Source organism: Myzus persicae, unplaced genomic scaffold (genome assembly GCF_001856785.1).
Source record: "Myzus persicae strain clone G006 unplaced genomic scaffold, MPER_G0061.0, whole genome shotgun sequence".
NCBI classification, from domain to species: Eukaryota; Metazoa; Arthropoda; class Insecta; order Hemiptera; family Aphididae; genus Myzus; species Myzus persicae.
In genome coordinates this window covers 13824-152166 of record NW_019102855.1, presented here as the reverse complement: position 1 = coordinate 152166, position 138343 = coordinate 13824, and the positions used below count along the sequence as shown (strand labels likewise).

Below are 138343 nucleotides of genomic sequence, written 5' to 3'. Positions count from 1 at the left end.
CTACCTCAATTGTATTGTACGAATAATTATATAATACATTTTTTAGAATGATACTTAATAATTTATAACTATTGTTTAATATATTGTTTATAGGAGTAAGTTTGGTTATGTCAAATACTAAATAGTAAATTCTAAATAGCAGGGGCAGATTTAAGGAGGGGTCAGAAGGGCCTACCCCCTCCCATGGCTCATATCATGTGTAAGAATATAACTATGATGTAAAACTTATGATCACGAAAAATTCAGGTAGGTATCTGATTATCATTATTAAATATTCATCATCAAATTGTTATAATATATAAAACCAGAAGAAGTTATGATTTGTTTGCAAAAAAACATTCAAGAAGCTTACAATTTCGTTTATAAAACTCTAATTTTAATCATATTTTTTTTGTAAATACATATATATATAATTTTAATTCCTTTTTTTATTTGATTGCACTTATGTAACACATTATAATTAATAATATATTTTAAAATTGCATTATACTAATAAAGGGTTTTTATAAAAATATGTACTAATGTAAAAAAATATTTCCCCCTCCCCACCCACAAAAAAATTGGCAAATAGGTTGATCAGCTAACTGGTATCCCCCGTTTCATTAAGTATACAAATTACGGCCTCATTTGTTTTTGGTAATTTATTAAATTGGGAAAATTGATGTCGATCGCGGTTCGTGACCACCCCTCAAAACGATGAAGTTGATCTCAAGTCCATTTAAGTGGGCCACCCCTGAGGTCTTGACTTCAAACTCTTCAAAAAAAAATAATTAATCACAATATACTGATCCATTTAAAATCCGTATTTTTTCACTTTATTAGACCATTAATACATTTTTTATGTAACTACATCTATATATATTTACCATCTAAAGAACTAAGATATAAATCTTAGTTCTTGATAGGTATACAGGTATGTTTTATGTTATTTTATTAATTATAATTTATTTTCATATAATACAAGGCAATATGAACAAATAAAACATGATACCAGTTTTGACTGATTAATAAAGTTCAATTCAATTTTTGTTACAGGCTACAATATTATTATTGTTTGGTGTCGTGAACTCGCGATGTAGGCATAGACGTATTATACAAAAATAAAATGAACAACTATATAGCTGTCTTTAAATTACAGTTGTGACCAATGTTGAAGTCGGCCGCCATTTATAAAGCAGGCAATGTTTACAATTATTTTACATTCATTCATATATATATTTACTTACGTATACATAATATATACAATATACTCTGATAATATAAGTTATAAGTGTTATAACTGTCTCATCTCTTGTAAACATTGCCTGTAAAAGCTTTGTAAATGGCGACCATAGACGTCAATAAGGGTGAAGGAGAGAAGAAGACCGCTATCTAGTTGTTGAATATTTCTATGTATGCAGATGAACAATAAGCTTCTTATCAAATAAGAACTATATGGTAACACAGAACAAACTTTGTTCTGTGATACTAATATAAATAGTATACCGCTTAATGCTTATACTGATTGGTGATTGATAGGTAGTTAAAATTAAATGCCGATTTGTTGATTTTGTATTTTTGTCATGTAAGCATCTAGGGTTTTCCGTTTTTATTCGTTTAACTTCTCCAGTTCTTGTAGTTCTGTTGTAACTCGTAGCTCTTATTCACTTCGTATTTGCTTAGGCATTCCTTAGTCCTAACCACCACTCTCCAGACATTACTACATCGAGTACATCAATCGTTCACTCGTTCGGTCATCAGCCCAGTGTAGCGGTCGGCAGTGGTTACTGTTTGGTTGTTCACCCTGAATTCTTCACCACGACCATCCGGCACGGGCGCGAGATTAACTATTAAATTGTATTTCGTTGGATTATCTACGCGTTCAATACACCATACTTCGTATAGGCACAGATTTTATGAAAATATAATCATATAATCTGCGGTGTAAGTGCCATAGTGTTAATTCATCATTGAAACAACACACATTTAAATATGTCTGACGATTTTGTTACGTTTAACATTCGCTGTGAAAAAGCATTATTTGAACTTAAAATACAAACTCCTAGCAATGTATCTGGATTCATTGTAAAACTGGTAAATAAATCTATTGATACATACATTAACAATTATATTACTTAACTGACGATTAATTTTACCAATTGTTTTCCATATTTTTTATTAACTTCTTGCATAAACTTTTAGGTATAGGTAGCTCAACAATTGATTTCACTGTTGTAAAGTAAATAGATATAAATGCAATAAATTGATGATATTAATTATTTTATAGAAAAATGAGTTACAATTGGAGGAAACAGATGATCTTGTGATACTATGTCCAACACCCGACGGAAGGATGGTAAGATAATATTTTAAAACATATTATATTCTAATCCATTGTTGTAAATTAACTTATTGACTATTGCATATATGACTATAGTAATATACCTTGATGTACTGTATCTTATTAATTTTATTGGAAAAAAGAAATGTGAACGCATCAATAGGATATCAGTGGAGTTTGGTGCTGATGCATTATATATCAGCACTCAGCAATAATCTAAAGTTAAAATAATATTTTATAAAATATTTTAATTCATTTTAACATATTTTGTATTTAATTTTATTAATATATTATGTAATTATTATACCTAGTATTATATTTAAATTTATAAATTATAAATATTTTTTTATAGATGGAAATCCAATCAGATGATGATATTGAATTTTTAAAGGTAAAGTTCACAATTTTGATTTAAGTGTATAAACTAAATGTTGAAACTTATTAGTGTTTTAAATTTAAATTAAAAATTTTCTTTCAGTTCATAAATTAGTTAATTATTTTTTGCAATTTTTACTGCAACTAATAAAGTAGATTGACATTAAATATGCTTTCATTTTTTTTTTTTATTATTATTTGACTTATATACCGTCAATACAATATTTAGTATAATAAGCATAATAGATGGTTAGAAACAAGACAAATTCAACAGAAGGACTTGATTGTAGAATCTGCCCACTGGCGACACTCCAGCAAAAAAATGCTTACATAAATTGAAAATAAAGTAAATTATTTTTATATTGTATAGAGTTTAAAAAATACATTGTATCTTTTGGTAATTCTATGAGGATTTTATGCCTGCATGTGTTATTCTGTCTCACAAACTTACAACACGACCAGATAGCATATTTGGTTTTTGCAGAATTAATTTTATGTTTGAGTGAATTAAATCATTATAAATTCTATAAGTAAGAACATTATTTTTGTTGGTATGTTGGTTTTGTACAATATTTTTATTTTTGAATTAGTTATAACTTATAAGCATTTTGAAATCGTAATGTTTAACATATTCATAACTACTTTAAAAATTTAACTAACATAAAAAAGTAATATACCATGTACAAAGCAAATAACCATTATTACTTTAAGTTTAATATTAGTTAAATTTACTTCAATATATAAGTTAACACATCTTTTTTTGTTTTTGAATAATCTTAGAGTGAAATCACCTATTTTGGGGATTATAGATAATATATTTGAATTTACCATACTTTTTTGTCAAAATATTGTCTGAAAATAATTTAATATCCATTTTAATTTATTGTTTTATTGTTCATATCAAATATAAAGTCAAATAATAATAAAATATGAAACTTGTCAAGCCCTCAAAACTTCTGTACTTTATAATTTTTGTGTTATGTAACTTAACTCTTAAAATTACTCTTAAAATTACTCAAAAAATGTACTATGCTTCAATTAATTTTAACAGTGTATTATTATTATTTATTTTTTTTATTTGTAACTGTTGTTAAAAATTATCCGACTGACAGACATTCACCTATGCAATGTGATGAATTATAATATATTGGCGATAATAAACAAATACTATTATATCTTATAAGTTATTAGTACTATCACTCCATGATTTATTTTTTCAAATGTTCAAAAAATATTCTTTCAAATACCTTTATTTTAAAATTAATATGACATATTTTTTTTCCCATTATTTACATAATATTCTCAAATATGCAAAAAAAATTATTTTCTCTGAACTTAGAAAAACATTTTTTACTCCTTTGAGACAGCTTATTATACAGTCAATATACACAGTAACAATATTTAAAACCTTAAAATCTGTTGATTTGTTTTGCCAATCATTTTTTAATGTTTAGTGGGTTATTGACTTTATTATTTACCTAATAACAATTTTTGTCAATTATAGAAAACAAAACTTGCCTATAATGCTGTAACCAAAGAAATTTACTGCAATGTAGAACTTGTGGTAACTGTAATTCACAAACTGCCAAATGACACAAATGCTCAGTTTAAGGTAGTACAAACATTTATTTTATGATTTTATAAAAACGTAAGTTATAGTTGAAAGTTGAATTTTAGATGTTATTAAAGAAACTTGACAAATTAGAATCTAAAGTTGATGGATTATCGGATGAATTAACCAAACAAATTGATGAAAATAAAATCAATACTCTTTCAAGTATTAGGTATGATAAAGTATATATCTTAATTTTTTAAATAGTTTACTCTTTAAAATATATATATATGAAATAGGTCGATTTTGACTGAGCACTTACAGATAGATTCGGGAAACAAAGCAAAGAATAATTCTTTAGGTAAGTTTAAGTGTGAACAATGTAATAAAATATACATTTCAAATAAACAATAGTTATTACAACATAAGTATTGTTTTAGGCGGCGAAGACTTAGATGTAAAGCCCAGCCTTGGTCAGCGTCAAAAAAAAACCAAGAAAGACAAGGAAAAATTGTCTTCAACAACTGCTGCAGTAACTAATGATGTAAGGTTCAAATATAACTGCCACTATAACCAATAATTTAAAATAAAAAGGAACATTTTATTTAATATTATAGAACTCATCAACCACATATGAAAACTTGAAGTCGGATGCACACACATCAGCTCTGCCCACCTCGGTTCCATCCACTTCGGCTCCATCCACTTCAGCTCCACCCACTTCAGCTCCACCCACATCAACTCCACGTCTCATACCTAAAGATATTGATGTTTTATTAGAGATGTTAGTAGCAGATGGATATACCAATACTATCCAGAATATTATAGTACTGAAGAGATTTGATAACAATTATGAAAAAGCCAAAAATTATTTAAAGTCATGTTCTACTTAAGATCAATTTTTATAATTTTTGTTTAAATTTCAATTCTTTTTGAAATAAGTTTTATTATTTAATGATCATATATCATACTTAAAAGTTGTCAAGTTATGTTTTTTCTTATTATATTGTATAAGGAAAATTAAAACAATTAATTTTTAATAACTATCCTATAAATATGTTTTTTTTTAATTGCACTTATTAGAGGATGGTGCAATACTGACAGTTGTATTGTGTTGCGTCTGCAAAATTTCCTAGATATACATATTAGTATTGCTGCTTGAGTGCTAAGAGAATACAAATAATTAGATATCAAAAAGTCCACAAAAATTAAGTTACTAGGTATTGTCATTAGTGTTACAAAATATTGAAATATTAATATTTTTGAAGAACACATGAACTGCTAAAATACAAGTTGTGCTTCGCGTTACTAAGTATTTTTACGTGTGTCTCCTCACTCCTACAATATGGTCCTACTCAAATTCAAACACTACCGCTGAGCCTCATCATCTCAAATCTTTAATTTTTAACCATTGAACTCTGTATGATATTAAATAGGGTTTAATGTTTTTAACCAAGTATCACAACTTAGGCGCGAATTTTAAATGTAATTTCAACGACGTTTTCGTCTCCTCCACCCACCACCGGGCACCGAGTTTTCGATGGCAGTCGTGCTGTAGTATAAAATATAATTATATTATTAATGTAACCTTTGATCAAATACAATTTTGTGTATGATCTAAGATTATAAGTATAACACTATCTCAATTCTTGGTTAAGATATTGTGGTGGCCCACAACAACAACCGCGGTATCAGCACGCCCCTCCGCTCAATTTAACACTGCCTCCATGACGCGACTACTGCCCACCGACGAACTCTCCCGACTCCCACTAGTGACTAGTCGTACGTACGTCGTCGTCAACGTCCCGTAATGTAAAAAAACCGAACGCCCGACAATATTGTATAAAACCACGTGATTTATTTTTCTAGTTGTAATTGTAAAATTCAAAATCCCTGTAAATAAAAAGTTATTGTTTTACCTGTTATATTAAAACCAATTATATTTCAACCCGTAATTCAATACGTTTTCTTTTTATTTAAATATTGGTAACCCTAACGACTCATCCTACCAAAATATAATATAATATAATATCAACCCGTAATTCAATACGTTTTCTTTTTATTTAAATATTGGTAACCCTAACGACTCATCCTACCAAAATATATTATTAAATTATTTCATAAACGACAATGTTGATAATATTATCTGGTGTTCGCACCATTTTTACTGATAATAACAATGAACATGTGCTCCATTATTTTTATCAGTAGTTTGTCGGGCTGTCTTATAAACATTAAACGGTGGCAAATTAAGTAAACTAGATTTCATAATTATACTTAAATTTAACTCAAAATTTATAGTTCATAATAATTAATACTTGGTACTCTGGTAGTATCTACTGTCATATTTGCTTACATTTATGTAAATGTTTAGATATCAATTTTCGATTTAAGAAAATGTGTAAGTTCGAAAAAATTAAGCCCGTGTATGTGTCTTCAGCCGTAAACAGCTCACCGAATTGTATAGATTGGGGCGTTAATGGATTAGTTATTTATGGTTCTTGTAACGCTGTCCATTTATATGATCCTCAAATAACGGTAAGTTACCTTCATTAATAATTATAGCTTTTATTTCTTCAGTATCATAGTACCACCTTTACCATAAAACACTTTATGAGCAAGTTACCTATGTTAACCCAAAGGTGTAAGCCTTTTATTTATTTTAATTAATTATTTTTTTAGTTTTATGCAACCAAGCATCAATATCAATGACCCTTATAAGTTATATAGTTATAACTAAATTGTTTATTCTGTGTAAATGCTCTTAGATTATGGATAACATTTTAACTGTGTACATATTTATATATTTTTGTTGACTTTAATTTCATTGTTTATAAATTGTTGATTGTTAAAGTGCAATAGATAACTAATTACACAAGCTAAGTCTTCAGAAAAAAAATAAAAAAGGTGGTATTTAATTTTACAGTAATTTGATTTCAGAATGAAAGCGATGGACGAGTTGTTTCTTCATTTGTTGCTCATACAATGCGTGTAAATAGTGTTAAGTGGGTACAAAATGTAGATAGCTGTAGCCAGCAAGACTTTGTTTCTTGTTCAACCGATAATACAGCTATATTATGGGAAGATATTCTACCAACAGGATCCTATAAAGCCTATGAAAAACTAATTGGTAATTTACATAATATGATAAGTATGAAAAATAGGCAAATCATCCCTGTCAAGTCATTTTGTCTTAAGAAAATATTAATGGAAAACATAAAGTTGCTGGGAGCCTTATTTTAGCATTAGATCTTTTGGTCTACCCTATCCATATAAAATTGTAGAGATGAATCATTTTAGATTTCATTGTATTGTAGTTGTAGAACATTTGTGTCTACAGTTAGTAGATACTCATTAGTTGTCTCAGCAGTTGTATAGGTAAGAATTAATGTGTTACTCAATGCTGTAAAATAAGATGATGGTTCAATATAATTTATAACTTAAGGGTCTCGGAGCCAGTTTTTAAAATTTTCACAAACCTATAAATAATGAAAATTATTTCTTAATTTTAATACTTTTTCATTAATCTACTGCTCAATATGGCGATACTTATTTAGAGAAGGTTGATACAGTGTATTATATCATGCCATACCCAGAAAAACTCTCACGCCTTGTTGAATTTTTAGATTTTAATAATTTTTTGTTTTTGTCTAATAGATGAGCATTTTTTTGAGGTCAGATCAAAGCCTGGCTTTTAATTTTACTCTCAATAGTGCTAGTAGAATACATTTGAAAAATAACAAATAATGTGCCCATCTAAGCTTCTATAATTTTAATTTTGAAAATCGGTCTTTAAGCTGACCTGCAAAATGTTCTTTACATAAAAAAAAATCAACAAAATTTAACTATTCTCCTTCACCCCTTTCACTCCTGTGAGATTTTTTCCTGTAAGACATGTTTTTGTACTTAACACCGACTGCATAGTAATTAAAGTAATTTTATATGATTATTTAATACTTAATTTTTAGACACAAATAAATATAGCTGATTTTGTTATATAAGTAATATATCTTAACGAAATATATCTCTTTAAATGTACCTAATCAATTTGTATTTAGGACATACTGATGTTGTTACAATAAATGATGCCATAAGACTTTCAAATCAGACACTCATTATTGTTACTGCTGCTGGTGATTGTACAGTTAAAGTTTGGATTAAACATAAAAATGAAAGTAAGTTTTTTTATTTTTTTTTATCTATACGTCTATAGTCTATACAGTACTAATTAAAAATGATTTTAATATTATTGAAAATAATCTGTATCTGTATACTGTATAAAACAGTACCCCTTTTTTGTGTGTTCGCGCATAACTCATAAAGTACCCAACAGATTTTAGTACATTTTTCTCTTTTAAATAGGTCTAGACTCAGAGAAGGTTTTAATGTATATTTTTTGAGGGGAAAATTAATTGTGTACCAAAAATAATAACCATAATGTAAATAATTTAACGCCTATTACATCGTGTTAAGTGGTGTTGGGTTTGAACTATAAACGCCTTACTTATTTTTTTCCATTGTTTTTCACAACTTTTTATTGGAGAACAGTAACATATTAATTTTTTGGAAAATTTGTTTTTATTTTTTAGAAATTGTAAACTTAGATTGTACTTATATAATATATCTTTCAATACATGTAAACCAAAGTCTTCTACTGATTCATAATCAACGCAGAGCCAAACCTATTAGATTTAATCAACTTGAAATTTTGTGGATAAGAATTCCAATGAATAAAAATTTAATTTTGTACAAGTAGTTAATTAGTTGTAAGTTATAAATATTTAAAATTAATTTGAGCTGTGTAATGAACTGTAATTTTGCTGGTACCCCTGTGCCACTTCACTCTGCTCAGCAAAACCTTAAATGCTTATAAAAAATTAACTACTCATTAAAAATTCAATTTTTATGTATTGAAAATTTCAGAAAAATGTTTGGCTTCAGAATACTGAATTAAAAATGTAATGTCATTAAAAAAGTAAGAAACTCAAACAAACATTACAATTAAAATAGTTGAAAAATTAAATTTTTTTCCTATGATTTCTTATTAAATAGTTCTGAAAACATTAATACTTTTTGAAAAATAATAGTGTTAACCTAAAAAAAAAATTATTTTGCAAACAATTTAAGTATACACATCATAAATTTCTTATTTCCATCTGCTATATTGCTTAATGCTAACATAGTAATAGCAATATTTACATTTGTTTATATTTTTTTGTGGGATTTAGTTCAGTATTAGAGGTAATTAACTAATAATTAAATTTGAAAATGAGTATTCTATAAATAACATTCACATAGTTGAAATTTTCCATGTCACAATTTTAAAATTAGGCAGATATACTTAAAATAATATTATATGATGATATAATATTATAATAATATATGCATCTCAGCATTAAGTTAAATCTCTACAAATAAAAATATTACCGTCATTGATTTGGTTATCTATAATAACTTCAATATATACATTTTGATTTTCTCCAGATTCTAAAAAGTTGGTTTTTTTTAAGTTTATGGTAACTTTAACCACTTTACTATTTTAAAAATAAAATATAATAATTTAATATACTTCTTATAGTTCACATCATCATTTAAAAAATTACTTATTATGATTTAATTGTATTTCTTCTGTGACGATCAATTATTTATTTTCAGATACACCCCAATGTGTTCAAACTATTGATTTTGACAGTATATTATGTTTGTCTCTTAAAATTACATTGTTATCTGATACGAAATGTCTTCTATTGGCATGTGGTTTATCAAATAGCAAGATACAGTTGTATATGAATGATTTTAGCAATGGTGATTCAGTATTTCTTCCTAGCCATTATTTAATAGGTCATGAAGATTGGGTTCGTTCATTAGATTTTATATCTGAAGGTAATTACTGTATGATCAATTTACAAAATTAGCTATAATTGTTTTGATGTATGACCAGAGGATAAACATTTTAATAATATGTATTTTAAATTTTTAACTTACTAAAAATATGTGTACCCACTAAACAGCTTACATAATAATATTATATTGTTTTTTTTAGATAATTTAGGGAATTTATTTCTTGCAAGCGGATCTCAAGATTCTGTAATAAGATTGTGGAAATTTACAATTGAAGAAAGTTATTGCAAATCAAAAAAAGAATTTGATGACACTTTAAAATTAGAGAGTAAAACATTTAATGTGACTAAACAAGATGGTTCTGACTGTATTTATATTATTCAATTAGAAACTGTTATATCAGGACACGATGGTTGGATTTATGGAGTGCATTGGAAACCTAATCTTTACACAGGTATATTTTTTAAAGAAAATTAATCTTACTTGTCTATAGCAGTGTTTTCTAACCTATGGAATACAAAATTTTTTGATGAGTCAAAAGCTTATCATAAGATTAAAGATAAATAATTAATGATTTGAAAATTTTAATTTTTGCAATTTTTTATGTGAAACCAGCCTACTGAGTATCTATATTACAATACTATATTTTAGATTTTATTTCAGAGAAAAAAATGGAGTTACTCTCAGTTTCTATGGATAAGACATTGGCGGTTTGGGCTTATGATGAAAACAGTGGTCTTTGGGTTGATTTAATAAGGTTAGGCGAAGTTGGTGGTAATACATTAGGGTTTTATGGTGGGAAATTTTCTCCTGATGGTGATAGTATATTAGCTCAAGGACACAATGGATCATTACATTTATGGACAAAAGTATGCTATAAAAAACAAATGGTGAAAACTAATTAAAAATCTTCTAATTACTTACATCTTAACTCTAGAATACTAATGGTATTTGGACTCCTGGAGTTACAATTGGAGGTCATTTTGGATCTGTTGAGGACATTGATTGGGATCCAGAAGGCAAATATATTGTTTCTGTAAGTTCTGACCAGACTTCAAGAATCCATGCTCAATGGTTGAAATCAAATAAACCAGATAACAATTTACATTCTTGTGTATGTATTTTCTTATTTCCAATTATTTATTTATTTGATAGTTTTGAGAAAAACTAATATAATCATATAATATATGCTTATTAATTATAAGACAAATGCTGAATTCAGGTGAAGGGCGAGACTTGTGGCTCAAATAAATAAATCTTAGTATTTATTTAATTAGTATAATATAACCTCTTGTAATTTTGGGAATCTTAAAACTTATTCTATAATTTAACTATTTCATAACTCATATGCATTGCTCATAAGCTGAATATATTTTACTAAAAATTATTTTTAGGAGGCCCAAACTAAACTCTGTTCCATGAGTGAAGGTACCCACTCCGTACATCCTACTGACGCTGGTTATAGAACAGAGGCCAAATTTTCCCACTCCTTACTGCTGGTTGGCAAACGAGTCATTGTTCAAACCGACCACCGGAAAAACTTCCGAACATTTGACATTTATAACCAAACGGGTTAAAATGTTGGGGGATACGCAACAACAGACAAAAAACATGTACCTTTTCTCGTGGAACAGAGTATACCATATTTGCTCTACTTAAGCATAAAACATAACTACTAGTCTTGAATGAATAGCACAATTAACCTGATTCTTGCATCACATACAAAGGAAGTCGACAAAATAAATTCAGAACAATTTACCATTTGTTATAGAATTGGCATGAAATGGCAAGACCTCAAGTTCATGGATATAATATGTCTAGTGTTGCTATGTTATCAAGCTTAAGTTTTGTATCTTCAGCTGAGGAAAAAGTTATAAGAGCATTTCAAGCACCTTCCAATTTTTTAGAAAATATGAGTCAACTAGCTAAAATTAATTTTGACTCAGTTGGTAAATATATTTTTGTTCTTAAAATTATTAATTTTACTAGTCATATGCTTTTTTATTTATTATTGATTCAGTTATTTCAGAGTTTAGTTACATGTTTTTTAAATTTATTTTGTTCATTAAAATAATAATGTGCAATTAAATTTTGTTAAGATATTACAAAATGTCCACTTGGTGCTTCTGTTCCATCACTTGGGTTATCAAATAAAGCAGTGTCCGAAGATGACTGTAAAAATAATACTAGTCAACCAAAAAAGAAAGATTATCCAGAACATTATTTTATTCCTTTGTCTTTAAATCGTAAGTTAAAAAAAAATATAATATATTTTTTCATACCACCTATGACTTACTACATAATTGTGTACATTATTTAATAATTGATTTTATTCTTGGTACCTTAAAATACAAGTAGTTTGAATATAATTTGAATTATTTAATATTTATAATTAATGAAAAATATAAGTATTATAATAATATTTGTAAAGAATTTGCTCTTGATATTCTTCAAATTCTATAGGTATAAAGAAAAAATGAATGATTTATTATTTATTTTGAATAATGACAGTCATTTTATTATTATGTCCTATTCTATCCAGTATCAGCAATACTTTTTTTATACATTTAGCTAATATATAATATTATTTTGTATTAGAGCCTCCAACTGAAGAAGATTTAATTCAAAATACACTGTGGCCAGAAATTCAAAAACTTTATGGTCACGTTTATGAAGTTTACTGTTTAGCATCTTCATCTAATCATAAATGGTTAGCCTCAGCAGCAAAAGCTACATCCTTAGAGCTCGCTTCTATTATAATATGGTAATTGAAACAAAATATAGTATGGAATAATATGTCCATTTATATGTAAAATGTAATTATTACAAAAACCAAAAATACTCTAAAAACATGGTCAAATTTCAAATTTTTGATTTATAGGAATACAGAAAATTTTCAACAGATACAAAAGTTAATGTCACATAATTTAACTGTGACTCAACTAGCTTTTTCACCAGATAGTAAAAATCTTCTCTCTGTTTCACGTGATCGTACTTGGTCATTATTTGAATATGATGTAAAAACAAACTCTTTTGTTATAATTAGTAAATCAGATAAACACACTGGTATTCATACGCGAATAATATGGTGTTGTGCCTGGACTCATGATTCTGTATACTTTGCAACTGGATCTAGAGATGGAAAATTAGTAATTTGGGGTCAAAACGATCAAAGTGTTGATAGCAAAATAACTTACTGTGCCAAAACCAATCCTTTAATAGTATCAGAAAAGAGTTTTACTGCTGTAGCCTTTGCTCCAACACTAATTAGTGAATGTAATAAAACCTATTTATTAGCTGTTGGTGCTGATTGCGGTAATATTGGTTTATATAAATGGAGTTATGAAGAAAAATCTGTTACACCTTGGTTGAAAATTGCTGATTTAATTAATGAGTATCCTTTTTCATAAGCTGCTAACCAATAATTAATAATATATATTTTGTTTATTGCTTTATCATTAAATGTATATTGTTTCCTTACATAATTTACTATTTTAGATTTGGACATCATTTAACAGTAAAGAAAATTAAGTTTCAACCATTACTGTATAAAACTGACCTAAGATATAGAGAAGGTGTTCTACAAATGGCATCTTGTGGTGCTGACATGATGGTTAGAATTTATGACATATTTTTAAAAGATTTCCAATAATTGTATTATTATATAAATTAAAAAATTAATTTAACAGTTAATAAATTATTATTGTATGAATATAAGTAATATTATCAAATATCAATATACTAACTAATTTCAACAGAATTGTTTTACTAGAACATAAGAGTTAAGATTTACAGCACTGTTCATTGTGTTGTAAAAAAAAATTCATTAATCAAGAATCATGAAAACAACCAAAATGATAGCCATACTATGAAGATGAGTCACTTAAAATGTAATCTATTGCAGTCAATTTGGTATTTGTATTACAACATTTAAATATACTAAATACCAATAGAACTTTAAGTTTGATAGTTTGATAGTAGTTGTCAACAAATATTAGATGTTGTGATGACCAGTGGCATAACTGGATACAAATGTAGGGTGGGGGGGGGGATGAATTAACTGACCAAAATTAAAAACCCTTACTCCCACCACTTAGGGAGGACTTAGAAATAACAATTTGGTGGATAAAGATAATGCTGCTTGATTTCATTACAATTTAAAACTATTGAAATATACACTTGATATTAAAAAAAATGTTGGTAATTATTTTTAAAACCCTGATTGACTTAATAAAATAAAGCTGGTAAGGGGTTCACGCTCTGCTGTAAGTTAGGTGTCTGGGAAATCACTGTAGTGGATGTGTTAAATTTTAATTCAATGGTATAAAATCATTGTATACAAAAGCCTAAAGTGAGAGAAGACTGTGAGCACTAGGGGCAGATTGAGACTATATTGGCCCACTATTATTAAAACAAAATTCCCTTTACTATTACAACCTAAACTTGTAGAACTTTATTTTTGACTCTTGACTGACTTGACTACTCAGTGCTCACTAATCACCGCAATAAACATGTGATAAATGTTTTAAAAATTTAGGTTTATTAGAAGTAATGTATTAATTATTTGTCATTTATATCATAAATCATGGATATTGGATATAATCTGAAATATAAATGTGATATTGTGATGGATAGGGGGATCATTTTCTTTAGGTACTTAATATTTTAAGGAGGTAGCCATAGATCATAGTAGACTTATTTACAACTATTTATTTGTTTATTGGCAACAGTCATATTTTTTTACATATTTTCAAGTTGTAACAAATATCAAATTATTTCGATTTTAAAGCTGTATATATTTTTGAAGTACTTGTTTATATTAAAATTTAATTTGTTAATGAGTTATAAGTAGGGCCTGGGTTTTTAATGCCCTAATAACTACCCAAAAATGCTCTTAAAATATTGAATATGCATTTTAACTGTCATAATGTCCTTCAAAAATGACCATAATTTTTTTTAAACAATTCTCAAACAAACAAAAGTACGAACTTATCGAAATAAACGTGATTTCATAGCGTAACCCCAATTGACTCGTTGGTTGTTATCCACTGGTTTGAGTCCCGGACGCATATGATAGCCAACAGACAACAGCCGTTAAACTGTAGATGATCAAACGTTACCTATGCATTTAAAGTTAAGTTTTCCAATTCTTCGATCTATGAAACGGATTTTGTATTTGAAAAGCATTCCCAAGGACTTCCAAAAAAATGAATCATTTTACATTAAAATGCGGGAACTTACCCCTACGGTTAAATATCTCGGACTAACACTCGATCGCCGTCTCACTTGGGCACACCATATTAAAATTTAAAACTAAACGGTCACAGCTGAATTCCAGGCTACGCATGCTTAAAACACTCCTCATTAACAATAAATACACAAACTTAAACACTATAAGCTACTATTGAACAAATCCCTTCTCAAACCTATATGAACCTACGGCATACAACTTTGGGGCAATGCCAAAATCTCAAATCTTAAAAAAATTCAAACTTTTCAAAATATTACACTTAGAAAAATTGCAAACTCTCCCCCTTACATATCAAATCTCACCCTCCACACTGATCTCCGTCTAAAAACTGTCCAAGAAGAAGCAAAACACTTCTATAAACGTTTTCATGATCGTCTCATATCCGGAAATCCCACACAAATCCATTAATCCGTGAATTAGCGTCAAACGAAATTCCTGGTAATCCTCATCGACGACTAAAAAGAAAATGGTACAGAGATCTCCTTAACTAAAAAAAAATAAAAAAATAAGTCAATAGTAAGTGTCACTACTGGGTGGCTTCTTCCAACAACCCATTCACGTCTTCGTAAATTAGCCTACATATTCTTATTGTGTCTCTGGGTACAGATGGTATATTTCTTATAAAAAAAAAAAATGCGGGAACTACCTACATATCTAGGGTAGAGGCGCTTGTAGCATTTTACATTATCATGATAATAGCAGAGTAGGTACTGAGTAAAAAACTAAAAAACAAATAGTTTAATGCTGAGACAGCTAGTTTCATAATTTTTTATGCTGTATATAAATGCATATTTTGAGGTCTTGTTTCTTTTTTAGTATATATTTCTTTAATTATATTGTTTGCTTTTTGGTACATATTTTAATTAATTAGTTAATACGTTGGTATTTAGTTTAGTAATAGTACTGCGAAAGTGCGAAATCATACTAAAATGAGTAATTTCCATGTATTAATAATTATAATCCATGCAATCATATTATTGTTGAAATTAAATTTATTTCTCATTTTTATCATAAAATAATGTTCGGGTTTCCCAGATGTTTTATGTTCTACACTACTAGTTATCATACAACACAGAAGCACTTGAGGTTGGTCAGCTATATTAATTTTTAGCTTATTCATTTTATTTAGAGATATATAATTGTTATGGAATTGTGGTATAACATATGACCGATACGATGTCGTACAGATTACTGCGGGAGATGGTAAACTGTGGCAAAATTAACCTTTTTTTTAAAAATCGATATGTAAGCTGCGGCAATTTATTTTATATACCTTCTATATATACTATACCTGTTATATTTATAAAAATACGGTAAAATATATGTTTATTGTTTATTTAGATTTAACTTATAATACGTATTATGACTTTTTTTATTCTACCGGTGGCTAATGATCGATAACGTTTGTAGTTTGTACGCTATCTTGTAACATGCACGTATTATTAAAGAATAAAGGCTTATGGAGTCCATATTAAATTAAACTCAATTGAAGTCTCTAGAGACTGTTTGAGTATTAGGCGTAAAAATAAAGAAAAACGAATTTGAAAATTGAAAAATATTATTATAATTAAAAATAATTTTAAGAAATCATTGTGATCGTATAGTAAAAAAAATAAATGTAATTTGAAAATAAAATAATACAATAATTGTTATTTATTTATTAAACATTTTATCATTTATTCATAAAACATATTTATTTCAAAAATTCTTATCTTGAAATTCATCCATCTTCTTTCATTGGTCACCGTTTTGTTAATAAATTTGTATTTTTGTGTTTTCGCATTATTTCTTTGTGGTATTACTCCTTCTGCACTTCTAATTTTTATATATGTGCCAACTTGAATATCCTGTAGAGCAGTGGTCTTCAACCGGTGGGTCGCGTAAGCTTTAAAATTGGGTCGCGATAAGTCTTCTTTTTAAAATAAAAATAAAATTTTTAAAATTATAAAAGGTAAAATAATAATTTTTTAATAATTATACATTTTGAAATGTAATAAATGAAAATACAGTTTAAAAATAGTAGTGTATGTTGTGTATTATGTATCAGTTATATATTAGTTTTAATAGTACTATTGCAAAGCATTATGCAATTTACGATTTTTTATAAAGCTTCCGTGGGTCGCGAAAAATGTAGGCCTAAAAATGTGGGTCACAAGTCCAAAAAGGTTGAAGACCACTGCTGTAGAGCGTCTATAAATTTATATAGTGATGGATGATGATGATAAAAATATGCAATACATTTTGATTGGAAAAATTCACATAGGTATATTATTATATAAGGAGCTGATATATTCAGTATGTTTCGTTAAAACTTAAAAATACATTTGAATTTACCTTACCGATGTGTAAGACAGATAAATAACATAACATAATTAATTAAACGATATACGTGGGTATATAGGTACATAATTATATATGATATTATATGGTAGGTATATATACAATAAATTGCCACAGTTTGTATAAGGTTAAATTTTTTTTGCCACAGTTTGCATACAGCCATTACAGCTACAGCCCACAGATACCTACACGAGATAAATAATATTCACATTTCACATTTGGTGTGTTTTAAAATAATCGGCAACTTTTTCTGTTTGTGATTCATTATATTTTGGTAGTTATTCAATAAATAAAAGTTTCATTAAGAGTTAAGACAAATTTTTAGATTCCGAGCGGAGCGATGAATGTAATGAATTTATAATGATGTGCGTGTTTTAAGATTTGTTTTTTTTTGTGCCTGTCATCACTTTTTCTTGCGGTAAAAGTGTTTCAATTTTCATCGACAGCAACTTTTCTGGTAGGAAAGTCGAAAGTGAATCTAGTTGGTGCATTCATGAGGTCAACATTTAAAATTCCCAATACCTAGTTTTCGAAAGAAACGGGGAAAACAAACGAAAAATTAAGGGAAAACGGGAATTTTTAAGCAAAATCAGATTTCAAAAAAAATCATTTTTGTTTTTAGTGTAACTCTTAAAAAAATGACCGTAGATACATGACCAACACCATAGAGTCTCATCATATAGAAATGGCATTTTCAACGGACAATAAAGTGCCCGGGATCAGCTAGTATAATGTATAATACTATAATATTTATGGATAGTGAATAAGCTAAAATTTTTAAGTTAAAAAATAATAAAATACATACATTTACATTGTTACTCGAAAAAAAAAATACAAATACAAGTATATTATAGTTATCGAAAAAAAAATAGTAAAAAAATAAATTGTACACAAATTAATTTAGCACTAAAAATAATATAATAAATCAGTACTTACTTGGTGTTTTGTTATGTCCCAATATTTTTACAAAATGAAACCTGTTTATATCAAAGGTGGTATACTTAAGCAAATGTTTTTGAATGTAGTCAAGTTTTTGACGTACACGATATTACTACGATACAAATAAATACATAATAACAGAAAAACATAACAATATTAAAATTTTTAATTTAGAGATGATGACGATGATGTATATATTTTAAGATTAAAATTAGCTAGAAAACAACTTGCTTTTGCCTTTTGAGTATACATATTTTTTCAGTTCTATTGTTAAATACCATTGATGTGCAAATGATGTACGACCTCTTAAACGGTTGATGCGCAGACGACGTATAACCGAAAAATCAAACGATGTACAACTGTCTTAAAAAAATCTGAAAATTAACAATAGCGATGTGCAAACGACAACATCAATTTATTGAAAATACCTAAGCTTGTAATTTCACAATTTATTTTTATTTAATGTATCTATTATAGGTAATTAATAGGTATCATACCATAGTAGGTAACTACCCAAAATTCCCCTCCTCTGGAAATGCCACTATTGTGCATGAACTGCGAATGAGGTCTGGGACACGCTTATAGTCAAGAATATTTTATATTGTTATTATAGGTACTTATTATTAATATGGTAGTCGGTAAATTGAATTAATATTATTCCTAAATAAATTATCAGTGATGCTGAAAAATATTAAATATACATACGTAAAATTGGGCTTTTTTGGAACCGAATGACAACAAAATGATAAACGTTATTATACGTTATTCTTTGTGTTCATATACAATTTTGTCCAAATTTGAATTTAGAATGTCTGTACAAAATAACTGTATTCATATATCATATATTTCTTAGATTTCTGAGTTACTGAAATAACTGCTTAAGTAAAACCTTGTTATAAATTTTCAATTCTAATAGCTAAACAAATTGAAAATTGTATACATTTTTAACTACAAAATCGTTTTAAATGTTATATATTTTTTCAATTTTTAAACTTTAGATCCTTATAAAAAAAAATTGTACATGTGTACTTTTAATACATTTCAACTGCTATTGTAAAAATTTATCTAGAGTCTCGTATTAAATTTTCATGCTTTTTAACCCAACCGATAAAATGTTTGATAGAATTGATGAAATAAACATCCGCTGTAAATATCAAGTGTATTTTGCTGTAATTCGTTTTTGAATCACAACAAAATAAGAAAATCGCTACAAGAGAAATCGAGTGAATATATCCAATGTTGTAAAAATTTCAACTTCAACGCTCATAAAAAGTTAATTTGACAAAAATTATTTTTTTGATAAAGGTAGATAAAGGTAAACTAATTTTCGTAATTTTAACGAATTTTGTCAAAATTCTAAGTTCAAACGCTCATTAAAAATTATTGTGGATTTTCACCCAACTTTTTTAATAAAAACTTACGAGGAACCTTGTATTACATTTACAAGTTTTTTGACAGAGCGAAAAAATTTTTATCGACATAAGTTTAAAAAAAACAAATAATAATTGTACATTTCATGTAAATAGTTCAACAAATTTCAAAATATTTTGAAAATTTTTTAGTGTGTAGAAAATGCTTACACAAATATTCAATGAAAATGTCATGTATCTACGGTCAATTTTGTAAGAGTTACATTAAAAACCAAAATGTTTTTTTCTAAATCTGGTTTTGCTTAAAAATTTCAGTTTTTCCTTAATTTTTCGTTTGTTTTTACTGTTGCTTTCGAAAACATCTTGGTATTTTAAATTTCGATCTCCCTAATGCACCAACAAGATTCACTTTCGACTTTACTACCAGCAAAGTTGCTGTCGATGAAAATTGAAGCACTTTTACCGCAAGAAATCGTGATGACGGACACAAAAAAAAACACACTTCAATGTAAAATCAATACATTCATCGCTCATTCGCTCCACTCACAATCTAAAAATGTCATCATAAATAATAAATATTAATATTATTATGCAATTATGTAACGTATGTATACACGATTGTTTGCTAGAACAATAATTCTTCAGTTATTTTGAATGTTATTAATGTTGAAAGTTATCGATTTTATGCTTTTCAAGATAATTTTAAATAAAATATAAAAATAAACTTTCATTTTAGGAATTCCCATCGTTATCACGCCTTCGTTAGACCTGTTATAACAATATAAACATAAACCATTTTTTTTGTTTTATCGACATAAGCTTTTGGCATAAACGTGTTTCACGCTTCAACATCAGACATTAATATTATTGTCTTGGCCGATATTGTTCTGTGGTATTACTGCTCGCTACGCATTGTATTATTTACAATTAATTTACACTTTCCATGCCACGTCAAAATTTCATCAAACTTCAAAGTAGTTAATAGTTGCGACGTACGACGGATATATTATTCTTGTATACAAAAATTTAGTTCTGCCGACTGGTCTGATTGTTCTGCAAATCAAGATATTTAGTATTATATTCTATTGGTATGTAAATTGTAAATTAAATTTATTTTGTGTTGTTTACTTTTGATATTAACTGATCTTCTCGGATATAGGTATATTTAAAAAAAATAATTTTTTTAAGACATGCAAAAACAATATTTTCAAAACAGTCAATAGTTTTTGAAATAAGTGGTTTGTGATAAAAGAATTGCTCATGAGATTTTATCCTACTCCAAAAAAATTCGGGGAGCTATTATTTATATATTATTTTTATTTTATAATAGTATAACATTTCAGTTTTACCTATTATTTATACTTAATCTTGTTCTTTATTTCAAGTCACCTATATGATAATTGATAGGTAGTATCCAACAAAGTGTAAAATCATGCATCTATTCAATCGAGCCTTACCAAAACATAACCGAATAGATGTTAAAAATACACATTTTTCTGGTGTAGTTTTTTAATAAAATGTCTTATGGAGTTTCTTTAGGTTAATATAATGTTAATCACTCAACATTTTCATGTACTCTTTAGTTGTAACCATAGTTATATAAGACAAACAGTATAATAATCTATGGTTGTAGCTTAATGCAACAGAATCTTTCCTCAATTTAGGTCATTGACAGTAATTAGAATACCCAACAAGGTTATAGAACAACACAAATTGATTTAATATTTGATTATTTTATACATACATTCATTAAATTAATACTGTTACAATACTTGAACAGTTTTTGTATAAGCAATATTAATTATAGCTGAATTATGAACGATTATTCTATTGAACCAGTAGTCGATTCAGAATTGTATGAAGTCGAAGAAATTAGACATTTGTATGATCTTTTTGATGTAAGTTTTAATGAAATGTATTCTATATTAATGATGTTTTTTTATGAATTTAAATTTGAATTAATTTCAGGTTATAAGTGTCCATAAAGTACAAAATCCACTGCTTTGGGGGTTATACACATTAAGAAAAAATGAAATGGAAATAAATACTAAAAGTATGGAGGTAAATGAATGGCTTTTATATCATGTTACTGCCACTAAAAATGTTCAATCAATTGCTGAGAATAATTTAGACTGGCGTTTCACAAGTCGTTGTCGATATGGAAAAGGTGTTTGCTTTTCATACTGCCCTTTGTATGCCAACAAATATGCATCATGTGCTCGGGGTATATAATTGACACATTTATTTAATGCAATTAAATTAAATTTTCTATTTTTATTAAAATATATTGAATATTAAATCAGGATCAACTTCTGCAGTAGATTATGATGAAAATCTAATGCAAATACTTATTAATATGGGTTTTCCAAGAGAGGCAATCAAACGAGCATTATTTTATACTTACAATCAAGGATTAGAATGTGCTACTAAATGGCTTATGGACCATATTACAGATAATAATTTTGCTGAACCTTTTGTTCCATCCAGACATGATTTTAATAGTGGTGGGTAAAATATTTTAATGTTATTTTTTGAAGTGATTAAAAATATTGTATATAATTATTATTAATTAGTATAATCCTTCAATCTATTATTTAAATATTCCAATTTTTCTTGTTTTTATGCTAATTTAAAATAATCTTTTTTTAGAAATTTCAATTGAGCGAGCATTTATAATTTGTCGAGTCTTAGTTCAAAGAATCAAAGATGTTAACGTCAGTTATAGTTTGAATGTTATACCTAATGTTTATGATACTGCTAAATCATTGAATGGTATGGTTTATGTAAAATTTAATGATTATGAATTTTATCCACAATACATTGTGTATTACAGAGAACATAATTTAACTCAATATGCTGATCCGTATTCATGTAATTTCAATTATAACTATTGCGGTGATCAATGATAATAATGTATTATAAATTGACTAATTATAGATTTTTTTTTATCTAAGTTATCTTTTATGTTTACTGTATTTTGATTTAAGCGTATAAATAGCAACATTATAATTTTAGATTAATCCATCAAAATTTATTTAACTCATACATTAAGTAGGTACTTTTAATTTTTATTATCGTGGTATATTTATTAATTTATATTGAATAACACAATATTAGTTGATAAGTGAATGTATGATTTAAATTAAATAATAACAAAACAAAAGTAATACATTTTAATTATTTGAAATTTCCATAGTTTTATCGGTGGAAAATATTAGTATAAAGAGAATGTGTTGTATGAGTGACTGAGTTAAGACCATAAGGAAAAAAATACTCATCGAAGATGGTTCGCTGGTATTAATTATGTATCAAGAATACATTTCACATTTAATTCAGTGTGGATGAATGAGTACAATAGAAGAAAATAGGGAAGGTGAAAGGTGCAAATGAGAAATAGTTTTGTTGAAGTATTTTTATACGATTAAGAGTATAATTAAATAAACACTAAGGTTAAAGTTAATCAAATCAAAATACTTTATATAGATATAACAAAGAACATATTTCATAGAAAAATGAAACAAATTATTGAATAATCAAGAACAAACATTTATTAATTCATCATTGATAACATTTAATTTTAAAGATAAAATAGTAAAATAAAATATATTCAAAATAACAATAAATTAAGTGATAATAGAATTTAGACTAGATATTTAAATACTAAAATTTAGGGGCACATGTGTTACATTTGTTAAAATATGTCAATATATTTTATGAGAAAAGTAAATAATAATATATATTGATAAATATAAAATAAATAAAATCAGTCTTTTTTACCAAGTATAATGTTTGAACATCATTTACAAAATTATTAGAAGAATTATGGTTATAAAAATAATACCAACTAAAATTCCAATTGCCATCCATTGTCTTCTATCTGAAATATAAATTATATTGTTAATATTATACTGAGTACATCAGAAAGAACGGACTGATGTAATTGTCTAAAAATGAAGTAACATTTATTCTAATAATTATTTTAGTTTAGTTATTATTACTGTTTATTAAAAAATAATAAATATAATACATTAAGAACAAGTTTTTATGAGTTAGTTAGGTAATTCAATTTGTCAGTTATTTTCATTATACTTTATATTAGCTGACCTATACTAATATATTGCATAAAAAGTTAGTATAATGGTAATTGGTAAAATTATCAAAATTTAATATTTTAGATTCTGAGCATTCTGATGAATGTATTGATTTTACAATGAATTTTTTTATTTGTGTCTGCAACCACGGTTTGGGAAAGTAAAAGTGCTTAGATTTTCTTCAACAGTAACTTTATTGGTTGGAAATTGAATCTAGTTGGTGCTTTCGGGATGTCAACATTTAAAATTCGCAATAGTTTTCTAAAGCAACAGGAAAAACAAATAGAAAATTTAATAAAATTGATTTATGTTTTTTTGTTGTAAAGTTAAAATACTATTTGTGGGTACTTGAACCTTTTAAAGTATATTATTAAATTTTATACACACAATGACTTTTCAAATGTATTTTTTGGCAAAAATTAAACTGAGTACTAGTGCTTACAAGTAAAATAAATTTTTTAATCACAATAATATCATCAAATATACTTAATTACTAGTAATATTATAGACTGACAGACCGTCTTAGCTTAGAATTGTTTTTCATATACAATGATTTCTAGATTTTATATCATTGAATTCAAACTTAACACCATCCATTAAAGTGACAAGTCCTACTGTCCAGCAAAGCAACATCCACTTCCCTGCTTTTTATTTAGGCATACTTTAAAAACACAGAATAATGAATAATTTGAATTTTATGGCCTTAGAGATATGAAATAAACAGCATAGGCACTAAAAACCAGTACCAAAAGTACCAAAATTATAGCTTACATCTCATGGACATAAAAATAATATCAAATATGTAATATCGTAATTGTTTTAAGTAATAAAAATACTATAATATGTATCTTTTATACATGTTCATATTTTGTCTTAAGGGGATTAGATACCGTGATTTTCTGTCTTTATCGAACACATGAGTGACATAGGTTTTTGGATGTGGGCTTTACCTAGGGTACCGATTGAAATAGTGAAGCGATAAGAATTCTGAAAACATTTGAATTTATCATCAAGTCTACTTGAGATGAATTTTCCTGAATTTGTTATCTTTTGAGTTTGAAGAAGTGTGAGAAATTCGATCTCAAGTAGTCAAATTCAAATCTGTTGTAAGAATACTTATCACTTCATTAGATCAATTGGTACATTTAGCAAAGAACTTAGAACACGTCTAAAATCCTAGGTATGTTCAACAAAGACAGAAAATCATAATATCCAATCCCCTTAATAATTTTCCAATTCAATAAATTAAAACTAATTGAATTAGTCAATGTTACCAATCTTACAGAGAGTGTAATACACCGATACTGAGCCATGAACCCTGTTTTTCTTGCTTGAAATTTTTAAATTTTAAAGTAATTACCAAAGAAAATCTTGTTGAAATAGTATAATTTGATGTTACTAAAATATTACCATCAGACAATTGAAGAACTTGTGCCACCTTTTTTGATACCATGTCTAATCTTGATTCTGTTTTGTCTAATTCAGTGCTTAAATTTTCAAGCATTCTAAGAAAAATTAAATATACATTTATAATGCAGGTAATAAACAATATAACTAATCAAAAAAGTTTTTTTCTATCAATATGTTAACATGAAAAGGTAATTCAATATTATAACAATAGTTTATAGTCAATAATGAAAGGGTAATACGTTTAAATTGAAATTTAGTTTATTAGAGAAATTTATAATTTATAATTGCTCTCCCCTCTAAAAACTCTTTTCTGCTCCCTAGTCCGTCCCATTCTTGAGTATGGTTCCGTCCTCTGGGACCCGTCCACCGCTTCCGCACGTATCATGATAGAAAGGGTTCAAAGAAAATTCCTCCGTCAAGCTGCTTACAAACTAAAGATAGTCTGTCCACCTCACGATTACACGCCAATCCAACGCCTCTTTTCCTTAGAAAGCCTCACCGATCGTCGTCATTCAGCTAACCTGACATTTCTATCCAATCTTCTTTCATCTAAAATTGATAGTCCTGAATTACTATCCCTTGTCTTATTTAATGTCCCCTCTCGCTGTACACGATCATCTGTTCCATTTCATATACCTTTCTCTTCCTCAAACTACTATCTTAACTCACCGATCATCCGTCTTATGCGCATTGCTAACACTGACCCTTCATTCTCTCTCTGATATTGAGCCACGTTTCCATAAACTATTAAAACTATTATTATTATACTATTATATTCATGTATTAAAGGGTTCGTCCCATATTGTAAAATAAAAAAAAATAATCAACTTACACATTTTGATGATCTAATTCAACACTTATATCTTCTGAAACATTTTTCAAAGTTTTTACTGAATTGGATATGAGGTCAAGTTGATTGTGTTGATTATTCATCTTATGAGAGTGTGAACTAAGCATATCTGCCACAAAAGTTGAAGTGCCTGGGCGGGATGTAAATAACACATCATCTGGATCTTCAGTATCCCTTTCTAGTAAAGGCTAATAAAAACGAAAAAATAGTTCCAAATAATATAGCCAAAAGTAGTAATATAAATATAACACTAAATAATGACTTCACATATTTACTAAAAAAATATTTAATATAATGCCTTATTTGAACTTTGATATATATCTATTTTAATTGTATAACATAAGTAAATGACTTATATTTTCATAAATAATTTGAATTAACTTCCTTTAAGTTATACACCATACAGACATATAACTATACTAGTAAGGTGATTAATTACATGACGTGAAAATTTTTGAAGGAATAATATTGTTGAGCAAATAAATACATTTATGTTGACAAATAAAATTATGTACATTTAAAGATAATTATTTATTTAATTTTAACTTCATTATTTCATTAAGTTAAGGGAATTTTAATAAGTCGTATTTTGTCCATAGGTATTTATCGACCTCTAAAATAAGCTATGTGTTTATAAATTTAGTCTTACCTCACTGTCTTGAGTTCCTGAGTTCAATTCCCAGGAATAACCATTTTTTCCTCTAGGCATCATGTCTTCTTTTGCTATTGGAATCGCTCACTAATTTAAAATTTCAAAAAAATTAATTTCTATAGTTTACTATCAAGCCATTAGATAATAACATTATTTTTTTTTTATTAAACTGTTGGTATTTGTGAATAGGGTAAACAATTACAAGTGAATTTTAAAATTGTAATAATCTTCGGATATCTTGATCAATTTTGAATTGTTAACTATAAAAATAATAGTCACAAAAGTCTCAGTAGTTAACATAAGGCTATTAAGGCATAAGAGTAATCGTTTGGAAAATCATAACAACAATATATAGATAATAATAAAATATGAAAAAGAACTAAGAAAGTAAGAACAGGTGGTCAATTTAATATCCACAGAGAACAGAGAACAGCTATCATTCATCACGTCGATCTGTATGATATATATATCATCTGTGAAAATAAAATAACATTGTTCTATGATATTATGTAACATCGTAATATGAACATAGTTTATATCTATGAATATGATCACATAATAAAAATCACGGACTACTCAACTACTACAGACTACGTGTACCAACTCATGATAGGAAATTGAAATATTTTGTTATATCTTATCATTGAATAAAATTAGCATAATATGACCAACAGCTGCTGCAGCTTGAGCACTGCAGCCGATGCAGTCATCTCTTTTCATTTATCAGTTTTATGGCTTTTGTTCTATGGTTGTATTCGGATAAAATGGTAATAACCATACATTATGAATGGTAACAACAATAGTACAATGCGTGCATGCGATCGCGGCTGACCACCGAATAATATAATAATATACCGAAGTTTGATAGTGTATAAATAAATATTGAATATCATAAAGACTTATTAATTTTTTTTTGTGTCTAATGATGTCGCGTTGATAATTGTTAATTGTTATTAATTATTATCATACAGTGTTTAATAATTTAGCTGCGCGTTTCGCAATTCATAATAAATGACATAGATTAGGCGTTGCACTCAGCATTGAGAGTTGTCAGAGTTCAGTAACTTCAGTTTACTCGTGTGCACTAAGCAGTTTGTTCGGAGTACGTGGTCGATGATTGCTATTATTAATAATTATCTTTAAAAATAAATCATTCTGAGAAGTATTTTTTCATTTTTTTTTTCCATAACTTTGTTGTTAGTCATAAAATGTGACATTTTCACCAATGATATCAAAATTATGAATGAAACGAACGTAGTTAATGTAGACGTATTGACGAAACGATTCGAATCTTTTCAAAGCTCCAAGAAACTAGGATTGGATGACAAGAGACCACACCAGAATAATGTGAACAAAAGAAATATTAAAAGAACTCCCGCCTTTAGACGAGATGTGAACATTACGAGAAAGCTAGTAGTGGATCATTCACAAGCCGTGGTGGTAACTAACAATGTGAAACAATTTACTAATATTATTATTCCAAACACTAGCGATTGTAATAAAACCACACCAACTGATTCTCATAGTAATAATAAGACTGACAGTTTAAATCAAAAATTATATCTAGATACGTTTGCAAAAGATGATAAAAATAAACTCGTAACTGACCAAAAATCAGTCATAAACTGTTTGAAAAAAAAAATAGAAAATAACAGCATTACTGTAGGTTGTAAACCGAAAGTACCAAAAAAAAACATTGAACTCCCACTAAAAGCACGTTTACCAATTGGTCCACCTCCTAAAAAGCCACCAAGAACATTTGCTCATGATAAACAAATAGATCCAGATCTTCCTTATAATTGTACGATGGAATCTCATAAAAATCCCAAGTCTGATCCAAAAGCTATGTTGGATAAACTAGAAAAGTTTATAGCTAAAAATTCTCATACATATGGACCAAAAGATGAAAAGACTACTGGACAAGATTGCAATTCAAATATCAGTTCTAAAAAATCTAACTTATTCAATTTGGCTGAGTCTTTGAAGTGTTCGGAAAGTGATAAAGCGTACGGTAACTCATTAAAAATACATCATACAGATGAACAGAATTATTTAATTCGGAAATTATATGATGAAAGTGATACAGAACATATATATGATGAACCAATATTCTTTAAACCTAACTCAAGGCTAAACATCGATAGTGCTAATAATTGTCATACGCATATAATTGGTAATGATCGGGTTTGTGATTCCAATAAATCTAATCTACATTATATGGTAAGTTCTGATTAATAATTAAAATAATAATTGTCTATATCTTGTACTAGAACATTTATCATACCCATAAATAATATTAAATCTATCTTTTTATGTTAATCTGTAGTCCACACCAATTAAAGATTATAATTCTGAAATTAATTTGAGAAAATCTGAATCATGTTTTCAAATTGATTCTACAGATGACTTGAATTCAAAAAAAAACAAAAATATGACAATGAGTCATGAGAGAAAAGTATTATTATTTTTTTTAAATTAAAATTTATATAATTTTTACCTATTAATAAGTACATTTATATTTAAATTAACTTTCAATACTTTATACATTTTTAAGATTCAAATGTTAATGAATGAAGCTTATGGTACATTTGTTAAAACTCAAGAGGAAAGTGATTCTGAATCAATTTCGAACTGTGAAGACAGTTCTAGTGGATCAATAAATAACCTTACGGGTACATAAACAACTTAATAATTATTTTTCTTCCTTTATAGGTGTAACATTTTTTCTATAGAGTTATTTTGTAAGAAAAATATTATGAGTTAACAATAATGAATATAATTACCATCTATTAAAAATGTGTATTCATAATATTTATTGTTTAATGTAGGTATCTATTTACTAAATTATATTTTTATAGAGCACCTATTATTGGTCACATAATAAACTGATGAAATGACTGTTAAATTACATTAATGTCCTACAAAACTGTATTTAACTTTGTATTATTAATGCAATTATAATTTATAATTATTCACCTTATACAACATAATAAGAAGTTTTTATATGAACTAGTCCAATATCATCCAGAGTTTTTGTCTTAATTTTGTAACTATAATCCGAATGTACAGAAAGATTCCTAACAATCTTACATTCAAATTATATTCAGTTAAAAATAAGAATTGCTACTATTACAATATCTACTCGTTTTATTAAAAATTGGTTTTTGAAGTATTTTCGAAATGGAATTGGATCATTATTTATTAAAATTGTGAATACATACTGCACTGTGATTAAATTCAAATATTTTATTTTATACTTAAATTATTTTAAAAAAATAATTTGAATATTTAATAGTGTTATTCTATATTCTAATATAAATAAGACACTTGGTTTTTTAGTCAAAAATAAACTATTAATTTGTTAAAAGTTAATAACTATTAGATCAGCTTAAAATGCAAGGTTTTTAACAATGCTTTGACAACATATAATATTAACAATTAAACAATTAGTTTAAATATATAACATTAATTTTATCATATAGTATAGATTGTAAAACCAGAATCAAGTTTTCTAATTCAAAACTGTATAGATTTATTTACCACTTCTGTTTTTTTTTTAACTTTTTACTTATTGACATAAACATATATATTATAAACAAATAAAAATTGTATTTATTAGTCATTCAGAATATCCTTAGTACTTAAACTCTTTAATATTTCTTTAAAAAAAAGTAGGTATGTCAGAGAAATGAAAACTTATTTTGTAACTCATTAAATTTTTAATGTCCATTGCTTAGGTTTTTTTATTGACTAATTCACAGTCAATTAAAAATATTATATAACTCTTAACTACCAACATAATTTCTGTATTTTTTTTTTAGATAAAAATATTAGTGAACAAACTTTAGAGCGTAAAGGGTATTTACGAAGAGTGGCTAAAAAAATTACAACATCAACATGTTCAACTATTGTTCATGATAAAAATCATCTATTCCAGGCACTTCTATTAATTGGATTAGATTTAAGTTCAACCAAAGAAAAATTACCTTATATAAAACATAAATATCCCGCACAAGTAATTAATATGGTTAAATAGACCATAATTTTTTATGTATTTTTTTAACAAATGTAAGATCATTAATAATCATTTTATTACCTCAGGCTGAAATACCAGAACAATTTGAGAATTTATGTTTTCCGGATGCACATGTTTGGCCATTTACTGCAGATGATTGTAGAACATATTCATTAACTGTTACTGATGAAAATGGTCGACGTAACTATGGTTACTGTTATAGGGTACAGCCTGAAGGTGCTGCCTATTGTTTACCATTGGTGTATTGTATATATTCTTCAATTAAAGCTAACAGTTTTTACTTTAAGGCAAATAATATTTATATTATTAATTTTTAATTAGATTATTCAACTTATACAAGATAAATAATTTAAATTAATTTTACAGGTATTGCAAGAAATTGAATCAAGACATGGTTTATCTGAATTCAATATGAAAATGTTTATAAAATTATTATATGACCAGCCATTTCCAGAACTCGGTTCTACAATTTATATACCTCTTGAACCATCAAGTTATTGTACTGAGCTGTAAGTAAATAATCATTTACTCAACAATATTTTTAAAATTATTTTTAGGCGTACAAGACAACTTCAGGTTTTGAAAAATGTGATATTCAAGGGCTAGGTACCTTGAATGTACCATACATTCACCCCTTTCTTCTATTAAGTACTTAATTATATTGGGTACCTAATTTATTTTCAAATCTCTTTCTATACTTCCATAGTTCCTACCTTAAACCTTTCCCATCAGAAATTTATACCTATGTCCTTGTTGATATTACTTAGATACTTACTGTAAAACTTTTTAGCTTTATTCTATTCCAAATAAGTTGATCCAGTTCCACACATGCATACTGAGCCATCAGAACAGTTGGATCCCTCAAGTAATGCAAGGTGTCTCTGTGATTGGTTGTCGGTGGTCAGCAACCTACGTTACTCCTTGTTTTTAAAGGCTGCCACCATTATGGGAAGGGCTGTGCACTGCCGACCCGTTTTTTTGCTGGTCAAGTAGATCAATTTTTTTGGAATAGAGTAATAGAATCTAGTTGCTGGGTACAAATTAAGGACATTTTTCATAATTTATAATTTTCATTCCTTATAATTTTACATTTTTAAGTTAATATTAACTATCATCATATGATGACGCCAAATTATTTAACATATTATACAGGATCTTTTTATTTTTTATTTTTATAATATAATAATCAATCTATTGCATATAGAACAATAAGTGAACTGGACAATCGATTGTATGGCTTGAATGATGAATTTGTGAAGTGAGGTCACTTTTTGACAGCTATTTTTACACATTCACAATATTATTAGTAACTTTTTGTGTTTTAGATTAGTAGGTCCCAACACTATGGCATGTTTAATCTTTTATTGGAATTTTCAGGTATATTTATTAACACAAATCCTTTGTATTTTTTTTGAATATTTAAGTTGGATTGTCTGTAATAAGTGTTGCTATAATGTGGCTAATAGAGATTGCAAAATTATTATATTAGGACAGGTTGGAAACATAAAAGGGTGCTTTAGTTATAGCTCTGAGAATTTTGGATTGGAAGCGCTGTGTATGATTGGTGTTATGCAGAGCCTCATTATTGTATTCCATACATCTAAATTGGTTTAAAAAAGAGTTTATAATAAATTAGTAGTTAAGTTGGAAATTTTATGTGGTTGGAGATCGGCAGAGAGCGAGGAAGACAAAATCTATAATTTAAAAAAGTAGATTTGCGTAAATGTGGAGGTAAAGGATCTACAATTATTTTAATAGTTTTACTTAATTTATCCAAAATTTGAACATTTAAAGTTATTTTTCATAATTAAAACTTCTTATGCTTAATATTATAAGTTGTACAGGTAAAAATAAGTTTTTTATTATTTTATTTGGAAAATTTACAATCTATATTTGTTAATATATTAAGTAAAAAAAAAAGACTGACATAGACATCTGCATAATAATATGAAGCACAAAACAAGAGAAGAAAGTCATCCAGAGAACCCTCTGATAAAATATAAATATTTAAAAATATTTTTAATTTAAATTTTAAAACATCGATTATTTTTCGCCCAAACTCATTAAAAACAACAGTATGAGTTCAATATTTCTTATAGGTACTCTTTGTTAATATTATAATTTTTATGTTAATCAGACAATCTATTTAATACATCATAATATATTAATATATAAATCAATTTTTTTTTAATATTATGACTTTATTTTCTAGTTCTACTAATGGAGGAGAACTTCATATACCATTTGATCTTCTAAATGATCAAGATGATCTTCTAAAACTTTTACACATTATTAAACCAAATACGTTTATACAAATGTTGGCTACAATGTTGTTAGAAAGGAAATTGATACTTATCAGCAAATCAATTAGGTAATTAATTTCCAATCAAGTTTTTATAAGTAATTTAATTATTTTTAAGAATAATTTTGAAATATTATACAGCTATTGTTTCAAAATTTCATATTTAATTAATAAATGGAAAATTATATGCTAGGTGTTTAATTTGTTAAAATATTGATGTATCATCACAAACTTTTTGAACACCTTGTATATTTAGAAAAGTATTTATTTTTCATTTATGAACATTTAATTTAAGAATTTGTATTGCTTTATAAGATAACTTATATTTACTAAACCATTTCAAGTACCTACAATTTAAAAATAATAAATTAGTATAGCTATTTCATTATTGGCTAAAGATTAATTGAACACTATTTAATGCCTAATATTTGATATGTAACATTTCTTTTTTAATTATTTTCTTATAGTTTATTATCCAGTAGCATTGAAGCTCTTACGTCTTCCTTATATCCTTTTACTTGGCAACATACTCTTGTATCAGTTCTTCCTTCTCAAATGGTATCTGTTGCTGATTTTGTTCAAGCTCCAACTCCATATATCATTGGTTTGTTAAAAACAGAGAATCAATCAGATATATTCTCTCAATTGAGTGAAAAAGATCAAGTAAATACTATATTTATATATGAACTTCATAATATGTTTCTTCATCGAATAATAATGTTATTTAATCAGGTTTTCATTTTTGATTTGGATGCCAACAAAACATTGCGTAAAGTAAAAGATGAATATAGTGTCCTGCCATCAAGAATTGCTAAAGGTTTGAAAAATGTTATTGGGTTAAAAGTGGATTTAGATCAATCAACTAAAGCAGTTCTAGCATCTGAGTCTCTTATACGATTGTTTGTGGAACTAGTTGGTCATTATAAATCTTTTATCCTATCAAATTCAGAAAATAAACCGAATTTTCAGGTATTATTTATAAAATATTTTCACTTAATAGATGTTATGCATTTTTTATTATTATTATTATTAATATTATTTGGTAAACAACTGTAATTATTACATGTACTAAAAAAAATTACAAATCGTGAAAATAATTAGTTTAAGTTGTTGAACAAATTTTTAAATAACAATAATGGTTTAATGTCATTGAAAATAGATGATAATAAATCATAATTCATAGTCAATTTAGTTGAGTTTTTTTAAATAAAAATACTTTTATCTACAGTTGGTATTTTGTATGTAAATTATATATTAAATTACATTTCTAATTTGTTTACTCAAAATAATGATTTTATTATAATTAAGTATAACATTTTTAGTTTTATTACAATTTCCTCAAAAAAAGTTAATCATTTATTTTCCATTTTCAACAAACCTATTAAACTATGTCTATTATATTTTGAATCATTTAAGATGTATTTTATAGAAAAAAAACTTGATGCTTTTTGTTAGGGTATAATATATTTCTTGTTATATTTCAGAAACAATTTTTCATTGATGCCGGTATTAATACTGCACATAGGAATTTTTTGGAATGGTTTACAGAAACGGCTATGTTTACAACATTTTTAAATAATAAAATACATAACAATATTGACAAAAAAGACGTATTTGAGTGCCGATGTGATGAATTTTCTAACGAGCTCAGTAAAATTAAACGTAAATCAAAAACCCTGCAATCTATGAAGGCAATAGGTGATCGGATAAAAGAATGGGCAGTTTCATGAATCCATTCAATTAACTGCCTTATATCTGATTTGTAATGATAAATTTTAATTTAATATAATTAAATATATTAACCAAAGATCAAGATTTTCAAAAATGTTTTATATGTATAAGAAAATTAAAAACACTGAATAGTATTACTAAAATATTGATAATTTTTTGTATTGTTTGTAATATATTAGCATTAATTTGTTGAAAATATTTCATTGTTTATTTATTAAATTGTATTTATTCATGATCATATTTTCAGATTTTCTACAATTCTTTTTATTTTAGTTACTCCCTTAATTATAACATTTTTCCACTAATTTACTGCCTGATACTTATTTAGGGGAGAGGTTAATGCAATGTATTTTATCAACAAAAATTACTTCACAGGAAAATGTTGTTAATTTTTTTTTTTCCATTTAAAGGGAGAACTTTTTTCAGGTCGGATCAAAGCCTGACTTTTCATTTTACTTCAAATAACGCTAGAAAAATACGTTTGAAAGAGTAATTTTCTTTCACATAAGATTTTACTAGAAAGTGTACCTACTAAATAAAAAGGTGCCCATGACTTAATAGATCTATTTATAAATGCATTCAATATTCATATAATATTATGGTGTGTTATTTACATCCCAATCAAGTACAACATTTGTGGCTGATATGCTGAATAGCTGAATACACATAATTTATTCTTATGGTGCATATACTCGAGAAAATAATCAGCACGATCGTTGTGACCCATGAGAGTACATACCAGGTGATAGGGGATTCATCCCTCCACTACCTTTTATCAAATTCTGAATACAGCTATAATTTTATATTTGTATTGATTTCTCTACAATGATTGCTGTTTTTTTCATCAGTAATCACCTTCTGGGGTGTTAAATTTTATTGCATATTATACTATTTTTTTTTAAGTTATTATAAATTTCTATTTGCTCTTATTGATCTTAAAATTTGCAAAAAAAAAACTTTAAAGTTTAAACAATAAAAAAGTGGGTAGGTCGATGTCGTTCTGCTGTGCAATATATGTCTAGGAGGATGCTGTTAAGGATGGTATACAGTTTGAATTCAATGATATCAAATCATTGTATACAAAGCACGATTCTGAGCGGAGACGGTACGACAGTTTAGGATATTTTATATGGTTATTACCATGATATAATTAACATTAATAGTTAGGTACATAATTATATCATGGTTATTACTTATTATTAATATGGTAGACGATAAGTTGAATTAATATCATTCTTAAATTATCAGTGATGCTGGAAAAATATTAAAAATACCTATGTAAAATTGGGCTCTTTTGGGGCCGAATTACAACAAAATGATAAACGTTATTCTTTGTGTTAATATGCAATTTTGTCCAAATTTCAAAATAAAATGTTTGTAAAAATTTAATTTGACATACTAGTAGAAATTTTTAGACCTTAGATATAGGTAAATAGAATTTTTTTTATAAATTTCTAACTAAATATAATTTGCTCGTTTTCATGATTTTTACGAATTTTGTCAAATTTTTAAGTTTAAATACTCATAAAATAATTATTGTGGATTTATGCTCAACTTTTTTTTTAACTTTCATTAACAACAAGTTGTATTACATTTCCAAGTTTTTTGACCGCGCGAAAATTTTTTTATCGACTTGGGTTTAAAAAAAACAAATAATAATCGAAATTTTCTTTGCCAATTAATAGTTCAACACAAATCAAAATATTTTGAAAACTTTAGAGTGTATAGTAAATACTTACACAAATATTCAGTGAGAATTTCATATATCTACTGTCATTTTCGTTAAATTTACCTACTCTAAAAACCAAAATCTGTTTTTTCGAAAAATGGTTTTGCGTAAAAATTCCTGTTTTTCCTGAACTGTTTGTTTTTTCTGCTGATTTTGAAAACTATTGGGAATTTCATATTTTGACCTCTCGAATGCATCAATTAGATTCAGTTTCCTACCAGAAAAGTAGTTGTTGAAGAAAGTCGAAGCCCTTTTACTGCAAGAAACCTTGATGACACCCACAAAAAAAAAAAAATAATAAATAAATATAAAAATACACATGGTAAAATCAAATACATTCATCTCTCCGCTCAGAATCTAAAATGTTTTTAAAACCACAAAAAAATATTATTAAAATCAAAATTTAATTTTCCAATTCAATGATCAGCAGAATCGAAATCTAAAATTTTATACCACCATTATCGTACCTACTATCCTACTCAATATTTCATACTCACGTGTTGTGATACGAAAAAACAAAAAAATTATAATTTATATTTATATCGATATAATTAAAAATATTATATTTATTATATAATTAATATGATATATTATATATTTATTTTAATATTATTTTTGAGTAGCGGCTTACCGGGACAGTTCTGGGTACAACACCTGCCCAGTCAGTAGTAGTAAGAACTATGAGGCACCTACGTATGTATAACTATTTTTAACCTAATTGTATTTGCGTGGATCTGTAACGTACGAACATCACATCGCTGGCGAGTTGCAACTAGAGCCGGGCGTCGAGGTTGACTGGCGAGTGGCGACTGCCCGACTGCCACTGCCGAGCGGACTGCTTGACACTTGTGTTAAGCGGCCCTCACACGATCAATATTACTGACAGTATTTGATACTGACAGTATTATTGATCGTGTGATGTGAATACTGATGTACTGTCAGTATGAAAAAACGTTACTGATGACTGATGAAAAATTCGGATATCGAGTCGTCAGTATTTGTTTACTGATGATTATATTGATAGTGTGAGGTCGATATTGACACTTCGTCAGTATTGACATCGCAGCGATGGATGACGGAAGTGAAATCACAAGCCGCGAATGCCGCGATCGATCCATATTGCGAGATTTTTTTTTAGAGTACAAACAATTACCCGAATTGTGGGATGTTCGTTGTAAAGAGTACTCCAATAGAGATAAAAAAAATTCTGCCTATAAAAAACTCTTAAGTTATTATAAACATTTGAAGAATGACTCTACAATTGAAGATGTAAAAAAAAAATTAATACATTAAGAAGCAACTTTCGGAAAGAATTAAAAAAAATTAACGACTCGAAAAGAAGTGGTGCTGGGACAGACGACGTCTATCAACCATCATCTTGGTTATTTGAAGAGTTATCATTCTTAACGGATTTCGAAAAACCAACTAAAAGCGTATGTTCCATTGATGATAAAGTTGAAAATAGAGACGAAGAGATAAAGGTAGGATAATTTATCATTAAATATTTTCTCATATTATGTTATACTTATTTATTTTATACCATATTTTACGTTTATAATCTAAAAATGAAATGTATTAAGTAAAATAAAAATAAAGTAATAAAATAAATATAAGTACATTTCTTTTACTTTATATTATTACACACACACAAAAAAAGTAAAAACTTAAGAAGCAATACACTTAAAAGTAAAGTAATTATGTAGGCACTTTTTAATTTATAATATAAATAAATAAATAATAATAATAGTTATAATTGTAATAAATTATATAATTTTAAATCATATTTGTTTGCCATGGAACTTGACCTTCCTTATTAAAATAATTGCAGTATTTTTCTCTCACCAATTTCGCATCTTCGCTTGCGTTACGAATAGGAGTTTTCTTTAAAGAACCTAATACGTTTTCTGTTCTTTCATAACCATTAATTATTTCTCCAGTTTCTAAATTTTCTTCGACAAGAATACTTTTTGAACAATATAGCTGCTGATTTGTTTCAATTAAAAAATTGTGTAAGCAGCAACAAGCCTATGTAATTTTTACTGCTTTTTCGGGGCAAAGATTTATTGGTCTTTGAAACACTCCATATTTAGATGCTATTATTCCAAAAGCGTTTTCGACAACACGCCGAGCTCTGGATAATCGATAGTTAAAAATGCGTCGATGGTTTGTCAACTCATGTTGGCTAAATGGCTTCATTAAATTAGATTTTAGTGAAAATGCCTCGTCACTAACAAATACATATGGATATGTTCCACTAGTGTTTGGTAAACATGACGGTAGTGGAATATTAAGTGTATTGTTTTCAAACTTTTCCCAAAATTTTGTATAGTAAAGTACACCTCCATCTGATATTCTACCATTTGCTCCAACGTCAACCATAGTGAATTGATAATTCGCATTAACTATCGCCATGAGGACAATACTAAATATACCTTAATAATATTTAAAAAATAATTAATAATTAATATAATTTATTATTATTATTATAATTTATACCTTTATAATTGTAGTACATTGAGCCCGAGTTGGGTGGTTTTTTTATGTCCACGTGTTTGCCATCTATGGCTCCCAAACAATTACCGAAATTCCATTTGTCATTAAAATCACTCGCAACAATTTTCCATGCTTCAGGAGTCTGCGGAAGCTATAAAAATTTACTAATTAATATAAATTGCCTAATCATTTACACAGTCCCATGATAAATAACAAAATAACAACCTAATAAAATAGTTTTATTTTTACTTATTTTGATAAAGTTATTTACATTTACAATATTTTAATGACGTATTAGTAAGATATTAAAAAAATATTTTTTATGTAATTTTTCGATTTATATTTAAGGTACCAAACAATGACTCTAGTGAAGCAATTCAACATACAGAAAATGCAGTTCCTACACCAAAAAAATCCAAATCATCTATCAGTCAACAAAATGAATTACTTTCACTTGCGTGTAATTATTTATCAAAAGAAGAAAATATACAAGATTCAGATTTAGACCAGTCCAAAGTTTGGGCAAATACTTTAAAAACCCCGACTCCTAATCAAAAAGTATTTGCTCAGAAGGCGATTAATGATATTTTGTTTGAGGCACAGCTTGGAACTTTGCACAGAAACTCAGTCAAAATAAACGAAGAAGACTGCACTTGTACATCTACTCCAATGACAGTAAATAGTTGGAACGAATCTTCAATTGATACAACGCAATCACAGGACTATGTTTTGACACAAACAAATTTACAAAATTTCTATGGCAACTGGAATGGAAGTGATGTTTAATATTAATACTAAATTGTGACTTTATTTAATAACACTGATTGCTCATATAAATTATAAAGACTGTAATAATGTTAAAGACTAAAGCATGGTTGTAAAATTAAAAATAAATATATTGTTTAAGTTTTGTTGTTTAATAATTTAATATAATACTGTTATTTTTGTCTAAAAATTTGAAAAAAATATATATTGTTTATCTCACATAAAAATATAAAACTACTTTAAATTTAAAAGTAAAATAATGTTTTATATACCTGAATAAGATCCTTGAGTACAGTAACAATAGCTTCACATTTCTCAATTACAATCATGCTTATTGTTGTTGGTGATATAATAGAAGAAAATTTTAAATCTTCAAATGAACGTCCAGTCACCAAGTATCTCAAAGTAACGGCAAGCCTTTCGTTTGCAGAAATACTGTCTCTCATATTCGTATCCATTTTGGTTATAAATGGTCTTAGCATGTTTAATAGTTGATTATAAATAACATCACTCATACGAAAATAGTTTTGATAATCTTTTGGATCAGATAATTTTATTTCATTTAAAATATTTAAGTGAGTGTAAGACTTTTCGTTTAGCAATCCATTCTTTTATCCATCGTTTACGTTTTATCTGCTTTTTTTTTGTTACAGAAAGGGCGATTATAATTGCAATGCACGCCTTTTTCTTATCCATTTTTGTAAATTTAAAAATATTTGTACTATTTAAACTAATTAATAATTTACAGTATCTATAGACAACAATCGATCTGAACTATTGTGAAAGTAAAAAATACTGAGTATTGAATGTAATTTGTAATGACCGTTTGAGGACTATACTGTCAGTTATGAAAATACTGTCAATATTTATATTGTCAGTAATATTGATCGTGTGAGGGCCGCTTTATTTTAAATAGCAATAAATCTGGCAACCGGAGACGAAATTTTAAATTTAAATTATTGTGTTTTTGTTCTATGACAATTATCAAAGTTTATCTTCCATGAGATAATTTCCTAATGTAATGAAAACAATAACAATGTAATTCTAAAAACTTGTAAAAGAACAACATAAATCACAAATCACAATCACAATGTTGATGTGCAGCTGATGGCACGGCCACGGAGGAGAATTGTTACAGAGTAGAATAATATTAATATTATTATTTAGTATTTACATTTATAGATAAAGAAAATAATTTACCTTTTTAAATTGTATTATTTATATGTGTACAAAGCGTGCATTTGGAAGAAGGAACGAACAAACGAACCATAAAATAAGTGATCGCGGCTACACGGCTTGGGAGACGCGAACTGCGAAGAGTCATCGGTCAGTAGTCAGTAGTTACCTAGTACTCAGTAGCAGAGTTGATGCGCTTTCATTAAGTACTTTGATACTATTGTCCGTTTGAGTAGCCAATTCGTGACGGACAATAGAAATAATAATAACCATTTCCGCATCGTCGCAAAAAAAAAAAAAAAACGAATTAAAAATATTATAAGACAAGTAACTCGATCACTGTCTGAATAGTAAATATGATTAACCGCAGTGACATTGTCTGCGGTAACCGTTATTACCATTACTCAACGTTTCACTGCTAGTTTTTTAGACACTTCGCACAGTTATATTCATGTTTGCACTAGGAACGATAGTGGTAATGCGGTAACCTACGACAGTACTCAATCAAACAACACTTTTTGGACTTCAGACGTATAACGTCATCTTAAGTGAGTGATTAGTGTTTGTTCAAGGTTTTCTTGTTGTGCCCATTCCTCAAAACACTGACAAACGATCAAATTTATCAAAACTGGTGTGTATTGACATGGTTAAAAAAAATTTAATTTACAGTGTTGTACATACACCATTAAAATACGGTTACTCATAATACTTATCCTACACTTAGCAGTTTACACCAGCTATGGTCATTCCCTGCAAGTAGCTACAAAGCTTCAAAGAGTTAAAATATTTTTCTTTTTGTTTAAATTTGCAATTTTGGATACTGCCTAGCAGTTGAGTTTCATTAATTGTTTAAGTTTTCTTTTATAAAGCAAGGAGACCAAAGATCAAAAATGGACCCAATGGCACTAGTGACGCAATATAATTTATTGCAAAATGGTCCTCCGGAAGAATCAAAACTTGCTACTTATATGGTATGTATAATATGCCAATTTAATATATCTATTAATTAGTTACTTATATTTAGGGACAAACATATTTGATCTCAATATCATTAGGTCATAGGAAAAAAATTGATTGAGCTTATTCATTAATTGTATTGAATAATATAATAATATAATGCTTTATGTTCCAAAGAAATTATTATATTATTGAAATAAAAACTGAATCAAAGCAATTATTAATTTTTATAATTTTATAATATTAAATAAACTAATATCAGATAATTATTTTTTATTTATTATAGTTGAGTCATTTATTTAATAAGTTGTTTTAAATTTTGGCAGGCATTATAAATATATTCTTATAGTATGAACCAGTGGTGTAATTAACTGATTAATTGCATAACAACAAAAATTACCACTAGAAACCAATAGTTTTTAAACATTTTTATTAAAAGAAGAAAATAACAATATATCTACTTTAAACCTGTAAAATAATTGTTCTGATAATGTCTATTATATTATTCATGTTTGAGTATAGATAATATTGTTGCCTTAAATCACAGTCAAATATTCTAAAATTCCAATTGATATTGATATCAATATAGATATTTAAAAAATAAAATTAACGGTTTCATTTTTAATCAAGATGTTTTTAAATTATAATTTTAATAAAATATAAATGGTTATTTTGTTAGAGTTAGAAAATAACTGATAACTATACTATTATATTTCTGGTACCAAAATCACAATTTTTTAAGGGGTAGCAAAACTGTAATCATACCACCCCATGAAAAAAGTGGGGTAGCGGGCGGTCACTACACTTAATCAGTTCAATAGAGTATCTACTACCAATAATATGTTACATTAAATATTTAAACTACTATTCCAATATATCATAGTAAATAAAATGTATATTCATGCATAATTTTAATTCTATAATACATTTTTGTATATTTTAATTTTATTATTATTATAATTCTAATAAGTAATTATTTTTGTTTTATTTTTAGAAACGTCAAAATAATGCATCACCTCAATCAACATTGTACTCAACATTATCAAAAAATTATTCTAATTTAGATATAAACCAGTCATCTGTATCGATGAAGAAGGTAGGTTAAGTTAGGTTAGGTTATAAATATTAAAATAAAACTATATCTTATTACTAGATTTTGTATCAAATATATTTCTTGTATAAAATTAATCATCCCATTTATACTTAGAGTTAATGTTGTCTAAGCCAGCTATTTATGAACATATTCACTGCAGATAACGCCAATTGGCGTCATTTTACATTGTTTTCATATGGTGAATAACGTCAATTGGCTTCATATTCTGTCTTATTAAATGTATTACAATTTGGTCAGTGTTAAAATTAATTTTTTTTTTTTTGTCAGCTTTTTTGTGAAACATTATTTCATAAACAGATGCAAGTTGTACAACAATATTTTAATTTTTCAATTTTTAAGAAACTTTTTTAGCGCCACAACCTGTATACTCAAATATTTTCTGCAGCTAACATGTTATGAGAGCAGAAATATGCATTAATCTGCACAGTAAATATGATAACTCCTCGCAGACATTCAGATTATGATCATTTTTTTTTAAATTTAAATGAGGAAAACTTTATTCGTGTTGGAAACTAATTCTTTAATTATTTAAGTCTTAATAATATCAAAAATAAATAATACAATCCAAAATACTCAAAAATATGCATTATGTAAGTTGATTACAGGTTTTTAAAATTGGTGTCTGATGAGACCAACATAAAGTATTCATCTTTCAAATGAAACATTAGTTATCAAAATCTGATTTTTTCATGAGGCATGAGTTTTCCCTATGAGGCAAATTTTTGTATTAAACTCATCGTTCCTGACACTTAAAGTACACATTAGTTGATAAATAGTTAATTTTTAGAATAACATGAACATTTTAATTTACATTAAATATTTAATTTGTTTTTTTAAACATAATTAGCTCATACTCTGATTCTGAGAAATACGTGTAAATTGCTCAATACATATTAATATTTTTGGCAGATATTTCAAATTCTATACCATGATAACATATTTCTTAAGTACAATAATGATTTTTGTTTTCAGGCATCTATACCAACTGTTGATTTCGTACCTAGAAATCTAGTTGGTTCGTTAAATAATCCCGATGGTTCCTCAATGTATGCTAAAGATAAATCTCAGCCTATACAAGCATATCAGGTAGATAGTATGACTTAATATTATCTCTAATAATTTTTAAGTATCTTAAAAATATATTTTAATTATTATTATCTGATGTCCAATAGAAAAATGTCAATGGTACAACATATTTCTATCCTCCAGACACTAATGGTACTAATCAACCAAATGGTAATATCTTTGATGATCCGTCTGGATATTTACCAATGCCATCTGTTGAATCACCTACATCTTCATTATATGCCCAAGATGACTTAAGAAGAGATTTGTTGCATAGAAATGCTTTATCAATGGCCTCGCCAGACTCAGAACGATGGCCTGGTCTGTAACATTCTCAATAAATGAGTAATTTTTCTTTATGCAGTTTTAATAGTTTGATGACATTTATACTTTAGATTTACCAGAAACTGTTGAAGATTATCATGATGTTTATCCGCTAGATATATATGGACACTCTTCTAAAATATTGACTTATAGTACATCCACTTATCGAGCAACATATTCAAAGACTGGAGAGAAATGTTGTTTAAAACGAATTCATGGTAACAATTAAATTAACTTTTTTACTAGTTTTTAATTATTACTATGATTATTTATTAATTATATTTTTTATGAGATGCTAACTTTTTTTTTAAATTTTACATTAGATATAAGTAGACACACCCTATACTTTTTAGCACAATAAATATGATTTGAAAGAATAAAATGTACATTCATATTTGGAGTAAGAAGTCACCCATTAGTAACCCTTGACTGTTTAGCTGTCTATATATTTATTTTTTGATAAATAAATAATTTTTTTAATTTTCAATCAATTCACGACACCAGTTGTTTTTTAGATGACACATGTGGTTACCAGGTATGGTTATGGTGGCTGGTTCTTTATGAGACAGTGGTTATGAATGTTTTTTAGAAGTGTGTCACTTCTTTCACAGTTATCATGGAAATACCTTTATGTAATGTGTAATTAGATATAAAGGTTGGGCATTCGTTATCTTCCTGAGGGATATATTCTGGAACTTTTTCCCGTTTACGTTTTAAAAAACCAAGGTCATAGTACTTTAGGTTATGTTTTATCCATAAGAACATTAATTTGGATAAATACTCTAAAGTTAGGTTAGGTAGTCACTCTTTAGTTACTTTAAAGTAACTTAAGCATATTTTTTTTATTTTGATATTAACATAAGAATTAAAAACTTGAATAAGCAATAGCTTTTTTATTCACATTTAAATTTTAATCTCAATGGCACAGTTTTTTCACATTAAATTTGTGTTTCAAATTAATAACAATTTACTGAATGAAAAAAAATATATATATTTGAGTTGGTGGTTTATTTTAAATGTTTGATGTTATAGGTTTTCGATTAACAATTACAAAATATGCTCCATTAATTGAAGCTTGGAAAAAAATCAATCATGCAAATATTGTTCAGTTAAAGGATGTATTTATAACAAAAGCTTTTAATGATAGTTGTGAGTGTCCTTGTGACCTATATTATTTATATAATTTTAAATGTTCTGATATTTTTTTGGGATTAATTATTGTTTTTTTTTTTAGCATTAATGTTTATTTTTAATTATCATCCGGATTCTGAATCTTTACAAACACGACATTTCAATTCTAATGAAACAATGAATGGTTATAACGATCCATTTAGTTCTGATCCAAATGCACCACGACCTTACAGCCATACTAAAAATGCAATTTTACGACATCAGCATAGGTAAATCATTTTTCAAAAGTCCTATATTAAATTGAATTTTTGGTTTCATTTTTTGTTTTAGTCGGTATTTGAAATTAAAGATACAAAATACATATTGTTCATTTTTATAAGAAATATTTCACTTGAGAGTTTGATATAATCAGAAATGTTAAAATTCAATTTTGACTTCAATTATTTTTAGGCCTAGATTTAATTTTTTTTAATTTACCAAAGTATATTAATTTTTAAAATGTTTCAGGTTATTCATTGCCTATTTTAATATATAATAATGACGTTATTGTTTTGTTCAAGATATTAAATTAGTTGTCAAAGTATCATAACGTTTGGCTTAAAGCTAATACAAATTAAAAATTAAACTAATTTCAATTACTTATATTGTATACCATTTAAGGCAGCGTTTCCCAAACTATGGGTCAAATCTTTTTGATGGGTCGCAACTCGTGGTTACGATTACTGTTATTTTAGCCATAAATTGGTATCTCTAATGTGAAGTCCAACTAGTATTGTAGAATGTATGATAGAATTTTTTTTCTAGCAGGGGGTCACATACTCCATGAAAATTCAATATATGATTCGCTATTGCAAAAAGTTTGGGAAACACTGGTTTAAGGAGTATCCTGTGGGATAAGTTATTTATTCGAATAAGAATTACTCTTTTTCTGTAAATTGTTAAGTTTTTTCAATTAAATGTAAACAAAATCAATAATTGGGATTCGTAGTTTTTGAGTTATTTGTAACTTTCTAGGCCAAGAATTTGAAAATATTACTTTAAAAGATACTTAAAAATTTCAAAGGTCAAAATTTGAATAAATTCATTATTAATGAAAATAATTAGGGTGAGCATACATGTTGAGTCACTCTGTATATTTTTTATAATGTGGTCAGCTTTTCAACATTTCAATGTACCTATTTATTTTATTATTATTCTAGATTTATAATATACTTTAACATTTTTGAATTAAATTATATTGTTTTCTGAACATAACTTTTATTAATTCATAATAATTATTTCAACATATCCTCACATAACAATTTAAAGACTTACCTTGAACTACTAACTACAATTGTTTGTAATAAAATAATTTTTAATTAAAAACAACTATAAACTTTGTTTTAGTAATGGACTATTATCTGAAAATACACTATGGAACTACGCGATTCAACTGAGTGGTGCACTCCGAGTAATACACGGATCTGGATTAGCGTTACGAGGTCTTTGTCTAAATAGGGTTTTAGTGACAGGTCATGTAAATACCAGAGCAAGACTACGAATCAATTGTGTAGCTATAACAGATATTTTGTTAAATGATATGGCCAGCTCAAACATGATTGGTCATTTTCAAGTGAGTGAAGATTTAATATTTATTTAATTAATGAATGTTATTTAAAATATGAGTTAACATTTTTAGCAAGAAGATTTAACAGACTTTGGTAAGCTTTTATTAGCACTGGCTTGTCGATCTCTTATAGCTGTTCATCAAGATAATCTTGCTACTTCTATTGATTTAATGGCACGCTCGTACAGTAGTGATATTCGTAATTTAATAAGGTTTGGTACATGAATCTAATTAAAGACAGTAAAACACAATATTATATGATAACTATTTTAATTATCTCTCAGGTATTTACTGAGTAGTCAAAGACGGCATATTTCAGAGTTAATGCCAATGATAGGAGCTAGGTTTTACACGCAATTGGATTCTGCACAGAATCACTCTGACAATTTGGAAAATGAGCTATCCAAAGAGATGGAAAATGGCCGTTTGTTTCGATTGCTTGTGAAACTTGGATCAATTAACGAACGACCCGAGTAATAAATTTATTGAAAATGTTTTATTGCATTTGTTTATATGTTTATTAAAAAAAAATATTTTATTTTCAGGTTTAATTTAGATCCAGCATGGTCAGAAACTGGTGATCGGTATATGTTAAAATTATTTAGGGACTATCTATTTCATCAAGTCACTGAAGAAGGACGCCCTTGGCTAGATATGTCGCACATAGTTCAAACTTTAAACAAACTCGATTCTGGATCTTCAGATACCGTAAATTATAAATATTATTATATTATTTTTGTTTTACTTGCCTATTTCAAAATTGTTATTTTTTTTAGATTTGTTTGTATTCGCGTGATGAAAAGACCATATTAGTGGTTACTTATCAAGAATTAAAACATTGTTTAGAACAGTCATATTGTGAAATTGCCTCCGTGGCTGCGTCGGATGATCATATTAAGGCTGAATAATCTTCTTAGAAGTCCTTCAGCAGGACTTTTGGATAATTAGCAATAAGTCCAAGTACTTAATTTATAATAATTAATTAATATCTTAATAACAATTGAGATAAATTTATTACATGATGGATTAATTAACTTGGTTGATTGCTTAAAAGTGCTAATTTTTACATTTTTTTTTATTTTCTTCTAATTTTATTTTTGATTATATAATTATTTTTTTTACCAAATTTCATTCCTAATTCAACATTCCAATCATAAGTGTTGCAAAAATTAACTTAACTTGAGTCTGTTTTTCAATTTGCTTCCATTTGGCTGTGTATTTACAAAGAATATATATATATTTTAAACATAGAGCAATAATAAAACATTATATCATAGCTAGCTTGAAGTTGATAATTACAATTTTAGTAAACTTTTTGGTCTCTCAATTGTTATATTTTTTGTTACATTTAATATTGCGTTAGGAATGAACAAGATGATAAATATTTAATGAGACTTAAGTTGTCTTTCAATATGTGTTCTTACTTATTTTGTTACCTAAAATTGATAAACAATAATAACAATTAAGTTGTCTCTATATTCAGTCATTACTCCATGATTCAAATAATTTTCTATTTGATTAATGGTGCATAATCATTGTATATTATGTTAATTATAGATTATTTTTATTTTTAAAGCTAATTGATTTTAATATATATTTTTTTTCTTATTAATGAATTATTTGTTTACCAAAAATTAAATTGTTGTGATCATTTATTACCAAAAACTAAAAACAAAAGCTTATTGTTGATTTTAACAAAAATATATTTTGATACATATTGAAAGATGGCTAAATGTATGGTAATATTTCTATATATTATTGAGAATTTTGAGAATTTACATAGCAGCTATTAAGTTAAAAGTAAATCGCACAAAAGCTATAGTATTGAAGCAATGGTGATGTCGTCTATCATTTGTTATAATTAAGATATATTTTTTTTTATAAATTGTTTGATTGTGATAGAATTGAGAATATAATGTCCAAAATAATAGTTCTTAAGGTTTTGTCATGTAATAGTATTAAGAAGAGTTGAATAAAAGATAATTTATTTTAACTGATTATTAGTTATGTACGTTTTTTGCTGCTTAAACTATATTATTACTAACTTATCAACATGGAGTCACCACTTGGAGCCACAGTTGAGCTTGAGACGAGTCTGGACTTGTGAAGGTGACTGTCAAGCCAGAGTATCCACAATATGTATAATAATATAAATCTGTACTTAATTGTTCATAATTCATTTAACCTTAAGAGTTCTGAATTTTTAGATTTTACAATGATGCATTTTTTTTGTTTTTGTGTCTGTCATCATATTTTCTGGCAGGAAAGTTAATGTTATTGGTACTATCTAAATTAAAAAATTCTCATTAGTTTTCAAAAGAGGTGGTAAAAAAAGAAAATAAGGGATATCTAATGCAAAATCTGTTTTTGACAAAATCTATTTTTTTTTTTGAGTAACTTAAAAGCGATAGCCATATATAGTGTTTATACTATGTACTTAAAATCTTAACACTGAGTTAAATGTATATGATCATTATTTAAAGCAGATAAAATTCCAATACAGTCATGCAGGGGATCATTTCTGAGGCCCTCTCGATGCAGGCCGCGGAACAATGTTGTGATCCCCAGGGTGAGCGGAAAAAAACACCACGGAAATTAAATCCATACAAGTATTATACAATTATTATATTCTTCGTTTTGTTGATTATAATATTCGAAAAACCATAGTACAATAATGCTTAATAGTACATAATAATATAATATAAATAACAGCTAATAATCTTAGATAATAATAGCTAATGGCCAATGGGCCTAGTAGCTGATGTTAAAAGGATGAATGTAATAAAATAAAATAGGAGGTCCACTGGTGTGAATTTTTTTGAGCAACGAACTAATACTAAAGGTTCTACCGTCTGTTTTGTATTGACTAATTACTATAAGTTAATTTTATTTATTTATTAGTTATTACTTATTACTATGAATAGTTGTGTAATTTGTGTATAAACTATAAATGTAGTATAAACCTAAGACTGAAGTTTTTTGGCTGTAGGTTCTATAATATTATCATTATTAACTACTTAATGACTTGATATTAAACAATATATAATTATATAAATATATTGTATTATTATATTGTGTATGCATATGTTCGTATTTATATTTAAATTGTTTTCGGTTATTTTCCGTGGTGTAATAATATTTTTAGACTTCTGGGATTTTTTTGCGATTCGATCCGTTGGACGGTGTATGTCAGGCATCATGTTGGAGCAATGCATGCAACTATGAGAGTGGGCTGGCGGCCCTGTACGGCTGCACGTGGGCTGGTGGCAGGCCGGCCTGTACCAATGCGTTTTGATCATAACCTAACGTAACGTACAAAATACAACAATTTTCCATCGTTAGTTGTTTATCTGTAGCTGTGGTCGTTACTCGCTAGTCGCTAAATATTGTCTTAAGTTTGAACACGAGGCACCTGCCGCCTAAATTTTTATGTAGAATACCCCATGCGAATTGCTGGGATAGTTGTATGATGAACCTGTAATTGTACTGACGGCAGTTTTTCGCTATAATATCCCTATATTGCCGATACAACAGTGAAAGTGTTAAACTTAAAGTGAGATTGTATCATGTATATGCTCATGTGTATTAATACTTTTTTTTATAACAACCAATAGCATATTTATATTTACCTACTTATTTTCGAATTAATTGAAACGCGTATGAACAAGGTTCGAATACTAAAATTCAGATCTATTTACAATTTCATCTAAGTAAACGCAAAAGCGTGGTGTTGCGTACAATATCGAAGACGGAAAAGAACATTGGAAAAAAATGAAGTATTTAACGTACTTTGCCACTTGCTATTTTTTTACTCTAGTAGTAAGTTTTGATGTCTTTAACCATATATCTTCTGCGTTTAATGCAATCGGAAACGAAATTTCCAAAGTATCCGACACCGTGAACACTGGGATCGACGCAGTCGGTAATGAATTTTCCAAAGTACCCAATATCGTGAACAGTGGAATCGACGCAATCGGTAATGAATTTTCTAAAGTATCAAACACCATCAACATTGGGATCAACGCAGTCGGGCACGAAATTTCCAAAGTACCAAACACCATCAACACTGGGATCGACGCAATCGGTAATGAAGTTTCCAAAGTACCGAACACCGTAAACACCGGAATCGACGCTGTCAGCCACGAAATGTCTAAAGTACCAAAATTGTTATCCGACGTAGGTTGTAGCAATATTGTTACCGGTATAGTCATTAGTCTACTCATCGAATGCAACCCACACGCGTTCATTGCCGACACACTAGACAGCGAAGATGTAATAATGATGAATACTTGTAAATCGATCGAAATCGCGTCAATCGCGTTACCGTTAATTGCCGATCTCGCGACATCGCCCGTACAAGTCATCTGCACAATGTGGGTTGAAGATCGTTTAGATTTGTACTCGCATTTAAAAGGTATCGATGTGCAAACAGGACCTTACGGGATCAATGTCATAGACAATGACGAATTGTTTTACAATTTATCGAAACTTAACGATCAATATTGTAATGAGGATTGCAACTTGGACGATTACGAATTTATCAAACCGGACGAACGAAACGAACCACCTGTAGACCCTACGTCATCGGGCAGTGACGACGTTAAGACTAGATTTAAACGAGGCATTTTCGGCAAAATGCTGTCAATACCGACCAAGGGTATTGCAAAAAAATTTCTCATTCAAATCGCACCTAAGTTTTTGATGAAAAATGGGGTACCGTCATCGTTGGCGTTTCGAGGTCTACGTGGTTCGGTTAGTATTAAAATGACAGCAAAAACCTCGGTTATGATTTTGAATATTAGAGAAAAGAGACTTTCTAAAATCAATGATGTTTACGATATATTTGTACTAACTAAGACTGTTCCAACAACGTACACCACAAAATATTACGTGAACGTTAACAAGCCTTATCATTTTGGGAGAGCTGCCGCTAAGAACTTTCAACGCGAACTTATGAATAAGAAATGGAAATTATTACATATACATTGATGAATAAGTTAGTTATAATAATTAGTATAATAAGTTATAATAATGTATCACATTAAATTAAATAAATTGTCTGTAAAAATTATAGTCTGAGCTGTACACTACCTATTGTTATTTTGTATAGATATTGGAATCTATAAATTTAGCAGTTCAGAATATTATAATATATTATTCAAATGTGAAATGAATAATAATAATAAAAATAGGTCCATTATTTTTTGGTAACTGTTCGTGGTTAAAAACCTTATGTGTTATAACGAACAACCCATATATTGTGATACACAATTAACCTATAATCTCCTTATGTAAAACTTTCTTTAGATTTTATTTGTTGTTTATAATAAAATTATTTTATTATCCTATGCAAGTGTTAATGTATAATGATAACTCGATGACTGTGTAATTATTTTAAAAATAATAAACGCAGTTATTAAGTACGTAACTACGTAAGTATATAAAGAAAAGAAAATATTAAAATATATATTTGGGTACTCATTTGTAATTACTATTTGTTTTTCGCATATATTAACGGTTTATACTCTTGAGGGTAGGGCGATTAACGAGACCGTATTTAAAAGTGACCTCAGATGCCAGGGGTGGATCTAGTACACTGTTTCTTAAACTGTGTTTTTACTAAAATATTTAAAAACTACTGAGAAAATCGTTAGGCATACACTTATTATATTTTAATATGACATAATAGTCAATTAATGTTAATTATTTTTATTAGGTTGTGACGATACGGGCAACGACAACGGCATGACAGTGTTGCAATGTGTGTTCTTCTATTTTTGTGTCTGTCATCACGGTTTAGTAAAAGTGCTTCGATTTTGTTCAACAGCAACTTTTCTGGTAGGAAAGTGAATCTAGTTGGTGCATTCGGGAGGTCTAAATTTTAAATTTCCAAAAGTTTTCAAAAACAACAAGAAAAACAAACAAAAATTAAGAAAACGGGAATTTTTACGCAAAACCAGCTTTCAAAGAAATCGAATTATTTTGGTCTTTAATGTAAATTTAAAAAAAATTATACCGTAGATTATGAAATTTATGTGCATTTTTGTGTTAGCATTTTCTATACACCATACAATTTTCAAAATATTTGTACTCGTATTGAACTATTTATAGGCATATATGCAGTTTTCGATTATAATTTGTTTTTTTTAAACTAATGTCGATAAAAAAATCCAAATAACTTAAAATTGAATACAAGGTTTCTCATAAATATTTTTATGAAAGCGAATAAAAAAAAGCGTTTAAGTGGATGATGATATTAAATTTGAATTCAATGATGTATCATATGATATCATTGTATACGAAAAACGATTCTGAGTAGAGACGGTTTGTCGGTCTAGGATATATTATATTATATTTGTATTGTTATTACTTATTATCAAAATATTAATATGGACATATGGTAGCCGGTATTCGGTAAATTGGGCTGTTTTTGAATCAGTTCACACGGCGCCGCTCGGCACAGCAAATGATATTATATAGATAAATATAAGATATATTTTAGACTTCTACTAAAGATCTGCCATAATCACTAAAAGCCAGTTAAGCCGTAACGTTCATGGGAGTAGGTAAGGGGGGGGGTGGTTTGGGTGTTCAAACACCCCCCGAAATTAAATAAAACAATCTTGAGCTTATTGTGAATTTGTTCGAGTATATTATTAACTCGCATACTATTTAGGATTTAGACAAAAACTCTCTCCGAAAATATTTCCTACCTACGCCCATGGTAACGTTTAATTTAGAGACGTAAATTTGATACATTTTGATACTTGTTATGTTACAATAAGAACACCCCCAGGAACCCTTTCGATTTATAACCTTTTTAAGGACTGTGTTATTTAATTTTAAATGGAAAAAATCGTTACTTTTTGTGTTAGAACCTATGTGATTTTGTCCAAATTTGAACTTAAAATGTCTATGTATTTTAATTTTTTTCAACTGCTATTAGCCTATTGTAACAAGTTATCAAGAGTCTTATATTAAATTTTCCTGCTTTTTGACACAACCAATAAAATTTTATTGACATTTATGGAAACAAAATTGAAAATGTCCGTTAGTTTAAACAGCTTAAAATAAGTCAAAATATTTTGAAAATTGTATGAAGTATATGAATTGATAAAATAAACATATGGTGTACATTTCAAGTGCCCAAGGTGTTTTTTTTAATAACAACAAAATATGAAATCGCTTCATGGGAAGTATGGTGAATATCCAATGTCGAAAAAATTTCAATTTCAAACCCTAATAATTATTTAATTTGACTTTCCAATGGAATTTTTTTTTTGATTAAGGTTAAAAAATCTTAGATATGAAAAGACACTTTTTTATGAATTTCTAACTCGAAATAATGTCCTACTTTTCGTGATTTTTACGAATTTTGTAAAAAATTGTGTTATATTTATAAGTTTTTTGATCTAGCCAACATTTTTTATCGACTTAAGTTTAAAAAAAAAAAAACAAATAATTGAAAATTGCATATGCCTATAAATTGTTCAACACAAATCAAAATATTTTGAAAATTGTATAGTGGACCTATAGAAAATGCTAACACTATTCAGTGAAAATTGCATGTATCTACAGTCATTTTGGCTAGAGTTACACTAAAAACCAAAATCGATTTTTTCAAAAACTAGTTTTACGTCCAAATTCCCTTTTTTCCTTAATATTTTGTTTTTTTTCCTTTTTAAAACTATTGGGAATTTTAAATTTTTACCTCTTGAGTGCATCAACTACATTAATATTATTCCTATCAGCAAAGTTGCTGTTGAAGAGATACGAAGCACTTTTACCGGAAGAAATCGTGGTACAGACACAGTACACACAAATAAAAAAATAAATATAAAAACACAATTCATTGTAAAATCAATACATTCATTTCGCCATTTAGAATTCAAAATTGAGCATAAATTAATAAAAAATTTATAATCGTTTGAACGCTGAATGTTGACAAAGTAAAGAAAATTTGCAAAATATTTTGAGTCAGAAATTCATTAATATTTTATTTTTGAATCTACTATTTGAATTGCTAATATAACAACAGGAGCTTCTTATTTAAGTTTTTTGACCTAGCGAAATTGCTTTTATTGATATTTAAGTTAGAAATAAACTTTCATAATTTCAAATGACAATAAATCACTCAAAAAGAATCAAAACAATTTGAAAATGTTATTAAGGTGCACAGAAAAAGATAAAATAAACATTTTGAGAAAAGTACGTATGCATAGTTATTAACGTTTTTGAATTATAATAAAATAATAGAAAATCATTCATGACAATCAGACAATCGTTACCTATTAGGTATAGCCGTAAGGGTACCTAATTTACCGTTGAGTATCCAAAGTCATAAATATTTGAACTTCAAACGCTCATAAAAATTAATGTGACTCAGGTTAACTTTTATTTTGAATTAAGTAAAAAAACTTATGAGGAATCTTGTTACTTTCAAATCTTGCTTATAAAAATAAAATTTCTAAAAGAAATAATTTGCAAATGTTTGTGATTCTGACAAAAAAGTTCTTTAGTTGAAAATAAAATGTTAGGTATTGTGGATTTCCGCTCAACCATTTATTTTAAATTGAACTTTAAAAAGTTATGAGGAACCTTAAATTCAATTTTCAAATGATTTGACCAACTGAAAAAATATCGAGGAAAATAATCAAATGGTTTGAATGAAAAATGAAAATTTCATACCTATGAATATTTTGTGAAAGTTTCAAGATGTACGGACTACGGATATTTGTTTTTGAGTTACTTCAAAAATACAAAATTGATTTTGATATCCACATTCAGGCTCTGAAGTAGAGAACAATTTTTAATATAATATTAACGATTGAACAACGTTTAATCAAGTAAAACTAAAATTGTTATAATAATATAGCTATTTCTTTTTCAGAATTCTAGTTAGTCATTCTAGTTTTTTTTAATAGTCTTCAATCTTCATGATTATTTAATCTATGTACAGCCGTTGTTCTGTGTTATCACTTATCACTGTTATCTTTTGCTTACTGTTTAACACTGATTTAACGTTTATGTTCGTCAATCGTTTTCGTTATTACTTATTTCGTTTAAGTACGTATAAACAAACCGCGGTGTTGCTCGTTTACGTAATCAACTGTCAATTTCTGTGTTGTTTAGTGCGTACGGAATAATAATAATTATTCATAATGGAAGAAGATACAATAAAAATATCTTTTTCGTTTAAACAAATATCGAAACCTAAGGTAATTCCTGTACTTCCAAAAACAGAGAACGCAGTTCAGTTTATTGAATGCGTCGAAGAAAAGGCAATCAAAGTTGCTGGAATGGTAGAAAAGGTTGATCATGAATTGGTTATACCTATGCCAAAGTCAGTTAAACAGCGACTACCAACAAAGGAAGTCGTAAGCTCAATACCTAACAAACCTCAAGAAAATGGAGCGTCAACACTGGAAGAAATGGCTGTACAGGCAATATTAAAGAGCTGTAAAAAAAGAGAAGAAGGTGAAGAAGAAGAAGAAGATGATGCAAAAATAGTTGAAGTACCATTGATAATTGATCCTCAGGAAGGGATGGAGATGTCAACAGCCGAAGACTATGAAAATATACCTATTGATAAATTTGGAGTAGCTATGCTTCGAGGTATGGGTTGGAAACCTAATAAAGGTGTTGGTAAGAATTCTCAAATAGTTGCTGCTAATCTGCCTGAGATTAGGTCCAAAGGAATGGGTTTAGGAGCTGATAAGTTAATTAAATCTGTACAGAAAACACAGAGTTCCGAAGAAGAGTTAAAACTCAAACAAGGATCTTTTGTACAATTTATAATGGGTAAACTGAATGGCCAGTATGGACAAGTTTGTGGTTTTGATGAATTATCCTCAAGAGTAATTGTGAAAGTTTCACGCACTGGCGAACTGGAAAATGTAAGCGAAAATTTATTTAATTTGGTTACCAAAAGTGACTATGATAAAAATTGTAATGTGATTAATATTAAACAGTATAAAGAATATCACGAGGGTAAAACTAAAACGAATGACAGTGTAGACCAATCTAATCACCGTGAAAAAATAACTAAAGAAGACATTTACAGTGATAATCGATCTAGACACCATAAAACAAAAAAAAGTAAACATTCCAAATCACCACACAGAAAACATAAATCTAATCACAACAAACATAAAAAGTATAAACACAAAAAGTCTTCATCATAACATATTTTCAGAATTATAAATTACTAATGTATTACTTAATTTTTTTGTGAATTCATTTTATGAATAGTTATTGTATATTTTTACAGTGTTTAGACAGATACCTGCTGTTACTAATTATTGTTTAAAGTATAAAAAAATGAGTTATAAGTCAACTACTAATTGTAATTAAATGAACATCATTTGACATCTGTTACAAATTAAAATATTTCACTGCAGATTCATTTTTTAATTCCTTGCTGTTTGGTAGAACATATTTTTCAGCTGAAATAATATGCTTACTGTAGAGTGGCCCCAACAATGTGGTTAACTACAACCTACATTGGTAGGCTATTTGACATAATATTGTTTTTGGCAAAACAAGGTATTGCCTCTCGAGGTCACAGAGAAAACGCAGATTCTCTAAACAGTTTAAGATATGGTAGGTACTTCTTGAATTTATTTTATGCTGGATTTATAGTTAGTAACATAATATAATATTTTCTTTATTATTTCAAATTATTAGTTTATTATTAGCAGCCTCCCTTGGGCGATTTTGGTCGACATTTATCTAGCACTCATCAATTAAACCCAAATTGCTCCTATGTAGTTTTATAATAGTCAATAGTAATAAGAAATTTAAATAAGATATTAATTTATAGACAAAATAACCTAATGGATGGGGTGAGGTAAGGAAGCTGAAATGCTAAAACAACTTGTTAGTTTTTATCAATTAACCAAAATAACATGTAAAAGAAATTATCTTATTTATTTGTATCACCATTGATAATGCTTTATGCTTATAATTTTTAATTTACAACACAACATAATAATGATAACTAATATTATCTATTACAATATCCTCTAAAAGATACAGAAAAAATATAAATTATCATTAACTAAACATACTAAATGATGTGAAATCCTCAGACTTCTGCACAAAAATAATTGTTTTAAGTACAACAATTAACATTTACACTCACCAAAACCACTATCTAATAAATTACTTTGAAGCAAAATTAGGTATAAACAATTTCTTTTCAATACTATATTGTTTTTAATATTATGTTAGTTGAATAACAAAAAATAAATAAGTCTAGCCCATAGAGTATAATATTTATATACATTATTGTTTCGGTCATGGTTTAGTGAAAACAAATCTCAAAACTGAACAAAATTGTTATAATTTAATTTTTTTTATAATTCTTATTATTAAACCTGTCAATTTATTATAATAATATTAAACCACAGATTAAACTAATATTTACAAAATATGATAAAAGAGGCAGAACAATTATGTCGTTTGTCTTTTTAGTAATAATATCAATAAATTTGATAAAAAAAAAATTGATTATAAAAACATTGCAAATATGTAAAAAAAAAATAATACATTAACTATGTAGAATATTAAGTTATATAATTTTAATTATTTATGAATAATTACTACACAAACTCACAGTCTACGCATAGAACAATAAGCGAGGGTTGGGAGAAATTATGAACGGTAAAATGAATAATAAATGCTTACTAGTTACTTAACATAATATTACATTACACTAATGTCTAACACCTGAAAAAATCATTTAACAAACTACTCACAATTATAGAAAAAATATACCGATTACTATGAAAATAATAATTGTTATTGCTAAAAGGCATTCAAAATAATAGATTGTAAAATAGATAAAAAAAATGTAATAATAATGTTATTGTGAACACTATTTTTGTTTGTTAATAATATTTAAATAATAATGACAATAATAACTTGATTAAAAAGTTTTTAATTAATGACTAAAAGGAATTAATCAGTCAAATTGATGTAAAAGACCAATTTAAAAACTAATTTAGAATCAGACTTGTTAAGGAGGAACATAAGGTGGGGGTTTGCGATATGACGGAGTTGATGACGGTTTTGACCTATGGTTGGAGCCAGCATTTGAGAAAGGTGGTGGTGGAGGCTGATATGGCGAATCTTCTGTATCGGCTAGTAAAGCTGTGGTGGCCATTGGTGGTGATCTTTGATATTCAGGTGGTGGTAAAGGAGGCTTTTCTTCTCTCATGATTATTGGTGTTTTATTTGTGGGCTCAAGTCTTTCATCCAACTCATCCTATTGTATAAAAAAAATTTGTCAAATCAGAATACGTTAATTATTTATCTGTGTTTTCATTATTAAACCACTAAAAATAAAAATGTGCGTCATTTCAGCTTTTATAAAATAAACTTAATGAAAAGCAAATTATTCATATACGCAGGCTAGGATGATACATTACTATACATAACATAATGTAAGATAACGATGAGGGTAATTCTTACTTGAAAAATAACTGGAATACCACGACTTCGGAAACTTTGTCTTTCATCATCACCAATTCTTAACTTTGACGATGGTCTTCGGCGATACAATAAACAAGCCAATAATCCAGCAAATAGCATCATAGCTAAAATTATGATGGCTGGAATAATAAATGTTGAAAAATACTGTTCTGATTTGTCAAATAAAAGCAAAATATTGTCATCGCGAGGTGTAACATTGTTGGGAGTTTTTGGTGGTCGAACTTCGGTAAATCCACCTTCACACATCCCAGAAGGCGTAACGTGTGCTCCAACTACATTGAATGATGGTTTCATATTTTTTGTTACATTTTCAGACAACTTTTCATCTTCATTCAATAAGATCTAAACATGAAAATAAATTGAATTAAATTATTTTAAACACTATGATTAGCATATCAAAATAAAAAAAATAGAATTCTAAGCAATGACAAAGATATGATTAGTCACTAAGAATTTAAGTGTTGTAATATCAATGTATAACATCATACTACAATAATTAATTAACCTAATTGGGGTCATTACCACTAGAACACGCAAGTATGAAGATAAATAGATCAGCATAATTGTCAAATCAACTCACTACTTATAGGTATACTAAAAACAAACAGGACACCTATCTCTCGGACCTCGGTACACAAGGATTCCAGGAGAAGGCCTCTTGTGTGAAGTGGTATTCCTGTTACAGCAATATATATGTAAGAATAATATTTTTTATTTATTTACTACTATAAGTTATTAAATTCTTAGAGTATATTTAAAGGATTTACTCCACACAGTATAGTAAAAATAACATACTCGTCTTAGTTGTAGAACCTTTTCTTCATCACACCGATCAATTTCTAATGTTTTATTGTACCATGTCACCATTGTCATACCGTTTACTGAACTGACTCCAAGAACAACAATGTTGGCAGTATTTTTATCTCTAAAAAGATTAGCTACACGTTCAACAAATATTTTTTTAAGTTTAGCTGAATTATTGAATTCTTTGAATTCTGGAGTTTTGAATATCATATCAAATTCAGCTGATGGCAAAGGCTTAGTTGTATTGCGTATAGATACTACTAAACTATCATGATTTGATCTACCCTCTCGATCGGTACAAATCTAAATCACAAAACAAATATAATATTTTATCTTAAAACAATTAACAAAAAGTACAAAATTCTTTATGGATTAGTAAAATTGGTCTCACAACTCAATATTAAATTTAACTTACAAGTTGGTATTCAGAAAAGCTTTTGTCACCCCACAACGGAATTCCAAAGAATTCTTGGTTTTTAGTGTCAAATTGCAACCAGCTATTTGCTGGGACTTGTGTACGATCAATAGTCATTAAGGACAATTTCAATCTACGTGAAGAACCGTCTTCAGGATCATAAAATGTATCCTAAAAATTAAAATTAAGTAGTTTTATAATTAAAATATGAATATTTAATGTAATGTAACATAGTTATGCGTGGAAATACTGTTAAGAAAGAAATTATTTACCTCTGGTACAACATACGATAATAACTGTCCATAAGTGGCATTAATAAGATCAACTGGATTGCGCAACACAGGTTGATAATTTTGACTCGAAATAAATGACGTAGAAGCACAATTACCTAATCCTTGCCAGCTAACATCTTCCAAAACAACTGAAGAACCAAAATATTTTCCAGATTTCATTTTACTACCTTTTTCGGGTTTTAAAATCTATAATAAATAAATAACTTAAATAAAATAGAAACAATTGAAAAAAATAACTATAAAAAACATACTCCTAAAATTTGAGTTATTTGTCCATTAGGACAGGTGTCACGCGGCAATGTATCATTAGTCCAGGTAAACTGAATGCTATGTTTATCCTTATTAGCAGCTAAAATAGAGACTCTCGGCCAGTCTAAGACTGTTATATCTTTGACATCAGTTGAGTAAATTGTACTGATTCTGTCAATGATATCCAAGCTCCAATTAACTGGATGAGTCCATGCTAATGAGTCTTGTTTTAAGCGCATTTGTAGTGTTAACTGATGATTAATGGCACGTAAGTGAGGTAGCTGTTGAACTACCAGTTCTAATGTATTGTTAACAGTCAGATTCCCAGAATCTTTTGCTTCAATTACTACTTCCCATTTTGATACATGATCCTCCAAAGGCCTAAAAGGTTTATGAAGTATAAAAAAATAAGTACACAAAATTTCAAATATTTTTGGCAACATACAAAGCAAGTAAGATTTGTTTTTCAGCATCAAACTCGACCCATGATAATAGAGATGGATCAGTGTTCAACAGCGCCAATTTTAAGTGTTTTGCATCTCCATCTTCAGTATCATAGAATATATTGTCGGGAATTGGATATCTGACATCATAATTAAGAATTAAAGAATATGATAAGATATTGTATACAAATTTCTTACTTAAATGGTTTGCCAGCTGTAATAGCAAGTTTGGGTAACTTATGTTTAATTATTGGTGATGTGTTAGGATTTTCCCCATTTGATGTTGTTGTAGTAGTTGAAGTACTAACAGAATACTCATTAATGATATCCTTTATCTTGTCTGTCACCAGGTTAGGAGTTTCAGTAGATATATCATCTGGTATGGTTGTTACATCATACGAATCACCCATACCTACAGACTCCTATAGTTAAAATTAATTTTTAAGATCGTTTGACAATAATGCATAAAAAACAATTGAATATAATATAACATACAGATTCTTGGGTAGTAGGAGTGGAAGACTTTTGCTCGTAGAATGAAGGTGTTGGCAGAATGTTCTCAAACGATCCAATGGCTCCATTTAAGTCAAGAGTTGGAGATAATTTCATATTCTACAATTCAATAAATGTAAAAACAAATTAATTTAAATCCAATAAACACCAAGGATTGTAGAATTATTTACTTGGACAGGCGTAGAGTTAATAATGTCTTTTGGAATATTCAGTACAGATTCATCTCTACGATGATGTCTACGATAATGATCGGTGTCATATTGATGAGGTATATATACTGGAGATGGTTCAATAATAGTTTGTCTAGTATCAGGAATAATTTCTTCTTCTTCATCTTCATCATTATTATCGTTAGGTGGATTATTTAGATTTTTGGTCAAACTGTCATCATTATAATCGACTTCGGCAGTATTTTCTGAATTTGGGTCTTGTTTTGAGCGGGTCATCATCACCTAAACAATTATAATCAAATATAAATTTTAATATCAAATCTCAATACCATTCAAATAGTAATGTATATTACCTGACGACGGCCACGTAAAGGGTTTAATGAATTGACCAGTCTCCAACTGGTAACTGGTAACTGCAATACTTCAGACAATGTTCCATCCACTGTATTACTCTGCATTTGCCTTACATGGTCAATATGTTCTTGCAAAATATCACCTCCACATCCAACCTTAAAGCCATTGGTATTATGTTTAGTAAATTTTATTTATTTTTCTGTGACATAAAACTAATTTCTTACCTCCCAAAGGACAAACGATGTGTCATTAAATTGATGTTTTTTATGTGATTGGCGTTCAGATGTTACTAAGTAGTCGATTAACCAAGAAGACACACTTTCTTGAGGCACTAATAATACAGCATCCTAAGAAATTTGTATTAGTAACAATCAAACACTTGAACAAAGTTATTCTTACTTGAGGAAGACTTAAAAATCCCGCCAAATTTTTCAGTGCAATAAGCCTTTGTAAAGGTTGTATACTCTTGAAATTCATACCAATAACAAGGCATAGCAAAATAGAATCTTCAGAATTTTTACATCGTTTCTATAAAAATGTTCAAGCATAAATTTATTATTTAACCTATGGTAAAATGTATAATATCATACGAACATTATTTCGAACATTTTTCCATTTCAAAGGCGCAACTCTGATAGACGCTACATCAGAAACCATCCGACGACTTTTGTCTCCTGCTCTTACCAACAAATGATCACGAACATCCTCAGGTCCAGGTATTCCTTCAAGCTCATCCTTACCTTGCACTAACCAACTTGGAAGACCACCACCATCTTGACCCAAAAACTAAAATTTGAACTTATGCATTTAAAAAATAATCATGGCTTTGTATCTTTAATATTTTGAATTGCTATTAAAGCAACTTATCAAGACTTTTGCATTACATTTTTTCATCTAACTTTTTTTATTAACACGTTGACTGCCGGCGGCCTCAAGAATATTTAATATTTATACGCCAAGTTCATTTTTCAGTGTCATTATAAATTTGTATGTATAGGTACTATTGAATTTGAAAAAAAATTAAAAATACAAAAGAAAATGTTAAAATTATGTTTTATACATCAAAAAATTGCAATTATTTCCGCTACGCCACAGCGCATCTTCTACATCATTATTGTAGCGCCACGGAAAAGTTAATAATATAAATCCAAATTAATTTACATATGGCCACCTACGAATGATATGGTGCGGCAGCCGGCGGTCTAAAAATTATCAATACCTAATTATTTTTATACGGACGCCTGCCGGCGGCCACATGGCAGTCAGCGTGTTAAGTGAAAAAGTTTTATCAACAATAATTTTAAAAAATTTACAGAATTCGAATTTCTCATGGCTATAAATAGCTGAGAAAGAGTCAAAATATTTCAAAACTTTTACCATACATGGACAATTTTAATATAAATACAGTGAAACCTCCACTAACGGACATCTCCCAATAGCGGACACCTCCCAATAGCGGACGTTTTTTGGGGAACGGGGACATTTTCACTACTTTTCAATAGGAAAACCTCCGAATAGCGGACTCTCCGAATAACGGACATTATTTTATTAGGGAATTTTTAAAATAATGGTAAATCCCTAATTTAAAAATTTTGATTTTGATTGTAAAAATATACTTTAAATAATAATATGTAATTTGTAAAAATATAAAAATGTAATGATAAATATTAAATAATAATTTTTGATTTTGATTGTAAAAATATACTTTAAATAATAATATGTAATTCGTAAAAATATAAAAATGTAATAACTTACAATAAATAATAAGTAAAAACATTACATATATGTATATTTACATACATAGTACATTATTATACAAATAAATTTCAAAAATGTATCCCCTCTGAATAACGGACACCTCCGAATAACGGACAAAATGTTGGTGACCAAGAGTGTCCGCTATTCAGAGGTTTCACTGTACTTGGTAAAAATTCTAAGTACCTAAAGTTTTCAGTTTTTGAGTTACACCAAAAAAATAGAAAACAATTTTCTCAAAAATTACTTCTGCATAAAAATTCCCATTATTCTTGTATTATTGAATTTGTATTCTCGACGCTTTCAACAACTACTGGGAATTTTAAATTTTGACCTCCAGAATGAGCCAACTACTTTCACTTTTCTATGAGAGGATGATGATGTTGAAAATCGGAGAATTTGTACTACCTCTATCATTTATAATGGAAAAAAGATACACATATCATTGTAAATACACAAATACAATACATTCATTTGCTAAGCTAAGAATCTAAAATGACAATTTTTTGTAATTAAGTAAGCAGTTCTATCACTTTCAATAAAAAACATAAACCTTAACTAGAATTATAAATTCATATTTAATAGGTACGATCTAGTAAATATTATAATTTATTAAAATTGTTGGTTAGTTAAAATATTCAAAATACATTTCTTTCTCATCTTCTAATATTAAAATGTTATTGTGGTAGGTCATTAATTTTTTATATTGATTGATATTTAAGTAGTTCAAATATGACAACAATTAATCAAAAGCACTTTAATGCTTAAAATCCTAAAAATATATTTTTAAATAGTATATTGAAATTAGTTTGATATACATGTCATAAAATAATTCATCATATTAACATAAAATTACATTTGTCATGTGTTCTTTCATACAGATAAATAATTTATATTAAATGATAACGCATAATTATTTCAGAATAAATGTTAAAAACAATGAATCAACAATTATTTGGTGTCATATGTTATCAACATTTAAACAAATAATAATTTTGTAAGTCCGTTAAGTGTAAACTGATGCTATAAAACATTATAAAATCATAAAAATAAGCATGATAACCTAGATTTAATAATTTTTAACTATTAACAATTACTGTAACAGGCACGCAAAATATTTAAATCAATTTTATAAATGATAGACATGTATAATAATATATTTGTGCTAAATAAAACAGAACAAACAGGACACATAATATTAATATTGGTAGATAATTTATATAATATTTGTTTATTTAAATATTGATTGATTAGAATTAACATTTGATAGTTAGACAAATTAAAATCTGTTGCATGCTGTAATAAAAAGTTGTGATATTGAAAAAGATAAAGGTGCTATTATTTGAGATAAATTTTGATTTAATTCATATTACAATAAACAAATAATTTGTGATAATGGTTTGCTCATATCTAAGGTATTTAGAATATTTATTATAATCTTTTTGTAGAATTTTTCTATGATACAATGATTTGTAACTGACCTGAATAAGTAATTTATTATTTTTCACAGTACAAGTTTACGACAATCAATTGTTTAAAATAAATTTTTTTCACAATAGCAAAAGAAATAATTTAAAGTGGCATTTGGGCATCCTTACGAGTTCTACATGAACACTATCCAGTGTTTAAATATAATTTGTAACCGCTTTCTAATTTGAGAGGATATACAACACAAATTAGGGAAGAACAAGTTCCTAATTATATTTTATACCTTATATGAATTTTTTGTTAATGGTTTTGAGATATGTTAATAGACACATTTTTTCGAGTCAAATACTCAAATTGAAACATTACTATACTGCCAAGTAAAACGGACTTACGTCAATAGGACTGGTGTTGTCGACGACCGAGTCATGAGGAATTTTGAAGTAAAATAACTTGCCAACAGTGGCCACCGGTTCCGGAATGCTCCACCATTTATGTTTGACGTCGCCGGATTTGTGCGCGGACGCCAGACACAAAATAAACGCAATGGCAGCTAGACTCTTCATTTGGACACTAAATCCGAACACAAATCGTCGGTTACATTAATGAACGTGAATAACATGTTAGATGGCAAGGCACAATAAAGCAACGGGTCGGCCAGTTGTGTGCGTGGGCAGTCAGCGGCGGGCGCGACAGATGGTCCGACAGGGAACTGGCCCGTGGGTGGGTGGGGGGCCGTGAAAAATTCACCGCACACCCACACACGGTGGACACAAACAACTGGCCGTTGTGATACCCGCTGACGGGATCCAGGGCGTCCAGCCGGTCGGTGGGTGGTTCGGTGGACGTCCGGTACCCGGGAACCATTAAGATCACGCTGTTCCGTCGTTACTTACTATCTGAGTGCGATATTATTTGGAATTAAAATCGTGTGCTGCTAAGTTGGTGGAATAATAATACGTCAAGTCGGTATAATGCGTGGCGGCGGCTAATGTCCCGAAGGGTTACTCTCTCGCCGCGGTCACGATGCTAATGGCATAATAAATGTATTAACTCACGACAGCAATAACATAATAATAAGTAATAACAAAAACGATAATAATGATATGACGTAAAAAAGGTAAAAAACCGACGCTGTAGATAAGCGTTCGAAGTGTGCACGGTCAGCTACTCAGCTCACTAGTCACTATTCACTATTCAGTATAGAGTATAGCAATAGTACTGTTGTGATATGGGAATTGGGAATATCGCTCGCCCGAACTTATAGCGAACCTGGCGGATAACTATAAAAATTTACATAGTTGGGACACGCTGCTACTTACTATAACTAGCATAACTTATATTATTGTACATTGAGTATCCTTTTCATCCGTGAGGGCAATTAAGAGGACCTTACACTTACATTTGTTGTCTCCGTCTTACACACGTACGATTGAATATTTTCGTTCACTAGTTTCAATAGTGTGCTGTTACGTCTTTTTAGTTATGATATTAGAGGAATTGACCTATCATCAAAGTTTTAGGTAAGAGCATAATCTATGCTTAAGCGTCGGTGGATTTTTGGATATTTTAATTTTCAAACGAGATATGAGCATTTTTCATTTATGTTATTTCACATACTCGTATCTTCCTAGAAAATGAAAGTATCTAAAATCCGTGGCGGATCGGTGGCGGACAGTTATTTTAGCCAAAACATACCAATCTTTTGTCTATCACACTTATCGACTTAGTAATACGATAATACTTTTTAAAACTGATTTGAATTTTTTATTATGTCTACTTGAGATCGGTCGGTCTACTTTTCCTAATTTCACTCCCCCGACAACTTTAAATGTAGTTTCAATATTTTGAAATTTTGGAACTATCAAAAGTTTATTATTCGGAATTTAATTCAGAAATCTTAAAATATGGACTGACCGATCTCAAGAAGACATTATAACGAATTCGGATGAGTTTACTAAAATATTATAGCATTATTAGGTCGATCGGTGGATGGACAAAAAGTGCATACAAATGAGCATAAATTGTTTACCGTTTTTTAGTGCAACAACGAGTAGGTGACTTGTACATGCGCGTGCGGGAACGATTCGTTATTTCTTTTACACACAGTCACATACACTAATCATCACTTACTACGCACACATTTACAAGACCAGCATGTAAGCAATTTGAAAATTGCCTATTTAAAACTCCTTAAAACCTGTCCACCATCGATCACCTTAAGGTGGCTCTTCATAGTCGCTAGTTGCTACCACAGTAAATTTTAGTTTGAAATATCTAAAGTTTTAACAAAATGAAATATAATGTTTGAGTTTAACTCTGAACAAAATATTTGAATTTTTTGATAAAAATCTATACATTGATAAAATTTGATGAGTATCTATAGAGCGTACGGAACACTGAAAAAATGTAATCTTATTTCATTTTGAAATGTAATTATTAAAAACTTGAAAATACGGGTTTTATCTAACTATTGCTGTAATTTAACCAAAAATTAAAGATAGAAAATGTTAAGTACTATATCTGTAGACATCTTTTTGCTGAATCAAAATCTTTTTTTCAGATTTAAAATCAGACTACTTTAACTTTAATTTTGTGAGAGGCTCAAAGCACTAAGTGTCTAGGTAAGTTGACGTTTGACATTGTTAACTATAAATTATAATATTTATAATGATATCATCATAATTGTGGGTAAAACAAGACAGCAAACTCTTTATATAGATAGTAATGTATTCTTTAAAATATACAAAATAAAATATAAAAAATTATGCGACATTATTGACAATGGTAATATACAAATAAAAATAAGTTAGACTAACTTGAGTAGACTATAATTCTAAAAAAGCGGGTAAGTGGATGTCACTCTGCTGTACAGTAGGATACAAGTGGGTCACTGTATAATGGATGGAATTAAATTTGAATTCAATGATACAATATCATTGTATAAGAAAAACGATTCTGAGTGGAGACGGTATGTCAGTCTTTGTTTAAGACATATTAATACCAATATATCTGAGTCAAAATTCGAATTTTAAATGCTTATAAAAAAAAATTGTGCCTATGTATTTTAAATATTTTACAATTGCCATTGTAAAAATATATCAGGAGCCTTGTATTAAATTTTCAAGCTTTTTCGCCCAATAAATAAAATTTTATTGGTATTTATAGAAAAAAAAACTAAGAAAATTGAAAATTGACAATGTCCGTAAACATCTCAAAAAGAGTCAAATTATTTTCAAAATTTTATCGTGTTTAGAAAATGCTAATATCAACATTCAGTGAAATTTTCAAGTATCTACAGCCATTCGTTTTTTAATTACAACAAAAACAGAAAATCGTTACATGAGAAATCGAGTGAATATCAAATGTTGTAAAAATATGAATTTCAAACGCTCATAAAAATTTAATTTGACTTTCTTCTAAAAATTTTTTTTTTGATAAAGGTAGACAAACTTATGAGGAATCTTGTATTAAATTTTAAAATCTTAGATTTAAAAACAAAATTTTTTATGAATTTCTAACTTAAAATAATTTCCAAATTTTCGTCGTTTTTACGTATTTTGTCAATATTTGAACTTTAAATGCTTATAAAAAAAAACTGTGACTAAGGATTTTTAATTTTTTTCATCTGCCTTTGAAACAATATACTAGGAGCCTTGTATTAAATTTTCAAGTTTTTTTAACCAACAAATAAAATTTTATTGATATTTATAGGAAAAAAAATTAAAAAAATTGAAAACTGACAATGTCCGTAAACAGTTCAAAAAGAGTCAAATTATTTTCAAAATTTTACCGTGTATAGAAAATGCAAATATAAACAACCTGTGAACATTTCATATATCTACGGCCATTTGTTTTAGAGTTACACCAAAAACCAAAATCGATTTTGCGTAAAAATTCCCGTTTTTCCTTAATTTTTCTTTTGTTTTTCACGTCGCTTTTGAAAACCACTAGGAAATTTTTACTTTTGACCCCCCAAAAGTACCAACTAGATTCACTTTCCAATCAGAAAAGTTGCTGTTGAAGAAAATCGAAGCAGTTTTACTATCCTAAAAGGTGATGACAGACACAAAAAATAATTTAAAAAAAAAATAAATAAAAAAAAAAACACATATCATTGTAAAATCAATACATTCATCGTTCCACTCAGAATCTAAAAAGTGCATATAATATTCACAACAGGTTTCGAAAAATATTCATCATCAGGTTTAAAAATAAAAAAAGCTAGTAAGTGGATGTCATTCTGCTGTACGTTAGGTGTCCAAGAGGTCGCTGTAATAGATGGTATTACATTTGAATTCAATGATATCATTGTATACGAAAAACGATTCTGAGCGGAGACGGTATGTCAGTCTAGGATATTTTATATTGTTATTATTTATTATTAATATGGTAGTTGGAGAGTTGAATTAGTATTATTCTTAAATTATCAGTGATGCTGGAAAAATATTTATTACACCTATGTACAATTGGGCTGTTTTAGAACCAAATTACAAAAAATGGTAACTGTTATTCTTTGTATATATATGCAATTTTGTCCAAATTTGAACTTAAAATGTCTGTAAAAAATAACTGTATTCATATATTTTTTAGATTTCTTAGTTTTATGGAAAAAACTACTTAAATGGAACCTTGTTTTAAATTTTTAATCCTTAGCTATAAAAATTGAACATTTTATACATTTTTAACAACAAAATCATTTTCAATTTTGAACTTAATAAATATAGTCAAAATTTAAACTTATGCTTATAAAAAAAATCGTGCCTATGTATTTTTAATATTTTTTAACTGTTATTGTAAGTTGTAACAAGTTATCAAGTGTCTTGTATTAAATTGTAATGGTTTTTGACCTAACCAATAAAATTTTATTGACATTAATAGAAAAAAAAAATATGTCATATGAACAATTTTATAAGCTAAAGTTTGCTGTAACTTTTTCAATTCAAAAAAACATTCCGGAACTCAAAAAATAAATCATCAAACAAAATTTAGAATAAAGGGTTTTTCCAAAATTTTTTTTAGTAAAAACCTTCTCCTGGCAATTACGAACAATTAAAAAAAATTGAGCCAAATCGGCCCAGCCGTTCTCAATTGATGAATTGTTATACATTTTTGAATCCATTTTTATATATATATAGATTAATTTTTCTTTGTTTTTTTAATAAACCGTTTAAAACTAAAATGTAAATTCTACTTTTTTTCAATATTTCCAGCTATGATTAATTGCTATTTATTTTTTACTTAGCAGGCATTATATAATATGTTTAAAATCATTTTTCTTAGGAGAAAATTTGATTTTACATACTATTAACATAATTTTTTTATGAACAAAGGTGTGTGAAAAAAACACATTTTAGAGGTTTATACCTAGTGGATTTCTTAAAAATCTTTAGTTATAGATATAGACTTTGGAAGAAGAACTCGAGAACGTTCCTCAACTTTTAGGGACTTAAGTCCCCACTCAACATTTTTCCCATTTTAACCACGGCTTCTATATTTAAATGGCGCCCTTCGCCTGCCGGATACAGCCGTCAATGTATCACCTAAGTATAGTACCCTAACCCTATCACTGGAAGCTGTTTTTTTAATTTAAGGTGGTTTATACTATCTTCATATAATAATATAATATTAACTACCGTCGAGGTAGACTTGAAACGCTTTTGACATACTTCTTGGTATTTCGAGCTTAAAACAATCGCACTGGGCAACAAAAAATGTATAAATCGCATGAAAAGGATAATACCATTCATTTAGTTTTTTGACTAAAACTTTAGTTTTAAGAACATGTTAAATAAATATTTTTTACTTAATTAATACTTAATTTTAAAATAATAAAAATAGTATCAATAACATGACAAAAACAAAATAAAAAAACTTTTTAAATAGAAAAAAATAACTTAATAACAACAATTGATCCTTAATTGATACTATTAAGACTTAACCTTTTTTTAACAGTATATATACTTAGTCTTAAAATAATAGAGCTTGTATTTGTTTGGCATTGTTGATGTTACAAGTCACCCTAAATTTTTTTCTGTAAAATAAATCTTAACCTATACAATTAGAAAAAAATATTTGTAGACTTCCAATTACAAAACTCTGCCTTTGAAGTGTCCTTTAAAGTATAAAAAATATATAAATCTTTACAATTGACTTCAATCATCAAGATCTGAAGCACTTATATGAGACCAATGTTAAAATCGCTGTTATCATACACAATGTTTGGTTATTATTTTTTTATGTAATGAAAAGACTAATCGCATAGTTAATTATAACATTTACTATCACACAAATTGTAAATTTAATTTTAATGGTGGTAGAATTAAATTACATCATTTTCTCTCATATATAACCTGATATGTTTAAACTGTTTAAAGAAAGACCTAATCGTTACATTTCACCTCGCAGTTCCAAGTTACCTCGATTGACGGTTATTATACAGTACATAGTATATAATATATATTTTATACATCTTTAACTGTTTTTTCTATATTTGTTATTATAGCCTTTCTAGTATAAGTATAATTGTATAATTGCGCAATTGAATAACTGTCGCGCTAATGCCTAATAGCTATCATAGTTACCCACTAAAAGATAATTAAATTTAAAAAAATATAGTACCCTACCCAACTAAACCTAAGAAAAGTCAAAACATGAATATATTACATATAAATATAACAGAAATAATATAATATAATATAATATTACAGAAATTGCTTTTAATGTTAAATAAATTGAGTTGAATAGAAAAGCAGGGATTGATCATTAATGTATATAAAATATAATATACAATTTTCTTATCCATTGTTTTTATATTTGGCTTATTATTATTAATTATTAAATTATTGTTTTTTAATTAGGTATTTAATTTGTCATGCTTACGAGAACAATTTAGACAAATCACAAATGATGGGAGTATGACGTCTGTTGTACAATATATACATAAATACATTGTATTTTAATAATATGTTTTTATAATATTAATTTATTTTACTTGAGAAATTGAATTTTCGATTAAATAATTAAAATTATTGTAAAATATGCAGTAAAAATCAAGATATCATTTAAAAATGCGTTTACAGACAAAAATGTGCTCTTTAATTTTTAAACGTCAAATCCAGACACCTCAAAACAAATTCTGACTCTCTCCACAACCGTACCTATGCTTACAATGTGCAATAGAATAATAATAATAATTTAAATTTGTTGAAACATATTCGACTAAAATCGCGCGTCCAGTAAATATAACACAGACTATGGTATACTAGGTTAGTTTAGTTATAAGGTCTGTGGATTGTAACACGGTTAGAAATAACGGTCCGCGTAGTATGTTGTTGTGATAACACGTTTATCTGGATTCTGAACTATAGTTTATTTCATATTTTATCATAGTTTATCTATTCGTGCAACACACGTGTTCTAACTTAGGCATATAATTTATATTACTTTATAATTATAATTTTCACTGTTGTTTTCAAAATTGTTGTAACTATTATAGACTTCATTTACTTTCAAAAAATTGTTTTTAATTTTTCCCCCCCTTTTCTTTCCCAGTAATTTAAACGATGCCTGTAGAACAAATAATGGCTACTGAAACCTCCGAAGACAAAGTGGAAGTCCCAGAAGACAAAGTGAATTTGGTGGCAAAAGAGATAGAACTCACGAAGTTATTGGCATCGAATGATCCCAAAACTAGAAGTGATGGTATCAAACAAATTAAACAACTGTTACAGAAACATTCAGGAGACACGACTGATGGTTTGTTACATTTACTCTTTATTTACTTTATTTTGGTATTTATTACGAGGTGTCAGGTATCCCGTGAGAACTAACCCATTTGTAATATCTCCTGAAATAATGGAGATTTTATAATTCTAGTTTTTTAATAAGACTCACAGGGACAAGAACTACACATTTTTCATGTTTTAATTTATTTTAATGTTTAAGAAAAAAAGTTTGGGGATGTGCCAAGCCTTCCCAAATACGGACTATACAAGCCTTCCAGTCTATTTTCCTTCGCCTAATAACATCTGCTCCATGGTACGTCTGAAACCTCTCACTACATAAGGATCTCCAAATTGAAACAGTCTCCAAAGCACCCAAAAACTACTATAAAAATATACACACCAAAACAGCTAACCACACAAATCCATTGATTTCCAACTTGGCCAGTGACTTCAAGCCTAATAACCCCCCCACGTCCACTAAAAAGACACTAGTGTCTCGATCTCCTGAATCCCGAACTGCACTAATTAAAAAAAAATAAAACTCTCCCCCAAGCTAGAGGGTATCCACACTGGCGGGCCTCCCTCCTCGCGCCATTCATGTTGTTCCTTTATTATTATCAAATTTACTCATTGTATGCATATACATTACAGATTGTAAATATTCTATTTTATCTAATAAAAAAAAAAGTTAAAAAATATATTTTTTTATTTAATTATTAAAAAAAAAAATTGAAGAAAGCCTTTTTGTGAAGTTCATTTTTTCTGTAAGTATTAATGTTTCAACATTTTATTTTCATTAATTTCCTGGTTTTTTTAAATTTTTTCTAGTTTCGAGAAAAATTGAGTGCCACACTGAAAGCATTTGCTAGCCATACAAACACTTGGGTCACATTTGATACCACTATGTTGTTAAATAATTTGCAATTTTTCTCAAAATTAGAAAAAAAATTAAAAATCAGGAGATTTATGAAAATGAAATGTTGAAACGTCATTATTTTCAGAAAAATGAATTTAACAAAACGACCGTTTTAAAATTTTTTTAAAATATATTTTTTAACTTTTTTTCCAAAATATTTATAGTTTTTGTCCCTGTGAGTCTTAATTATAAACTAGAACTATGATAACTCCATTATTTCAGGAGATATCGTAAAGGGTAAATCCTCATGGAGCACTCTGTACCTATATTTGTATTTTTACCTCTACGGGATAAAGACATTTCTTCCTACTAATGAAATGTGCATTGAATATGCTTGGCATTAAAAGTTATAGTAAATCTTATTGTGGGACTGTTAATGTATTTTAAAACAATTTGATCAATAACGAATGAAATTATGGTTTAAACATTCCTATCTTACTATACTCTGTTCCATGAGAAAAGGTACACTTTTTTTCGTCCGTTGATGCGCATCTCCTACCAATTTCACCTTATTTGGCTAGCCGCAGGGTGGTAAAAGGTGGGGGAAATTTGGCCTCCGCTATGTTGACGGCGGCAGTCGGATGCGCGACTCGTGTACCTTCTCTCGTGAAACGGAGTATATCCTAATTTTAAGGTCAAAACGGAATATTATTTTTTTAGTTGGTATTAATTATAAATTATTACTTATGAATTTTTTTAGCATTTCAATTGAATGATTATTTGATTATATGGAGAGGATTATTTTACTTCATGTGGATGTCTGATAAACCACTACCTCAAGTAAATAATATTTTATTCTGTTTTAATTAAACCTATTATGTGTACATATATTTGACATTAGATACTCATACATTATTCGTCATCTGTTTTTTAAATCATTTTGAATTAGTAATTAAAACTTAAATTTCTATTATTTTGTACATCAATTTTCTACAGAAAACATAATAACTATTCAACATTTTAGTTATTATTTAAATTTTCTGTGATAATAAATGTCTTAAGTTAATAGTCACAATTGATTTATAGCCATATACATGATAATAATGTAAGGTCTATGTTTATATCTAAAAATCTAAAGTGTATCACCCCAGTTGAATCACTAAATACAGTGAAAGCTCATGCATTATAATAGTGGACACTTGTATTTAGTGATATAAATATATGTTTATTATAATATATACTTTTATATTTACTATTTACATATGTATTATACGTTAATAAAGTTTTCAAAAAAATTTTCAGGAAAGTGCTACTGAAAAAATAAGTAATCTTATCCATAGTTGCACTTCTTATAAAGGTAAAATATTATTTTTGGATGCATTTTTTCTCACCATCAAAGATGATTGGATGTCAATAAGTCAGCATCGTATTGATAAATTTATGATGTTGGTGAGGCGTTGTTTAAGACAGTTATTATTTACCTTTGTCAATTGTGATTGGAATTTGGAGTATATGAATAAATTTAATGAGGTTCTATATAGAGCTCTCAAATCGTTCACTCTTAGTTTAAGAACTCATTTACAAGAAATTTTCTTGGAAGAACTTGCTAAAGTATGTATTTTTGTTTGTTTTTTATGTACATAATTATTAATATTGTTATATATTTTTTAGGTAAGTAGAGGAAAAGTACCTTCTGAAGCATTGGTCATTATTTTAGATTCATTCCTACGTTACATTTCTGAGCTCAATGATTTTATGTTGATTAGAGAAGTTACCCAAAATGTATTTAGAAATCTTCTATCTCAATCACCTGATTTAGAAATGTTAGAAGCTAAGTTTGAAGCTTGGCGAAAAGTGAGTAATTTATTAATTTTTTTTTTTCTCAGTTTATTTTATTACATTAATTAAATTAGTGATTGTTCAAATCCAAACCATCCTCTTTTTATAAAGATTTGCAAAGCTGAATCAAACTATTTAAATATCTTATAATATTTATAATAATTTTAAAACCAAAGCATATGTATCAGCAAAATTTCAAATTTTATTTTTGAATAAATGATAGTTACATATTTTATCATAATTAAATTTACTTAATCTACTTAAAAGTTAAAATAGTCTTAAAATGTATTAAATATTATAGATATTGTGAAATAAATGATAACTTTAAATAATAATACTAATTATATAATATATGTGTATACCTACATAATGATGTACTTGTATTTGTACATTAATAATATTTCCAATAAATTGTAGTTTCCAATATTGTCTCTAAATACCTCAATAAGTACCTCAATAAGATACATTATATTTTCATAGTTTGACTAAAGAATTATCCCAGATGTAGGTATAGTTTGGTTTGAACATTAAAAATTTTTTTTGAATTTCAATCAGTTTGTCGAATCATTAACTTAAATGAACCTATATACTATATATACTCTGTTCATGTTAAGAAGCGACCCAGGCGATGACTAGTTTTCGTCAGTGACCGTCAGGCGCTTCTCCCACCTATAGACTCGTTAGGCTAGCGCTGCAGAACGAAGCCACGCCCATGTGCAGAAGTCGGCCGCCGAGGTCGCTTCTAAACGTGAACAGATCATAGGTTAAATGAACCTATATACCATATAGGTATTTATAGTATTGCGGTTCCATTGTATAATTTAATTCCAATATTTTATGTTAGATGGGTAAACCAGGCAAATCATATAACGACTTGGAATTAGTTGAAGGCGACATAGCAGATGATGATTCCAATGAAGTAAATGACAATCCATTAGATCCTCGTGCTGGAAATGTAAGTGTTGAAATACCTCGCATCAAGTTTAATCCTAAAGATGTAGCAAAAATTTTGAATAAATATGTAACTGAAGTTGATTGTACCAGAAAGTGTTTATTGGAAATAACTAAATTAATAAAATGGTATAATCGTTTGGGAGATGGTATACTACCATATAAGCCAAAAGACTTGAAACTCAATAGCCAAGTTCTTAAGCGAAAAAAGAAAAAATATTTATCAAAAATGGTAAAAGAAGGTGTTAAAAAGTTAGAAATGGTTGATTCTAAGATTAAAAAAAGTGGCCGTGAAGTTAGTGACCATAAAAGTCTTAAAGAACTTAATAAGATGGGCGAGATAGTAGTAGAACGTGGAAAAATTGGAAAATCTGTGTGGAAAGTAAGAAAGTTTGATAATGTCAATGCATTGAAAGAGAATTTCAATTTAAATGGGTCATGGACAGTATCTGAAGAAACAAAAGTTGATGATATTAACACTGTGTGTAGTAATGATGATGAACCACCACTTCTGGTGCCTGCTGGATTTAATGTTGAAGTTTCAGAGACTCCAGAAAAAACACCTACTAAAGTTCAGAAAAAGGTTTCTTTAACCCCAAATTTCAAATCCTTAACAGTTGATTCATCTCTTAAAGAAAGTAATTCCAATAAACGCAAAAGTAAAAGTCCAATTTCAAGGATGAATGATGGATCAAATAAAAAAATTATTCAAAAACAAAATTCTCCTCTCATTAAAACTGGTACCCCTATTGTTTTAAATGCGAGTCAGAACAACAGTTGGTCAGTATCTGCAGATAATGAAGGATCTGCATCTAAAAAGGTTAAAAAGAGCATAGAGTCTGCTAAAGCATTACAAGCAGTAAATGCTTCACCTTTGAATGATAAAAGTTTTACACCAGATAATGGAATTGAAGAAAAAAATCAAATTGATGATTTAGTTATATCTAAACTAAAACGACGTTCTAATGAAATTAATATAAATTCAAGTCTAAATGAGAGTTGGAGTGTGTGCAGTGATGAAAAACTCAAATTGAGTAAATGCAAATCTCCAGTATCAAACACTGCTAATGAACCAAATAAGAAAACTATTCAAAATTCAAATTCTCCTTTTGATAAGATTTGTTCACCTAATATTGTAAGCACAAGTAATAACAATAGTTGGTCAGTATCTGCTGACAATGATGGTTCTGCATCTAAAAAAGTTAAAAATAGCAACGAACCTAGTAAAGTAGAAAAACGTATTTCATTAACATCTGTAAGTACACCAGATAAGAGTTCCAAGAGCCCTAAAAGCCCTAAAAGTCCAACTCCTGAACAAAGAGTATTGCGACGAAGAACAATTATTATTCCCAAGAAGAAACCTGATGGACAGAATGAAGGTACACCCAAAAGAAAAGTGAAAGAAACTTCAGCCACTAAAGTGTCGCAAAAACGTAGGAAGACAATAGCAGGAGAAGAAATAAGTATGTTAAAACCCGAAGAAATTTCGAATAAGGCACTTGAAAAAGTTGTAAGTTAAAGTAATTACCTAGGTATGATGTTACTTAAAATTTAATTTGATTTATTGATTGTGTTTAATGTAGCGAAGTGAGGTTTTTGAGGATAGTTTTGGTTCTCCTAGAAAAAGTTCAAGGCTGTCAATTAAAACTGATTCTGCTAAGAAAAGAGTTGAATTTCAATTGAAAAACAATGTTGAGCAAGGTAAAAAATGTTTGTTGCATCAGAATTTCTTGTAATTGAAACAATTTTTAATTTTATTAATTTTTTTCAGAATTTATGGAGTATAGGACATCGTTAGTGACTAAGCCTCAAAATCCACATGATGCTTCGAAACAGCCAGTTCAAGGAGTTTTGAAATTGACACCGGATGCAAACCGCATAAATCCATTTTATAAATTCACCAAAAGCTCTGCAAAAAAAAATTCTAGAAAATCTATTATTTAGTTAAATATAATAGTACTCGTTTTATATAAAATAACAACGCCGTTGGTTATAATCATTGGTAATATTTAATTTATATAACTTTTACTTTGACAAACTTTAATTAAAGATATTTCTCAAAATTCTTATACAATAACATGTTTTACAACACTTGCCTATTTACAATATTATGTTACTTTCCTTTATGAATATTACCTAAGAGCCTAGGTTTTAAGAGGCTTGTTGTTTAGAAACAGCTTTTCTAAATTGCAATTGAATAAAACTGCGAGTCACCAGTTTACCACATAACAATTCATTTTTTCATAACACTTAGGTACATCAATTACTGGAATCTAATAGAACATTTTAAATCATGTCAAGACCAATTACATCCTCAACAGAACACTTCAGCATCTTTCTTATTTTAATCCTATTGGTGGTTTTCATGAACGTGATCTTTAACATTTTTATCAGTAGGTACATTTTTCACTAATATCTGGAAATCAGGTATGATGTTCTCAGTGTGATCACTAGACCCAAATGTTAAATTTAGTATGCTTTAAACATTTAATGTGGATGATTTACCTGGAGCATCAGCACGAGATGCTGTTAGTTGATGCTTATATTGTTTCCATCATAAGCTGAGTATTATGATTTGTAAAAATATAAATTATATTTAAATGTACAATATTCTTTAAGAGAACAATAAATTGAACGAAAAATGAGAACGCATTCTTAAAGAATCACTATTTAAGTTTGAATGACTATTATTTTGTTGGAAATTTGTATTTTGAACATTTGAGCACTTCATCCTTTAATGTCTTGACTAAATCTGTTTGATTTTTGGAATGTGAAGAAATGGTCTAAATGTGAGACTGTAGAATGTCAAGTACTTTAATTTCACATAAAAAAAACTACCTAATCTAACCTCACGGCAAATGGGTATATCCTCACGGCATAGGCTTGTCCGGACCTTTGACGCAGAGGGTGCAACCTGGCTGTCCTGGCTAAAGTTAAGGGGTCTATCCCTCTTTGAACAACAATTTTTGTGATTTTAAAATTTGTCAGTATTATAACTAATATTAAAAAAAAATGTTGTTATAGGCGTGTCCACGGGTCTTGCGGCAACACTGCCATGCACAGGCATGACCTGCGAAATTTGATCTAAATTTAAAATCTTTATATTCGGGGGCCATAACCCAATACCCTAACAGAATTTTTTATGTGGGCGGGGGGTGTCGTTTTGCCCTCCCCTGGATTCCAATTCCTATTTAACAAATACTATAACATCATTGACTCCAATCTATCTTGCGTCGTGCAACTTCTCAGCTTTGTTTTTACCAGACTTAATTTTGCAAAAGATCTCTCACAATAGCAACTTGAGACTGGCATTGTTACAAAAAGAGCTGATATTTTGAAAACTATTTCATAAATTACAAGTGGACAGATTATTTAACCACTGATAAATATTCTTGCTAGTTTCACCAATTTAAAATTCTGGTAACCGGTTTAATAACCTAAGTTCTGCTTGAAGTACACTGTCATTTAAGTTAAACCTATTGGAAAATAAAGTTAAGTCATGTTTATGTAGGTTACTGGTTAAACTGTAATAAACTTTCAATTGCACTTATTAGTAAAAGTGTTTCTTAACTTTAACGTTCTTTTAATCAACTTAAAAAGTCATCTAAAACTGTGTAGTACACAGAACATTTCATTTCAGTTTTTTTATCAGAGGTAAGATGTTGAGTATTATTGCTGTCAATTCGACTAGACACTTTTCTTTGTTTTACATTTGGTACCTATCTCTATTTTTTGTAAACTACATATGTCCAGAACTTTGCCAAATAATGTTGAATAGTTATCTTCATCAGTTCTTAAGTTAGTTAAATATTTTTTTAGTGCTCAACAATTGATACGGCAGCTAAGAGGTTTAGGTCTGGTGGTTGTAACTTTGCGCTAACTATGCAAATTTGAATCAGAATAGGTTATTAGATAGTTAAAGCAAGTATAAAATTGAAACTTTTTAGATTGTTGATAAGTCCATTTGCTTTAAATCTCACATCAGCTAATTTTGTAGTCTTATATATTTCTGAAAGACACTGTAGACTGTACTAAAGAATCATAATTATGATCAACTGCTTCAATTTTTCGGATCTGCAAGCCTATCTAGTTATCGATAACGATTTAATGTTTTTAATTTATTGTTTGTTTGTTGAGATATTTTTTTTTAATACAGAATGTCGAATTGGACTTCTCTCAACGAAACTAAGTATCATTTGAATACACCAAAAAAAATCTAAAACTACACGATTTTTATGTCCTAATGAGTCTATGAGCCTTTGGTGGGTGCCAACCATGAACTAAGATATACTAAGGAATAAAGGTCGATGATGCCACCTGAAGTCGCATGGGGCGCAAGTGCATACCCTGCACCCCCATAGACACGCGTACGCCTCACGGGACACATTGTATTTAAAAAAAAAAATTGTGTACCTATTCAATTTCAATTTAATGATGTCATATCATTGTATACGAAAATCGATTCTGAGCAGAGACGGTATATCAGTTTAGGATATTTCATATTGTTATTACTTATTATTAATATGGTAGACGGTGAGATGAATTAATATTATACATAATATTATGCTTAAATTATCAGTGGACAGTGATGTTAGAAAAATATTGAATATACTTATGTAAAATTGGGCTGTCTTTTTAGAACCGAATTACAACAAATAGACGAAGATCGTTAATCTTTGAGTTAATATAAAATTGTGTCCAAATTTCAACTTAAAATGTCTATAAAAATAAATGTATTCATATAAATCTTAGATTTCTTAGTTAGCTACGGAAAAACTGCCTAAGTGGAACCTTGTTTTAAATATTCAATCAGCTATAAAAATTGAAAATTGTATACATTTTTAACTACAAAATCATTTTAAATTTTAAATTTGATAAATATTGTAAAATTTGAACTTTAAATCCTGATAGTTAAAAATTGTGCCTATGTATTTTTAATATTTTTCAACTGCTATTGTAAAAAGTTATCAAGAGTATTGTATTAAATTTTCATGCTTTTTGGCCCAACCAATAAAATTGTATTAACATTTATGGAAAAGAAATGAATAAAAAATGAAAATTGAAAATATTCGTCAACAGCTTAAAATGAGTCAAAATATTTAAAAAATGTCGTCAAGTATACGAATTGATGAAATAAATATTTGGTGTATATTTCAAGTGTTTACAGTAATTCATTTTTGAATTACAACAAAGAAGAAAATAAAGTAAAGTTAAATAAAAAAAATAAAATTAAGTCAATATCTAATGTTGTTAAAATTTCAACTTCAAACGCTCATTTGCACTTTTACTGCAAGAAACCATGATGATAGACAAAAAAAAAAAAAAATATTTATAAAAACACAAATCATTGTAAAATCAATACATTATTCATCGGCCATCCCTCCGTTCAGAATCTAAAATTACCCTATTTTCAAGTACGTATATCGTATACCGTTTAAGGAGTATCCTGTGGGATAAGTTATTTATTCGAATAAGAATTACTCTTTTTCAGTAAATTGTGAAGTTTTTTTCAATTAAATGTAAACAAATTCAAAATTTGAACATGTGGTTTTTGTTATTTTTAACTTTCAAGGCCAAGGATTTGAAAATATTACTTTAAAAGATACTTAAAAATTTCAAAGGTCAAAATTTGAATAAATTCATTATTAATGAAAATAATTAGGGTGAGCATGCATGTTGAATTACTCTGTATATTATTTATAAATTATAATATGGTCAACCTTTCAACATTTAAATTTAATTATTTAATTATTATTTTAGATTTATAATATACTTTTACATTTTCTAATTAAATTATATTGTTTTCTAAACATATAACTTTTATTAATTCATGATAATTATTTCGACATATCTTCATACAACAATTTAAAGACTTACCTTGAGCAAACTACAATTGTTTGTAATAAAATAATTTTAAATTAAAAATAATTATAAACATTGTTTTAGTAATGGACTATTATCTGAAAATACACTATGGAATTACGCGATTCAATCTAGTGGTGCACGACTCCGAGTAATACACGGATCTGGATTAGCATTACGAGGTCTTTGTCTAAATATGATTTTAGTGACAGTCCATGTAAATGCCAGAGCAAGACTACGAATCAACTGTGTAGCTATAACAGATATTTTGTTTTTTGATTTATTTAATAATGATTTTTTTTTAAATATAGGTTTTTGAATTTTTGAACATACCTATTTAAGATTAAGGATTATATTTTCAAATAGCTAGTTTTTTTCACCATTTAAAATCGTTTGTTCTGTGGCCGTAGAAACAATTTTTTCAAACTTTTTACTGTAAATATAGTCGATGTTTTTCTTGAACATGTTAATACACCTATACTTGTCCAAATAGAAATTTGAACGAATGGTTTTTGAATTATTTAATTTAAAGTGTACTAAGATCTAAGAATAATTATATAGGTACATACTTTAATTAACAAGGGGTACTTAAGTCCTTGACTATTTTTATTAAACTATGATAAAATTGAATGTATTGAATTACAACATTAAATAGTCATTACAATTATATACTTATTTACCTATAGTCAATCAATAAATATGCAATGTATATTTATTGAATTATGATTTATGACTGAGAAGTGGGTACCTACATAAAAACAATTAAACAATTTTAATACAAATAAACGTAGGATTCATGATGATCATATTGATAAATGATAATAGGTTATAGAAGATATGATTTAAAAATTATGGTTATTATTAATTATTCATCAATATTTTATATTTTTACAAAATTTTCCGAATATAATAAGTACTAGATTTGAAAATTAGTAAACCAGAAACAGCTCATTCGAATTTTTATTTAGAAAGATGGGTACCTACATACAAATTATCTGCTTGATAATATTTTTAATAAAAGTGGTTGGTTATCATTTAATAAAAAAGAAGTTTGTACATAGCCACTGAACACTCCTTAAATGGTGTAAAAATCGAAGTATATGGTCCTTAACTCGATTTTAACTCTTAAGTATACTTAAAAATCTCAAAAATCAAAATTTAGTCAAATTCATTATTAAAAGGCAAAGTTGGGGTGAGCATGCTTGGAGAATCATCCTGTGTAAAATATATATACGTATAGGTAAATGTTATTATATAAGACTGACAAGTGAGCAATTCTAGGCGGATAAACCTTAGGCATACATTTATAATAATAATAAAAATGAAATAAAATAATTAATTAAATTAAAATTAATTTAATCTAAATTATTATTCATAATTTTATATCGTATTATATATTATTATTATTATTTATAGTTGTATACCTAAGGTTAAGTATCTGATGGTATATTGTACATGATATAATAATAAATATATACATTATACAGTGTCTCTTCACTGATAAACCAGCGCCGCGGCACAAATACAATGGCCCCCTATATAATATGAAAGAGTGCAGAGTATATATATATACGAATATTGTAATGATATATATATAAGTGTAGACAAACAGTTTCACACTTCCCCGATCCCCGCTCGCCAAAGCTCAGCTTTTGTCGGCAACTTGGACGCTCTCTCCCGCCCCGTGCCGCCTATCGCCGCTGTCGCCGTTGTCGACTCGTCTCCGCGTTGTCGCCGTGCAGAGTGGATTTCCAATCCCATAGCGATTATCGTACATCGCGCGCGTCGGGCCGTGTATATATAGGCGTGCGCGTCGCCGAAACTGCCAATTAAAGTCTAGAAGCGAAGCGAGCCGTGTGTTATCGACACCGGAGCAGCGCAACGCGCAACGCCCCCAGGGGGATCCGGTGCGCCATATCGGACGTTCACGCGCCCCCTCCGCCGCCGACGCATCACCCGCGACCTGCAGCACACCAAGCCACCCGGGCGGCCCGAGCCAACCGTCCACCCGCCCACCATAACTTCATTCCGGTATATCGCATGATATTATATAGCTGTACGTCATATATATACAATATATGTTTAATCAACGCGATAGGCGAGTGGTCGGCGTGCGTATTATTATATTATGTATATATATTATATATAAATGAGTGGGGTGCAAGCGGGAGCCGTAAACCTTCCCTCGTCTCATCGGAGGTTAAGCCTTTATTATATACATATATATATATATATATTATCCTTCTGAACCTTTTTTCAGTACTTACGTGCGTTAAATCCAAAATCGAGCGTCCTACTGCGCTCCCCGCGCTGTGCGTACGGCGCGGCGCAACTATATATATATATATACCTGGGCGTTATCTGAAACACTTTTTTTTTGACGCAATCAGGCAGACCAACTATATATACCTAAATACTTTTACCACTCTCCGTTCGCCCGAGTTTCTATAGTTAAGCTCCACCAGAGTTCGACACAATATTGTATACATATATATATATGAAATATATATACAACGTAAAACGTCCATTGCGATACACAGTAAGCTTGCACCGCTATACATCGTCAAACGACGACGGAATAAATTGGGATATAATACAATGTACTGCTGTATAGTTAGCGTAGACTGTAGATTATAGCTGTATAATATATTATGTGGATTGTGTAGATGTATCTGATTGTCTTATTATACCTATGTTTATAATATATACATAATATTATGCACCTATAGATACGATGTACCCTCACGGAGTAGGTACATATCATAGACTTAGTATAAATGGACTACACTTCCCTCATACAGTCATACCTTACTACAGGATGCCAAGTGTCAAAATTATTAGAAAGAGATGTTCTATGTCAGTGTAATAGAATGGGATATATATAACTACCTCCACAAAGTGTAACTATGCCATTTTTTTCTTAAAATGTTGTTAGCTCTGTTGTTGAACTATTATTTCTCTCTCTTGCTATTAATCACGGACTAAGATCTTAGTCCGTGCTATTAATGGAATTAAATCATACCCAGTTGGCAATTTGTATGCTATCGTTTTCTAAAAATGTTGCCACCTAGCTGGACCTCTCTCACTCTGTTATCAGTCCACTTATTTATAGGTCATAGTACTTATTTACTAAAAGGCAAGTTAATGGAAAAAATTAACTCAAGTTAATAAGGTAATACAAAAAAAATAAACAATATATTTATATCTAAATTAGTAGTTCTCAACCTTTTTTGTTTCAACCTTTAGCCACTAGTATCCAACACTTTGTCGCCGTAATATAAATATATTTAAAAGAAAAATACGAATATGGTTTTCATTTAAATAAAAAAATTACATAGTGCGCAAAAAAAAAATAATTGTATACTTTATTTGAATTTGAGGTTTAATATGCACTTTAAACTGACAAACTAAAAAAAAATAAGAATATTGAAAAATAATAGTGAAAATAATATAAAGTATTATAGACTCGTATTATGCTAATATTGTTATATTTATTATATTATGTTGTTCCGTTGTTACTTTGGTAGTAATTCTCTTATTTTTTTTTCATTTTATCGTGGTTATTACTTATTTGATGTCATTCCTATTCTGGATCTATGTCCCCTCGGTTGAAAACCACTACTATAAATGCTTAAAGTTACATTCATTTAGGCATGATTTTTTTTAATAATTATTTTAAGTTCAAATTTTGACAAAAATCGTCAAAATAACGAATATTTGCAAATTATTTCGTAGTCAAAAAATGTATAAAATGTTCAGTTTTTACATCCAAGGCTAAAATTCAATATAAGATTACTTGAAAGTAGTTGTGATATTTAAACCAAAAATCGAAATGTACCTACGTGACATTTATAAAATAATATAAAACCCTAAAAACAACAGCATAGTTGTACTTTTGAAAAAATATGTTCCGTCTATGGTCTATCCGTATCTTCGCTCTCTTACTTTTCTACCATCTACGGAGACACATTAGGTCATTATTGTACTCAACAGCTATTCTATCAATATATATATATATATATATATATTTCTATCAAAATATGGAGTAGATGCTACTTAAGTCTTCCCCGCCGATGTCAATGCTAAAAACGTTGGTGAAGAGGACGGACGGATGTCTCATTCCTTTTGATATAATACAATTAATAATAATATGTAAGTACCTATGTGAATTATTATTAGTATTATTATTTTATGTATTTGTCCGGTACAGCGTATTTATAGTGTTTTATTATATGTACATATTATAATAATATTTAATATATGCACATTATTATATTGACCGGTAACCGTCCATAGGAGCCACTGGGGTCACATTATTATATCATTATTATTATTAAACTATCTGCATTGTATTTTTTTTTTGAAAAAGGTAGACAAACTTGTAAGGAACCTTGTATTACATTTTCAAGTTTTTTAACCGAGCGAAAATTTTTTTATCGACTTGGGCTTAAAAAAACAAATAATAATCGAAAATTTAATTTGCCTATTAATAGTTCAACACAAATCAGAATATTTTGAAAACCTTATAGTATATAGAAAATGCTTACATAAATATTCAGTGAACATTTCATGTATCTACGGTAATTTTTGTTAGATTTACACTAAAAACCAAAATCGATTCTTTCGAAAAATGGTTTAGCGTAAAAATTCCCGTTTTTCCTTAATTTTTCGTTTATTTTTCCTATTGCTTTCGAAAACTATTGGGCATTTTAAATTTTGACCCTCTTGAATGCACCAACTAGGTTCACTTTCCTACCGGAAAAGCTGCTATTGAAGAAAATCGAAGCACTTTTACTGTAAAAAACCATTATGACAGACAAAAAAAAAAAAAAAAAAAATAAATATAAAAACACACATCATTGTAAAATCAATACATTCATCTCTCCACTCAGAATCTAAAATGACTAGTATTTTTCATTAATCAGTTGGTGTTTGATTTTGCACATAATATAATTTAATGTTTTGTATACACAATATGCATTGATGCTGCAGAGTGCAGGTACATACTACATATAGGTGTATGCATATTATTATTTTCTTTTATACGTTCGTATATTATTTAACCGCGTTAGGAGTGAGAACACATACCATTTCATATACCTACTAATATAGTAATATGTATCATCTTTGAAAGTACGTTTAAATATGGAATGATGAAAAGGTACACATATACATAATTATAGCTCTGTCGAATATTATATATAACTAAATGGTATCTACTGAATTTCAATAGATCTACTTCGGTAGGTAGAATTAATTTATAGGCGGTAGATAATATGCGGTTTATATATCTAGCTTTATAACTACCAATTTTTTATTTTATCATTTAGGCGTAGATAACATCTACAATATTTCCTTCTGACTCGTGCTGGAATTTAAAAACACCGTGATGATAAAAACAGACTTCACGAATTAGTTACGTCAGGTGGAAAAGAAAAGATAGGTAGGTAATAGCCAATAGGTATATTATAATAACCGAGTGAAGGCACTTGGTCCATATGCATGAATTTAGTTTTCAATTATACTAAAATATTTTTAAAAAATGCAATTCTGTGCTTTAGGTACTTAGTTTTAGTAAACAGTAGGTAAACATATTGTATATAGCGTGTATACTGTATACTACTTAACTGTATAGTGTACGATTTAGGCTGAGAGACAAAAGTCATTACACAGTGTCACGCTATAATCATTGTCATGTTTATTTATAATATAATAATAATTGTATTGTTATTATTATATTTGCTACGTACCTTATAATATACCTATAGACTTGCGTAGTTGTGTTATTTATCATTTAGCAGCTGGGAGCTGTGTATAAACTTAAGTAGCCAAAATAGGTACCTCCATTTTATATTTATATTTTTATTGGGACATAATATATTTCAGTAAGTCTTCAATGTTTTTTAACAACATGCGACATTTTATAGGTAATAATAATATTAATACCACTTGAATAAGACAGTACTTACATAAATTTCTGTGATTTTTAAATGATGACCTATTATATGGTTATTTTTTAAATAAGTGATGGAAGAAAATATCATATTTGTATATTTTTTTTTTGGGGGGGGAGGGGCTGGGACTAGAGAAGGCTTATAAGAATTGTCTAACTGAATATCTTACTAACATAATATGTTTTGTTATGATTTAAAACAATACAAACTTGCCAGTAGTCATTTGTAAATATTAAACTGTTTAAAAATACAATACATTGCATTCGAAAATATTTATAATATGCCGTCATGCCGAATCGCATAAACAATCACTAGAAATTTAATAAATCAATAGCGAGCCAAATAATGATCCCTTAAATACGATTTAGCAGCTTATGATTAGTACATATAAGAACTTGTGAACCATAAAATGTATCAATTTCTGATGCAACCTGGACACTATAGGCATATAGTTGTAAATCTCTGTTGTGATTTATAATTGGTATAGATGATTATTTTATACAATATACACCCTATATACTAATATAGTCACTATTATAATGCTATAACTTATAAGGCGTTTTAATAATATACCCAATACATCACGAAGGAATTGAATTCACAAATCTATAGGTGCTTTCAGAACAAGTCCCACCGAATGTATTTTATGCTTTGCGGGAGAAGGCGACACTGGAATTGCCTCTCAAATTTAAGTAGTTTGGTAACCTTTTTTCACTCGAATTGTCTCCGGGGGTTTTCGGAGGTTAGTATACCCAAACAGTCTACTCGAATTGCCTCCCATAGCGTACTTAGATTATCGATAGTTTTACGTGTACTATCGATTATTATATTAATTTCCTTTATGTTATAATATTAATTTAAGACATACAGTATTTCCCAGACAGATTAGTTTGTCAAATGCAACAATCTTGTCGATAACTGATTATCAGTTAAAGATTAGTCCGTCATCAGCGTTCAACACAGTCAGTTTCGTAAATAACAGTAATACAGATTTTTTAAAAATGAACATTATTAGCAAAAAAGGTAAAACAATTTTAATTTGTGATGGTTTTAATTTTGGATTCCACTAAAATTTAGCCAATGACGTTAAGCGATGGATGTGTACAAAAAAAATATGATCAGCTTATTTAAAAACTACCAAATAATATAAAATCCAGTTCGAAAATAGTAAACTTATGCACGATTGTGCGAAAGACTTGGAGTAAAAAATCAATAGACAAATACTCAGCAACAATTTAAAAAAGAAAAGCATTAGAAAAGCTATCTGAACGATTACAAAATTATTTCTTGACGAGATGAAAAATTGTAATGTAAGTTTACATTAACACGCTCAGACGTAACTTAGGTACATAAAAAATAATATAAATCATGCAAGGAATTCTATATGTATCCAAAATCGCCATGAGATGCGAATGAAATCCATACAATTTTATCGTCCATTGAGATTAAAACATTTATAGATTAGAACTTTTTTAGTTTATACTTTTGATTATTATTGTGTTCAATGTTTTTGCCAATTATTTACAATACACGGTTTAAAAATAATTATTATATACCCTCAGTATTTTTTTAGCTAAAGGATAAAATTCTAGTGTCATATAAATAACGAGCTTTTGTCAAATTACGTAACCAATGTTTGAAGTCCGTGGAAATATTTGAGTCAAAAATATGTTTTGTTGATTTTGAAAAATCCATGCGTTACTTGCAGTTTGGCAACAAATTGAAATTATGGGTTGTATATTGCATTTATGTCAATCTTGGTGGCGTAAAATACAAAAAAATGGTTTTGGGAATATTCAAAAATATCTTACATACATATTTGGCCTTTCTTTTCTGCATCAAAAAGAAGTACAATTTTGATTACATTAATTTATTTTGAAATTATTGTATTTTTAACTAAACAATTATTTATATTCAGGTAGGTAAAGTTTTTGATATAGATCTTGGTGAACTAGAACCTAATAATGACAAAATAACACAATTTTTCTGATTATTTGGTTGACAATTATATAGATGAAGATTCATCTTTTTCACCGAAAATGTGGGCTGAAATGACATCTAGTCCACAAAGGTCTACTAACGCTTGTGAATCATTTCACAGTAAATATAGTTCTAATTTTTCATCTACTCACACTCATATCTACAAATTTTTGGATGTATTGAAATCAATGCAGTTAGTTACAGTAATATTATTTAGATCATCAAAAATGGAAACCAAAATTATTAGAACAGCCACAAAAAATAAAATAAATTGTATTTATGATTTAATTGATAAATTAAACACGAATGAAATTTCAAAATTGCAGTATTTAAAAAGAATTAGCAAATAAATTTAAACCTAGAGGCTAAGATACAATTATAATACATGCAATATAACAAACTTAAATATTTATTTTTATCATTTATTTTATGTTGATTATTAATCTTAGGTTAGGTTAGGTTAGGTTAGGTTAGGTTAGTTATTAATAACCTTATTATTATTATTTTATGTGTTGACTATATTTATTAATTTAATTATTATTAATTGTCATTATAGTTGTCAGTCTATATTTACTAGACAATATTAAACTAAAATATTTATAATTTTTTTTAAAATTTTTACTCTGACATTTTTCACATCGTCTAAATTATTTTATGTATTGGCTTTTAATTAATTTTTTTATTACTGTTAAGTCAGTCTATTTAATAAAATATTATAATTATATATCAACATTTATTTTCTAAGTTTATTTAATATGTTTATCAGTCTATAATATGTAAGGTTATACCTAAATTGACTAATCATAGCTATCGGAGGCGATTCCAGTACAAGAGAGTCACTACTTTTTAGACTCCTTTTTTTCGGGAGGCAATCCAAGTAACCTTTAAAAAAAAAATTCGAGGGAGGCAATTCGAGGGTCAGATATTCCAAATTATGCAATAAAATGAATATCTCATACCTCTGTTGAAGAAAAATTAACTTTCAAAAACAAGGGCATGGCTATTAAATCTAAAGCTCTCGACTAGTGATGATCAAAACAAGACCAAGACCAAGACTAAAAATTAATGTTATACTTAAACATAATACATTCATCTATCTATATCCATTTTATTGTTATAACAGCGATACCGACGTATTTCTAGGACAACTGAATTATATAAACTGAAGGTCACAGGCCGTGACATCACGAATCCCTGTTTTACTCACGGACAATTTTATGTTTTTTCCTCCCATGTCAGCTCGTCAAAAAACCTATATGTGTATGCGCCTTACCAAAGAACAAAATATATTGTTTACAAAGAAGAGTATTGTAATCTTAATGGAAATATGTGCAGAGATATAATAAGAGATTAAAGTAAATCGTAGTTTTTTCAACTTCATTTTTTTTTTATAAAATAGTCGAATACCTCTGGGGCAAAGCCGGGCAATTCAGCTAGTCATAAGTATAATTTCAAAACTTTTAATTACATTAATTAAAATAGTTTAAATTTGGTATTAACAATGAAAAAAAATCTTTAGGCTATGATAATCTTATTATTAGCTGTTGAAACCTCTAGCAACTCAAAAAATATAAAGATTAACAATTTTAAAATTATCAAGATGATAAATATTATATTTTTAATATTATTATGCTAATTTGTTAATTTTGAATTTATTGTTATATCTAGCCACGCGCTTTTAGGAAGTATACAATTTTACCATAAGCAATCTCAACGCTTTCTAAATTAATTTTTACTTTTACCTAATACAGTTGTAACTATCTTAAAATAGCCAATAGGCACTATTAGCCATTAGGTATTATTATCATTATTATATAATTGATTGTATTTAAGAACATATTTTATATATTCATTTTACATATTATATAACAAGATACAAAATATATTCCATTAGTATTATTATAATTTATACCTATAGAGTATAGCCAGTATAGGTATAGGTGTTATTTAATTGCAGGTTTGTACTGTCCAGCCGTTTAGGTGTTATTTTCCATAAATAATAAATAGAAAATATACAACTCAAAAAACGCATAAGATTATACGAAATTTGTTTTTTTTCTTTATAATATAAATTAAACATGTGGTACTTATCTGAAGTATCATCTTCTGAAATAATAATTATGACATGCACGTGTAGTATGCAAGGACATCACGAAAAATAGCGCGTGTCAGTCGCTATTATCAAAAGAAGGGGATGGTATTTTATATTTATTATTATTACATGCATCATATATATATAATATAGTGAAACAAGTATAATAATACTGTGGGCAAGTGGCAATTATCACTATGACATCCTTGTCCGAATACCCTGTTCAGTGCACGTGTAATATAATATGTAAAATGTATATATTTTTAGTGTATATAATATATATATATATATGTGTATATATATATGTATTATGTATATACTATATATTGTTTGGCCGTTTTCGGTGTTATTATTTTAACAATGTTTTGGGAAAGGTGGGAATAAACAGTTACAAAAAATGGTGGATGAATACTTATGTATGTATATATATATAGGAGGGGACAACACCAAAAGGTAGTAATTATATTTATTTTTATATATTGTTAGGGAAAATGTAGAATTGCGACCGATGGTTATCTTGTGTGAAGGGGGTATAGGTAATAAGTTACGATCACGATATAGATATTGAATTACCCAGGTTATCTAAACAACCTACATTCGTGACCAATTTGACATCACTTTAACCCTATATGTATATTATATTATATTTCTCCACGAATTAAAATTTTTTTTGTACTCATAAAAATGTTTAATGTTTGAGAAAAAGATTAATATTTTGTAAAAAAATCTTCATTTTACATTAATTATTTATCTATATTTATAAAAGTGTATTATATTATATCCTAGTTACCTGCAGTTAGTTTAAACTATAAGCACGAAAAACAATTTAATAAGTAAATAATAAACTAATAAGTAATAGGTAAGTAATAAGTAATACGAAGGTATCTGAACTATTATATACTGTACAGTTTACAATTTTACATAAGTAAAGACAATTCAGATCGTTTAAATATTTCTAATCATATAATTTAAATTCTTTTTCACTTAGTTAAAATATTCAACAATCGGTTGTTTTATTAGGATGATGTAGTTTATTTGTTTTATTTCCATTTTTTGCTCTTTCATTGCCATTAGGTGTATATGTTACAGTTAAAATGTTGAATTCCGTTTTCCGTATTTCATGAAGTAACTAGGTAGTTCATGAAATACCTATACGAATGTTAGTTAAAGTATGAAATAATACATGAAAATTGTACTTTAACTAGTTATTTCATAGAATATCTAGTTATTCTATACAATTTCAGTTTGATATCCGTTAAAGTATAAAATACATTAAAATTTAAAGTATATATTAAAATATTTTATTTTACTGAATTAATTATAGTTATATTATTTATTTATTTGTTCATATTGTAAGGATATTATGGCATTTAGAGTCACACAATATCTTTTTTTTCTACAAACACATCGCTTTGTGCCACAAGTTTTGGTACAAGTTCACTTAAAAAAACCCTGACCAGTTCCCAGTGACTGCTCAGTTGCCGCAGATCTTAATGTAATACTTTTATTTGGAACAACTTCTACAGCTAACAAATTTTCTGTACATACTATGAACTGGGATCGAGAGTATAGTTGTAATAACACTCTTGTAATTATAATGTGTAGGTAGGTATCGAATAAATAAAAAATAAAAAATAAAAGGTTAGGTAAATCTTATCTGATTTTGTTATATTAAATTGATGAAAATGTTAGAACTATATTTATTTATCATGATATTTTGTTATTTACAATTTGACACATTAATGCAGTGATACCAGGGAATGTATAAAATAACTAGTTAAAGTATAAATTATATACATTACCTACAAGTTTTAGTTATTTTATAAATTACCTATAGTTATTTCATAAACGAACTGATTCGACACTTTAACTGTAACATATACATTTTATTCATATCTTTAAAAATTTTATTTAATATCACCATTTTTTCTCAAAGTAGTTTTTGAACTATCTAAAATCGAAAACAGAATAATTTACACCTATACATACAATGTGATTTTTTAAGCATGCTCACCATATTTTTATGCTTAAATTATGCATACATTCAAATTCTAATTAAAGGAATTTTTAAATACGTTTGAAAACCATATTTTAGAATACTTGAGTATTTTTGTACCATTTATGGATGATTTCTGTTTTTTAAATAGGAACCCCCCCCCCCTTTGCCACTTTTAATTATACATCAGATATTTTTTTGACAATTTTGATGTATCTAAATCGAAAATTCATTGAGTAGTTTTTGAGTTATAAATAACTTTATGTATTGAGGATAAATGTATATGCAGTAAGTACTTAGGTTGCAATCGGGAGGGGGGCTTTCCCCTATAAAAGTCCAAAAGTTATTGTGAAGGGGCAAAGTCCTTACGATGTAGATTCATTTGAAAAATAGGAGCTCCCCCAATATTTTTAATGAATTTCCCCTTATGGGTAAGTAGCTATGGGGACTTATGTAATTTTAAAACGTTGGTATATTTAGGTATATTATTATTGCATAATATTCAATTATTTATACATTGTAGGTACTAAACTTATCTATCTCAAATAACATTTTAAATAGTATACATATGGTGTCATGGCGATGTCGATGCGTCAATTGAAAGTTGAAACTTTATAGATACCTAAGGGCTAAAACATACATACATAGTGTTCTAACCAATAGCTTATTGGCAATAAGTTACAAAAACTTAGGTAGTGACGATTGACTTAACATTTTAAAATAAATTGTTGTAAAAGTTTTGCATAACACATCGGATGCTCTGGCCATTATAGTTAGACATTAATTTAAAATTAGTTCACAGTGTTATGTTTACATTGTAATATTGTGTGGCTTAAATAGTTAAATTAAGCTGTATAATTGTATTTCTTTTATAAAATATTAACCTTACGATTTTTATTTCCTTTAGAATTCCCAACACCGAGTAAGTATACGTATAATCCAAATAATAATTACTTTTATAGATTTTACCTAAGTAAACATCTTATTGTATAAAAATGAGTTTTATTTATTGTATAAAATATCTAAAAAAATGTTTGGATGTTTTGGATTGTTTAAACTTTGTTGTCTATTTGTTTAGATATGGTTTGCGTTATATTTCATCAATGTAGATATATGCAGTGTGTATCACCTACATTTAACATTTTATTAATCATGTTATTCAAATGAATCGGCAACAAACAATCAATTTTTTTATTTAATCGTTCTTATCTATATAGGTATTTAGTTATTATATTGTGGAAAACATTTTTCTATGCTGGTACCTATTTGGTATAGGTATATTTTTATTGAACAGTGAACACTTTAAATCATTACCTGTGTCCTATATTATATTATACAAAGTTATTTTTTTACTATTCTTAATGCGGGAACTGCGAAGGCCATAAATGCAATAAACCAGGACCGGGATGTTTTCGTTTAAGGGGCGCCAGGAATTGTACGGTGGTCGTCAAGGTGACGCGTGCCAAGTGTTTAGACACGGATTGGCCGCTCGTGTACCCCCCTTTTGGTAGGCGGGGTCTGGGCTGGCGCTACCGTATCCGTGTAACCATCGAAAGCATCGTGAACGTTCAGGCAGCTGTTATCCTTTACGGTTCACGATCAGTCGCTGCCACGCATAGATTAACAAAGTATCTGAGTATTGCAGTACCCGCACATCCAATCTCATATTTCCATACGACTATTATAAGTACCTACATAACCAGGTAAGTGAATACTGGATACATATTATATTATTACCTATACACTTATAATTCATGGTACAAAAATCAATCATATTCAATCAAAGGTATAAAAAATAATCACATCCAAAAATAAGCTTAAAATAAGTGAATGTACGAGTACTGCGGTAGTTATTTGTTCAATTTTTAGATTTCAAGAAACAACTACCTATATTATAATATCTTAATCAAAAGTTAAAACCATTCATTAATTTAATACTCAATTAATATATAGATAGACACCTACACACAATTATAGATGTATGAACTGATATTGTAACATATTTGCTAAGATATTTTCAAATTTTCAAATTATTTAGAATAATATAATATAAGTACGATAAGTACCAATGTAAAATTTAATTTTCCAATGAAAAATATATATTTTAATTTGTGTTCATTTTAATTATACTGTAATACGGTAGTGGTACACTGGTATAATCTACATAATAGATTGAAATACTGAATAACTTTATAAATTATAATATGTAAACGAAATAAATTAATAAATAATAATTTATAAGCTCTTACTAGTTATTTATATGAAATTTCAAATTAATCATTTACTATAAAATTAAAAAGTATTGCAATTTGTATTTAAATACGCACACCAAAACTATACCTATATGTGTATACTGTATATGTATGTATTATACAATAATATGCGGTGGGCAAATTACAGCTGCATGGCATCTTATCAAAAAAAACAAAATATTTTTACTAAAAATAAATAAATATATATTACACATTTTATTACATTTGATATTTATTCTAGAATAATACCAATTGGGTCAATTTGTGAAATATATTTTTGTATTTTACGGTAGTTGATAATCTTTTTCTCGCTCTCATATTTTTACTTTTTATTGTGCTGTCTTCAAATCTCTTCTCGTTGGCCGCTGGCCACGCCGTGTTTAACTGTATCATAGTTAATTAAATTAAATTGAAGTTTATTATTATAGATATTGTGTATATGTAGTATATATTTTTCTTAAACAAAAAACCACTATTAAAAATATTATTTATTTTAAATCAAACATTTATTACACACATTTTACGTATTTTCTAAATATTAAAATATTTCGTTAGTTTGTTTTTAAAAAAAATAAGATAAGCTAAAAAATACAATTCAAATTCCTATTTAATTATTCAATGCATAAATACATTTGTTAATTTTTCAATTATGACGTTTTATTAAACCACATATTAGGAGCCACCCACTGACAACACTCCTAGAGTTTTAAATAAAAATAATTATAGTTTTTGAGTAGGTCACGACACTAGTTTTTTTCAACCTCTTTGAGATTGCCAGAAATTGGTTGAGATAAATTTTTTGGTATGATGTTTAGGTGCAGGGACGGATCCAAGGGGGGAATTGGGCCCAGTCCCCCCAGACATATTATTTCTTTAATTTTTTAATAATTCTACAGATCCTAATATTACTATATTTCAAACTGCATGTATGTCTGATAATATAATATATTATTATTCGTATTATTCTGGGGTGCACAAACTAAGATAGTTAGTACTATCTTAGTTCATGGTGGACAGTGATTCCAATATTGTAATTTTACATTAACAAAAAATTCCCCCCCCCTCCAGATCTTTGTTCTAGATTCATGCCTGTTTATGTGGTAATTTTGAAGACTAGTCTTCTATCTAAGATTTTATTGCTTTATTGTATCCAAAAGTTTTCATTTTGAAGTCTGCGCGTATAAGGTTTGATTTGTGACATAAAATATGATGCATATTTTGTTATAAACTTATAATTTATTAACATACAGGTCTCGAGAGTGCTCAAGGTGACGCTTATATATATGTACATAACAGCATGAAGATATTTTCAAAATTTAATTTACAAATATTTATGATTTAAGAATAATGAACAAATATTCCCATACAGCTTAATGAAATTAGATAATAGGTACCTGTATACAAATAAACAAATTATTTAAAAATAATTAAATTATAAACAGTGATCGAAATGGCTCAAGATAAGTGGAGGGATGCCTTACAATTCAGATTTAGTCTTACACGAAAAATAAAAAGTTTTCTTATACATAGGTATAAATATAAAAATCATAATAATTATTTCATTTTAAAACATAAGTCTTAGGAGGAATGCGTTATTTTAGACAAAATAAGTAGAGGGATGTCATCCCTCCGTATCCCCCCCCCTCACTTCGACCACTGATTATAAATTATATAACTACGTAGTTTGGTTTGAATATTGAAGTCTAATGGTCTAAATGATGGTGAAATCTAAATAATTAGAGATCGGTGGTTTAAAAACGATGTACAAATTGTTTTTATTATTTTATTTATAGTTAATAATAACAAGTATTAGATTTTTTGAATAATATAAAATGTAAAGGAACCTTTCTGTTATTTTTTTAATAAATTTTAGTTTTGGATTAATACACAATTTGAACATTTTAAATAGTTTAGTTTAGTTTGGGCTTGATTAAAAAATTGTGCTATTTTGTGAGCTATCATATAAGGTGGACATTTGCTTTTGTCTGGTAAAATAAGTCCAATTGGTGGGCCAGATATTTGTAAAATAACATAACTTTTCTAATTTTGAAGAAATATAATATTGTGCAAACATTAGAAAACTATTGTCAGTCACTTTAATACCTAATTAATATTTATGTCCTTTTTTAGTTCAAATATATTATAGACGCTGACTCTAAAGAAATTCTAAAATCAAAACGATTACTCTTAAAGTTATCCATGATTTCAAAAACCTTTATAATATAAACTATAACCTCTTTAAAAATTTCCGATTTTTCAATTACTTTTATAGCAATTATGTTTCATATTGTAATTTAATTTGTTCAACACCTCTAGAAAAATAATGACAATATGTCAATATGTACCAATTATTCAAAATATAAATCGATAGATTATTACTATAATTTTCAAATCACTATATTCCCTAATCCCTATATATATTTATGTATATCTTTCAAACCGTTGTTATCATGAAACTATTTTAGGCCTCTAAGAGGTACTTTATTAGAAAAAAGAAAATTAGATACACTTTGGTTTAGTATTCATGACTGCATGAAGCATAGTAATGATAGTTTGTGAAATCAAATAATATATTGGTGTGAATATTATATACGAAAGTACAAACAGTAATATAGATGTTGGAGGGGTGAATGGAGAAGGAGGTGGTGGGTGCTGGATGAAGATAGAAGAAGAGAGGTATGGCAACGGCCAACGGGATGCATTATAATAATAATATGAAGCATAAGGCGTTATAACCGTGTCGATAAACCGGCGGTACAGGGCAAAACCAATTATTAAAGTCACCGAACGACGACGACGTTCGCGGCTTCAAAACGACGATAAGTACACACGCACACATATACATTACGCACGGGTCCTTTTGTGAGAGACACCGCCACCGTTTACATATTATTATTGTAAACAATTCATCCGTGCGAACGGGACTACGAGGGTCGCGCACGCGCGTTTAACACGGGATTACGGACGACGATGATAACAATATAACAACACGGCGGCGGCAGTAGCATTATTATTATTATTATTACTATTATTATTACATTTATTATGCGTGTGCGTTCTTGTGTGTGGTTGAGCGTGTGTGCCACCACCGAGGTGATCTCGTCGAAATCGACGAGCAGCGACCGATGTGATAAAGGCGCCTCTCTCGGGAGACTTGCCGCGCGTCGCCCGAGGACGTCAATGATACGGTCCGGGGCACATCGCATCCCACGCAGCACTCTGGTCCGCACGCCCGCTGCCGTTGAATTCGCCCAGGTCAACCGGACCGTGGCCGCCGCCACTGCGGACGCACTCGCGCGTTGTTCACGCGTACTTACGCCGCCGACCGAAATGTGTTAGTATATATGTATGAATGTATAAGATTTGTCAGCAGATATATTAATAATTGTCATCATATAATATATTGTATATATTGTAGAGCATGTGAGTCGTGTGACATATTTATGTCCGCTCCGACAAAAAGACCTGCAATGTGATATTATATTTATATACGCGTTTATATAGGTCCACGGGGAATCGATTTCGATTTTAATGGTTATTAAACTCGGATCGTTTCCCTACTACGCGCAGTACAATTTTGTTTAATATATGAACTATATGCGCATACAACCGGGCGTACTTATTGACTAAAAATATATTTTTGTGTCGAACTATATATGTATACTATTGATACTATAATAAATAATAATATATCGTACCTATACATACGAGTCGTAGATGCTTGAATTGAGGGGTACGTGGGGAAACGGAATATTTTTCTTTTTAAAAAATATTTACGCCTACCCATATAATAGCTTATCATATCCAAATTTCAAATCATTAAGATTTCAGATTTCATATGTAGATACGCACATTTTCTTTTATAATTTTTCTACGATTTTGAGTCCTTCTAATTTTTTCCCAGGTTTAAGCACTGTGGCTATACAACCTACTATATATTAAATATTAACAAAGCACATTATACACGTATATCGTATAATATAATGTCGTATCTATATTATATAGTGCGTAATTGAACTTTTAATGAAATTTAAACCATTATTTTACATCTTGCTGGTGTAATTTTTTTTTAAATCTACACCACCTGTATATGTAATTTATATGATGGTCATCGGAAAATATCACCTGTACCAAACTATAATTTACAACAAAATAATATAGGTATATAATATTAATATATGTAGCCATTTAGGTATACAAATAATGAAATAAAATGGGTACTTGTTTTCATTACTTGGATTATGGATCTCAATAGTACCTATAGGTATTAACTATAAACCATACATAGTTTGAAATTGAGGTTTGAGGGAAAAGTGTTACATACTTGCATGTGCAGTAATGCAATTTGTAAATATAATGTGTAGTTTATTAATGTTAATAATTATCAACTTAATTATGTTATAAATTTGTTATGGGTAATATAATTATTTTACACATAACAATAGTTACTATACTATTTTGGTAGAATAATAAAATCATTCAATACCATTTTTAATTTTCTGATAAAAATTTCACAAAAAGTTACCCATATAGTGTAAGTTGAAAAAAAAATTACAACGAGCGTAAAATAATGATATCCATATCTCTCCGGAATGGATTTTTATTTGTATATTACATGAGCCTAAAAAGGACTGACACAGATACACGTTATGATTGAAATTTGGGAAATTAATATGTATTTAATGAAAAGTTTGATTAGGTACGATAGGTAAATGCGATATATAATCTATATTATACACAAGTATTGTGGTTTTTAATATTTTACAAGAATTATTTATCAAAACTTAATTAGTACTTAGTATATTTACAATTAATAATGATTAATGATCCTTTTTTTTAGACGAGTTATTGGAATACTTTAAATGAAGATATGTTTAAATAAAACATTCAACACAAGTCACGTCAACAACTAAAAGAAGTGCTTGAACATAATATCATATTGGTACACTTCCAGTACGTCATTAGTCATTACCTATAGAACATTATGCCACATACTGGTAAGGATTATAGCTTCGTATAGTCATGTATCATAATGTATATATGAAGTAAAATTGTAATTTAATGTTACAATGTGATGTCTAATGAAATAGACAAACTATAATTATCATTATGACATATTGACATCTGGTTATTCGTTCAGTATCTAAATTTCATAATTTAAATTAAAGCTTTGTTAAAGCATAATGTTATATCCATACCTATATTAATAATTTAATTTGTAGTTGTACCCAAATTGACGGCTATTGTTGTATTTGTTAAACTCATAACAACTTTTTTAAATTTCCAGTAATGGCGTTTTCTTCTTAAATGTTATCGTTTATTCATTTATTTTTGTCAGTTTTATGTTTAGCCTTAATTTTTTTACAGCCTGCGTCCTGCAGTCATCTGCAGTCCACTTGCGGCATTAAATGTTAAAAGTATAATATAAATGCGGCACGTGCACCTGAATATTAAAGGCTGCACTAATAAGGCAAACATTCCTATAAATACTTACATACACAGATACACTCGTATAATTATTCAACATAATTATAATTGTATACTTGAAATGAACAAAAAATTGGTTACGTAACATCCATGTATAAAGTATAATACATTTCGTTCAGTTGTCTGCACATATAAATCAATTATGTGCAGATCGTCGTACACTTGTATACAATGTTTAGGTATACAGAACATTATTATGTCTAGCGCAGAACGTCCTGCAAAGAATTGAATGATGATAAATACCGGGAGCCAAGTCGGCACATCTGCTTGTTTCTACCTAGGTGTTAATGGGCGGTAGTTGTACAAAATTACAGGGTCGCGTCATTTTCACCAGTTTCGGATCCGTCTCAAACCGCCTGAAGGTCTTCCAATCGACCCAACTCAATGCACTATACTATATAATATGCACGCTATGTACCGAAATTATATTATATTTTTACCGCAGGATTTTTTTGATTCCTCACAAACGCTAAATAATAATGAGGACCGATGAGTGTCGTAATGTTTTTTTTATTTTTTCAACACGAATGTCTTGGGCACAAAATAGTACATCACCGCGTATATACCATGTCGTGTCGACGAGTGTTTATTATACTCTTGAATTCTGGGTAAATTTAACGCATTTAAAATTTCATCATAACTACCTCCTAGCAGTTCTACCCATACTGTGAAGATCGAAGTTATTTCATTTCAAACAAACAAACATTAACATTTTACTACAGGCTGTATCGTTATTTTCGATTTTTACATAGGAAATAGAAATTACCATAGAAATTAGCTTTTAGCTAGCTTTAAAAATATAGCTAATTAAACATATTTTTCACACTTATTATTATGATCATAGAGTACCTATATTATAATGCTTCAAATAATATATAACTTTAAGATAATCTATGCTAGCAACTTGTGGTGTATAATTATTAGATAAAAGTCTACGATTAATGATAATAACAACTGATTGTTGAAGCAATTTTATAATAATTGAGGTTTAGATATTATTCTAAAAAATTAAGACACTCAATTACATACGATATACCTAATAATTAACACTAAGAAATTATTTCATTACAGGCTAGTTATTTTCTATATCTTTTTAGTTTTTATCATATACAACATATTACATGATATATTCTTTGTACGACAAAAATAATGGATCACCCAAAGTGTCTAAACAATTATTATTTGACACTAACATGAATATAGTGGCGTAGCCAGGATTATGAAGTGGGTAGGGGGTTAAGTATTTATTAAACTAAGTTTTTTTTACAGTTTCGTATATAAATAATACATTAATTAAGGGGGAATGTCAAAGGGGGGTTTAGACACCCAAAAACTCCCCTGATTATGCCACTGCATAAATGTATCTGCAGGTAATACCCGAGGTGTACCATACTTGCTGTATATTAATAAATATTATGTATACGTTTATGTAGTAGATACATTTTGTCGTAAGCCACTTTTATTTTTTGATTATAGCTTGTTGTTTTTTAAAACTTCAATCATTGATAATTATTATGTTTTTATATCTGTGATTATTGCATTTCTTAAAACTCGTATACCTATATAGCCCATAAAATAGTACTTAAAAATTATAATTGATAATTTGATAATTATGTCATCTATATTGATTCACATTACAGGTCAAGCTGGCGTTAACCAATTAGGTGGTGTATTTGTCAACGGTCGCCCATTGCCCGACTACGTCAGGAGGCGTATAGTACAGCTAGCTCTGTTAGGTGTTCGCCCATGTGATATATCTCGACAACTTCTGGTTTCACATGGATGCGTGTCAAAAATCTTAACTAGATTTTACGAAACTGGCTCCATACGGCCGGGCTCTATCGGTGGTGCTGGATTACAAAAAAATAAGGTACACACACGTGTTAGGTGATGTAGTTTTGTATGCAATCGAATGTTGATGAAAAAAATCTTATATTTTAATTTGTAGCACCTAAATATTAGAATAAAACTTTTCAATAAACCAGATCAATTAGATATTTAAACAAAGAAGAACGATGTTAGCTATATCGTTGTAATGTGGCCTAGGGGGACTTATAAAACTATAAATTGTATTATCAGGTGTATCATTTTGGGTGCAAATAATAAATATACAACAGATAGGTTTTTTGTAATATCGAAATCAACCTAAATGTATTATTAATTATTATTATTGATTATGTCGTGTGCATATAATATCGTATTTTGAATGGCCGTTATATAATTATGGTATCATTCACTAACCATACGATCTACTGGGAATTTTCAGAGTTGGGGGCTAACTTTTGGACACAAACAACACGTCAGACGACGCGAACCCGCCTTAAATCAAAAATATAAACAGCATTTAATTTACTAACCACATGTACCTATTGCTAGGTACCATATTATTTACTGTATACCTATACGGCTATACCATTTATCAAAATATATCAATATATTTTTATTATTTAGACAACACAAGGACATTTTTCCAAAAAAAGTACCAGATGCTGCAAACAAGATGTATCAAACAGGATGGCCGGATCTCTAAATGCAACTCCTCCGATACGCAACCTACCTTGGATCCATCCTTTGGGTAAAAAACTTAATTATAAAAATTAAATTAATTAAATTAATACTCAAAGAATTACATTTAGTTTAATATTCTAAGAACGTTAACTAGTCACAATGTAAATTGATTTTTGTCTTATTTATGTTTTACTATTTATAACGCTTTTTGTTTCGTTTAAAAAAAAACACTTTAATATATGTTTAACGACCGCAAAATAGGTTATTACTTATTACAATAACATGTTTACATGTTATACATAAGGATAGAAGGTCATTTTTTTTTTACAAAAAATATTATTGTTCTTTAAAATAATTATCATTTTTTGAAATTGTCTTTTGGGAAATATGATAAAACTAACGTTTTAATAGTTTTAACATAATAATTTTCTTAATTTTTTTCAATTTTTCAATTTCACAGCTTATCTGGTTGTATGTTTTTTGATAACCCCTCTATCCTCCTGAGGCCTTATACCCTTAGTAGTATTACCATTTACCATACATTTTTAATATCATAGGTAATTCATAACATTTATTCTGGTTAAATGTAATTTTAGGACTCGGATAGGTATGTGTAAAAATTTGTTCCGAGCATATTCTACAAATGTAATGTCATATTTGGATTTATTATGACATATATCGCAAAATGTTGCAACTTAAGAAAAAAACATTACTAATAATTTTGAAAAAAATAAAACAAACATTTTAATTTATTAAATGCAAGAAAAGTTTATTTTAACTCTACACCTACATTTTTTAAGTTTTTTATTTACTATAAATTATAATATTTATATTATTTTTTAGGAAATTATAATTAGGTATATATTTACAATAATACTCTAACAAATAAACATTGCTGTAACTTATTTATATTAATTTAAAACCATAACATGGTTTTTATACGAGTACCTATAATCTATATTTTATCCCATATTTTCCACCATTTGGTGCATAATAGCATATAGTTTAAAGAGAATATATTTCATAATTTTTTAGGGAATGTCCATTGTCCATGCAATATGATGCATTAATATCAATAACTTTTTACATAGCAAACGGATATTAAAAAAAATTTAATTTATTTCTTAGACTTGGAAATAACATTTGATTCACTCAGTAGACAATTATTACTAAAAAAGTTAAAATAATTAGGCTTTGATGACAATCGATACATTAAAATGATTTTCTAATATCTAAGTACCAAACAACAACTTACCACTATTGGATCTCTTTGTAGTAATTAAGAGGATCGGTGGTGGACAGTTATTTTAGCTAAAACATACCAATATTTTGCCAATCATACTTATCGACCTAGTAATACGATAATACTTTTTAGAACTGATTTGAAATTTTTATTATGTCTACTTGAGACCAGTCGGTCTACTTTTCCCAATTTCACTCCCCCGACAACTATAAATTCAGTTTCAATATTTTGAAATGTTGGAATTATCAAAAGTTTATTATTCAGAATTTAATTCAGAAATCTTAAAATGTGGACCGACCGATCTCAAGTAGACATTATAACGAATTCGGATAAGTTTACTAAAATATTATAGCATTATTAGGTCGATCGGTGGATGGACAAAAAGTGCATACAAATGAGCATAAATTGTTTACCGTTCATTAGTGCAACACTGAGTAGATGACTTGTACATGCGCGTGCAGGAACGCTTCGCTTTTTATTTTACACACAGTCGTCAGTTACACACACTAATCATTACTTACTACCATACTCTATGCTTACAACACACAAATTTACAAGACCCACATGTCAGCAATTTGAAAATTGCCTATTTCAAACTCTATAAAAACTGTCCACCATCGATCCCCTTAAAGTTATGTCAAAGATAAAGTCGCTCAAGGTACATCATTAAACCCTATATTGTTTTTAATAATTTAATGTATATTAACTCTATACTCCTGCATCATTATATATTAAAAGGAAAATTATTCATATTCAAGGGTGTATAGCACTAGTTAATTTCAAATTTTCAAAAATTGAAACCAACTGTCTAAATTGATTTACTGTATATCTATAACTGGATAGCAAAAAATCTGTTATCACCTTACTTAAATAAATACGCTTGCATGCCAATATAGTTACTATTCGTTCATAGCTTCTTATTGGAACTTTACCTATATTACATAAACGTCGAACTGGAGCCTGTGACAAATTTCAGTTGTAAACCAATTAAAATAGTATTATCATTAGGTATTCAAATTTTAAATATTTAGGAGTGACAATAGATTTTAATCTGAAATGGCCAGAACACATTCAGCATTACAGATTATTGAAAATAAAATTAGGAGATCTACTGTATTGAGTGTACTATTCTACAAAATTCGATTTCTTGATAACTCAATTGTATGGCAAATATGAGTGGCGCTGTGTAATTAAATTCTATTATACCAGTGTTTCCCAATATTTTTACCATCACGGACCACCTATGACTGGCCCACGGACCACACTATATTATACGGAATGACATGTTGGAGAGGTATAAATAAAACAAGAGACAGTACATTACATATTATTACCCAAAAAATTATTATATAAAGGTAGCGTACTCCTTAATCCCTACCACCAAAATACCCATAAGAGAATTATTTACACACTTAATTGTTTAGAAATAATATGCAGATGAACAGAAAAATACAATTACATGGGGAAATCTATGTTTAACAATTAAAATACTAAAGTAAAGAGTCTAAAGAAAAGTTTACATGAAAGTCAATCTTAAAATACCTATGTTATAATTAATAAAATCAAATTTAAAAAGGCAATAAATAAAGCAATTAGTGAACTAGATGATTATGTGTGTAATACTAATAAAATTATAAAAAGTCAATACGCCTAAACATAATATATTATCCATATGTAGTGCATTTATTAATTTTTTCCTAAAACATATATCTACAACATTATATTTAATTAATTAAGTCTTATTTTTATTTGTATAAGTATTTTACTTTAAAATGAATTTTAATATCCATAAGGCATAAACTCATTACACCAAATACGAGCTTATAGCTCAGTTGGTAGACGTAGGTATATTATTAATGTAATTTATTGTAATTATTTAATTGTAATTGATTTGGCTGAAATAAAATAAATAAATTATAGACCTATAGTATTAAAATATAAATTTATATGTCAGTATTCCATTTATAGACATGTACTACGAACGAATCCACCAGCACATTCATGAAAACGGATCGGCGAGGGTCGCCGGCGGACCTTCAAACGGCCAACTAGCGCCGCCGGGCCCAAAGAAGCCGCACACGCCTTACACCATCGAAGAGATATTGAAACCCACGGCTCCGCGGCCGCGGCCACCATCGCCGTGTGGCCTACTCGTGGACGGAGTGTGCACGTGTGGCCTCACTGCAGGTAACGTTGTGTCAGCGGCGTTTTACGTCGACGTGCAGCAGCAGCAGCAACAATTTATATGCAGTCAGCCACTGCACCGTTTTTGAAACCACTCGTATACCTACCTACCTATCTACCTACCTATTTTGTTTATTTTTAAAGATTATTATTAATTTAATTGTAATATTATTGTGTCCGTGACGAAAAAAAATGTTTCAAAGTAATTTTAAGCTACCTATACACATAATTGTTATTGAATCGGTGTATAAAGGATTCAGGTACTATTTATTTGTGTGCAGTATGTTTGTAAATAAAGTATAAATTCATTTTGGCGCTATAGAAATCAAAGTGAATTCATCTTAGTATACATAGAAAAAAAACTACAACATAAAAAAAGTCTACTTGGTAAACATTAAAACCCAATGGTCAAATAAGTATACTATTAATTATTAAATTTTGGTACACTGTAGTCTATAATTGAGTATCTCTATTTTAGTATAGCCTACTATAGTATACTACATCATCGTTACTTGTTAACACTTTTTCATTTCAGAAATATCTTATAAACTATATGATATAGTATGGTATAATAACTGTATAATATGCTGTACGTCATATGTGCTATCAAATTACCAATAAGGGAGGGGGCAATGGCACTGTTGCAGTGGGCTAACTTGATACTTACACAAAGTACCTATCATATAAATACACACAATATCTCGAGATATCTAACTATTTTATGTTTGACTAATAATATATAAATTCAGATGGATAACGAGCTCATATATTATAGCTGTGGGTAATCTACATTTTTTGAAACTTGTTATTTTTTAATAATTTTTGAAATAGGTGCCCACTACATATACTTTCTCTTCTATATAATATAATATAATACATACAATAACTATTTAAGTGTGTATTCCACTAATAATAATATGAAAATATTTCTTTATTTTTAAGTTGAAAATTGAACCTATATACGATGGACTTACCAATAATATTTCTTTATGCGGCATCGGCAACGCAATATTACTATAAACCATAGAAGTGATCGATTTCGCCAATAAGAATAAATGTTGGTAAAAAAAAGAAACAACAAAAGTGACTAATTATTATTATATACCCGTGGTGCTGCGTTGCTTGATTGAAAACGATTAGCCCCGAAAAAGTTTTCAAAGGTTAAACCAGTCGAGCAGGAAGGGCGTTCAATTTTTTCGGTACACACGGAATTCAATTTGTCCCATACATATTAAATATTATTATTTTATTTGTGAACGTCTAAGTACAGCTTGTACACCCGTACACACATGCACACACACACACACACACACACACACACACACACCCACACACACACACACACCCACACACCGGCACAAAAGCGCAGCAACACGGAAAACTGGACGATTAAGCCGATTCGCCGACGCCGCAACCGACCTCGCCGACCCCTGCACCCACATGTAGTATGTACACACCGACGGCCAAGTTCACAGATTAATTACGACAGCAATCATGGGTCTCTCGGACTGTAAACACTGAGTGNCATACACACACACACACACACATAAATGATATCAAATATAAAAATGTATGCGTGCGTGTGCCCGTGCGGGGCATGCGTGCAATGTGTAATTGTCCTATGTAATCTATTATCGTCGGTCATCAAAGAGACCGGCCGGCCGACCGACCGTGTAATTTTCCAGTGTGATCCGACGTGCCGTATATAAAGGTATAATAATAATAATGATAATAATAATAATAATAATTGTGAGTTGCAATGATATGACGTGTCACGCAAACTATGCGTAGTGTGTACCTACCTATCTAATGTGTATCATTGATACAATGATGTACGTATCAGACGTTAGTACGTTACACCACGATTTTAGCAATAAGAATAGACTGAGTGGAAAAATAATTACTCTGGTATAAGTGATCCTCGAGTGCTTTATAACATTATTATGTAGGTGGTAAAAATGTAATGTAACCAAATACCAATAATATATCTGCATGCAAAAGAGAACGAAAATTTCACCTTGTTGTCATCGATTGATTGTAATTTTGAAAAAAATTTAATTCGTTCGCCTATATTTTTATATTTATTCGGAAATATTTGATTATGATTTTTGATTTCATTCTTACTTAATGTAGTATAGTATTACTTATTTACTTAGTTTTATCGAAATAACTAATACATAGTTATGACAGTCTATTATAATTTGGTGAAAATAATGTAAATGTGCTTTACTTACGACACCACAACTGAATTTAAAAAAAACATAAAATAACACGAAACATTGCAGAATTGAAGAAAGACTTAAAAAATATTATGAATATAACATGCAATACATCAAGGTCAGGCAATACAACTTTGCAAGTTCACTTTATAAGCCAAAGTTGCTTATAACAATTTAAGTAATTTAAATTTGAACTAAAAAAAGTGGTTATAATTCAAAAATTATTTAATTTTTCAAGTAAAAACTCCAAATGAAATTCAAAGTCATGCTTTCGAAATATTTGGTGTTACCTTTTTCGTTGAACCTACTGCTATTATAATATAATATATCTTACTAACCTAACCTTGTTATAATTTCTGAATGTTTTTCTTAAATACCTATATTATATAATTATGTAGCAGTGGCGTAGCCAGGGGGGAGGCTGAGGGGGCTGCAGCCCCCTCCGAAATGTTAATAAAATTAAAAAATTATTTTAACGGTCTATGGTATTCGATCAAAAACTAAACCACCGCTGTGTAAAAAATTGATCAGCCCCCCTCGAAAAAAAATCCTGGCTACGCCACTGTTATGTAGGTATACGTAATATGGGTATACAACTATACAAGCCTAACTCTCTAAGTCTCCAACACCTTACACCTTAGGACTTATTACAGGTATATGACAAACGCTGCTGTCTACAATGATTTAAAATTATACAAACATATAGTATACTAATGAACTTGCACAAAATCTCTATAAAAACTCCACTTAAAGTTATCGAATCACTCTGCAACTCTATCATTCACACAAAGAAGTCAGTGAGACTTAAAGTCCTCGAGCTTCAGCTCTCGAGATTATAAATGGGTGCGCAGGGGGGATAATTGGGGCACATATCCCATTATCTCTTCTTCGTAGACCTGCACGTGTCAAGCTTTACAGGAAAAACTCATGTATAGAGTGATCTGATTTCGATATTTTTTTTTTTGATGAGAAACACTTCTTATTACAGAGCGCATTGGACTTGAATTTTCAAAATTCGATTTCTAAACTTAATATGGTTTTGAATATGAGTATATGACCAATTTTCACAAGTTTTTGTTATTTTTATTATGTTTGTTTTATGCAAAGAAATATCACTCAGCCAAAGTCGGGTTGTACAGCTAAAAAGGTTGTTGGTTAATCCAAAGCTAATTGACTCGAAAACTATACTGGACCGTTTTTAATAAAAAATATATCAATCGATTCTTTAATATCTTATTTTTTCAACTTTTATGAGTAGTATTTCCATAAAGGGTATTTCGCATTTAATTTTTTTTCAGCTTATGAAAAAAGAAAATTTTTTTTGTTTATCTTACTAGTTACATATTATGTTATAATTTTCAATTATAATAATTAGAAGAAATATGGTATAAATATTTTTTTTGCAAATATGTTTATTAAAAATACAAACTTTTGGACCGGACAACGTCGGGCGGGACGGACAGCTGATATATTCTCATACATCGACGTAATGCTTGAGCAGTTCCAGCAGCGTCGTCGATGCCACAAAAAAAAGTTAGTAGGTTTATTATATAAATTATTTTTGACCTGCTCCCTATACTAAATTACTGCTCACGTTACTACAGTCGAGGCGTTTGCGGCCTGCCCAAAAATTAAACTGCGCGTAGCTTTTTAGGGATGAAAACAGTTATACATCTTTGTATACTATACAGAAAAGTTTTGAAAAATAGTTCAGTCAAATAAATACTAAGGCAACATATATAAGAGTTATTTTGTATATTTTAAGCCGGATAAAAAGAGGCTTCAGAATAACTTTGACCTATAAAGTTTTTTTTTATCTTAAAAATTAACTTACAAAAAGTGGGCCAAAGTTTTGATTTATGTATGTTGTATTTATCATATTTTTTTAACAATCTTCATTTTATTCTACAATGATCCATGTGACTTCGTTTGTTATTTTTTTTGTAATTCAGGTGTGGTGTCGTAAATGAAGCACGTTTAAATAATTGTCACCAAATTATTAATAGACTGTTAACAAATAAGATAAATACAAAATAAGAAAAACATTTTAGATGTCAAAATTGCTCAAAAAAATTAAAGTAATTCAAACTTGAACTCTAAAAGGGGTTTTACAATTTAAATAAATTGTTTTGTTGCACATGCAACTATGCAAGCATGGAAAATAAAAAAAAAACCAATAAAATTGTAGGTCGTGAGTCTGGAATATTTCGTGTTATTTTTATCGTGGTAATATTTTCATTAGCGTCCTGACACGTATTTTCACAATTTTTTTTATAAATGTCAAACTAAAATATTCATATTGTTAAAAAAAAATGCTTAGGGTAAATTAGCCATTATAATTGTTCAAATCTCAAATTTGTGTATTTTAGCTGTATACCTATACTATTTAACATATGGAATAACATATCATGAGCTTGCATACTTTCTATCGAGTACATTATACCTATTATAGGTACGGTACCTGAATAATTATATACTTGCATCTACCATCTACGTATATATAACAATAATATCACTGACAACCTTATTTCGGTGGCAAACCATTCATTTAATTCGTCCAACGACTACACAACGGTAAACATGATATAGTATATAATATCATCGGTGGTATTTTAATTGGGTGTGAGAGTGCATAACAACAATAAAGATAATAAGGGATGGACTGGCTGAACAACTGCCCCGCTCCGGGCTATATAAATGGGGTAGACGCTTAGAGGTATGTACTATTGAGAGAGAATATATATGTCTATATGCGAGAAACGCACACCTGATAATTTCGAGGTTCTGCAGTCTTTATTATATCTAATATAATATATGACATGTATATAGGTACTTATTCATATAATACGTACTTGAAGACTGGATGTAGCTGTAATATATAGGTACTGCAGCAGTGTCACTGTTACCGTCCACCAGTGGTTCATTTATATATAGGTTATAAAAACCGGTGGCACAGGGTTAACGAGATCGTCTCCCGACCTATTTACACCACTCACGTTATGTACTTAACTCGGGTACAATTATTACCTTTGGATGCTTAAAAAAAATATTAATAATTGCCGTAATAAAACACGGTGGCGGCGGCGACAATTCGGACACGGATTAATCCCTTGTACATAATTTTACCCCGTTTTTATTTATTTTTTTCAAACCAGCCAGATGAAAAAATAACGGTTATATAATTGTACTGCATGTATAGGGTTGAAAAACATCCAACAAAAAATAGAAATGGGAAGACATAACTACATAAGTATTATACATTTATATTCTTTTACACAAGTACACTATTTATTTATTGCGTGGCAGAAGGACAAGACAACAAAAACAAAATAACCGACATGATTGCGGCGTGTTTGCGTGTGTTGATAACGTGTATAATAGCTGAATCGATTATTTATGAAAGGTGATAAGTCACAATGCGTTTTGAAAAATAACTTTTTTTAATAAATAAGTCTTGTGGGTATAAACCAATAGTTTACTTTTGAAAGGAATCAACTTCGTATGATACTTATTTTACATTTAGTTTATTTTTGAACAGAGCTTAGTAGTTATTACCATAGTTGACCCTATTCATAAATAAATACACATTTGTTAACACAAACTGTTTTTATAATAACAGCTGTTGATTTCCCGCGAATACAGTTGTTCATGATTAATTATCATTAATCTTATCAATGATTATACGATTGATATTAAGATAGTTGTTATTTTAATACTGATAATATAGGTAAACGATTATTAAATTCATATTTCTATATTCGTAATTTATAAATTTATGAACTGCTAAGCAAGATATTGTGATATAAGTTGATTTTAAAGAAAAGTAACTGAAGTCCGAGTAATAAATTGTTATATTTTAAATTGTAGTAATACGTTTTTGATTAGTCTTAATTTTTTGCCTATTAATTTTTTACCTATGTTTTTATTCACATACTAAGTAAGATATTGTAATATGTTGATTTTAAAGTAAAATAAAAATTGGGAAAAGTTCCTTTCAGTGATTTATATATTTTAAGTATCATACTAAATTATATGGGTTGAGGAGTTTTGGTTTATATCACTGTATTGCACACAACCCCCTTTATGATTAAGTAATTTTATTTATGAAAAGAGTTAAGTACCTAATTCATTTGTTTATGAAAAGGGTCAAATTTGTTCAATTTAAATTTACAGTGTAAGTTTAAAAAAAAATTGGAAACTTGGTATTCACTAATTTTTTTATAAGTAAAGTACATGAACATTTTAAATACTTTTTATAATTTTTTTCATGAAAAATTGTGTGAGAAAGTTAGTTATTTTTAATTTCCCGAAAGTTTTACTTTTTGGACTTGACCAATTAAATAAATAATCGATTCAGTATTGTTATTACTTATAACTTACATATTTGTATACGTAATAGGTATAGTGGCGACTGGCGAGACAAGCTATTTTAACACAAGAAGCAAAGATTTTAGTCTTCCCACCCTCCCAATATTTTAACAAACATTCATAAAAAAATCTTTATATGTTAAATAAAAAAAAACATTTATCACATAAACATGAAATAAAATAAAATTTATAAAAATAAATTTTTTAAAACTTTTGAAGTTAACTTCATTGATAGCTTCTTCTAAATATTCCAATATCTTGTTGCTTATTATTATATTATTTATAATATATTAGTACTGCATTACTTCTAGTGTATACGTGTATGCTAAATATTAATATCCACCCATCCACAATTTGGAAAAGTGGCCGCTCATCTACACCTTCTTCTCTATGCTTTTGGGTTTGATAATGCCTTATGTCCTTATCAATTTATCCTTAGTATATATTTTATTTAATCGTAATTATACTATTATATTCGCTTTTGGAATAGTAAAATACTAAAATATTCGAAAATATTAGGTAGTATAAAAATATACATTACATACGTACGATAGACATATAATACAGATTGCAGTGCATGCAGTCTGTGTTTGAAAATTATATATTCAAAATAATAATAATATGGTGTCTCTCCATAGTCGCTACTACAGTAAATTTTAGTTCAAAATATCTAAAGTTTTGACAAAGTGAAAGATAATTAACATTAGAGTTTAACTCTGAACAGAAGATTTGAATTCTTCGATAAAAATACATTAAATATACATTGATCAAATTTGATAAATATAAAATATATATAGACTGTACGGAACACTGAAAAAATGTAATCTTATTTCATTTTGAACTGCAATTATTAAAAACTTGAAAATACGGGTTTTATCTAATTAATGCTGTAATTAAACCAAAAATTAAAAATAGAAAATGTTAAGTACTATCTGTAGACATATTTTGCTGAATCAAAATCTTTTTTTTCAGATTTAAAATCAGACTACTTTAAATTTAATTTTGTCAGAGGCTCAAAGCACTAAGTGTCTAGGTAAGTTGACGTTTGACATTGTTAACTATAAATTATAATATTTATGATGATATCATCATAATTATGGGTAAAACAAGATAGCAAACTCTTTATCTTTTTCGTAACATGAAAAAAGATACTTTTGGAGGCTTGTAGCTAAAAAATGACACTTTTCTGGATGAAATTTGGTGAAACTTTGCCGGATTATTGAGGTCTATTGAGCCCATCGAATATCGATTATTAATTTTATGATCAGCTTATCTCAATTGAACAGCGACTATATCACGGTTATACGTAATTACGTAAAGTATATTCTTTAAAATCCTTAAATCGTGGAATATGCAAATTATGATGAGTAATAATTTGTACATAACTATTTTATATTCCCATTTTTCCGCTGTCGTCTAGAATCTAGATCAATATTTATTTGTGTTATGTAGAATCAACTCTTTGTCACTCTCTGAAAAAATAATTTAAATACTAAAGTTTGCAGTTTAAAAAAAAACGCAGTTGGGCATCACCGCATCATATCGAGTTAAATATACATGACGTGCATATGCGTTCCAGAATGGCATTTGCCGGTAGGTACTCAGTATTCGGTACCTACCCACATTGAACCCCACTCACACTTATAATTATAATTATTAATTTACGACTAATTCTTAGGTCCCGGCTGTACGACGAGATTAGAAATTATCTAATTGTTGCCCCTTAAATAAAAGTCATAACCAATATCCTTAAGGACGCTGTCCGTCGACCAGTATCGCGTTTGTATGCATCCGTACATATTATACATATTTATTTTAAATTTTAAATTTCCAATGTATACCTACTTATGTAGGGTAGGTTTTATTATTTTTATAACTTTTTTAACTTTCGTTTAGTGTTATCAATCGGATTATGTTATCAGTTATATCCCGTACCAAAATGATTACATTAAGCGGTGACCACTGTATATTTAATTATTAATTATATTAATAACCTTTTACAAACGTTTCCCTTCAAAACTCCCTTCTTATATCAACCCCCTCATTTCAAACCTTGCCATCTTCACAATTCCTGGGAACCCTTCCAGGAGGCTCAGAAGGAAATGGTGTAGAGATCTTCTCAATGAGTAATTAAAGTAGCTTTATACATAAAAAAAAAAAATTATCAAGCAAGGGTAGTGTAACCACTGGGTGACTCCTCCCATCTCGTTTTCATGTAAATACTTTCTAATATCACATATTCTTATTGTCCCCAAAGGAACAGATTATATATATCTTATAAAAAATAAAAAAATAATATTATAATATATTATCTTATATTTCATAATATTATAATATTAGTCATTACAAGATATTATTAACTCATAACACAATTCCAGTGAACCTTAGAACGTTATATAATGAATATAGTTTCGTTGTGTGAATAGCTTAGAACGAATCTAAATATTTTGAAATTGCATTGTGTAAATAATAATATAGGTAAACGAAGACTCGAAGTGTATAAAAGTTTCAAGTGCATACAAATAACATTTTTTGAATTCGTTATTATTAGTTTAAATATCATATTTTGTTCGAATTTGAATTAATTTATGGTATATGAATATTTTATCATGTATATGAAATGATAAAATAATCATTTGGTGGATTAAGTATCTACGGTTATGTATTTTTGAACTACAAAAAAATAAGAAAATCACTTGATGAAAATTCATCAACTTACAAGAGAATATCCAATGTCGACAAAATTGAAATTTAAACACTCATTAAAATTAATTCGATTTTTGGGTTAACTTTTTTTGTTAAAGGTAGGAAAACTTATCAGGAATCTTCTATTAAATTTTAAAATTTTAGATATAAATAGAAACATTTGTATACATTTTTAATTGAAAATTATTTGTACATTTTCGTGATCTATTCTAATTTTGTTAAAATTCCAACTTTTGACAACATAAATTAACTCAAATTTAACACATCCATTACAGTGATTCTCGAGACACCTAGTGTACAACTGAGCATTACCTACTTTCTAGCGTTTTCTGTTATTTCCAAAATCCCAACGCTTTAAAAAATTACTGGGAATTTTCAATTTTGACCTCCCACATACACTTACTAGATTCATTTTTTTACCAGAAAAGATCCTGGTTCGAAAATCGGAGAATTTTTATAATACCCCAAAAGTTGATGACAAATAAAAAAAACATATACATCATTGGAAAAACAATACATTCATAACTAAGCTCAGGATCTAAAAATTATAATAGTAAAAAAGTAAAAATTTTTTTTTAGAAAACATGTTTTTTAAGCAATAAATATTATTTTAAAAAAATCTTCAATAACGTTAATTGCTATTAAAATAATGAGTATCTTACGTTATATGGATCACCTGGTTTTTTTTTAGTCGGTTATGACAGATAAAATTGAAGTATAAATAGTATTCAAAATCAATAATTAATTAGGTACCTATATAGTATAATCTAGCTATACTAAAGTACGTATTATGGCATCCAACACTTAAAATATAACACGTAGGCCGTAGGGACACAATCTAAACGGATATTTATTGTTTATTAATAAAGAGAACACAATATCAGCTGCACTGCTGCAGTATAGAAAAAACAAAAAAATTGTTTAGATACACACTAAGGATTCATCAAGTTACTATGTTGTAAAAATACAACATGGTTTTGTACTGCACGAATCCGGAAACGCGTGGTGGATCGCTTTGCACAGAGTTTGAGTTGTAGGTAAAAATTAGGACTGCAGGGATTTTAATGTCTTATAAAAAATCTCGAAAAATGACCTTAAAAAATTCAAAAATAACTTAAAAATTCAAAAAATGCATTAAAAAAATGTCTTTAAAATGTATAAATAATAGCTTAAAATTTAAAAAAATTACATTACATGTGCATAAATATTTTATTTTACTCCATATATCAATAAAAAAAACATTATTCTTTATTGCTACACCGAATCACTCGCGAGAGCGTGAGAAATGATCTTAAAATCAAAAATTGTCAAAAAATGCAAAAAAATGCAAAATGAAAGTTCTTATTCTAATTTAAAAATACTTAAAACATATTTTTTACAAAACCAGCATCGTACAGAAAGATTCAGAAAAAAATGGTAAGTGCATCGAAATCCCAGTCCTAGTAATAATAGGTTCCTTTTTTTTGTTATAGGTAGGTAAGGACGGAGCCCATCGTCCCCATGTAAATTTTTTAAGACACATAATACCTATAACCGATAATCTCTAAAAGAGGTACTTGATGTGCGCATGAGTGTGACGAATCGACGCATATTTTGCTGATTGTTTATATTTATATATATTAATTACAAAAATATACTAATATATGATCTAAGCTTTAATCGTGGCTTCAAGTAAGCAGGACATAGGTCCACCTTGTGTTGTATCCAGCCCCTCCCCCCCAATGGTCTTGTTTTTGTATAAATATTATATAAAAGCAAAGTAAGTACAAACCATTATATTTCTGAAAACGGTTTTGAAAATATATTTTGTGTATCATCAATTATTTGAAGAAGTTATTAAGGCAATAGGATGTAGTAATAACGACCCACTATAAGGCACAATTTAAGATAGTAGGTACTATCTAAAATTCTTAAATCATGGTGTCCGGTAAATTAATTTTGAAAAGTAACACATTTACGTTACTTGTTAGTCGTTACATTAAATATTTTTATATAAATTACATTCGAGTAACTCGATATTATTTTCATCACATTACTTTACTATTTCTTACAAAAAGTAGAGCGTTACAAATAACCTAACTTTTTTTTAAAATTAATTACAAAACCAGTTCATATAAAGACTAATAAGTATTATAGTAGTTACATAGTTAATGACTAATGAGTAATGTCTTAATATTATACATGAACAAAATGTTTAAGTATAAGTATTAATTATTGGGACATTAAATAATTTTGTTGATTATTATTTACCATCAAAAACTTTTGAAATCGAAAATAAATTGTATTGATTTAAAATTTTTCCCGAATATCCTAGCCTCTAGTTTTTGTCTTACATTCTAATATTCTATACATAACTTATTTAAATAACCTGGAAAATATCAATTTACTGTACAGTAATTTCGTTACAATTGAATAAAATACAGGTAATACAATTAGTTATTATTATAATACTACAGCGTTGTTGCAAAAGTAATTTCGTTACAGGTAAACGCTGAAATAATAAGATAATATCACAGATTATATTAAACTAAATATAGTTTATAATATTTTATTTATGTTATTTAATAATATTATATTATTAATAATTTGTGATAATATGGACGATATAATAATTAATATAATAGTATAATAATAGTTGTATATTCAAGATTTTCAAGAAAGAATTTGGAGTGTATCGGTACGTATCGGGTCAATTTTGAGCGTTCAAGATGTTACACGTGCAATATACAAGCGATACGTACCGACCCGTATCGGACTCGGACTCCGATACGAGGCGGTACGTAACTATTTCGAATACGTATCGAATTTTTCTTCTTGAAAATCTTGATTATAAGCAATATTTTGAGGCACTTCCTCCATGACATTTTTTATCAAAATTTCTATCATTGTTTTGCCATGTCTTCGACTAAATCAGTTATCATTCTATGGTTTCTTGTAGACGTTCACTCTTCAGTCTTGTAAGTATTGAGTTAGTGAGTTGTAGAATGGTGTTGTGGTCAACTCTATAGTTCGCGAGGTTCGTCCCCACCGTCATTATCTAACGAGAACGATATTGTGTGTATTATGTGAAAATAAGTGGGTCTCGTCTCTGAGCGCCAAATATCACAGTCCGTTATAAGTTATAACCTAGACAATTATTGAAATTCACTGAAACGAGACGGCAATTGGACCATTCAATTTCTGCTTGAGTCGTTTTCGTAACGGTGAGTCCAACTAGGCAACAATATGATGTATTTGCCATAAATCAAGGTATACTTGTTGCGCGGTTTTCATCCGATTGGAATCTGTTTAAGAAATGGGTTCCAAAATAGAATACGTGGACTCGTCGCAGATGTACGCCACAAACTATGTGCGTAACGCAAAAGCGGTTGGCGTATTGTGGGGTATATTTACAGTTTGCTACGCAATAATTGTAGCAGTGGCCTTCATCACTCCAGAATGGATAGGTGACACTACAACATCTGAAAATCCTGCCCGTTTCGGTTTATGGAGCAGCTGTTACTTCGGCAATGGTGTGTCGAGTGCTATCGAGGACTGTCAGGGAAAACTGGAAGATCTGTCGAACATATCAAGCGTAGCCATAAGAGTGGCGGCTATTTTTGGCAGTGTGTCTGTGTGCATTGCCATAATTATTGTGGTGATGTTGTTGCTGTTCTTTATATTTCAATCGACTACAGTGTACCTTATTTGTGGATGGCTACACGTTTTATCCGGTAATTTTTTTTCACATTATTTACCCATCTACCTAATTATAATTATATGTATTTCATTGGAATGGTATTTAATATTTAGCTGGATGTCTGATCGTGTCCATTGTGGTTTTTCCAATGGGCTGGGATTCACCAAATATTCAGAAAACATGTGGTCCAGATGCTAAAAGCTACAGTCTTGGTGACTGTAATTTTCGTTGGGCATATTTGTTAGCAGTCATTGCAAGTGTGGATGCACTTATTCTATCGGCTTTGGCTTTTATTTTAGCCACAAGGCATATAAAACTTCAACCAGAACCCTTATACGCATCTACATTGCGCAAAGGTAATTTTTTGATATCTTAATTATTTAGATGAATAAAACACAATATTAAACAAATATTTTTTTCTTTAGGTGAGCTCAATGGTGGATATTTAGGCGACAGTAGTGCATCAATGGCTGGTTCTAGAAAGTCATTGAATTTGCAACCAGTTATGTTGATGCCACAGCCAATGATGGACCAAGATCGGTTTTCTGAATTTTCTAATAGGACTGGTCGCTCCCACAAAGGTGCCATGTACAGACAAGAGTATGCTTCATCTAGTATTCATAATTTTCAACTTTAAGGAATTTCCAGAAAAAACTATGATACTTTTAGGTTTTACTCTTTTAGTGATAAGGAAGATAAAACAAGGGTACAATCATTATTATATTTTTTTTTGTATTTTAAATTATTAATTTGAAAGATTTTAGCCATTAAATTGTCAATGTTAATGTGAAATTATTTCTACTGTTGATTATATATTTATTTTTTTAAGTATTATAAACGTAACTAAATTTTTAAAACTAATATTATTTAAAATGTTACTATAATTTCAAAATTGTTGGGCATATCTAAACGTTTTAATTTAATTTATATTTAAAATGTATATGCAATACTTTTACAAATTGCTTGCAATTTACTTTTAAAGTTGTCCAATATTTTTAAGTATTATTGTGAATCTCATTATTTTCATTTGTTTGGTTATACTAACTATGAACATTGTAAACAATGAAATTAATTTTAGGAAGTCCTTCCAGTTATATAATATCTTTTTATATTTTTATACATTTATCAATAATGAATCATGTTATAACTGGCTTTACAAGGTAAATAATAAAATATACTTATTAATTATAATCATGTGTGCACTTTTTTGTGATTCTGATGAGGCATGTTAAAATTTTTAATCAATATAATAGGGATATTACCATAATGTTGATTGTAGATACTAGTAAGATATGCAATTTTCTAAATTGTCATCTAAATTTCAGGTTTATAATATCTTGCCGGAGCTGGATGGGTGCACTCTGTGAGCAGTTTTTTGACACTTATTATGTGGTGGCATAATTTTGCTAAGAACTGGGAACTGTCGATTTGATAGTTCTAAAGATAATGCACATTGAGTGATATAGTTGAATATTGATCTTGTTACAATGCAAACTGTTTAGCCATACTCTGCAGAAACTCTAGCACTATGGCGCATGTTCTCATTTTAGGCATTGTTGCTTCCCAGGATGAGCCAGCTAATTTGTGAATGATGTTGTTTTAAATGTTAAGCTTAGCCATAGTGTTCTCTATATGCCGTTGGAAAGTTAACAGTTTATCAAGCTTAACTCCTAGGCACTTAGGAGACGCAGAGTAATCAAGTTTTTCCCACCAAATTTAATTATAGATTTGTACTTAGCCAACCAGTTGTATAGGTGTTATGTTGTTTTTAGTTTTATACATGTTTGGTATAACCCGCCATGGGATAAGTTACCCTTAGCATTAATCTTACAATTTAATATTGTCTTGTGAATTATAGAAATTTATCTAGTCTGTAACACTTGTATATTATACCATACGATAATAACCATTTTCACATCACAAATAAAAATTCAAGTTAAACATTTGCAAAAACATAATAAAACATAAGTATTACAACATAAATTCACAAATAGTGATTTTAATATTAGTATTCTTGTCTATGGTACAAGTATCATACCCTAGTAAGTGGGGTTAAAAAATGAATTTTTTCAGTTCATGAACTATTTATGTTTTCTAAATTAACTTGCTTCATAGTACAAAAAGTTATTGAATACTTATTCATTTAAATTTATAATGGCTAGTTGTATTCTTTAGATTAATTTATTTTCCTACATTTCTAATATTTCATATATACATTTGGAATTAATTTAATCAAATTTGAGTCTAAGCTTATTATAAATATAAACTGTTGTATACACAGCTTATTCACACATTTTTAACTTTACGAGGTTTGGAATATATTAATAATGTTAATTGTTACATATATTGATGTATTGACAATAAATGTAACATTATTACCATATAATACAATATAACCATATAAAAAGGTATTTCAATGAGTTTGATTTTAATAATTTATAATTTTATTTTAGCATCTTTACATTTAAGTTTTAAATAAGCTAAAAAATTTAATAATACGAAGGAAAATTGATAAATAAATAGTTTTCTCTGAGGAAAAGCTCTTTTAAAATTTAAATCATTTTGATTTTTTTAAAAGAAATCAACTGATTAATACTATATTAAAGTATAATCATACAGAAAAATGTCCATTCTAATAATATTTAGTTAAAAAAAAAAGCAAGAATGTTTAAAACAAATACATATCATATGAAAAATAGCGATTGTATATTTTTTCTCCAAAGTGACATACACCAATGAAATATGATTAAATTATTTAATTTTTATGACCAAAATTTGTTTTAAGCGACAGTTCCAGAAACAGCAGCTGATGAACTAGCCTTGGTTTCCTCTGGGAAAGGTACAAGCTTATCAAACACCTAAAATATAACAAAAATTAATAGATTATCAAATATATTTTGTTTATAGTGATCAATTACTAACTTCTTGAAGTTCATCTTTATCCAACATGTGGTACAGTTTTTCAGGTGTCACAGTAACAATCTCGATATTAGTAGGACTGAGTTTATCCTCCATTACTTGTTTCAGTATGTTCAGAATAACATTAATAGCTTCATTTAATCCCATAGACTACAAAATAGAAATAATTAATAATAATAATTTACTTACATCTAGTTTTTTTTTTCTTTTAAAATTTATAATATTATGTACTTTGTGATATTTATCTTGCAATGTCTGTTGGGCACCTTCACTACCTGATCCAATAGCTTTAGCATTATACTGGACATATGTACCTGATGGATCCAAATGAAATAGTTGTGGGCCATTATTATCAATACCTGCAAACATAATTGCAACACCAAATGGACGACTCTGGAAAAAAAGGTAAAATTTATAATATAGCTAATGACAAACACTCATTTAAATAATGCTTTAATAATTTATATTTTACCATTGCTGGTTCTTTGCTATCATGGTCTCCACTGAATTGTATGGCTAGATTAGATACAGCTTGGGCAACAGATTCAACACTCATTTGTTCGTTGTATGTAAACCAATGGTTTTGTGACTCAGCTCTAGCCCTTTCAACCATTGTACGAGAGTCTGCAATCAGCCCACTAACTGCGCAACCTGAAAGTTATCCGGTATTATTTTGACTATAGTATAATAATTTACTAATGATTCTTTTATAGTTTTCAGGCATTCTACATACCAATGTGCTTATCAACTTCAAAGATCTTTTCTATCTTGCTAGTAATCATTAGAGGTGAAGTGATACGTTTCTCTACACCTAATACTACTCCTTCAGGTGTACAAATGCCAATGGCCGTGGAACCCAATTTAATCGCTTCAATAGCATATTCTACCTGAAAAATTAGAACAATATTGATTATTTAGAGGAATAAAGTTACAGTGATATACTAAATCCCACATTTTTTATCTTAGAATTAAATTTATACCTGAAAAAGTCTGCCTTCTGGAGAGAATGTGTTTACTCCTCTATCGTATTCTGAACGTGTTAAGAACATGATTAGAAGCTTGAAAATATGTCTGGAATTTCAATAATCAAATATAATTTTTAGTAATTTTAACTAAATATATTTTTTACATTCATAATATTGAAAAAAATAGTTACATTTCCTTAAAACATATATAAAAAAGTTAAATTAAGTTTATCTATTTTGTAGATTACTACACGACACATATTACAACATATTATTTACTAGGAAAAAATTTAACAAATGTTTACCATTTGCATTACATATTTAATTATATATTTTGCTTGAAAATAAAACTATCAAGTGTAGTGTATAAAAAGCTGCATAATAGATACAATTTAAATAAAACAATATTTTTATTTGTTTACACAATAAGTTTTAAAATTTAAGCTTTGGCACTTTTTATTTACTTATTAGAATTATGCACAATTTAAATTTAGCTCATAAATTATTTGATTTGAATTCATTGTTACATTTTTCATAGAAATTTAAATAATTGACAATATTACTCAATACATTGTTCGATACGTAGGTAGCTAGAGCAGGTTTATCTTTGTCATGATGTATTGATGGGACATTTTTTGGGAGTACACAAAATAAATAATTAAAAACAAACGCTTACCTGAATTAATTTAATTGGGATTTTGGAGTTAACACTAAAATTATTTAAGTATAATAAGAATTATGAACTTCGTAAAACACTAAGAATATTAAGTATAATTCAACCGTATGCCCGTATGACTTGCAAAAGCGGCTTTAGATTTAATTTCACTATCAGTGTCTTAGTTTCGTTGTTTGTGTTGATAACCTAACCTAAAATACCAAAGATAATACACTATACAGCCACAGAGTATATAAAACATAAACGATTAGGATGGTCAGTGAATGGCCACCTAGATCCCCGGTTAACTAGATCCTCAAGATCTAAAGGACACAAACAGGATCTAGTTAACAGGGGATCTAATTAACCCTGAGGAACTATTTGACCTAGGAGACCTACTTGTCTCGGGATCTAAATTACTAGAAAAATTATTCGGATATTACCATTCTGCACACGAAATAAAATCCATGATTGAATCCGGCTCTCCGATTGGCTTATACTTTTAGAGGGAAAATTTAAATTATTGATTATTAACAACGCAACAATAATAATAATAAGGAAGTGCAACGAATTGCCTTTTATTATAATATATAATATAATGATAATATCATTGGTCTTACCTTTTTATAGATCAATTTTGAATGTGTACGTATTCAAAAATATGATGCATACATAATTATATTTAAATAGGCAACTTAAATACAAATTGGTACTTATTTTTATTATATATGCATAACTGTCATTATGTTGATTTGTAAGGATGCTACTCCCAGTTGTCTTTGTCTCACAAAAACAAATGCGTAACATAACATCACATAACATATTATCATTATTTAATGTATTTATGCATTTATTTGATGTACATACATTTATGCTATACTTTATTAATGTTAGAGGGTCATGTTGAGTCCATTTTAAAAGATTTAGTTGATAAATTATATTGTATAAGTACCAGCGTCAAGCATAACACCATCACTATTCTAAATTGTATGCTTTAAGGTTCTGAATTAATAGGTTTTAATAGAAAAATATATTATTTTATACTTTGTATTATATTAATTTAATTTATTGTTTTTTTTAAAGTTTAACAGAAAAAAAAGTTTTGTGTAAAAGTGAACCACAAAATAAAGTCTGGCGATACTTGGCTTACAAACAGTTTATTTTGTGGATAAATGCATGGACAACGACTGGAAAGGGAAATAGGATAGTAATTCCATCAAGTGTTATTTATAAAATAAGACAGACTTATCCAGAAGAAAATGGTGTTTATGTAGGATTTCGGCCCAACGATAAACTTCCTACCTAATTTCTGTATTTCTAATTACTCGCTGTATGTACAAATATTATGTTTTTTTTTTTTTTTTAATACAATAGGTACTTAATACAATACTAAATCAATTTAAATTGTTAACAATGTTTGTATACGTACTTGTTATAATAACAATGATAATAATAAGTTAATAAATAATAATGGTTAATACGTAATAAAATACATTGTTTTGTTACTCATATGAACCAGATGTTATTCGTCTTAAATAAATAATAGCATAGCATAGTATCATACGTATCAAAAAGATAATAATTACATATTTAGAAAAATTATGTAAAAAACAAAAGTATAGGAATCAATTTACTAAGAAGTAAGAACAGTAAGAAGACACCCGATTAGTAACAGGCACGCGTGTAGTGTGTACACGTTGCCGCCGCGGGTAGGATCTTATGACGTCACGCGTGATTTTAAAGACTTCGTAACTCGAAAACTATTTAACCCAGAAAAATATTATTGGTACCATTTTTTTAGTGAGATTTTTTGTGATTTTTAAAATAAAAGTCAATTTTGAGTGTTTTATGGTCTTTTAAGAACTAAGAAGTGATTAATTTAATTTTAATATGTATCATAATATTTGGTACGTAATAGCTGTCTTCATATTAATATAATAGTTATTCATAAGCAGTGTCAGCCTGGTTCTAAAAGGTCCAGGCAGGATTTTATTTGGAAGGGCCCCAAGCCCTCAACCCCCATACTACAAAATGTATTTATTATAATTAAATTAAATAAATCTTAAATATGAAAAATGGTCATTAAAATGTAATATATTATTATACATATAGATTCTATATTTGGCATTTTAAATTTAAAAATATTTAAAATTCTCTTATTCTAAATGTACAGGTAGATATTCAACTTTTAAATAAAAACCATGTATATATAAAATAAATACATATAATATATTATATTAAAAGTCTTGTCATTTCTTTTGAAGACTTTGCTATGTCATCAATTAGTTTTATTTTATCTACATTTAAAGTAATATCTTTTTCTATAACCATAAGCATTAGTTGTTCCAAATGTTGCTAATCGAGTGGCGATCTTAATTTTGTTTAATTACTTTTAGCTTAGAAAATACTTTTTCACAAGTGACTTGAGTTGATGGCAAAAGCATAAAGTATTTAAAAACTTGATACAAGTTGTTGTACCAGAATGACAAGATAGTTTGTTAAACATTTTGAAAGCACGTGCAATACATTTCCAACAGGAATTACAATTTATTGAGTAAAATTCATCTTCTGAATGAGATGTCATTACTTCATCTATTATATTACCTTCAACATCATTATCGTTCTTTATGCCATGTTTTTTTGGAACAATATTAAAATAATGAGAGGCAAATTGTTCAGTTCAAGTAATACAGAATCTCTATTAACATTGGATAACTTTGTTACAGTTATCAATACACCCATAGGATATTCTTCAAGCTTTTCAATGTATTGTGACTTGTACAGTGACTTATTATTGAATATAATTTATCGTCTATAACTAATATTATATTACCACAAACTTATTATAATTTAATGTTAAAATCTCTTTAATAATATTAACACAAACGGCGCATATGATAAAACGATAAAATCAATATCCAACATATCTATGGGTAATCTATACTTAAATAAATCTTATATCGGTCGGTTGTTCGTAAACATCAGGATTCAGGACTTCCCATGTTTTATTTATTATCAATATATGAATTATGAATAATTAATATTATGATATTTTATACAATTCACCCAATAATTCCACTTTTACTTTTTTACTATTATTATATTACTTAGCACGCGCTACAAGTCACAACCGCGTTTAGGTATGCATATAAAAAAAGACGGGGGCCCAGGCAGCGATTGCTGCCTAGCTGCCTTGGCCAGGTCGACACTGCTCGTAAGTCGTAAGTCATAACTAGAGACCGGAATAATCCTATCGGAAATCCCTGAAAAAATTACTTTTATACATCGATTTAAAAAAAATAACTTAAAATAATTATTTTCTAATTTAAAAGTATTTATTTACAAATTAAATACAAAACTTACAGTATTAAACGTTATGCCCATTATGACATATAATTGGTGGCATTCGTTTCCAAAACTTGGTGAACTAGAAAAAGTTCCATCCAACAAAAAAGTTGAACCAGTCCTAAGTAAACTAAATTAAGTAACCCTCTAAGTAAAACACCTGATGACGGAATGCCGATCAAATGAAGAAGAAAGAGAAAAACTAAATATACCAACAAATTTATACAAAATAATTGGACCTGACTGTTAACCAGAAAAAGTCATGTCATTCCTCAAAACTACAGAAATACATTTAAGAAATAGAATATAGTCAATGGTCATAAGCCACAAAGTCCCCCCTATTATTGTAACCAAATTGTTACCCAAAATATGTTTAGCATAATATTGTAATAAACCAAGTATAAAGCTAATGGCCCATGTCACCGAAGCTACAATAAAGGATCAATAGAAAAAAAAATTAACTAAATATCAAAAATGTGTTGATTTGAATTAGAAATATTGTAAAATGTTTAATTACTTTCTTGTAAACGTTTTTTTGTTAAAGGTAGATAAACATGTGAGGAATCTCCTATTACATTTTCAAATGTAAGCTATGAAAACAAAATGTTTTATTCATTTCTAACTGAAAAGTACCAAGTTTACAAATTTTCGCGACTGATGAATTTCGTCAAAATTCTTTTTTTAAACAATAATGAAAAATTAATATGGAATCGCCCTCAACTTTTTTTAAATTTAATTATGAGCAATTTACGCGAAACCTTATATCACATTTTCAAGTTTTTTGACCCATTTAATCAACATTCAACGGCGAATAGGAAATACTAGCTAACATTCAACATTCGGTGAAAATGTCATGTATCTCAAGATTTTTATTTTTTTTCGAGTTAAGAAAAAAAAAATTGAGTTTGTTGAAAATTGGCTTTGAGTAAAAATTTCCATTTTTCCTTGATTATTTTGGTTAGGTTAATTGGATGTCGCTCTGTTGTATAGTAGGCTACAAAGTACAAGTGGGTCACTGAAATGGATGGTGTAAAATTTCGAATTAAATTATATAAAATTATATAAACATTGCATACATAAAACAATTCTGAGCTAAGACGGTCTGTGACTTGTGAGCCTATAATATTACTTTGTATATTTGATGATCATTATTCTTGGCTAATTTGTAATTTCGTCCTGCACATTTGAACATAAAAAACTGAAAAAAATAAAATAACGTACTTGCGTGGAACTTTGTTTTAAATTTTCAACACTTGCTATAGAAGTTGAAAATTTGTAACTATAAAATTATTTGTACATATTGAATGATATGATTTTTTTTCAAAATTTAAACATTAAATGCTTATAAAAAAAATCAGGCATATGTATTTTTAATATTTTTCAGCGACGAATGTGTTGATTTTACAATGACGTGTGTTTTTTTATTTTTGTGTCTGTCATCACGGTTTGGGACAGTAAAAGTGCTTCGATTTTCTTTAACAGCAACTTTGCTGTTAGGAAAGTGAATGTAGTTGGTGCACTCGGGAGGTAAAAATTTAAAATTTCCAATAGTTTTTAAAACCGACAGGATAAACAAACCAAAAAATTAGGAAAAACGTGAATTTTTACGCAAAACCAAGCAAATTATATTTACTATTTAGTTAGAAATTGATAAACATTTTTCTATTTATATCTGATATTTAAAAATATAATATAAGACTCCTCAGAAGTTTGTCTACCTTTATCAAAAGATAAATAATATCTACCGGAAAGTCAAATTAAGTTTTTATGAGCGCTTGAAGTTGAAATACGTTTACAACATGGGATATTCACTCGGTTTCTCATTATTTAGCGATTTTCTTATTTTGTTGTAATTCAAAAACGAATAACTGCAGATACTTGAAATGTACACCATATCATGTTTATTTTATCAATTTATAAAATTGACAACATTTTCAAAATATTTTTATTCGTCTTAAGCCGTTGACCCGTTGAGGGACATTTTTTTTCTATAAATATCAATAAAATTGTATTGGTTGGGTCAAAAAGCATGAAAATAAATACAAGACTCTTGATATATATTGTTACAATAGAAATTGAAAAATATTAAAAATACATATTCATAATTTTTTTACAAACATTTCAAATTCAAGTTTTGATAAAATGTATATCATTCAAAATGTACAAATAATTTTATAGTTTAAATTTTTTTAAATGTTCAACTTTTATAGCTAACTGCTAGGGTTGAAAATTTAAAACAAGGTTCCACGTAAATAGGTTATTCTGTAACTAAACAATCTAAAAATATGTAAGCACATTTTTTTTTTAGTTTTTTTATGTTCAAATGTGGATGAAATTAAATATTAAATAACCAAGAATATATATGATTTAAGTTATTTTGTTTTAATTTAAAAATATTATTCGATGGTACTTGAATTTTTTTTAATGCCATTTCCAAATGCAATTTTTTTTTTGTAGAATTTAACAATTTACTGTCTTAGGCCTCGTGCACAATAACGATTATACATCTGTTTAAAATGCTTGTGGCTTCCAGTGTCGGCCTGGGCTATGAAAGGCATAGGCAGGGTTTTTTTTAGGGCCTCAATTTTTTTATCAAAATTTATCTAAGATTGGGTTTAAATTGTGAAAGTCATGTTTTGTGATATCTTACATACATATAAAATATATACATTATACATGAATATTTTTGTAGCATATTAATTAATGTATTATTGTTAAATACAAACTAACTTGACTTCATACATACACAACATATTATAGAAAATATAATAATAAAATAATAGTTTAATATTAAATATATATCAAATGTGTACATAATATTTCTTTTAACTAAAAAATATAGATGAATTTTATACAAGTTTGAATTACATACTCACTCTTTATTAGGTATTAAAATGTACTTATTCTTTTTTAATAAAATTACCTTAAATTCACTGATACACTATTTAAATAATTATATTCTACTAATTAACAGACTTGGTTAATTTTAAAACAACAACAAATAAATGATTTAACACATTATATTATTATTCTAATAGTATGATTTTTTTTTATTCATAACGTAAGTAATCTTTTTAATGCATCAGATGAACCAGCAATGCAATTAATAATATGTTCTTTATCAATCTCTATATCGTTCACGACATTCATTAGCATTAATGGAGTTAAATTGTCTTGACTTATAGTAGATTTTAATTTTGATTTGACTAACTTAAGGTTAGAGAAACCTCTTTCACACGTTACGTGAGTTGATGGAAGAAGTAGTACATATTTATACAAAACGAATAAATTATTAAAAGTATTGGAATTAAATGCAAGTTCTCTAATTGTGATATAAGCACATGCAATGCATCTATTATATACATTACTAGCTGACCCGGCAAACGTTGTTTTGCCATATAAATAATTTCCTAGTAATTTCTAGTGTAGACAAAAAATAGCTTACTTATTGTAAGTATGTATGTATGTTAGAATGTGTATATTGTATGTATGTAAGAATGTGGTATATGCGTGAAATAAGCATGGAGCGCTGTGAACGATGAGGTAATATAAAAATAACAAAAGGCAAACATTATTTTTAAGTTATATTATAATTTATTCCTTTAAATTATATATCATTAATTAAACAATTACGACAGTAACACTATTAAACAATATCAATCTCTTAATGCTATAGCGTGAACAATATTTTTTGTTAGTCCATCTTTAGCTAACACAAACAAACTGGATGGTTTACCCACTCGAGAGCATGCCACGTATAATTGTCCGTGTGAAAAACATGGTGTTCTCAAATCTAATCCACAAACAGACATCGTTTGACCTTGGGACTTGTTGATAGTCATTGCAAATGCCAATCTAATCGGAAACTGAATACGTTTGAATTGAATTGGCACATCTGTAGGTATAATAGGAATCCGTGGTATGAGTATATTTTCTCTTCAAATTACTAAAATGGCTATTAAAAAATAAGGGTTGATCGTAGAAGGGTGAAAATTGAGGATTGTATGTATTTTTGTATGTTGTATCATAAAAAAATAGAAATTAAAAATTTTGTCTAAAAAATAAAAAAAAAAATTTAGGGGTGGACAACCCCTAACATTTAGGGGGATGAAAAATAGATGTTGGCCGATTCTCATAGATACCGGATAAGCACAAAAAATTTCATCAAAATCGGTCAAGCCGTTTCGGAGGAGTATGGCAACGAAAACTGTGACACGAGAATTTTATATATTAGATATAATATATATAAATATATTTGTACATCGTATTATCGTTATATTGTATGAGCGTTAACATATTATGAAAAACATGTAGTATCCAAATATAGAACAAAAATAATTTACGAAAAATAATAAATACTCGTATTTTTAAACCATTATGATGCGATAAGAGAATTAAATGTTGCATGACAACAAAACACCTAGAGAATACTTGTATTTTAAAAACAAAATTATTCCAATAAGCCGAAAGTATTCAAATATTCAATGTTAATAAGTTTTTATCCTTTAAACTCTTTTTGCCCATTAATTGTATATATTTGTGCGAGGCTCAATTACCAAAATTTAATCGCACATGTTTATAATGACCTAAAGAGCCTTTAACAATACGTCAATACTTAGCACCCTGGGCTCTTAAGTCCCCGTCTATCACGATTTGAGGTGCCTATGCTAGAATAAAAAAAAAAAGGTGAGGGCCTAGGCAGCGTTCGCTGCATCGCTCTGGCCAGGCCGACACTGGTGGCTTCTGCCACATGTTCATTGTAACTGAATAAACAATCTACGTATGTACGTTCATTTACCGAAATAGAATATTTTTTGATGATTTCCGTAGTTTTTATACATCAAAATATAAATTTGAACGAGTATATAGTGTTAAGTTTTTAAAGTATAGATAAGTTGTTTGAAATGGCATGGCTCTATCTACTTACGTCCTATACAGTGCTTAAATAATATAAGTCTCGTGATTTTTTTTTTCAATGTAAGCTTATCATTTTTATATTTTTTATATTTTCTGATTGAAAAGTTTGATAATATGAATTACCAAATCGATCATATACAAGTTAGCAAAAAAATTAGCCGCCCTTCTATATTCTCCAGTCAAATGATCATGATCGCGAACTTTTCTCATATTTATTTTTTATTTTTCGTTTCTTTTTTAAGTAGAGCTAACCTCCATATACATCGATGTTATCAATATCACTATCTTGTTTATAATATTCAATAGCGGCTTTATATACTTTAAATTTTTTTTCCAACCTAGTAGGTAATTGCTCTAAAAATCTTTCACAAATATGACATTTAACAGAATTTTCATTATGATTTTTTTTATTTGTACTCATAAACTCCATAGGAATTATTTTATCATATATTTCATAAATATCGTTTTCTTCATTTTGTTTACAATTAAAAAATTCTTTAGCTACGTGTGGACTAGAATATTCTACAGGAGGCTATAATTACCATTACTATACAGGGTGCGGCATAAGTCGGTTCCACAATTAACACAGCAAATTAAATATGTATATTTTATATAGATTTATAAAAAAATTAATTAATTATAAATTAATAACAATAATAAGCAGTTTTGCGAAAACAAAACAGCGGGAACCGACTTATGCCGCACCCTGTATATCTATATGTATAAAAAATGGAGCCAAAAATGTATAACAATTCATCAATTGAGAAAGGCTGGGCCGATTTGGCTCAATTTTTTTTTTAATTGTTTGTACAGGAGTAGGTTTTTACGAAAAACAATTTTGGAAAAACCCTTTTTTAAAAATTTTTTTTGATGATTTATTTTTTGAGTTCCAGAATGTTTTTTCGAATTGAAAAAGCTACAGTAAGCTTTAGTTTTTTAAAAATATAATTAATCGTTAAAATGTGGCTGTCGGCTGAGTTACGGCCGCTCATCGGCATGTATACATTCAAAATAGTTAATAAAATTAAAATTAAACATATTATTCATATAGAGTGTGCACTTAGCGGGGTCCGCAATCCACTGCAGAGTGCAGATTGGTAGCCTACCTGATAATATACTGCTCACATTATCACATGCGAGTCTCATATAGAGTCTAGGATTAGCTAGAAAAGATATAATAGGTATTGATATAATAGATCTTTGTTTCGACACGAAACTCCGACAGTTAATTTGTCTACTGACGATCGTACGTAGCAATGGCTGCTATATTTATGACGTACTTAGGAATACTTGCCGAAATTTTAAACTACAAACTAACATAATATATTTATTCAGTCAAGAGTTGTATGGTAAGCACATAGATATATACAACAACTAGATAGTCGTCTTCTTCGAATCATTGAAGTCGGCCGCCATTTACAAAGCAGGCAATGCTTACAAAACAATATTATCAGTATTTAGTTATCACAGTATATTAATCAAATAAATATCATATTATAGTCTATTCAAAAATTCAAAATATTATTTAATATTATAATACTGTATTTTATTAATGATTACGTACTTTTTGTTGTAATAGTTTCAATTTTTTCTTTAGCTTGGTTTTAGTTGGTGTAAAACGAGGTGTAGGGGATTTTAGAAAGTTCAATCTCCTAGCAGGTGTTACAAATGTAACGTAGGTATCACAATTATGTTTAGGATGGTTCAAAGATCAAATATATCATGTTTTCAAAGGTGATATGGAAATACATTTTACGAGAAAAACAGATGATGATGCTTTGTTAAAACAAGTTATTACAGGAGCAGAGGATGGAAAAATTATTATTGATGAATTTATACTTAGAATTCCAATTATAGAATACAATGCTATGAATACAAATGTATTGTTAAACGAGGTAATTAGATTTTCTCAAGAAAAAATATATACTTTTAGTTTTAGATAGTGGCAATGTATTGAATATAGAAATATATCAGGAAAAACTATAAAACTTGATTTAACAGGCCAATATCAAAGTCCTAATAGTCCTATGATCGGTAGTATGGTATTTCAAACGCACAGATTAAATAAACAAAATCGCGATCTTTCTGAATTTGGTCATTGTTATGTGATAAATTATTGATTTGAAATAAATGGTAAACGTTATCCTGAAGAAACTCAGAATTTAGATTACAAAAATGACAAATATTGTGAAGCTTATGAGGATTCGACGAAGTATAAAATAATATTTTATAAAACTCATCAAGAACTTACATTGATGTATAATAATCCAATCGATTTTAAAACTGATAGACCAATGTATGTTATGGACATGAGTAGACAACCAACAAATATTTCTGCATCTAAGAAAAATATTATTTTTAATGAAGATTTACCTAGTAATACAATTCGTTATATTTTTTTATGAGAAAAGATGAATTTTTATTTGATATTGAGAAAGGTACAATTGATGAATCTTTTAATGATTAAATGATATTTAATTTTTGTATTTTGTGTTTTCAATAGAATATTTCTATTGAAAAATATTTTAATATTTATTTTGTTTTATCTTCAATCAAATCAAGGTAAACAATAAAATCATCATCTAACTGAACAATGTTGCCATTTTGGTCATTAATAAGTATTTTTATAATTTGAATATTTCTTACAGCTTCTTGTCTGTACAAGTTTTATAAAAGGTTTCACAGGATCATGATAATCCACAAACAAAAGTTCCTCTTGGGTAACTTTTTCATTAATAGATGAAAGAAATTTTTCAATCATGTTGCAATGTACTTCTAATAATCATTTATTTATGTTATTATTTAATATAGAAATTTGTCCTACATGTTTATATAAATTATCATTATCAATCTTTAACCCTAATTTTAAATTTTTGTCCTACAAAAAATAATTTTTTGAACTTCATGAAATAAAATTTTTATCAAATTGATCGAATAGTTTCCTTTTATTTCTGTTTTAATTTTACTGAATTCAGTATTGTTTATTTTATCTGTTTCAATTTAAATGTCTTTACTTCAAGTAACTATAATACAATTTAAATTTTTAAAAAATCCTTGTGTATAAAAATTTATTTTTTCTGTACCTTTTAATAGATGGAGACAAATTTTGCTAACATGCACCCACGAACATCCCAAATATTTTTTTTAATCTGTATCAATATCATAATTATTATAATCAGTAGTAATCTTTAATTTATTTTCATTATTTATTTTAAGACCTATACAATGTTTGTTTTCATCAACGTTCAATATTGAATCTAATTCATCTAATGAATAAATGCCAATGGGTATTTTATAAACAAT

The 138343-nt window shown here is 28.3% G+C and overlaps 13 protein-coding genes across 21 annotated transcripts; 9 read left to right on the top strand and 4 right to left on the bottom strand.

The window, feature by feature from the left end:
* The first annotated feature begins 1467 nt into the window (after window positions 1–1467).
* LOC111033244 lies at window positions 1468–5297 on the top strand. The gene is made up of 8 exons (XM_022313898.1): window positions 1468–2073; window positions 2267–2335; window positions 2673–2711; window positions 4200–4307; window positions 4373–4479; window positions 4547–4608; window positions 4688–4791; window positions 4865–5297. Exons 1-8 carry the CDS (start codon window positions 1972–1974, stop codon window positions 5138–5140), a joined length of 867 nt encoding a protein of 288 aa, XP_022169590.1. The 5' UTR covers window positions 1468–1971; the 3' UTR covers window positions 5141–5297.
* A 1007-nt stretch (window positions 5298–6304) lies between these two features.
* Window positions 6305–14637, top strand: LOC111033243 (probable elongator complex protein 2). Of its 2 annotated transcripts, XM_022313897.1 has the most exons (13): window positions 6305–6500; window positions 6622–6785; window positions 7188–7377; window positions 8306–8422; window positions 9903–10130; window positions 10291–10542; window positions 10752–10957; window positions 11026–11202; window positions 11860–12037; window positions 12188–12334; window positions 12687–12852; window positions 12970–13482; window positions 13587–14637. In XM_022313897.1, the coding sequence occupies exons 2-13, from the start codon at window positions 6645–6647 to the stop codon at window positions 13738–13740; spliced, it is 2469 nt and encodes an 822-aa protein (XP_022169589.1). In that variant the 5' UTR covers window positions 6305–6500; window positions 6622–6644; the 3' UTR covers window positions 13741–14637. The 2 variants fall into 2 exon arrangements, with proteins under 2 accessions (XP_022169589.1, XP_022169588.1); XM_022313896.1 differs by having other exon boundaries at window positions 6305–6785.
* A 6112-nt stretch (window positions 14638–20749) lies between these two features.
* LOC111033281 lies at window positions 20750–23062 on the top strand. 2 transcript variants are annotated; one of them, XM_022313957.1, is made up of 6 exons: window positions 20767–21076; window positions 21796–21886; window positions 21957–22212; window positions 22292–22492; window positions 22638–22760; window positions 22822–23062. In XM_022313957.1, the coding sequence occupies exons 2-6, from the start codon at window positions 21803–21805 to the stop codon at window positions 22833–22835; spliced, it is 678 nt and encodes a 225-aa protein (XP_022169649.1). In that variant the 5' UTR covers window positions 20767–21076; window positions 21796–21802; the 3' UTR covers window positions 22836–23062. The 2 variants fall into 2 exon arrangements, with proteins under 2 accessions (XP_022169648.1, XP_022169649.1); XM_022313956.1 differs by having other exon boundaries at window positions 20750–21076; window positions 22638–23062.
* A 586-nt stretch (window positions 23063–23648) lies between these two features.
* LOC111033246 (syntaxin-10) lies at window positions 23649–27607 on the bottom strand. 4 transcript variants are annotated; one of them, XM_022313904.1, is made up of 4 exons: window positions 26989–27605; window positions 26322–26527; window positions 25490–25584; window positions 23649–23865 (listed from the first exon to the last, which is right to left on the bottom strand). In XM_022313904.1, the coding sequence occupies exons 1-4, from the start codon at window positions 27049–27051 to the stop codon at window positions 23789–23791; spliced, it is 441 nt and encodes a 146-aa protein (XP_022169596.1). In that variant the 5' UTR covers window positions 27052–27605; the 3' UTR covers window positions 23649–23788. The 4 variants fall into 4 exon arrangements, with proteins under 4 accessions (XP_022169596.1, XP_022169594.1, XP_022169595.1 ...); XM_022313902.1 differs by lacking the exon at window positions 23649–23865 and having other exon boundaries at window positions 24666–25584; window positions 26989–27078; window positions 27141–27607; XM_022313903.1 differs by lacking the exon at window positions 23649–23865 and having other exon boundaries at window positions 24666–25584; window positions 26989–27078; window positions 27194–27607.
* A 623-nt stretch (window positions 27608–28230) lies between these two features.
* On the top strand, window positions 28231–35092 carry LOC111033245 (DENN domain-containing protein 2A-like). The gene is made up of 10 exons (XM_022313900.1): window positions 28231–29211; window positions 29318–29446; window positions 29546–29663; window positions 30813–31006; window positions 31093–31314; window positions 31394–31536; window positions 33240–33398; window positions 33797–33992; window positions 34062–34298; window positions 34814–35092. Exons 1-10 carry the CDS (start codon window positions 28231–28233, stop codon window positions 35057–35059), a joined length of 2625 nt encoding a protein of 874 aa, XP_022169592.1. The 3' UTR covers window positions 35060–35092.
* Window positions 35093–38752: 3660 nt separating this feature from the next.
* On the bottom strand, window positions 38753–40919 carry LOC111033249. Its single transcript, XM_022313908.1, has 3 exons — window positions 40320–40919; window positions 39286–39433; window positions 38753–39221 (listed from the first exon to the last, which is right to left on the bottom strand). Exons 1-3 carry the CDS (start codon window positions 40560–40562, stop codon window positions 38815–38817), a joined length of 798 nt encoding a protein of 265 aa, XP_022169600.1. The 5' UTR covers window positions 40563–40919; the 3' UTR covers window positions 38753–38814.
* Window positions 40920–41077: 158 nt separating this feature from the next.
* On the top strand, window positions 41078–48999 carry LOC111033247 (PAB-dependent poly(A)-specific ribonuclease subunit PAN3). 3 transcript variants are annotated; one of them, XM_022313907.1, is made up of 14 exons: window positions 41078–41186; window positions 41282–41373; window positions 42093–42194; window positions 43175–43276; window positions 44267–44380; window positions 44467–44680; window positions 44755–44901; window positions 45716–45832; window positions 45918–46083; window positions 47201–47426; window positions 47493–47632; window positions 47705–47893; window positions 47966–48128; window positions 48197–48998. In XM_022313907.1, exons 3-14 carry the CDS (start codon window positions 42114–42116, stop codon window positions 48326–48328), a joined length of 1791 nt encoding a protein of 596 aa, XP_022169599.1. In that variant the 5' UTR covers window positions 41078–41186; window positions 41282–41373; window positions 42093–42113; the 3' UTR covers window positions 48329–48998. The 3 variants fall into 3 exon arrangements, with proteins under 3 accessions (XP_022169599.1, XP_022169597.1, XP_022169598.1); XM_022313905.1 differs by lacking the exons at window positions 41078–41186; window positions 41282–41373 and adding an exon at window positions 41682–41771 and having other exon boundaries at window positions 48197–48999; XM_022313906.1 differs by lacking the exons at window positions 41078–41186; window positions 41282–41373 and adding an exon at window positions 41836–41854 and having other exon boundaries at window positions 48197–48999.
* A 7427-nt stretch (window positions 49000–56426) lies between these two features.
* Window positions 56427–57788, top strand: LOC111033242 (G patch domain and KOW motifs-containing protein homolog 1). Its single transcript, XM_022313895.1, has one exon. The coding sequence runs from the start codon at window positions 56582–56584 to the stop codon at window positions 57602–57604; it is 1023 nt and encodes a 340-aa protein (XP_022169587.1). The 5' UTR covers window positions 56427–56581; the 3' UTR covers window positions 57605–57788.
* A 642-nt stretch (window positions 57789–58430) lies between these two features.
* LOC111033240 (dystroglycan-like) lies at window positions 58431–67543 on the bottom strand. Of its 2 annotated transcripts, XM_022313893.1 has the most exons (16): window positions 67233–67543; window positions 66732–66909; window positions 63751–63942; window positions 63556–63684; window positions 63381–63503; window positions 63156–63311; window positions 62803–63084; window positions 62615–62731; window positions 62318–62541; window positions 62122–62259; window positions 61679–62057; window positions 61407–61613; window positions 61135–61305; window positions 60711–61022; window positions 59895–60257; window positions 59440–59688 (listed from the first exon to the last, which is right to left on the bottom strand). In XM_022313893.1, exons 2-16 carry the CDS (start codon window positions 66900–66902, stop codon window positions 59440–59442), a joined length of 3213 nt encoding a protein of 1070 aa, XP_022169585.1. In that variant the 5' UTR covers window positions 66903–66909; window positions 67233–67543. The 2 variants fall into 2 exon arrangements, with proteins under 2 accessions (XP_022169586.1, XP_022169585.1); XM_022313894.1 differs by lacking the exon at window positions 67233–67543 and having other exon boundaries at window positions 58431–59688; window positions 66732–66902.
* Window positions 67544–73703: 6160 nt separating this feature from the next.
* Window positions 73704–79772, top strand: LOC111033252 (ribosomal RNA processing protein 1 homolog). The gene is made up of 7 exons (XM_022313912.1): window positions 73704–74094; window positions 75680–75759; window positions 76222–76530; window positions 76591–76773; window positions 77603–79219; window positions 79293–79410; window positions 79481–79772. The coding sequence occupies exons 1-7, from the start codon at window positions 73902–73904 to the stop codon at window positions 79651–79653; spliced, it is 2673 nt and encodes an 890-aa protein (XP_022169604.1). The 5' UTR covers window positions 73704–73901; the 3' UTR covers window positions 79654–79772.
* Window positions 79773–97129: 17357 nt separating this feature from the next.
* LOC111033274 lies at window positions 97130–109627 on the top strand. Its single transcript, XM_022313947.1, has 5 exons — window positions 97130–97296; window positions 102686–102842; window positions 104973–105202; window positions 105784–105907; window positions 109052–109627. The coding sequence occupies exons 2-5, from the start codon at window positions 102830–102832 to the stop codon at window positions 109354–109356; spliced, it is 672 nt and encodes a 223-aa protein (XP_022169639.1). The 5' UTR covers window positions 97130–97296; window positions 102686–102829; the 3' UTR covers window positions 109357–109627.
* An 11855-nt stretch (window positions 109628–121482) lies between these two features.
* LOC111033276 (lipoma HMGIC fusion partner-like 3 protein) lies at window positions 121483–123430 on the top strand. Its single transcript, XM_022313950.1, has 3 exons — window positions 121483–122273; window positions 122353–122595; window positions 122665–123430. Exons 1-3 carry the CDS (start codon window positions 121856–121858, stop codon window positions 122874–122876), a joined length of 873 nt encoding a protein of 290 aa, XP_022169642.1. The 5' UTR covers window positions 121483–121855; the 3' UTR covers window positions 122877–123430.
* A 1491-nt stretch (window positions 123431–124921) lies between these two features.
* LOC111033277 (proteasome subunit alpha type-5) lies at window positions 124922–126955 on the bottom strand. Its single transcript, XM_022313951.1, has 7 exons — window positions 126800–126955; window positions 126139–126229; window positions 125892–126045; window positions 125631–125809; window positions 125390–125551; window positions 125162–125308; window positions 124922–125097 (listed from the first exon to the last, which is right to left on the bottom strand). Exons 2-7 carry the CDS (start codon window positions 126205–126207, stop codon window positions 125020–125022), a joined length of 789 nt encoding a protein of 262 aa, XP_022169643.1. The 5' UTR covers window positions 126208–126229; window positions 126800–126955; the 3' UTR covers window positions 124922–125019.
* Window positions 126956–138343: the final 11388 nt, after the last annotated feature.

Excerpts from the sequence above, each read along its gene's own strand:
- LOC111033274 (XM_022313947.1), top strand. Across the intron at positions 105,203-105,783 it reads CTGGATTACAAAAAAATAAG|ACAACACAAGGACATTTTTC; the intron begins GTACACACACGT and ends TTTATTATTTAG. Across the intron at positions 105,908-109,051 it reads ACCTTGGATCCATCCTTTGG|ACATGTACTACGAACGAATC; the intron begins GTAAAAAACTTA and ends TTCCATTTATAG.
- LOC111033244 (XM_022313898.1), top strand. The coding sequence starts at position 1,972 with ATGTCTGACGATTTTGTTACGTTTAACATTCGCTGTGAAAAAGCATTA. Across the intron at positions 4,609-4,687 it reads AGCAAAGAATAATTCTTTAG|GCGGCGAAGACTTAGATGTA; the intron begins GTAAGTTTAAGT and ends GTATTGTTTTAG. Across the intron at positions 4,792-4,864 it reads CTGCTGCAGTAACTAATGAT|AACTCATCAACCACATATGA; the intron begins GTAAGGTTCAAA and ends TTAATATTATAG.
- LOC111033281 (XM_022313956.1), top strand. The coding sequence starts at position 21,803 with ATGAACGATTATTCTATTGAACCAGTAGTCGATTCAGAATTGTATGAA. Across the intron at positions 21,887-21,956 it reads ATTTGTATGATCTTTTTGAT|GTTATAAGTGTCCATAAAGT; the intron begins GTAAGTTTTAAT and ends AATTAATTTCAG. Across the intron at positions 22,493-22,637 it reads CAGACATGATTTTAATAGTG|AAATTTCAATTGAGCGAGCA; the intron begins GTGGGTAAAATA and ends ATCTTTTTTTAG.
- LOC111033246 (XM_022313901.1), bottom strand. The coding sequence starts at position 27,051 with ATGATGCCTAGAGGAAAAAATGGTTATTCCTGGGAATTGAACTCAGGA. Across the intron at positions 26,528-26,988 it reads CAGGAACTCAAGACAGTGAG|CCTTTACTAGAAAGGGATAC; the intron begins GTAAGACTAAAT and ends CGTTTTTATTAG. Across the intron at positions 25,585-26,321 it reads GAATTAGATCATCAAAATGT|AATGCTTGAAAATTTAAGCA; the intron begins GTAAGTTGATTA and ends AATTTTTCTTAG.
- LOC111033252 (XM_022313912.1), top strand. The coding sequence starts at position 73,902 with ATGCCTGTAGAACAAATAATGGCTACTGAAACCTCCGAAGACAAAGTG. Across the intron at positions 76,531-76,590 it reads TCTTGGAAGAACTTGCTAAA|GTAAGTAGAGGAAAAGTACC; the intron begins GTATGTATTTTT and ends TATATTTTTTAG. Across the intron at positions 79,411-79,480 it reads GAAAAACAATGTTGAGCAAG|AATTTATGGAGTATAGGACA; the intron begins GTAAAAAATGTT and ends AATTTTTTTCAG.
- LOC111033277 (XM_022313951.1), bottom strand. The coding sequence starts at position 126,207 with ATGTTCTTAACACGTTCAGAATACGATAGAGGAGTAAACACATTCTCT. Across the intron at positions 125,810-125,891 it reads TGAAGTTGATAAGCACATTG|GTTGCGCAGTTAGTGGGCTG; the intron begins GTATGTAGAATG and ends GATAACTTTCAG. Across the intron at positions 125,309-125,389 it reads TGCAAGATAAATATCACAAA|TCTATGGGATTAAATGAAGC; the intron begins GTACATAATATT and ends TCTATTTTGTAG.
- LOC111033245 (XM_022313900.1), top strand. The coding sequence starts at position 28,231 with ATGAATGAAACGAACGTAGTTAATGTAGACGTATTGACGAAACGATTC. Across the intron at positions 29,664-30,812 it reads ATCAATAAATAACCTTACGG|ATAAAAATATTAGTGAACAA; the intron begins GTACATAAACAA and ends TTTTTTTTTTAG. Across the intron at positions 31,537-33,239 it reads TCAAGTTATTGTACTGAGCT|TTCTACTAATGGAGGAGAAC; the intron begins GTAAGTAAATAA and ends TTTATTTTCTAG.
- LOC111033243 (XM_022313897.1), top strand. The coding sequence starts at position 6,645 with ATGTGTAAGTTCGAAAAAATTAAGCCCGTGTATGTGTCTTCAGCCGTA. Across the intron at positions 8,423-9,902 it reads GATTAAACATAAAAATGAAA|ATACACCCCAATGTGTTCAA; the intron begins GTAAGTTTTTTT and ends ATTTATTTTCAG. Across the intron at positions 12,853-12,969 it reads CTCGCTTCTATTATAATATG|GAATACAGAAAATTTTCAAC; the intron begins GTAATTGAAACA and ends TTTGATTTATAG.
- LOC111033242 (XM_022313895.1), top strand. The coding sequence starts at position 56,582 with ATGGAAGAAGATACAATAAAAATATCTTTTTCGTTTAAACAAATATCG.
- LOC111033240 (XM_022313893.1), bottom strand. The coding sequence starts at position 66,902 with ATGAAGAGTCTAGCTGCCATTGCGTTTATTTTGTGTCTGGCGTCCGCG. Across the intron at positions 63,504-63,555 it reads GATTTTTAAGTCTTCCTCAA|GATGCTGTATTATTAGTGCC; the intron begins GTAAGAATAACT and ends CAAATTTCTTAG. Across the intron at positions 63,085-63,155 it reads CTTTACGTGGCCGTCGTCAG|GTGATGATGACCCGCTCAAA; the intron begins GTAATATACATT and ends ATAATTGTTTAG.
- LOC111033247 (XM_022313905.1), top strand. The coding sequence starts at position 42,114 with ATGGACCCAATGGCACTAGTGACGCAATATAATTTATTGCAAAATGGT. Across the intron at positions 43,277-44,266 it reads CATCTGTATCGATGAAGAAG|GCATCTATACCAACTGTTGA; the intron begins GTAGGTTAAGTT and ends TTTTGTTTTCAG. Across the intron at positions 44,902-45,715 it reads TTGTTTAAAACGAATTCATG|GTTTTCGATTAACAATTACA; the intron begins GTAACAATTAAA and ends TTGATGTTATAG.
- LOC111033249 (XM_022313908.1), bottom strand. The coding sequence starts at position 40,562 with ATGAGTGATGTTATTTATAATCAACTATTAAACATGCTAAGACCATTT. Across the intron at positions 39,434-40,319 it reads TACTCAAGGATCTTATTCAG|CTTCCGCAGACTCCTGAAGC; the intron begins GTATATAAAACA and ends AAATTTTTATAG. Across the intron at positions 39,222-39,285 it reads AATGTACTACAATTATAAAG|GTATATTTAGTATTGTCCTC; the intron begins GTATAAATTATA and ends AATATTATTAAG.
- LOC111033276 (XM_022313950.1), top strand. The coding sequence starts at position 121,856 with ATGGGTTCCAAAATAGAATACGTGGACTCGTCGCAGATGTACGCCACA. Across the intron at positions 122,274-122,352 it reads ATGGCTACACGTTTTATCCG|CTGGATGTCTGATCGTGTCC; the intron begins GTAATTTTTTTT and ends TTTAATATTTAG. Across the intron at positions 122,596-122,664 it reads CGCATCTACATTGCGCAAAG|GTGAGCTCAATGGTGGATAT; the intron begins GTAATTTTTTGA and ends TTTTTTCTTTAG.